Source organism: Zalophus californianus, chromosome 13, assembly GCF_009762305.2.
Source record: "Zalophus californianus isolate mZalCal1 chromosome 13, mZalCal1.pri.v2, whole genome shotgun sequence".
NCBI lineage: Eukaryota > Metazoa > Chordata > Mammalia > Carnivora > Otariidae > Zalophus > Zalophus californianus.
Window position 1 is genome coordinate 23,690,411 of NC_045607.1, and position 134,581 is coordinate 23,824,991.

A 134,581-nucleotide genomic window follows, 5' to 3' on the forward strand; every position below is an offset into this window, starting at 1 on the left:
TATCTAACTGAGGGGGTGTGTGTTCTCTGTTCTCAGGAATGAGAAAAGTGTGTTCAGGGGCCAAATGACTTTCGGAGAATTGTGTTGGTTGGGCCAGCGGTTTCCAAATACCCTTAAGCTGTGGACCAGCTGCATCACATTGACCCAGGAGTTTCTTAATAATACAACATAAGTTTTCACTTTCAGCGATTTTCAGATTTGGTAGGTCAGGAGTGAGGACCAGAAACTAATATCATGAACGAGCTCCCCAGGTGATTCTGATGCACAGACAGCTAGAAAATTGATCAGTTGGCTTCTTTTGGTTGCAGATAACTTGAGGCCCTGATGATGAAAGTGTGTCCCAGAGGCCACCTGCCATGGCTTCACTCAAGTGGCTTAATAATGATGTAGTCTCCTGGACCCAACCCAGACCTACCAAATCAGAGTCTCCAGAGGTGGGGCCATGGAATCTATTTTTTATTTTATTTTATTTTATTTTTTATTTTAAGAGAGAGAGCTGGGGAGGCGGGGAGCGGAGAGAGAGGGAGAGAGAGACTCTTAAGCAGGTTCCATGCCCAGCATGGAGCCCGACAGAGGGCTCCATCTCACAACCCTAAAGTCATGACCTGATCAGGAGTCAGACACCTAACCGACTGCACCACCCAGGCGTCCCTGGAAACTATATTTTAAACAAGCTCCCAAGACCTGCTTGTTAACTTACTTAACACATATCTCCTAAGGTCTTGCTATGTGACACTGTCTCGTGGGGGTGTAATGGTGAACAAGACCCACAACATCCCTCTCCTAAAGACACTTGTATTTTGGCTCAGCCTTTTGAATGCTAGGGTTTGGTAACAACACCTACTTTAAAATAATGCAGGTTGCTGTAAGACTATAAGGATCAGTAGAGAAGATGGAAGCCTCGAGGAACCCCAGAACAGACACTCCACTGGGCCCAGGCGAGCCAGGAAGAAATGCAGTTTGGAAGTGGAAGGATGTAAGGTGGACCTCAGCAACAGGACCCCCTGTTGTGGTTGCCCCAGTCATCCAGTGCTGGTCACAAACCACTCCCAAGACAATGGCTCAAAACGACCATTTTTGTTTTTAATACCTCATCATTCAATGTGTTGGCTAAATGGTTCTTTTACGGGTCTTCTCTGGGTTCAGCTGAGACAAGCCTGCCATGGCTGGGCATTTCTCCTATCTCCTCTCCGTCCCGGGCTTCTACACGGCGTCGTGGTCTCAGGGTTCTGAGAGGGCCAGTCCTCATACGCAAGTGTCTATTAAACGTCTGCCTGAGTCCTGTTTCCTGATGCCCCATCGACCAAAGCAAGCCACTCTGGCTGAGCCTCAGTGTGGGAGGGCACTGCACGGGGGTATGGACACCAGGAAGTCAGTTTTGTGCAAGTAATTTGTGTAACATTCAACCACAGTTACTCTGGCTGTCTCTTGATCTTGGGCTTTCTTTGTGTGTCTTCACATTTTTTCCCGCTGTGTCCTCCAGTTGAAATTCCTCCGTGAAGGAATCCAACTGATCTTACTAAGCACGTCCATGGCTCATGGGCTTCCTAACTCTAGGACTCAGAAGGACTCCCAGAAGGGCTGGTATAAAGGAGATGAGGTGACCATGGGTATCAGAGGTACCACAGCTAAACCTCCCATGGAAGAGTCATGAAATTCCTGTGGTCACTGCTACAGTCACCTGGATATAAAAATGTCTTCCCATACTATTATCTGGGAGCAAAATTTTGTGTTTGTATCGGTTACCTAGATTTTTTAAAAATATTTCCTTATTTTTGAAGTGCTATGCATCTGTTGTAGAAGATTTGAAAAATATGAAGAAAATCACCAGTTGTTATAAACTGAATGTGTCCCCCAAAATGTCTATGTTGAAACCTAATCCCTAATGCATTTGGAGGTGGGGCCTGGGGCAGGTGATTAGCTCATGAGCGTGGAGCCCTCATGAATGGGATCGGTGGCCTTATAAAAGAGACCCCAGAGAGTTCTCTCACCCCATTCCATCATGTGAGAACCAGGTGAGAAGACAGCTGTCTTTAAACCTTGGAAGCACATCCTCACCTGACACTGAATCTACCAACGCCTTGATCTTGGAATTCCCAGCCTCCAGAACTGTAAGAAATAAATGTTTGTTGTTTATAGGCCATCTAGTGTATGGTATTTTGTTATAGCAGGTGAACAAACTAAGACACTGGTCATATCATTATCTAGAAATAATTACTCTTAACATTTTACTGTACTTTCTTCTGGACTTTCTATGTTCATAAACGTGTTTTTCTTTACAAAGTTATGCTATGAATACAGCTTTTATCTTATTCTCTTTATCTAAACTATATCACTAGCATTTTCCCAGGTCATTTCAAACTCTTTGTAAAATAATTCTAAGAGACGATAATCTGTGGGACATAGGGTTATATATTCATTCAGTCCCTTATTTCATCTTTTTTAGCAATTATCAACAGTGCTACAATAATCCATTTCTGCTCATAAGGCTTTATCTGCATTTACATTTTTCTTTTGAGTAGATCGGGTCCATATTTTTTCCTTATATAGCACGGTTTTCAAGATTCCTTCAGTGTTTCTCAATAAATAGCGAAAGAGATCTTTTTCCTCCTGAATGGGACGGACACTCTCCTCCACTCCATATGCCAAGGCTGGCTTTTGCAGAATAGGCCCACTTCCTCTTACTCTACAGTCCTTGTCTATCCTCATTTCCGTGTGGGTGCACAGGATAGCCAGGCTGGGTTGGCTTTTCGATGACTTCACCAGAACCAGAGACAGAGCTGTACATGTTCCCACGGTCACCTCTTTATCCAAACCATGGAAAATTGACTTTATTTTTTTCATAACTGGCACAGGCTATGTTTAGGTCAGGAACCCAACATTAACTACAAAGACTGACCTCAACCCAGGGAACTTGAGAAGAAACTAGATAACACTGTTGGGAAATTGTTCTCTCATGTGAATTGGCATTTGAAATATGTACTAGTATTATGTACACTTTTTTATGCCAATGAACCAAGTGTAATGGAAAATAATATGCTGGCCTTAGTAAGTCAAGGGACTTGGACTGACTGAAACATATCAATAAGGCAATCCAATTTCAACTAATTTTGTCACTCATCACACTCTTATTAGGTGCCAGATTCTATCTAGGTTCCCAGCATAAAAAGAAATGATATGAGTTCACAGTGAGGGCAGCAGGCTTGCTCAATTGTATATGACGTGTTAAGTGTAAATCTAGCGGAATCTAAGTGCAGAAGGAGGGGCTCCTGGGTCTGCCTATGCAGTCAGAGAAAGCTGGTTACTCAGACTGTGTAAGACTGAGAGAGAAATGAGGACTGCCCTCAATGCTTTGGACCCTATAATGTAAAGATAAAATATTGTCATGGGTGCTGACAAAATTGGGGCAGCTTCCCAAGGTTGAGACTGTACATGATTCTAGATTACAATGAAATTGAAACCACAAGACATCAAGAAGGTTTTAGCCCCCCTCTATTCCCCGGTAATTTTTATGATGGATTTTATTCACCCTGCCGTTCCTGGTCCTCCTGCCTAAAGATGAAGGTCACAGGCCCCAGAGCTGGTTTGGAATTAGCTCAGTCAGCAACACAGGTAGACAACAAAGGGGTGTGTCCTTGACCTATAGACCTTCTGCCAGCACAACTATGTGACTCCCAGATCTAGAGAGGCAGGGGCAATGTCCTAATTCCTTTAATTGTTTCACACAGAAATTGAGAGTGCATAGTGACACCTAATCACAGATTAATTATACCTTATTTGGGACACCACTGCTCATGTTTCTCCCTTAGCTTATCTCCTATATTTTCTTATACTCCCTATGTATCTACATCTGTCTGTATCTCTTTTCTGTCTGTTGGTCAATTAATTATTAAGCTCGCAAGCAGAATTCCAGAAAGAACTCCAGAAGGACTTTAGATACAACCGAACTTCTTGCTCCCTGCAGAAAGCTAGGCAATTTTTTGAGAAGAGGCTTACGGCCCTTTGCACACCCTGCTCAGAAATAATAGTCACAGCCTACATGGCGTCATGGCATCATGACCCGATTCAGGGGATTTTTCCAAGAGCCTTCCAAAAGGGGCATGTACATTAATAACTACATGGGAGTCAGTATGCAATAAGAAGCATGAAAGAACAGACCAAATCCACAGGGGTGAGGGGATTAGACTGCTCATAACCAGTTGGGATAATCTAGGAAGAAGTAGCTTGTCAGATGGGCTTTAAAGGATGGGTAGGATTTCAAAGGCAGCGATGGTCGAATGATCTGTTTTAGGAGGTTGACGTGGGTCACCTTCATTCTTCAAGAGGAAGCAAGAAAGAGATTTGTGCCAGTGGTTGGGCTGCATGACCGCGGATGGGCAAGGTGGCAGCAACGAAGACCAAACTGAGAGAAGCCCAAGAAGACAAAGAAATGGACAGAGGGTAATGTTTTCTGATATAATAGCTGGAGAACTTCACCCTGGAACACGGAATGTTGGATGAAGAACAGTATCTAGGTAGACCTTGGTGGCTGCCACATGAAGTCGGTCCCTGATCACTGCTCAGGCATGTTGGCAGAAAATCTTATGACTCTCATCAACCCATACCCTGTATGCGGAGACGGCTTAGAAACTCTGACGCCCCTGGCCGAACACAGATTCCTTACACTTCACATGTGACTCGTGTTTATGGAGGCATCGTTGGACAGTCTGTTTGAACTTCAATGCAGTGACTGTGTCACTGCATGGAAAAAATGAGAGCAACATCCTAGCAGGACGCCGGGGCGCAGTTGAGGAAATCCTGTGGTATGTCATCCACGCAATACTAGAAGGTCACCAGAGCACTGGGCAGGATGAACGGTGGCCCCTGTTCTTGAAATGTCACCAGGGATTGGAAGCACGGTTTTCTTTTGGGCCCAGATCAGGTTTCCAGTGTCTCAAGAATGGAATGGTCAGCCAAGCTAGAACAGATTTCAGATGATTGTCTTTCCATGGGGCTGTGACTTCCAGTCAAGGTGTGGGTAGCTGAAGTCCTCCGTCTGACTTCCCAGCCATTTTCTTACCAGCTGTGTCAGGAAAGCACCACTCTTGATCTCGAGATCACTGAAGTGATTTTTCTTACTCCTTTACCCTCATCTGAAGCTCTCTTTCTATTCCATCCTTCAGTCACATGCATTGCCAGTAGAAGTAAGAGCCCTTGACCTACGACTGTTTCTTTCAAGCAAGCTACACCGTGTTTGTGCCCTGGTCATAATTACAGCCTTGAATTGTTAATAACCTGGGCTTTGTACTTGGTCAGTAAAATTTAGAGGGAGCCAAAATGTAAAACGAGGTAGTTTTTTTTTTTTAAAAATGATGCATACAGCATTATGCTTTTTCCCCACAAAGAATGTACTTTTAAATAGGTTATACATCACATGGTACATAAGTCAGAAGGTACAAAAGGGTTTATGGCAAAAGGTAAACACTCATCCCTCCCCTGCCCCCACTTATCCAATTCTTCTTCAGGAGGTAATGACCTTCTCAGTTTCAGGTTTGTGTGTACTCTACACACTCCAATGTGTTTATTTTAGTGTCTACTTCTCTTAGCAAACATCACCACCACTGTGACTATCCCCATTACCACCTCCTCTCCAATCACATGGTTAGCTTCCTCCTGGCCCCAGGAGAGCACAGTCAGATGGATGGAGTCCGAGATCCAAGGTCAAGAACAGAAAGCTGAAAGCCTGATAATGATCTACTAGGGGTCCCTATTTGCCTGCAGGGGATGGCCTCTATCTCCTGTCCCCTCCCCTTCTACCCCTTTAAATGGTTAAGAAGCTGATGCTGTGTCCCTTGGCCCCATCGATCTAAGCATCAATGATACCTACAAGACCATGATTATCTCTTGGTAAAATTTCCCATCCTCTTAGTTTATCAGACTAGGTTCTTAGAGTACATATATTGGAGGCTACAGGGCAGAAGTTATAAAACTTCAGCGTACATAAGATTCTTTTAAGATTTTATTTCTTTCTTTGAGAGAGAGAGATCAAGTGCACGTATGGCTGGAGGGGCAGAGGGAGAGGGAGAAGCAGGCTCCCCGCTGAGCAGGGAGCTGGGCTGGATCCCAGGACCCTGAGATCATGACCTGCGCAGAAGGCAGATGCTTAACCGACTGAGCCACCCAGGCACCCCTTTATAGTTAATTATAAAATGCAGGTTCTTGGGGTCTGCAAGCAGAACCAGAAGGTCTGAGCTGAGGCCAAAAATCTGCTTTTACAAAAGGACTCCTTCTCTCAAGGTGATCTTGTTATGTGGTTCCTGGATCAAAGTTTTACAAATGCTGCTTTCAGTCTTTTCCCTGACTCTTTGCCCTAGAATCTTCTATTAGGGTGTTTCTTGAATATGTCCTTTATGGTTGCTGGTTTTCCAAAGCCACGACCTCTGTATGACTATTCTACATTGCCTGGGTATTTTTCTCTCTCTCCTTCTAGTGTTGGACATATGAACCTTAAAGGTGTGGTTGGGAGACCTGACAAACCCATTCTCCCTGGGTTTTGTAAGATGACACCACCCATTGCTTAAATACCATCAGCCACAGTTTAGGATACCAGCTCTCATTCCCTGCATTTCCCATCATTTCTCTTTGTTTCTAAAGCCACAACATTCTGCTGAGTTTCCAGAACAGGATCTCAAAATCCCTAGACTTACCTTTCCATTTCTTGTGTAGCAGCAAATCCACGTGGTGGTCTGTGGGCCTATTATGCTCCCTCTGGTCCTCTGGCATATCTATAGTGTGTGCACCAGGAAATTGTTTTTCCAACTCAGGTCTGTGTATCCCTAAGGGTTCACTCAACTGTTCTTGAAGGTCTGAGACCCCTCTGAGAGCACTCATTATGTTATTTTTGCATTTACATAATATTAAAAATGTATGCATACTCTGGATCCTATGGCTGACTCCCTTATAACAGAGGCCTGCTACGTGATTTCAGTTCCCTTATTTCAATCTGTGCTTACCATCAGGTTGCATCTAGTAACCATCTGCAGGGATAGCATTTAGCTTTGGAGTGTGTTGAGAAGCACATTTGACAGCCATTACGTTGGCTTGGCTTCTGTCTAGCTCACACTGAAAGGCTGAGTCCTTCCTGGGACCAACAGAGGAGGGCCCTCAAGTTCTTGACCCGGTAACTCTTTGGCATCACACAGCTCCACCAAGCTCCTTATTCTAGATATGCTTTCTTAAGGGCCTTTGTACTGGCTGTTCCGTCTACCCAGATTCTTCCCCCAGATATCGACATGAGTAACTCCCTCATCTTCTTCAGGTGTCCTTAAGTATTTGCTTAAGTGACTAAATTTTTCAGCCCTATTTAAAACTGCAACTCCCCACCCACCTCACCTCTAGTACCCTTTCTATGAGCCTTACCCCTGGGCTCTTAACATATAACATAATTCAGTTGTTTATAATGCTTATTGTTCATTGTCTGGTTTGCCCGGGTAGAAGGCCCTCATGCCCATGAGAGCAGAAATTGTTTCTTTTGTGCACTTATGTCTCCCAAGCACTTAGAGCAGTTCCCAACACATAGTAGGTGCTTAACAAATACGTGATGAATGAATGAATGAATCCACAACACCGCTCTTGTACCCATGCTAACTAAGTTTGTTCATCAGTTTTACAGACAAAACTCCTTTGGCAGTGATAATTTGCGATGGAAAAACATTTTTCTTTTTTTTAAGATTTTATTAATTTATTTGTCAGAGAGAGAACGCTCACGTACAAGCAGGGGGAGCAGCAGGCAGAGGGAGAAGGAGGCTTCCCGCTGAGCAAGGAGCCTGATGAGGGGCTCGATCTCAGGACCCTGGGATCATGACCTGAGTCAAAGGCAGAGGCTTAACCAGCTGAACCACCCAGGTGTCCTTTTTTGTTTTTTTAAGAAGAAAAACATTTTTCAATGGATAAAACTTTAGGCTACAAATTTGTGTTTCTCCAAGTGAGATCCGTGAAGTCCAGGAGTCCTAAGAACACAGGCTGCGGGGATGAATAGGGTCGCAAGTCAGATGAACACCCCTCTACAGGCTCCCAACTAGACCCCTGGTCAGTTCCTCCCCTCCCTCCCTCCTGGGCCAGGAGCAGACATTCTGCCATCATCTGTCCATGCTGGACAGGGCAGAGTGGGCTTCACTCTCTGTGAAAGGAACCTCTCCCATTTGTGTATGATTCCAGAATAACTGTTTTCCCTCTGTACATCATTTTGTTTGGCTTGCCAGCTTTTAAAGTTTGTTTCACTTTTCCTGATAATGAAGGAAACACACCATAAAATAAGATTTAGGGAACTATAAAGACACAGCAAAGAAATAGATGCCCAAAGACTTGAGGTTCTCCAGATTTATTAAAAAATACCTTCCATATCTTGTTTCTCTGCTTGTAAATGCAATGCTCAGATAGAGTCGCCATTAATATTTTGGTGCAGTTCTTTCTATTCTTTTTTCTATGTGTATATATTAAGTTGAAATACAGGAAGTTGCCAATGTTCAACCATTACTGACCCACGAAATGGCAGTTTTATATGGTTTAACTTCGTAATTCAGAGTGGAAGCCATACTACGTATATAATTTTACATCGTATTTTCACTTGTCATTATAACAGCACCACTTGTCCATATATTTGCTGATGCTTTGGGCCCTTCAGGAGCTTGCATTAACAGTACAAATAATTGATGAGCATTAGCATCTCAGCTGGGAACCCTGCCCTGTAAATCACTGAAACAGTCCACGTGGTGCCCAGACTTCCTGAGTCTTGATGTGAATGACAATCCTCAGTGATTCTTCCAGGAAACTCTTCCTATAAATGCCCCCAGCCAATTGCCTGTGTATGGTGCTGGGCACCAGATTTTCAGTGCGAACGGCAGCTTCTGGGAATATGCTAATAACTGTACCCAGTTGCGCATCTCTCATTCCTCTGTACAAATCTGGCCCATTACAAGTGATGATATTGGGTTTGTGGCATACTTTCCTCTCCTACAAAATGACCCTCTTTGGCTTTTTGTGTTTCTTGTTGTTTGGTGATTTCTGGGCCAGGAACAGTCTACCAGCACTATTAGAAGAGAGACTGGGGTTTTGGGGGTTTTTGTTTGTTTCTGGTTTTGCTTATCAACAGTAGGAGGGCTGCTATTAGGGCCTTGGCTTTCTCTTGGCAAACATCATCAGGACAATCGGCCCTGTATCTTTTCATCACAGCAAAGTTCTGAGGAGTCCATGGACCAGGTGGTTCCATTATGTTGTGACTGTGACTCCAAAATGATTATCCAGGGAGAATCATCTATGTCTGGACTGGCCTCATCATCTGAGACTTGGGATAGCCTTACCCCTGATGAGGCCTCTGCTTGCTCTCGATTTGGCTGGGTTCAACCACACAGACTAAGAAGACTATGTGTCCATCCAAAAGCTTCACTTCCATAAAGTTTGGGAGCTTATGATACAAGATCAACTGTCATTGCTCATAATAACATCATGTCACTCCAGGTGCAACAGCTGAAAAGGATGGACTTTAACATTTTGGCTCCCGCAATAAAATAGTAATAGGAGACCAGAACATTTAAAGGCAATCTGCAGCCTACAAACACATCAAAGGGTAGAGAAAATGAGGCAAAAAAAGACACAAAATGAAATGATATGTGGTTTCTCTTCTGATCAATGCAAGGCAAGCTACTACACAGAGAGGCAGTATTATAAAACCTAATACCCTGGCTTTGAGGTCAGACCAACTGTGTTCAGTCTTGACCCTATCTCTTACTAGCTGTGAATGACTCCTAGATTGTTTCCTCTTATGTAAAACTGAGCTAGAGACACCCAGTCACTGTCCAGATTAAAGACACAATATGTGTAAAATTCAAGCATACTTGAGCTTGATAATAGTAATTATTGTTATTATTATGATTAGACTTTCACAAAACTTCACAAATTTTTAATTTGGTCTTTCAATGTTTATTATTGCAAACACAACAGTGTGACAGTAATAGATAAACTTTGCTTTGGTTTTTTGGGGTTTTTTTTAGTAATAAACTTAAAAAGAGAAACCAACCACACTATCCCCCCAAATTAAACTATTTACATTTTCCCTTATTTCCTTCTAGTCTGGGTGAATGTGTAGACTTAATCTTTATGCAGTGTTTTTGTGTTTCTGGCTCCCCTCCCCCTTAACATTGTATTGTTAGTTTCCCCCTGTTGCAGTATGGTCTAGCTTAGTATAAACTAGTTATTATTCAACAAACACACCATAACCTAACTAATCATTCCACTATTTGTGGACGTTCATTTGTTTCCAGTTTGGGGAATATTCTTTCCTTTTGTTCCTGCTTCTGTTATGGTGATCGAATTGCACGATTTTAAAAAGATTTAGGTCTTTTTCCCTTAGATGTACAGATATTTTTGAGCTCGAATTTAAGAACACTGTTTAAGCTCATGACTGATGCATGTGGGGAAAGAAAAGATACTTTCAGCCTAATTTGTGGTAGAAGGCAAATTGAGACAACTCCAAGAACTCACATGTCCATTAACTTACGTTTCCTCATATTAGCACTTGGCAAACTGGTTTGCAGATGACAGATAACTGAGGCAGGCACTCACGAAATGGGTCTTTAAAGTGGATTAAACATGTTCACGTCTTTTATTTCATTCAGTCCCCACATTCTGCCCAGAGCCAAGTGATGGGTATTCGTGTTATCGAAAACACAGAGAGGGTAGGGTGCTTGGCGCAGATCGCACAACAGAGAGGGCAGAGAACGGCCTTCGCGGACTCTGGATCCCCAGCTTTCTTACTAAGCTTTGAAAAACAAACAAACAAACAAAAGCCCCCCAGACCCTCCAGGAGGCGTCGGGAACAAAGCGGGGGGCTGAGCGTCCCGCGAGGCTCTGCGGGGGGCATCGCCAACCCCACCAGGAGACTCCTCCTCCCGGGCACTCGGGCCCCGCCCGGCTCCGAGCATGCCCAGTGAACTCCCCGTCCGGCTCAGTGGGGCTGGACCGGCGGCCAGGTTTTGCGAGCGACCAAAGGGCGGGGCAGGGCTCGGGGCGGGTCCTATTCCTGGGACTCCTTGACTCCGTCGGAATTCCCCCCGACGCGACGCTCAGGCGGCGCCCGCTGCAGTGGCGCTACCCGGGGACGTGCAACTCGGGGACAAGGACCCAAGTGAGGCACCAGGTGCTGCCGGCGGCCACCAAATGGCCCTGGGCAGGCCGGCCCCCTGGACCTCGGGCATCTTAGTCCAGACCGGACGGTTCCAAACATAAGTCCATCCCTCCATTCACATATTCATTCAACAAATAGTATTTGAGCACTTACTGTGTGGCATGTGCTGCCATACAGGAGCTGGGACACTGCAGCGAAGACAGGCAGGGCTGGCTATACAGCTCCAGCAATTCCCTAGGGGAATACACAAGAAGCAAATGAGAGGAAAAGTCACTTGCCGACCTCGTCTCCCACTACGCTGTGCTTGCCAAACCCTAACGAGTGCTGCACCTTAGTGTCTTTGCACAAGCTTTTCCCTCTGCGGGGCTGAGTCGCCACCTTCTCAATGTCACTCTCACAGGCTGATCAGCCCACCTCATTGAAAACTGTACTCCCTAGACCGTCGTCTCCTTACCCTGTCCTTGTTCGTTTTTATGACTTATAACCTTTTATATAATATATAGCTTGCTTATTTACATGTTTATTGTCTGTTGCCTGCCTCTTTCCCCAAACTCCACCAGGGGACAGGATTTTTGCCTATTTGTTCACCACGCCTGAAGAACCAAAGTAGATGATCAATAATTACTTGTTGAATGAATTAATGGATAGTGATACACGTGAAGGAAATAAAATGAGGACATGGAGAATGTCCAGGAACAGGGTGTTAATGTAGTAAGGTGCTGAGGCAAGGCCTCTCAGATGAGGACATAGGTACGAGAATGAGAAGGTGCCAGCCACGTGAAAAACTGGGCAAAGAAGTCTCACAGAGCAGGAGGGGAGGGAAAGGCATGTGCAAATGTCCTGAGTCTGGCCAAGTTCAGAGTTTGGTGGACAGAAAGGTGCTGTCAGTTGAGCCACGTGGAAGAGGACAGCAAGAGCACAGATTGGGGGGGGGGGGTAATGGCGGGTAAGAAATTTGGGGAAGAAGGTTTAAGCCGGTAAGCTTACTAGTGGAACGGGATGCGCACTGGACTGAAAGTCGGCAGGACCCCAGCTGGGCAAGACTCGTCATTTCAAAGATTTGTTGAACGCGGTCTGCTTGACATTCCCAAGCATAAAATCACTGAGGGCTCGGCACACAGTAGGTACCCAATAAATGGCATGGAACGAAAAACCTGCGTGCCCGCGCAAGGGTACTGGGGGCTGCCAGGAGCTCGGCAGCAGAGCCCCAGTGGCCCTGCGCTGCGCGTCCAAGCGCGCCAGACCGGGGCGGAGCAGGGGCGCCCCGCAGGGCGGCCCGGGCGCCCGCCCCCCGCCCGGCGCGCGGGCCCGTCGCGGCCAGCCCGGCCGGCGGGAGCCGCCCGCGGGCGGCACTGGGCATGCTCAGACGGCGGCCAGGTCGCGCCGCGAGCGAGCTTCCGCGCCGCCCGCTCGCGCGACCTACCTGGGCGCCCCGCGCCCCCGGATGCTGCAGGTACGGGCGGGCGCGACCCCAGCGGGCCGAGGCAGGGCGCGGGGCTACCGGGGGCCGGGGGCGCGCTCGGCGCCGCCCCGCCCCCACCCGTCCCTGAGCGCGCGGCGAGCGCGCGGGCGGGCTGGTGGACGCCGCGGCCCCGGGGTCCCGACGCCACGTCGGGGCGGGGAGGGGGAGTCCGGGCCGCGCTCACCTGGCGGGGCCGCGGCGGGAGGGAGCAAGCGGGGCGGGGTGAGGCTCAGTCCCGGGCGAGCGGCCGGGACGCGGTTACGGCGGCGGGGCGTGGGCGTGCGCTCTGACCCCGGCAGGGGTGGACGTGGCCGGCGACCCCGGAGGGCCCAGCGCCGCGGCGACCCCAGCCCGGGGCGCCGAGGGGGCACACAGCCCGCGGGGGAGCCAGCCAAGCGCGGCGGCCAGACCTTCTCGGCTCCCAGGGCGAATCCGCCTCTCGGCTTTCAAAGATGGCATTTCCTGGGCCTGGCATGAACTCCAGCGCCAATAAATCCTCCCTGTTCCGCGGGCGATATGGGATGATTTATCAGGTACCTGCGGTGGGACAGCTGCAGTGGGGTAGTGTATGTGAGAACGCCCAGCCCCCCGGAAATTCCCATTTTCAGCAGCCTAAACTTATTGAGAAGTTGCCGTTGCCTTAAAAATTCATGGGAAGTTGAGACAACTTGACACCTGGGTTTTCCGAGCTGGTGGAAAGAGCTTGTGACTTGGAAACTGGAGACCTCCGTTCAAGTTGGGCTCCCCCTGGCCAGCTGGTGACCTTGGGCGAGTTGTTTAACCTCTCTGATCTTCAGTTTCCTCCCCTGCAAACAGCCGGTAGTAATGCCCACCTCACTCAGTGGGCTTGGGTGGATTAAGTGGATAAATTATGTGGAGGTGTTTGGCTCCGTGCCCAACACTAAGCAAGGGAGCAGTTGACGTGATGTGAATTTAATTCGTTTAGAGACCCTCGTGGCTCCCATTTGACCAGGAAATTAGAATTACGAAAGCATCTTTAGGGCCTAGTGGCGGGGTGACAGACCCTGTCTTTGTGCCCTGGAGAACTGCAGAAGTCAAGGGCTTTGGAAAAACAATTTAGCCGAATTGTAATCGGAGAACATCTAGTTAAAAGCAGTTTTATACATTCAGAAACTCCAGAAGTTGGCAGTTCAGCTTTACTTACAAAAGAGCTGTTTTGCAAGATGATCCATCTTGCAAATGTTTAAAGAGATGATGGAAGTACAGCCTGGTTAAAAGGATTTCTGTTGGAAAAAGCTCCCCTACCCAACTTTCCTGATTGTTTAGATCAGGGTTTCTTAATGTCAGCACTGTTAACATTTGGGGTTGGATCATTTTTTGTTGTGGGGCCTGTCCAAAGCATTGCAACACATTTAGCAGCATCCCGGCTCTTACCCAGTAGATTGCAGTAGCAGTCCTTCTCCCTCAGTTGTGCCAACCCAAAATGCCCTCCCTGCGGGGGCAAAATATCTCTTCACCCCCTTTAGAGCCACCCTGCTTTCTGTCATTAGCCTACCTGAGTTGTTCAAGAATTTCACCTTATGTTTAACCTTTGTATAGCCTTATAGAACTGTGCAGAGTGCATCCACATGCATCAACTCACTTAATTTTTACAACTCTCCGGTGAGACCCGTGTTATTCCCATTTTACAAATGAGAAAATTGAGGCCTTGAACAGCTGATCATACTGTATTGACCTAGGTGGGATAGAACTCAGGTCTTCTGCTTCCTTGGGCAGGTCTTTTTCTTCTAAATCAAGCTGCCCTTTATTGTATGGAGACTTTGAAATAGATGACTTTCCTGGCGATTAAATCAACATGTAAAGGAGACTGGAAGCTGGAAACCTTTCTGAGATTGACTAGTTGAAAATTAACAACGATAAGCTATTATCTGACAGAGAGTAGGTCGTTCTAGTTAAATATTCTAGTTTATAGTGAGCTCCTACAAATCCCACATACACTTAATGGAATACCAATTGCAGAGAATCAGAGTAGAATAAAACATGCCTAATAATCTGTATTGATCCTGAGTTGTCTCTGGTGACTTGCCATCTCCTAAAACTGGACTCTTATACGCGAATTAGGCATTAGCTGAGGAATGTAAAAGGTCAAGTTACTGAAGGCATTTTCCAAGTGGCTTTCTGTTCATCAGGCATTTATTGAGCTGCTTCTGTATATCAGATGTAGTGCTGGGTGGGGATGCTGAGTAGACCAGTGCGTCCCAGCAAACCCAGGGAGCCTGGGGGAACTTCCCGGCCAGGAGGGGCAGGTCCTCAGGGACAGCTGAGAGCAGGAGAAAGAATCTAAATTAACACAGAATCAAATTCAGAATACCTCACTGCTTCACCACTCCTGTTTTGGACCTCTTCTTTCACATTTTTTCATAGAGAAGAATCCTGGCAGCTTTTATCCTTAGGCCAGTGGCAGGAACCTGGTCAGAGACAAATCTTACCCCTGAAAGAAGTTGATGTTCCCAGCTGGGAATGGACCTTAGGGGATTGGGGCCAACTCCTTGATTGTTGGCTGTGAACGGGGAGAGTTCACATACATTGTTTAGTTTCAGGGCTGTTCTTTCTCACTCTTGCAGAAATTGAGCTAGCAAAGGTAGTCTGGGGCCAGGAGCAGGAGGGAAGAACTGTGACCTTCTGAACCTTTGGTCCAGGCACAGGAGGAATTCTGTTTTCCAGGATGCACATAACCCACCCACAGGGCTCAGCTTTGGGGATTGGAGGGAGCAAGAAGGCCTGGCCCCCTACCTCCCTGCTGAACCCTCAGGATTTGTGGTAGGTTGGGAGGGGACCTGCGATTTTGACTGTAATCCCGGTACTCAGCTTTCTTCCACCAGACAGCAGTGGTTCCTGGAAAGCAGGGCCAATCCCTCTTCATCTGTTCCCAGGTCTGTTGCAGGGTCTGGAATGCCTAAGGCACTCTGCACTTACCCTGGCCTTGACCTGCTGGTGGAGGCAGGGCAGCCTGCTGGTGTTGCTTCCCAAGCTTGGGCTCTTCTTACCAACTCTATTAGAGATGGGCCAGGATCTGGTCAGCGTCCACGCTGCTCGGGTCTCATAGGTGTCTCCTTTCATCCACCTGAAGGGGGATGAAAGGGAATGCTTTGGTAGGCCCCTGGCTAAAATCTGATCTAGTTCATGGGTTCCCAGACCTGGAGATCTTGCAGCTATGTAGCTTCAGGTTATGTGTGCACCTGAAGCTACTTTTGGCCTCCAGGTGAAGACCAGCTGAGAGCACAGATTTCACAGCAAATTCAAACACTTTTTGAGCTGTGTGTCAGGCCCTAGGGTTACAGAGGTGAAAGACCCTTATCTTGGAAGGATGCATGGTGGAATTGGGAAGACAATGACGTGTGTGTGTGTGCGTGCGCATACACACATGCTCTGTATCTACTTATCTGTCTCACAGTTACTTTAAAAGAGGCTAAAGCCAGATGCAAGAGAGACTAGTGGAGGCAGCCGTTCATTCTGGTGGAGATCGAGGAACACCATAAGGAATAGTCGGCATTTGAATTCAGCCTTAAAGGGAGAAAAAGATGGTATTTGGGGGGCTGACAGAACAGCAGGTGCTAAGACCCAGAGCCCATGTGTATATCGGGAGTGATGACTCTTCCCCAGGTCCGGCCTCCTGTTGTCAGGGTACTCCCTCATGTCTGTAAGGGGCCCCAGCTTCACTCAAGCCAGGGGTAAGTGCCCATTCTCCTTGTTCTCCCCCCAGACAGAACTGATGCCTGTGGGTTCTCTTCGAGGCGTGATCCCCTTCTGCCAGGGATGCCTTTGGTTGTCATTAGGAAACACTGTTATGGCACTTACTGGCTGCCAGGCACTGTTCTGAGTGCTTTCTAAATATTAACTCATTCACCTAAAACTTGGAGCAACCCTCTGGCCGTGCTTCCTACCTGGGTACTGGCAGCTTGCGGGGCAGGTGGGGGCAGAGCTCTTCTAGCCAGTCTGTGTCCCTCTGTGGGTGATGCTCTGATCATGGGACGGCTTCTCCTGGCTGTGGTTTATGCCAGTGCGCCAGGAAACAGCCGAGTTGGAGTTGGGATGGAGTACCGGCTGCTGTGACCCTCTTTCCATCAGGGGGCCAGCAAGGTTCCGGTGACTACATTTTCTGAACCCAAGACTGGGATCTGTTGTCGGAGAAAGAATGTTTGTGCTGCTGCTTCGTGTAAGAGGAGGGCCTGGGAGGTGTTATTTGGATACTGAGAGAGTGGAATTTTTGAGACAGTTTGATGCTTTATGTGGAAAGTTAGGACAGAGGATTTGAAATGGGGATAGTCCTGGAAAATTCAGGTCCCATGATTTACCGTCAGGATACACAAGGTTTTATTAAATATTTAAGTGATGTGTAGTTTGGAGTGGATTTTCGGTACTGAGCCCCTTGGTGCCTCAAAAGGGTATAAATAGTACTGTCTAGTCCCAGAATCTTGTAAATCTCTACCAGCCCCACATTACTGATAGGGTGAAAAAAACTGAGGCTCAGAGATGGAGTGACCACCCGAAAGGCACATTGCTCATAAGCAGACGTGAGAGCCAAGATGCGAACCCAAGTCTTTTTCCTGGACAAGCCATTTAAGTGTAAAATGAGGATAATAATGGAACCTGTTTCCTCTAAATGGACTATTTTAAAGGAGCTAATGAATGAAAACCCACCAGGACAGAACTTGGCACAGCAAAGGGTCCCCTCCCTTTGTGGTCAGGCCCTTGACCCTCCAGACAAATGTTTTGTTTAGTGTTCAATGCCAAGAGTCACTGTGGGTGAGTAATGGCCCGCTCCGAGGCCCACTACAGGGCCTCGCTCTCAGAGCTAAAGGGACATTCCAAGGGGCAGGATCCAGGACCAGAAAGGGGCCGCGGCCAGCTGGATGCTGTGGGATGAAAGGCACTGGACTGACTTTGGGAATGGAGTGTGAAAACCTGACCCCCAGCACCTTGCTTCCCTAAGGTTGAGTCAGCCTCAGTCTAGACCCGGGGTGCTTGTGAGCGAAGCAGCGACCAGCTCCATCAGCCATCCCTTGACCCTAACCACCAGCGGGCCTGGAAAGAGGATGTGACAGCCGGAGCCCGCTTTGCTCCTGCCAGCCCCCCTCCCCCGGTCTGGTTATCAAATTCATACATGGCTGCTGTAGAAAATTACAGTGTCAGGGAACAGAAGAATCCTCAGTGATGCTCCTCCGGGACGCCACAGTCATGAGCACCTGCTGCAGTGGACCTCACATGCCTTCTCACCTGCCTGTTCTCTGCACTCAGGGGGTCTTTCAGAAACACCTTCTGTTGTTTGGAGAATAAAGGACGAGACTGATTTTGGTGTCTCCCTGGGCCCCCGGTGTGCATGCTTTGGTCCCTCACCTGCCACAGGGACTGTCAGAGCCTGGAGCCTTGCTCCTACCCACCCCCCCCAGTTAACTCCTGCTTTGGGTGTTAGCCCATGACTGCACATGATTTAGGTAAAACTGCCTGTTGTAAACGGTCATGCTTCTGGATTTCTCTCCTTTGACGGCGCTTTCACGGTTGCAATTTTGCAGTTAGTGTAATTGTTTGTATTAGTACCTGTCTTCCCAGCGACACGGGGAGCTCTCTGAAGTCAGGGTCAGTCTGGCTTTCTTTTCAAAAAAAAAAAGGAAAAAAAACCACCAAAAACCTTTCTCTGAGACTTATTTTTTTTCCTTTAATTTTTTATTTTGACCTGATTCAGACTTACAGCAAGGTTCTCAGAATAGAACAAAGAACTCTCATATACCCCTCACCTAGATTCCGCAAATGTTACCATTTTATCACATTTATTTTATTCTGCTCTTTATGTATATATATTTTCTCTTGAGTCATTTGAGGGTTATTTATAGATTCTTCCTTTCCCTCAAAATACTTCAGTGTATTTCCTAAAGGCAATGACATTCTTCCATATGACTACAGCACAATTTTTAGAATCAAGAAATCATTACTGAAACAATACTATAATCTATAGATCTTACTCAGGTTTTTGCCAGTTGTCTCGATTGTGTCCTTTTGTAGCAAAAAAAACCCCAGACCGTGCATTTCATAAGGTCATCCTTTCTCTTTAATCTCCTTTAAACTGGAACCGTTACTCAGCCTTTCTTTGCCCTTTATGACCTTGACATTTTTGGAAAGCACAGGCCCATTATTGTATAGAAATTTCCTTCCATTTGAGTCTGTTTTAACTCACCATTGTGTCCCCAGTTCCACTGGAACATCAAATGCACTCAGTAAATATTTATTGAGTGGAGAGACTATAAGATGGAAGGAGGAAGAAGGGAAAAGCAGGTTTTCTGGTTTCCCCCACAGCCACTCCTTTCCTTGCTGAAGGATCTTGTTAGTTGCAGTCATACTGTCTATAGGTTTGAGTCCTGTATTTTTATAACAAAGCTTTTCCCAGAAAAGGCTTCATCAGGGGCTAGCGAGCCTGCTGTCCCTGAAGGTATACAAGCAGACACCGGGCGATGGCTTGGCAGGGGTGCTGGAGAGGAGAATGGAGCATTTGAGGAGGTCTCAGCCTAGAGGTCCCTCCTAGTGCTCTTTCTCTATCTGCGACTCTGCAGGCTTAGGGACCCAAGAATAAAGCGATGAGAATTCATCTCCTAAACCAGAACATTTTGAGATAAGAGTGAGGCTATTAGTAATTGCATCTCATGAACTAGCTTCAACTGGGACTGCCCTAGGCAAATCAGGAAGTATGGTCACCCTACCCAAATGTGACTTTGAGTTGGAGATCAGCCTGGAAAACCCTCTAGCACTAGGAATCCTCTGCCTGGAAATAGACAGAACTAACCTTGGCACTACCTGTCCAGCCCCTGTTCATGGCTCTAGTACCTGTGGTGGGTCACACCTCGCTTGCCCGTGCCCAGTCTGCTCCTGCTATACCAGCCTTGTTTTGGCCCTCCCCTGCACCTTCCTGCTGGAGGGACTGCTATGAGAGCCTGGAACGTCATTTACATACCTTGGCTGGATGGAGGAGGAAGGACGGGGTCTATGATAGATGCACAAGGGGGACCAACAAGCCAGCTGTGTTTTCCACTGATAAACTCTAACGGAATTTAAGAGCCAGGGTGCGTAAGTGAGGTGGGACAGGAGACCAGAAGCTCCCTAGACCTTACCTTTTTTCCCCTGGTGCTCACACTTCCACTGTCCTTCCTGCACAAACACCCACATCCCTCTCCCAGCCCTAGTTCTGAGATCAGAACCAAGTGACTGGCCTTTGGCAGAGGCATGGAAGCAGGTGGCACTGCAGACCCAGGCACGAGAGGATAAGCACTGGATGACCAGGAGGTGTAGACAGAGAGTTGGATGTAGAGAAACCAGGCAGGAAACCAGCATCTAAGGATTCTAGTAACAAGGTCAATACAAGGCCACTTATCAGGAAGCCTAGACTTGCAGTGCTGTGTCCCCAGATACTTGGATCAGAGCGGGCAGGCACGGGGGTCTGTATGGTACAGTTCTTTTAACTCATTTTCTGCCTAGCGAAAAATAAGCCCCCCCTTCCTGGATTAAAAAGTGTCATAGGATAAAAATGTGAAGGTTTGGCGATATTTTCTGGGTCATCCCAGTCATGTGGACTTCATGAACACAGGCCAGTGACCTATAGTGTTTTTATAACTCTAGGCATTGGTTGCTTTCATGGCAAAGCCAGTTAGTGAGGGAGTGTTCTCATTCTTCGAATGCAAGATACTAGCACTTACTGAACTTTGGAAAGGTTTCTGGTGAACTGTGATATGATGTCTTACCAGTGCAAGATATTCTTTCTCCCCTGCCAAGGCACAGCTATGTAAAAACAGTCTGAGGTCACGATTTTTATAGGACAGAAGGAGTCACAGGGTGTCAGAACTGGAAGAGACCTCAGAAGAAATGTTTCCGGCCCCCTGTTTTTATAGATGGGTAAACTGAGGCCCTGAAAGGTCTGTGGCGGGCTCCATGGCACACGTAACCAGTTGCAGAGCAGGGACTAGTACCCGCAGTTTCCACCCCCCAGATCTTAGGTGTGTCTTCTAGATCTCATCTAAGGAAGTTGATGAGATGGACTGCATCTTTCTCTTGTTAACAGAAAGTTTGTTCACTACAGAAATACGTTGTATTGGCTTTGAAACCGGTTATGCATTTCTGGCTCTTTTATGTGGAAGTTGCTAGGCTGATTTTCTTTTTCTCTTTTCATACGGAAAATGATATGTATCTTCCACTGAATTTCTGTGGTATATACTAGTGTTCCTCAGATTTTATCACATCAGAATCACCTGTTCAAACATGGGCTGCTGGGCCCCACCCCCAGAGTTTCTGATTCAGTGGGTCTGAATCAGACTCAGGTGAGGCCTGCAAACTTGCATTTCTAACAAGGCTCCAGGTGCTGCCACTGTCCCCGAGACTTGGGACCTTCCTTCGAGAACTGCTACCTCAGGCTCCACGGTAGTTTCAGACAAGTGCTCTGCGCTTTGCAGCCCTCATACAGTATTTGTCATTTTGTGACCGGTTTATTTCACTTGGCATAATGTCCCCAAGTTCAGCCATGTTGGAGCAGTGTCAGAATTTCTTTCCTTTTCAGGGAGGAGTAATGTTCCGTTAAACGCGTGTGCACCACACTTTGTTTATCGTGCATCTGTGAGTGGACACTTAAATTGCTTCCACCTTTTGACTCTTGCAGGTAGTGCTGCTGTGAACATGGGTGTACAGAAAGACATCACTTTGACTGATTGGGACTTGCAACACCACAGGCAGGGTGTTTAAGTATTTGTAGAGCAGTCCTGACTTTATCTACCCCAGCATCACCCACCAACACTGACCCTTCGGCCAACACTGACCTCGCCATGATGGTCAGAGACTGCTCGCTCATCAAGACCACGTGGCCGGTTCTCATGTCTCAGCCCACTGGGTCTGGATTGCCCTCCCTCATATCAGGGCTTCTATGATGTGGCTCCACAGCCCCCTCCTCCCCCCATGGCTCATCTTTTTTCCTTTATCCTTTGTTCTTATCATTTGCAGGCTTTCCTGGGTAGACTCCACCTGATGCCATTGTCAGGGGATTCACAGGGCCTGATCATCTCTGGGTGGTTTGGGTCATATGTTTATCACATCTGAACATCTCCGTGAGTGTCCCCGGGTCCCTCCTGTGTACCTTCTTCCTTAAAGCCCTCTCTGTAAGTAACAAGTCTTCCAGCTTAGAAACCCAGGGTCACCCTTCACACACCCGCACACCTGCACTGGACAGATCCTGCCCCATCATACCTCCTTCAGCCTGCCCTTCCTTTCCACCCCTCCCCCCCACCAATCCCACTCCTGCTAAAACTGGGTTCGTCTCTGTGCTTCTCCCATTTGCCTCTACTTTTGCTTCCTACCTCCCCCCCGCCCATCACCAGCCCCTCACATCTATACCTCCTTCATACTGCTGCCAAAAAAATGTTCCCTACAAAAGCACCTACGATCACCCTGTTCTCCATGGATTCCATCTGGCCTTGCTTCTCCCTGTCTCTGACCCCAACCCCATAAGCCATATGCTCTAAGCCAGGGCCTCTCAAGCTCTAGTGTTAAGTTGCAGATTCTGCTTCTAGGGTGTCTGGGGTGGGCCCACAGTATGCGCTTATAACAAATGGTGGTGTTGAGAATGATCCACAGACCAGACGTTGAGAAGCCAGACTCTAGAATAGATCTGTGTCTCACAAATAAAAGTTCTACCAACATATTTTCAATCTATAAATAATGCAAGAAATTTTTAACGTGGGATAGTTTTAATGTTTTTTTATACAGTTAATCTTAACTTTTTTCAATCATAAAGGCTAACTCACAGTTGCAGTGATGACTTGCCACTTAAAGACATTTTAGAAGACTAAGAAAGGCTTCTGTTTTTAAGAATCACCAAACAGGTCAAGGTGTGTGAATGTACAGGGGTCACGAAAATGTTTTCCTCTTAAAGAGGCACATACTCAGGATCAGGGCTCCCCCACTTAGGAGCTTCTGCAAGGCAGAGACTGTCTCTTACTCAGCTCCATCCCCAGGGCCTGGCCCGGCTCCCCTTCGGATGTTGGCTGAAGGGGAGGAGGAGTCTGGGTCTTCCTCTAAGAGGAGCTGATGGTGGAAACTGATGGTTGGATGTACCACGCCTGGGTTGGAAGGGGGACCCTGTGCCTCCAGCCCTCCTGGGGAAGGCGCTGTTCATCATGGAGGGAAGGGATTCCTGGCAGCTGGCCCTTGTTGAGGGGCGTGTTCGCCCATTTTGGGACTCTTAATAAGGCTTTGCAGAACCGGGAGTGGAGCTGGCTGGGAGAAACGTGCTGGTGGAGGTTTCCCAGGAGCTGGGCTTCAGCCTGGGAGGGGAGGAAGGAGGTCGTGGAGGGCTGAGGTCTGAGGGCAAGCCGGCAGGAGGATGGAGCCAGAGTAGCTGGGAGAGTCTGACTCTGTTTGCCACACCAGGAGGGTCGGGGAAGCAAGCACCACAAGGCAAAGAATCAGGTTCATGGGCAGGGGTGAGTAGTGGGAAGGATGTAGCCATTTTTGAGCAGCCTGCCTCCAAAATTTTATTATCATCCTGTCACCCAGTAAGTCCAAGCTCTGTAGTCTGTCAACAAAGGGTTTCGTGACCTGGCCTCTGCCTGCCTCTCCCACTTGTTCTACTTTCCCTCCTTTCTAGGTCCTGGCCCAGTGCAGATGGGCCACCTCAGCTCTAAGCCCCCTTCCAGAGTTTTCTCTGCAAGGCTTTGGGGCTCCTTGTATCTCTTGGTGCAGGTTGTAAGCTTGGGGTCCTCTCTGCACCCATCGCCACTAACTCTGTGACCTTCGTTGAGCTCCTGATGTCTCGATTTTGTCATCTCCACACTGGGAATGACAAGTACCTCCAGCTCACAAGGTCCGGGGAAGTGCTTCTCCTGGAGGCTCTGATGGTTACTTAGGAGATAGCTGCAGGTTTGCTGTCTCGCTCAGTAAGCTTGACTAAGGGACCACAGGGACATTCATCCTCAGGTGGGCCAGAGGTCTCAGCTGGGGAGCGCTGTGCTGTGTGGGCTGCCCTGGGCAGGGTGGGGCTGAGGCGGTGCCGCTGTGGGGGTGGATGTGAAGGTCCCTGCCGCTGAGGAGCCAGACGCCCGCGGAGGTCGGAGGTCGGAGGTCGGAGGTCGGGTATATGCTCCTTGCGTGGATGTTAAAGATAGCAGCTGGCCACAGTGAAAAGGCGGAAGCTGAAGACCAGGGGGGAGTGGGATTGGGGTGGAAAGCAGGGTCCCTCAGACGTTAACGTACATACGAGAAGATTCGGGTCCTGTAGGTCCAGGGCAGGGCCTGGGAGTCTGCATTTCTAACAAGCACTCAGGTGATGCTGATGCCAGGCGTCTGGAAACCGCACTTCGAGTGGCATTGGCCTGGCACCGTGACCACGGTAGGGAGGAGGCTCGTGGAGAAGAGCACATAGAAAAAGCAAAATGAGCATAGCTGCACCCCTTTCAGTTCAGCTCCGTGGAGATACCTTGGAGTGGTAGGTGCACTCAGGTGTCTGCAGGCTGGCAGCTAGATTGGAATTGGGTTGTGGGTGATGTTGGAGGAGGGGGAGCCTGAGAGCTTTGAGGTAAGTATTGAGTGATTTGATTGTGTTCTTTGATACTTCACCTTCAGGGTCTAGCTTTGCCTTAAGAATCCCCTTGGAAGCTGTTTTTGTCCCAGGCTGAGCTCTGGTCACAGCGTGGACAAGACCCCAGCAGCCAGGGCCACACAGCTGTTTTCAGAGCACTAACCACACCAAAAGGTGATTATTTGATTATGCATGTGTTTTGCTCTCTGAGCAGCCTATGAGTTCCAGAGAGCAGGGGGAGCTGAGACAGCCTCCTACTCACCTGAACCCCAGCACCTGCCCTGGAGTGTGGCCACAGGTGGGAACTCATTAAATGCCTCAGGGATTAGAGAGGGATGAATGCAGAACAGCAGGAAGGAAGAATGTGTAAACCCCTGTGACTGAAAGAGCAGGAGAAGCAAGCCCTGAGCTGAGACCATGGGAGAATGTGGGTGTGGATGAGGGAAGATGATTTAAAGGAGTCCTCAGGACCTTAAGTAAAATGCCGGGAATGTCTTCTGAAGATAGAATGGGGCCTCACGAGGGGCAGCTGCTGGGGATTTGGGCATCAGCTCTGAGAGTTGGACTGTGTGGGAGCCGAGGCTTCAGCGGCGGGGCGGGGGGGCGGATAGGAATTTCAGCCAAGCCACCATTGTATTGACTTGAGATCCAAGAGCAAACCTGCTTTCCTTCTCCTTTCAGGAGAGGACAGGGGCCGGGACTTAGGCAGATAGAGCACAAAGAACTACAGCTTCCTGAACCTGGGTAGAAGCAGCAGACTGAGGCTCAACACATGGCAGGGCCAGAGCACACTCACAGCACATTAGCCCTCCCTACAGGAGGGCCCTGCGAGGTGGGGGTCCGTTAGCTCCCTGGACTTTCAGAAGCTCCCATGAGTTGGGGTCAGCCTCATTTTTCTGAGTTGGAAATGGTGTCTCAGAGAGGTTCAGTAACTTGCTCAAAGCCCCAGAGCTGGGAAGTAGAAGAGCAAGCCTGGGGTCTGTGAGCCGGGAGACTGTTGGGTGGGGCAGCTCAGCCTTGGAGCAAGATTTCTGGGGGAGGAGTGGTTGCAGGTGTGGCTGACAAGGCCCAAGCACTGGGTGGCTGGCTGGCGGGGGGGATGGGAGGGCAGTTGGGGGCGGGCCAGAGGAAGAGGAAGAAGCAGGGTGGGGTGAATGCAGAACGAGAGAGGAGGAGATGGCCAGACGGAGGTTTAAGCAGTTACACACCCTGGAGCCCAATAAAATATCAGGTGACAGCTTTTTTAAGTTCTATCAGTTTGATTTTCTTCAAACTTATTGCTCGTTATAATTTAGGAACTACAGAAAGGATGAAAGGATAGGAAAAACTAGCAATTATATTTATGGTCTTGAGATCCTTTATAATTACCTTAAATGTGTTTACTGTAGATACAATTTTACAACCAGCCTTTTTTTACTTAATATTCTAACATTTCCCATTATGTCACTATGTCATTATGAAGTCTTCATGGGCATCCTGGGGCTATCTTGTGATTTACTTAACTAGCCCTCTGCAGTTGGAAATCAGCGTTTTTGGTTTGTCATTTTCAGCGCGAAGTGTTGTTGGGAGGAAAATCTCTGCAGATGACTTTGTTTCATGTCTGGATGTATCCTGGCATTGGGTTCGTAGAAATGGAGTTGGTCAGACTACCTCCCGGCATTGGCATTGTTGGGATGATCTTTTCTTATCGCTGACACAAGCCTCCTGAAAGTGTGGCATGAGCCCTGTGTGCATTAGTTTGTTCACTCACTCCTGTGTGCATTTCACAAGCATTTATTAGGCGCCCCATGGGGAAAGACTCCACTTTCTGTGGCCAGCTCAGTGGAAAAAACAGCTGCCAGCATCTCGGGCTTGACTGAGACGTGTGGGAGTGTTTGATCACCCGCCCCGTCCCAGCCTTGCCTGCCCCGGGAGGCAGGGACAGCCCGCGGGTCGGGAAGGAGACTTGCAGGCCTCTGTGGCTGCAGGGTCCAGTCAGTGCCAACCATGAGTGTGGAGCTGCCTGCCTCCCCTTCTGTGATGCTTAGTGGTGTAGTGAATACCAAGTAGGGTGCCCCCCCATTTTACCTTCTATTCGTGCATTCCGCAGACACCTCTTGAGTACCTCGTGTGTGCCAGGCACTATTCCACGGGTGAGGGATAACCGTTAACTAACAAAGTCCCTTTTAAGGAACTACCATTCTCGTAGGAGGTGGGGATGTGGGAGTTGGGAGGAGACAATAAATACTTAATAAGTCCAGGGGTGATAAATGGTAAGGAGAAATACAGAGTGAGGGAGATAGAGTGAGGGAAGACCTTACTGATAGGTAAAATTTGAGCAGACCGCATGGAGAGAGTGCAGGTGGGGGGTGTCCTGGGGAAGCAAGTTTCCGGCAGTGGGAATGAGCTTGGCATAACCAGGGAATGGGCGGCGGCGGCGGGGAGGGGGGCGGTGGTGGTTGTGGAGTGAGAGTAGTCAGGTGCTGCACCAGGAGGGCAGGAGATGGGCTTTTAGCATAATGAGATCTAGGACTCAAGGGTTCATTTTTTTTCACTGGGAGGCTTGGGAGCCACACAGCCATTCCTGCCACTTGAAGCAATTCAGTCTAACGTCACACCTTTTTGTTGCTTATCTACAGTGGGTGATCGCTAAGGCCTGTGTTTGGTGGGGGAAAGCCCTGGGAGTTGAAACCCAGACTTTGGGAAGTTATGGCTTTCGTTGGCCCTGGGGTCTCCTCTCTGTGCAATGAGGGACTTGAGCTAGGAGATTGATAAGGAAATGAGTTTTCCAGGGCTAGGACTCAATTAAGTGCCATCAGTTAAGTGCACTAATTAAATCTTGGTCATTTTGAAGTTAACTGATTGGAGTGTGTAAATGAGATTGTTGATACTTCTAAGATTTTTATTTTTTTAAGATTTGTATCTTTTTAGAGAACACAAGTGTGTAAGCATGAGGAGGGGGAGGGGCAAAGGGAGAGAATCTGAAGCCGACTCCTCACTGAGCATGGAGCCCAACACATGGCTTGATCCCACAACCCCTGAGATCATGACCTGAGCCGAACCAAGAATTGGACACTCAACCAACTGAGTCACTCAGGCACCCCAATAGATAGTTCTTAATAAGTGTAGCCTGTCAGATTTGTTTGTTACAAACAAGAGTTGCTCAGCCAGCTGTGGGTGCTTGCCAGTAATGGTAGGCAGGTGGGGCTGGAGGAACATTACCCCCCAATAATTTTATCCATTCATTCATTCATCCATACAACTGGCAGTTATCGAGCACCTAATGAGTACCAGGCACTGGGCTGCCTACATCCCAGTGGTGATTTTTAAGAGACCCAGATTCTGCCTTCATGAAGTTCACACAATGCTAGTCCTGCCAGTAGATCATGGTGGGGAAACCCTACCTCACACCATATACAAAAATTAACTCAAAATGGATCAGTGACCTAATATATGAGCCAAAGTCATAAAACCTGTACAGATTTTTAAAAAAGTAAATCTTCATGACCTTGAGGTTAGCAGTGGGTTCTTAGATATGATAAAAAAGCATGAGCAAAATTGTAACTTCATCAAAATTAAAAACTGTGCATCAAAGAACATTATCAAAGAAAAGACAACCTACACTTCAGGAGAAAATACTGGCAAATCCTATATCTGGTAAAAGTTTATTCAGGGTATATAAAGTACTTCTATAATTCAACCTAAATTAAGATAACCCAATTAAAAATATGGACAGAGGACTTTGAATAGACCTGTCTCTGAAGATCTGCACATGGCCAGTAAGCTCATGAAAAGATGCTCGACATTAGTCATCAGGGAAATGTGAATCAGAGCCACAGTGAGATACCATTTCACAGCTACTGGGATGGCCTAGGAAAGGTTGTAGAGGTAGAGAAATTGGAACCCTCTTCCATTGCTGATGAGGATGTGAAATGGGGCAGTCTCCATAGAAAAGTCTGGTGTCCTCAAGAAGCTAAACACAGAATTTACTATGTCCAGCAATTCCATTCCTAGGCATATACCCAAAGTAATTGAAAGTCTCAAATAAATGCTTGTACAGAGATGTTAATTGCAACACTGTTCATAACAGCCACATGGGAAACCAAGTGTCCTGCAGACAAATAGATGAATAAGATGTGGTGTCTCTATACGATGGTATATAATTATTCAGCCTTAAAAGGAAGGGCATTTTGACACATGTTCCAACATGGATGAACCTCGAGGATATTATGCTGAGTGAAATAAGCCAGACACAAAAGGACAAACGTTGTCTAATTCCACATATATGAAATATCTAGAAGAGATAAATTCATAGAGACAAAGCTGAGGTTGCCAAAGGTTGGGGGAGGAAAGGAATGACAAGTTATTGCTTAATGGGTACAGAGTTTCTGTTTGGAGTGACAAAAAAGTTTTGGAAATAGTGGTTGGTTGCACAACATTGTGAATGTAATAATGCCCCTGAATTGTATGCTTTAAAATGGTTAAAACGGCAAATTTTGTGTTCTGTTTGTTTTCCTGCAAGGAAGTTGGAGAGAAGCAGTGTGAGGTTTGGGAGCATGACGGCCCAGTTGCTGCTCGGTTTGGTTTCCCTCCGCACCGGGCCCCCGTTTGCTCAGTCCTGGCCGCTTTCAGCCTGGTTCTCTTTTGATGTGGGGAAGTCAAACGAGGTGATAGGCGTGGAGTGTGGGTCGTGGGAGACGCCTTCCCGTCCCCTTTTCTGTCCTTCCCAAGTGTAAAAAGATTGTTCTGTCTGGTGGAAAAGACAGAAAACAGTAAACCTGGTGGTTTTGTCCAAATCCTCATCAATACCTGCTCATCTGTTTTTGCCATTTTCCTCCGGGGCGGGGGGTGGGGAGTTGTCTAGCCCCTTCCTGTCACCTTGCTGCCATACATCTTTGGTGCTTTTGCCCTGAAGCAGGGCTCCACTGGGCCCCACTTCCCTGACCCTTGTGGCAGCCCTTGGTCACCTGCTCCTTCTTCCCTTTCCACATTTACTAGGAGTTCTTTCGGAAGTTGGAGCCCTGCAAACTAGAGGTCGCTCGGACCTTGGTTATGATTTCACCAAGTGGAATATTGTGAACTCTAACAAAAAGATGCCATGCCAGGGAAGTGTTTGAAATACCTGGACAAATGTTTGGCAGTGGAATGATGGGAACAAGAACAACTTAAAAAAAGAAAGAAACACCCCCAGTTAGGACAACACTGTCAGCTGGCTTATTTTCTCTGATGTGCGTGGATCAGAGCACACCCTGCATGGCAGCTTGTCTGCACTACTGCCCCCTCCTTCCCCTCCAGGGTTAACTACCTTTGGGTGACGGCAGCAAGCTTGTCCTTCACAGCCGTGAGCTAGATTCAGCACGGCCTGCATACCTCCCACAGCTCGCCGAAAGAACAGCAAGGCTTAGTTAGATGCTATGCAGCTGCCTGGGCTCCTCCTGGAGATCCAGACCCTGGCACCCCTCAGATGCCCCACCCTGTGGCTGTCCTCATGAGATCCTGGGCTTAGAGCCCCCCTGTGCAGCTGCAGGGGAAAGGGTCTAAGTTGAGCTCAAGCTAAGAAGCCCTGCCTTCCAAGGACTGCAGTGAACCGGGGCTTCCATCAGGAGTCCTCCGAGTTCTAGGATCCGTGGAGGCAGGTGCGGTGGAAGGGAGGGGAGGCAGGCAGGGACACTGGCTGGGGTCTGGGACTGGCCTGTCACTCCCAAGGAGCTCCCTGGAAGGAGAGCTGCTGGTTACAGTTCGGAGAGGCCCCAGGCCACACTGAGGGCCTGGCCTCAAGAAATGAGGTGACCTACTCCTATTCTCTCACTGCTAATAATTAACCCGGGGTGGCTGCCCTGTGAGCTGGAAGGACCTTGGGGATGTCATGCGCACGCCCTCCAGCCCACACCTTTTGCAAAAATGAGAGGAAGTCCTTTGCTACGCTTCCTCAGCCCTGAGAGATGTGTGCCACATTTTAACTCCTCTCTCATCAGCACGCCCTTGGCAGTCTGAGGGTACTTTGTACTTTTTCTTTCATTTTTGGGAAACACCTGTTAAATCAATTGTGTCATCTTGGAATAGGGTAATAAATACCCAAGTCATTACTCAGGTTTCTGATGTTGCAGAATTGGGCGGGGGAAGGTCTTCTGGACCATTTCCTCCTTAAGAGGAAATCTACGAACATGTGAGCTATGGGGAGTGTTTACCAAGCTTATCTCAAAAGGTAAGAACATACCTTTAGCCAGTGAATTACAGAGACCGCAGTGCTTAAATGGGGCCTTCCTTTCTTCCCCGCCACAGTGAATCACCTGTAATTCATCTTCCTTCCCCGCCCTGTGGGCCAGTGGATTCAGTGGGCAGGTGTGTGATGCCCTGCCCTGAGCTTGGGATCATCACCCCATTTGGAGGCCATGACTGGAACATGGCTCTTGGAGTCGAATCTACCAGGAGTACTGCCCGCCAGGCCCCGTCAGAGTGAATGGAGTCGAGAGGAATGGGGGGCAAAAGTATTTAGAAAATTCTGAAGCTCTGTGGGACCCTTGGCTATTCCTCAAGACGAGAAGCCTGGGGATGGCAATGGCCGGGGGGACTAGGAGTGAGGTCCTTGAATGGGCGGGCGCATCAGTGCTCCTAGCAGCCGCTGGTGTCTGCCGTGGGCCAGGCAGAACAGCATTGCTCCTCAGAATTATTTACATAAGAGGAAACAGACTTAGGTTCTTCTGACCTAAGGTCCTAACCTCTTAGGAGTGGCCGAGCAGAGACAACTCACTGAGGTCTGGCTTACTCCTTCCAGACTCCAATGGGCCCTGGCCACCAGGAGCCCTGAGGCAGTGGTGTTACTCTTCTCCTTCCCCTAGGCTCTCCTGGACATCAAAGAATGGATTGTATTTCTGTCTTCCCAGCTCCCAGCACGTGGAAGCCCTGGTACAAATAAATGTAACAATGGCAGCAACAAGATACAGTATTTGCATTCAAATATTCCTAAACCCTGTTACTCTGATCAGCATTTTGGCATGCCTTTATAAATCTTTTTTAGAGGCTATGCAGTTTCCTTTCATTAATCTTCCGACTCCATCTCACCAAGTCCTAAAGCCCTGACTGACTAGGCTGCATAAAAATACATTTTATCTTGGTGTCTAGAGATGCCAGGTTGCTGCACCTAATATAACCCGAGATGGCCCCTCGGGTTAAAACCTTACAGGCAGGCAGTTTAAAGCTGGAAGAAAACCAGTGAAAACTGAAGAAAAACGGAGTAGCAGCTTCCCAGGTCACTTGGCTGATTTAGTGACAGATGGGATGATGTTTTTGGGGGGGGGGGGTGCGGCTGGAGGGTATTTTTCTGTGTTTCCTTGAGATGATATTATGGCGAGGGCTGCTGGTGGTGAGGATTGGGTTTCTCTGGCCAGGCTGCCACTGCCTTCAAACTCCTTGGCAGGAACAAAGCTGGCGGGATGGTCCTGTTGTGAGAGTCCAGCTTCTTGGCTGGGATGAGTTGCAATTAGCACATCTCAAACCTTCAAAGTGACTTTAGCTGTTTTCTTTTCTGAAGGCTTCTGCTACTTTTGGCTGTAAAGGGGTGGGGGCTGGAGCCCAGGATAGAAATATCAGGGACTGACACCCAAATGGGCGTGTCCTGTGCCCCGAGGGCAAATATTAGCACTGTATTTTTGTAAAATTTATGCAACTTGATTCATGTCCCCGTAGAGTAAATTTATTCCATCCTGTTTTCCAGTCCATTTGGGGCCTCGTGGAACTATCCAGAGGGAGAATGGGAAGAGATTGGTAGCTTTATTTTAGGGGGAAACAGCTCAATATAAAACATTCTATCATCGATGTTTGGGTTTATGTATTGCTTTTTGTCCACTCATATTCTTTTATCCCTGTTTCAGTGATGGTCCATTTTAGTTTTTTCAAGAATGAGGTAGCCGTTTAGAATTCTTTCCCATGAGAGGTCTGTGTAAGGAAGCCAGTTTTAATGGTGCTGCTTTGAGTGGGCTTACATGTACAGAAACTTAACCTTGGCATTGTTGAAACAGAAGTCATAATAGAACCTTGGTCTTAGAAGCTCAGAGTGCACCCCCCCACCTCCTTCAATGCCAGCCTACCCTGTGGAACCTTCTCACCAGAGGTCTTATCCAGCTTCTCTGCTTGATCACCTCTAGTGATGGGTGTCTCCCTCTCTCCTGACACAGTCCCTTCCAAATTTGTGCAGCCTTGACTGTTCAAAAGCTCTTCCTTCTGTTGAAGGGAAATCTGTTTCTTTCATCTTCCACCCATGGAACCCCTTGGGGTTTAAATAAACCAGTCTAGGGGCGCCTGGGTGGCTCAGTCGTTAAGCGTCTGCCTTCGGCTCAGGTCATGATCCCAGGGTCCTGGGATCGAGCCCCGCATCGGGCTCCTGCTCCGCGGGAAGCCTGCTTCTTCCCTCTCCCACTCCACCTGCTTGTGTTCCCTCTCTCGCTGTGTCTCTCTCTGTCAAATAAATAAAATCTTAAAAAATAAAAATAAAAAAATAAAAAATAAACCAGTCTAATGGTAGTAGTAATAAGTACCATTGATTGGATACAGCTAGGTGCCAGGTAATTTGCATATATAGTCAGTGCATAAAACCTTGGAAAGCAAAGAAAATTCTCCCTCTTTATATGGTAAGGAAGTGGGGTGAGTGATTTCTAAGTTCACGCAGCTACTGAGTGGTTGAGCTGGGGTTCCAGCCCACATCTGATTCCATTGTGCTGACCTTCCCATAGCCTCATACCATATCCTGTGTGATGGCCACTTGGATTTTTGAAGCACCTTACCTCCTCCTCCTGGAGATTTCTCTAGGCTACCACTTATTCCTTAGACACTCCTGCTAAATCTCTTTCTTTGGAGTTCTTAAAATGCGTTTCCCCTCCTGGCTTTTGCAGATGCACTGTGGCGTTAGCACCCGTTCTACCTAGTAGACTATCTTAGCCTGCAAGATTCCCCATGAGACCTTGGTGAAAACGGGTCCCACCTGCCCACCACCGTCAGGTTGGGAGCCCTCCTCCTTTTCCTCTGAATGAGTCCTGGGTATTCGTCTCCCTTAGAAGTTGAAAGTCCAGGCACCTCTGTCTCCCCGCCCCGCCCCTCCAGCCTGGCCTGACACAGAGCAGGTGCCCAGTAAATGAATATTGAGAAATGGTCCGGAACTCCTTGGCCAAAGGCTGAAAAGTAATTATAAACAAGATTAAGGGTCTGTGAAATCGTAGTGTGTAGTCCAGTGTGGGACTTTGGCCAGTTGTTGGGAGGACGTAAGGACAGCTTGTCGGGGGGGGGGGGGGGTCCTGAAGTCCTTTTCCTCAGCATGGTTTGGGTCAGTCCCTCTAAGGGCTGATGTGTGTCTCCCTCTTTGTTCCAGGAGGCAGGCTTGCTGGCCTCTGAAGTTTTCTGTGTTCACGGAGGTGGCATCTTCACAAGAGAAGTTCACCAGACACTGTTCAGAGCCTTACTTAGGGGGAGACCACATCCCAGCCTTCTCATTTCTCGGTAGCCCACACTACGTAGGTGCCAGACACATCCACACGCATGCTGAAAACAGCCCTGGGTGGGCTGAGTCCTGGGAAATTGCAGTTTAACATTGCACCATGATAACCTTTCCTAAACATGTAAAAAAAAAAAAAAACATAAAAATCTCACTTAAAAAAATCTCATGAAGGAGCATGTATCTGGCTTGGTCAGTAGAACATGCCACTCTTGATCTCGGGGTCATGAATTCGAGCCTTGTGTTGGGAGTAGAGTGTACTTTTAAAAAATCTCATGAAGGTGGTGTTAAAAGTCAGAAGAGTAGTCATCTCTGGGGGAGGTCATGTTTGGAAGAGGGCATGGGGCGGGGGATGTGCGGCTCATGCCAGGCTTCTTGAGAGCTGTGCACTTAGGATTGTGCTTTTTTTTTTTTTTTCCTCTTGTGATCCTTCAAAAAGAGGGGGGGGGCGGTAATGACTTCATTTAACAGAATCACACGTCTAACAAGAGTTTTCTCATCGCTTGGGGGCAGACTGTGTTGAGTTCCTCAGCATCTCAACGCCACCCTGAAAACTTTGCCTCGTGGAACAGAAGAGGTTTGGCTTCATCACCTCTCTCCCGAAGCAGCTGCAGCTCCCACCAAGCTCAGCTGCTAAGCTCCCACCAAGCTCTTTATCTTGCCCTTCAGGGAGCTTGAAACGACTCCCTTGTTATCCTCCAGTATCAAGTATAACTCCTATTTTGTTAGTTTGCCAGTGTCATGGTGTTGAACCTATAAATAAACCTTGGCTCCATAATAAGAAAACTATTTGGCATTTTGAAGTTGTAGAAGAAGGATGCTAATTACCGGTCTCTGTTTGAATACAACTAATCCTACAAATTACTCCTTCCCCGGGGGAGGGGGGGCCCCCCTCTGGTTGGGAGATCCACTCCCTGAACAAATTACAGGATCTATGGAACAAACGATTTGATCCCAAGATTGTACTTCTGGAGTGTGAGGATCAATAATTGCAAGATAATTTGAGTATTGAGCTGTGCTCTGGGAGGGACTTGGATGAGCATTTTCTCCCACGTGGTGGCAAATATGTGAAATGTGAGAGTTACGAACTTTCATAAAAGTGTTCACAGAAGCATTTATTTTTTTATAAATATGATATTAACTACTCTTATATATGCATACCCCAAATTAAAAAGAAGTCTTGTGCACCAATACTTTCCATTGTCAGCTGTGATTATTGTTTTCAATAACAGGCTTTAAGCTTTAAAAATGCTGTTGAAAAATTAATTTGTCCTGAGCCTCTATGCTGAAGAATTAGTGCATTGGCTGTAACATTGAATTAGCAATATGAAAATGCCATCCTTAATAGAATTTTTCTACTTTATTGATATTCATAGTGATTGTTTACTTTATAAACTAGTTTTTAAAAGAAGTCTGTGTATCTTCGTATTGTTATGCAGTGTTGTACTTTGGATATTAAAAAAGCCAAGTAAGTGGGGGGGGAGATAATTGCCAGAAAGCAGTGTTGATAAATTTATGGAAATTAGCCATGAGGAAAATTAAGTTTCATGTACCAGTTGTAATTTTATCAACTGCACATAATTTAAAATTAATAAAGTGAGGAACACCTGAGTGGCTCAGTTGGTTAAGCATCCCACTCTTGCTTTCAGCTCAGGTCATGATCTCAGGGTCGCGAGATTGAGCCCCATGTCAGGCTCTGTGCTGGGCATGAAGATGGGTGTGGAGCCTGCTTCTGCTTCTCCCTCTCCCTCTGCCCCCCCCACTTGCACGCAAATACGCTCTCTCATTTAAAAAAAAAAGTGAAATGGTATATACGGCAGTGTTTTTTTAAGGTATATGGGTATTTTAAAAATGAACTAAAATCACTGTTGGTTGGGCTAAGTTTCATTATTAACATTTGCAAAGCCTAATAAATCACAAAATGCGTGCATCTCTTTTCCCTTTTGTCTCTCTCCTTCCCACAATAGTAGTTGACTGCCCCTCTTTTCTGAGGAAGTGCATTATAGAAGGCGCTACTGTCTTTTTTGTAACTTGGATATTAGGAATTGTTAAGAGTCACTGTCTGAAAGATGAACTAATTTGAGCAAACAAGCCAAGACATCTGGTTACATAATATCAAGTGATAGAATCCTTTTTGAACTAACATTATTTTCGTGTTGCTTTCTTCCTCTGTTTTGACAACAGTGCTAATCCCAGAACTGACATATAGACTGGAAAGTCTGTGTCAACAGTGCGCTATGAAGGGCTTCCCCAGACTGAGTAAAGGGACAGCTGCTAAGCTACAAAAACTCCTTTCAGCTCTGGGAAGTGATTTGTTATGTAGGAAAACTGACGTAGGGTACCGACCTGACCAAGCCCCTGGCTGTAGACACAGACGGTCAAAACCGAAAGGATCTCTAGGATGATCTGGTTGAGTATTTTCCACTGCATGGTGCTCAGACCTGCGTATTTGAGTCCCCTGGGGATGCTTATTAAAAATGCAACTTCTGGGGGCGCCTGCCTGGGTGGCTCAGTTGTTAAGCGTCTGCCTCTGGCTGTGGTCATGATCCCAGGGTCCTGGGATCTAGCCCCGCATCTGGCTTCCTGCTCAGTGGGGAGCCCGCTTCTTCCCTCTCCCATTCCCCCTGCTTGTGTACCTTCTCTTGCTGTGTCTCTCTCTGTCAAATAAATCTTTAAAAAAAATATTAAATGCAACTTCTGTCTGACCACTAAAGCAAGGCAAGGTCCTGGTTTGGATCCTGGATCAGGAGGAAAGAAATAAAGGACATCATTAGAATAATTTGCGTATCTTTAATATGGGCTATGTATTACATAAGTGCTTTATCAATGTTAAATTGTCTCAGTGCAATAATTGTACTGTGGTTTGAAAGGTCCTTATTCTTGAGAGACATGCTAAAATATTCAGAGGTAAAGGGGCAATGATACCTACACCTTCCAAGTGTTCAGTAAAAAGCATGAGGGGTGTGTGTGTGCAGGAGAGAAAGCGTATGTGGCAAAATGTTAATTAAATCCAGGCCATTGAGGGTGTATGGGAGTTCTGTTTTTCTTGCAATTTTTCTATAAGTTGGAAAAATTAACTTTTTAAATGCAGTTTCCTCGGTCCTTACCAGACCATAATTTCTGTGGGTGGTGCCCAAGAATCTATTTTAACAAGTTTCCCCAGATGATTAAATCACAGCACATTAAGTTTTATTTAAGTCTTTGGTCTAAAAGTCTCATTTTAATCACTATGTCTTTCTTAGCAGCTTAATTACTAAGGCATACATTCTTCCAGTTTGATCTGATCTTAATCTAGTGCTTAATACATAATCCCCATCCAGATGTTTATAAATCTTAAGAAGGGGAATACGCCACTTCAGAGGAGTTTCAGGAACACTTAAGCCTGGCCATTAAAACAGACCAGAGATAGAAGCTATCCTAGGTGAGATGCAGTCAGCAATCAGAAGGTGGTTTATGTTCTCCTATCAGTATGCTGTGAAGTTGTGAGTGATGTGCATTTGCCCCCTAAGACTTGCTTACACCATAAATGCAGCCCGAATGCTGTAGTATTTACAGTGAAAAGGAGAAGAAAGCATATCAGTATTTGGTGAGTCATCTCTCTAGCATGGCTGATTATACATGAGTGTTTATTACTTTTCCATGCGAGGGACGTTCCTCTCTAGCTGATCAGACATCTGTTGGGGCTTATAAATATCCACCCCAACGGCTCCAGAAGGACCTCTCCTGAGTTCACTAGGGAAGAAGAGTTAGAGGAAAAGGAAGGGAATTGGGATACAAGGAAGGCCTTCTATATCGTGAGAGATTTTTTGAAGTTGAGCTGGGATAAGAAGAAGGGAGCATGGCTGTGCCTTTTGCCCTCGAGGAAGGAAGTAGGAGTCGTAGGGTAGGAGGTGAAGTGATTTCCTCTGGTGGCCACTAGGTGGTAGCATTGGCCTAGGTCAGCTTGATGATTATTCGGGTTGATTCCCATATTGAGCCACCTGTGGTTCATTTGTAGGGTTTTATTCACAGATTAGGTGTTAATAAATCAGGATTGCTTTTTTTTTAACTGAAACTTGTGCTCTTGAGTTAGAGGTCTAAATTGTTTATTTTTGAAAAAGGGTATGAAATAAGCTTAACACTTTGTTTTAAGATGACCAAAAGTGGAATTGAGTTGCTTTCTGGCTTTGTCTAATGGAGAAGAGTATAGTGCTCTCCTTCATTTCTGTCTGTGGTTCATGGGCTTGTGAAAGAACAGAGTTCCCAGGTCTGCGTGTAGACTCTTAGGAAATAAAGCATCAACTCTCCCCCGTCCCAAGCTCCAGCGCAGACAGGGAGCCCAGAAGGGACAGTGGTTGAAGCCTTGTTATCCAGCCCTACCCACGAGGGGCTCTGGTGTCCCACATGCCCCAGATTGCCACACCCAGGCAATGTGCTCCTGCCCTGGGACTTGAGTTTGTAGAGCAGCTGATAGGTATGTTACACATTTATTGTATCTTTAATGTTAACTTAGCCGTCTTTATTAAAAATTTAAGAAACAGAATATCTGTATACCTTATAAGGTATTTAAAATCAGGATTGCCTACAAAATCCAGAATCTAATGGGCACCTGATGGATTAGAAGCTTAGCATTATTAGTAAAGTGGCTTTTATTGAGTACCTGCTCTGTGTCTCACATTGTGTAGGCACTTTAACACGTGCTAACCCTAACCCTCATGGTATTGCTGGGCCCCTACTGTGCACCAAGTGAGATGTGTGGCCCTCCTCCTTTATGTCGGATAAGAACTGTAGTCACAGTAGAACCTCTGTTGTGCAGAATAGGTATTGAAGCCATTAACTGATTGATTGAAGAACAAGCTTGGCTTCCATATTATGAATGCATCAGTTTGCAGCCATAATCACTTGGGGTTGGGGAGGCCGGTGTGTTCCTGGTTGGGTTGTGTGGCTTTGTTTAGAATGAAGAGGCTTATAAAGGAAGCCATAGAAAGCCCGAGTTCCCCAATTGCTGTGGTACAGGAAACAGGGCAGTCAGTCAGCACCCATTGTCTTGACCCGATTGTTTAAGATAGTATTTCAAGACAATCTGAAAACACATGGTTCAGTTACATGGTTATTCAGCGTGAGGCTTGCTCTTATCAAGGCTTGCTTTAGGAACAATTGTGGGAAGAACATTTCTGCGACTTTCATGAAATTCCTCTTTAGACATTGTCATTAGGTTTCGAGCCCCTTATATAGAGAGATGGATGTGTCTCTTCTGGGTTGCTGATGTCCTTTGTCAGCTGGCTACAAGACTGTGCCGGGAAGCACCATTAATCATGGTCAAGTTAGTAAGTCCCACTGGTACCCACGCTTGTGCCAGCTACGCAGAGCTGCTCAGGTGAGGGGCAGTTTGAAGATCAGTGCCTGCAATGAGCACGTCAGTCCTGCGGTACTTTCTCTTGGAAACTCTTGACTGACATCTCCTTTGGGCTTTTCCATCCAGGAGTCATGGCGTGTCGAGCTCTTCGTTTGAGCTGTTCTGAGGAACGGCCCTATTGTTTCACGCGTGTACCCTCAGTGAATGGCTTAGATTTCCATGGGACCCATATTCTGAGTGTGACCGTCCAAAACACATCCTGAGGTTCCCTAAAAAACCACTCTCCTGGCCATTGGCTGCCTGGCCCTTCCTTTGAGGGCTTCCCAAAGGGAAAGTCCATTCAGTGCCACACCCCACGATGCTGAATCACCATCTACGGGTGTGGCCAGGACAGGCCTTTTTTTTTTTTTTTTGTGGAAAGCACCCAGGTAATACTGCTGTGCACCTCCTACTAAGAACCACACTCAGAATGATTCTATTGTATCTTAAAAAAAAAAATTATAGCCCACCTGAAATTCTTAGACAAAGATTAAACAGTTTGACATTTTAAATGCAATGTGGTTCAAGCATTACGGAACACATTTGTTGTCTTTTGATCACTTTTGGCAATACTCAGAAAACGCATCCCTGCTCCTGATGACATTTTGTTGGAAAGGGCAAGGTGGAGGTGGTGGGGTGGGTGGAATTGTATAAGTGACAGAATGAGTTTTCTTCCACTGCTGGTTCCAGGGACTTCTGTTATTAATATTTGAGATTTCCCCGTCCCTGACTGCAGGAGGAGGGATTTATGTCGGAGCTCCTTCAGTAGGATAAGGGGCCAAGACCACCCTTGTCTCCTGGAGCCTCCACCTCCTTTGTAGTTTAGCTTCCTGCTGATCGGCTATGGCCTCCGTGATTCCCTGAGGCTTGATTCTCAGGCTCCAGTCCGCCTTGTCCTCACCCCTTCCTTGCTACTGATTCCCAAATCCAGATCTCTGGCCCTGCCTGACATTGAGTGCTGCGACTTTGTTCCTCACTGTGTGGACCCTGGATCAGAGGCTTGCGTTCCATGCAGACTGTAGGCCTCACTCAGCCCTGCTTGAATCCTAGTTTGCATCTGATCAAGATCCCCAAGGGGTCTCGTGTGTCCACGTTACAGTGTGAGGAGTCCTGGTCTACGGGATGTCCCCACCCTCATTCCATCCTCCTTCCCTGCTCCCACCAACCCAAGTTAGTCTGTCAGGTAGCACTGGTTTTTGGGGTTTGTTTTAAGATTTTATTTATTTGTCAGAGAGAGAGAGGACAGTGAGAGAGGGAACACAAGCAGGGGGAGCAGCAGGCAGAGGGAGAAGCAGGCTCCCCTCTGAGCAGGGAGGCCCGATGCGGGGCTCGATTCCAGGACCCTGAGATCATGACCTGTTGCCAAAGGCAGACGCTTAACTGACTGAGCCACCCAGGTGCCCCAGGTAGCACTGTTTTTCCCATGCTTCATTTTTCATTTCTTTCTTCTTGTACTGATTTGTTCAGCTGCTTATTGACTGCCTCCCAGAGGCAGGTGTTGGGAGATGCAGTGAGCGAAACCAGACGGGGCTCCTACCCCTGTGAAGCTTGGCTTCTAGTGGCAGAAGCAGACATTAGGTACACCATCAGCTCTAGCGGTGGAATTAAAATGAGCAGAGCATTGTAGAGGAGAGCTTGTACCGCAAATAGAGTAGTTAGGCACGCCAGGGAAGGCTTTGCTGAGGAAGTGATGCCTGTGCTGGGTCCTGAAGCCGGAAGAGGAGCAGAAAGAACTTTCTAGGCAGAGGGAATAGCACGGGCAAAGGCCCAGCTCATCATAGAAAGTTTACAGAGAATTAATAAAAGAAAGAACATTAAATTGCACTTAAGTCCTTCATCTTTATCTGTTCTTCCATCCAGCCTCGTTAGATTTACACCTTGTCCATTCCTAAGCCGAGGAGCTAGCCCAGACCCGTGGCTGTCCTGCCTGCATGCTGCGACCGTGTGCTCAGTTGCACACTTCCTCGGTCTTTTTTAGTCTACTGTTCTACAATTACATTCGCTAGGGAAGCCTCTTTCCTCACCGTTCCCTGAATACACACCATAGTTGGATTTTAAACTAACTCCCTCTGCATACACATGTTACTTTAAGTGAACTGATATTGAAATATATAGAAAAGTACACAGATAGGTATAGAGCTTGATGAAGCTTCACAAGTAAATACACCGGTCTCATCAATACCCAGATCATAGGTAGAGTGTTCTATAGCATCCCGGAAGACTGCTGACACACACATACACACCCCCACCCCTCATCCCTTCCCACAGCTGTAACCATGCTTCTGTCCTCTATTAGCGTTGATCAGTTTGCCTGTTGCTGCACTTTATTTATGTAAATGGGTTCATGCTCTCGGTAATCTGTTGTGTCCGGCAGTTTTTGTTCAACATAACAATAGAAGAATCCATTCGTTTTTGGCCTAATGGTCATTCATTTATTTCCTTTGCTGTATAGCTGTGTGTGGTAGGAGTCTACCATAATTTTCCCCATTCTGTTGAGGGCATTGGAGTCTTTTTCAGTTTGGAGCTATTATAAAAATTCTCATGCATGTCTTTTAATGGATAGATATAAATTTTTCTGTTGGGAATATGCCTAGGAGTGGAATTACATCACAGAGTATACATATGTTCAGTTCTAGTAAATACTGCCAACCAGTTTTCCAAAAACAGTTGTGCTAATTTTCCGTCTTACCAGCAGTGCCTTTAAGTTCCAGTTGCTGCACACTGTGGCCAACACTTGGTTTTGTCAGGTTTCGTTGTGGCCACTCTGATGGGTATGCGGTACTATTACTTTGTGGGTTTTAATTTGCATTTCCTTGGCAACTAATGTGGTTCCCATTTTCTATCAGATTGCGTGGTTTTTCTCATATTGATTTGTGGGAGCTCTTTATATATTCTTTGTATTGCACACATATTGCAAGTACCTGTGTGGATTGTCTTTATTATTGAGTGGTGTCTTTAAATTAATAAATAGAAGTTATTTAACATAGTTTATTTTACCAATAAGTGTCTTTGTATTTTAGATCAATTTTTATACCACATTTAGTTCTGTAAAAAAAATAAAAATAGTAGAATACACAAATATATCAAGTATATATTTTTTAAAAAGTATAAAAATTAAAAGCCTGGGAAATATAAATTAGATTTAGACCAGGGAGATAAGACACACAAATAAACCGTATAATTATATTAACATGTTTATAATTGAGCAATAAATTTTGCTTAGAGACACCTAGAAGTCAAAACTCAAATGGAAACATGGTGTGTTATCTGGTTCTCATTTATCTGTGAGTTCTTCAGTTCATGAGGGTCAAAGCAGGCAAGGGATGGGTGCACTGTGAGGAGGATCCACATGTAATGGGTAATTTGCTTGTCAGAGAGCTAACAGGTATACTTCTGTTACAGGTTATTCAGCGATAGTTATGACCTCCGGTTACGTGCGTTGGGTGGAAGAATTAATAATATACGCACCTCAGAATTACCCAAAGAGAAAACTCGATCCGAAGTCATCTGCAGCATCCGCTTTCTAGATGGCTTGGTACAGACCTTTAAAGCTATGTAAGTTCTCCAAATTTAATTTTTTCTGAATTAATGCCACTAAGAAATAATTTTTCTTCATTTTGTAAACCAAGAGATGAAAACTATTTTAAAATGAAAGCTTTGGGGGGTACTGGGTGGCTCAGTTGGTTAAGTGTTCGACTCTTAATATCGGCTCAGGTCATGATCTCAGGGTCCTGGGATCGAGGCGCGCATTGGGCTCCACACTCAGCATGGAGTCTGCTTCTCCCTCTCCTTCTGCTCCTCCCTCTGCTCGTGTTCTCTCTCTCTCTTTCTCTCTCTCTCTCATAAATAAAATCTTAAAAAAATAAAATAAAATGAAAATGAGAGATCTCAGATCTTGTATGTTGAGATTGGACTAGAAATAACCCTAAAAACTTTGCCCACATTCTTGTTCACCTGGAGTGTCTTTCGGAACCCCTCTTCTTGGTGACACGAACTGAGAGACCCTTTGATGTTACTTCTGTGACATCTTCATCAGCTTCCTGAATTAGTTATCCCATAATGGTGCCCTGTATGCTTTATTAGAGCCCGTGTCACATTCCATTAATAGTAATTATGATCTCTGGGTTATATATATGTTCTTTAAAACCGTGAGCTCCTCGAGAACATTAATAGTGTCATTTCCCCGGGGCCTGGTCCTGAGCCAGGCACACAGCAGGTGCTTATGGCATGTGTGAGGGCATGGGTCCGATCTGGAGGGTGGCGAGACGGTTCCACTCATAGATGGCAGGGCTCAGGGAGAGCCTGGCCTCTCCCACTCAAGCCTACGACAAGAGGCAGGACTGGAAATTCGGCCTCCCTCTCGGGCCAGCAGTAAGGTGCCTGACCCGTAGCAGTCTGTGCTGCCCTGACCTACCCCACGCAGTGCTTAGGCTAATGCCCTCTGCCTGTCTCTCTGGAGGGTGTCTCACTGAAAAGTTCAGTGTGCAAGGAAGGGGTCAGAAAGAGAAGACTGGGTAGGAAACAACCAGGGGTAACAGAAGGCCATAGGACTGGAAAGGGTAACAATAACTGGCCCCTGGGTCTTCCACCCCACCCCTCAGTTTGCCTCCCACTGACCCCAGCTCACTATGGCCCTTTTTAGCCAAGAAGCCAGGAGGAGAGGGCTGTTTGCATGAAGTCACAGCATGGTGGGGTGCTCCGAAAAGGTCACAGGTGTCTCTTTCAGAGGCTGTAAACTGACAGTATATGGCTGGCTCCTTTGTTGGTTTGGGAGCTCTTCCTTTGCTATTTATCTTCTTCCTGACAAGAATGTGAATGTTTATCCAACAAATGTTTCCTGAGCACCTACTATGTGCCAGACTTCATGCTGGGTATAATGAATACAGCAGTGAATGGAACGGCGAGGTATCTGGCCTTTCAAAGCTTACATCCAAGTGTGAAGAAATGGACCATAAAGAAATGTATACTTTTGTCAGGCGGTACGTGCTTAGAAGAAAAATAAAGTGGTATAAGGAGGGTAGAGAGTGCCAGAGCAGGACAGGGGCGGGGTTGTCTTGCTACAGATGTGATCAGGGAAGACCTCACCTAAAGGAAGTGAGGGCAAGAACCATGTGATTCTCTGGAGGTAAAAAATAGCAGTGCAGGGGCGCCTGGGTGGCTCAGATGGTTAAGCGTCTGCCTTCAGCTCAGGTCATGGTCCCAGGGTCCTGGAATCGAGTCCCGCATCGGGCTCCCTGCTGCTTGGGAGCCTGCTTCTCCCTCTGCCTCTCTCTCTCTCTCTCTCTCTCTCTCTCTCTCTCTGTTTCTCATGAATAAGTAAATAAAATCTTTAAAAAAAAATAGCAGTGCAAAGGTCCTGAGGCAGGATCCCACTCAGTGTAGTTGCAGAACAGTATGGAAGCTAGTGTGTCTGGAGTGGGATGAGCAAGGGGGAGAGTAGCAAGAGAGATCAGAGGTAATTGGTGTCAGGTAGACAGGGGGACTGTGGCGAGCCTTATAGGTCATCCTGAGGGCACTGGCTTTATTCTGAGGGAGGCAGAGGGCATTGGTAGGTCCGAGCAGAGACCTTACATGATCTGACTCAAGTACCATTCTGGATGCTCTGTCAGCGTAGACTGTTGGGGGGCGAGGGCTAAGAGACTATTATCACAGCCCAGGGGAAAGGAGGAGGAGGGCTGGACAGTGTGGTGGTAATGTGAAAGTAGTAGCTAAGAGTAAACCAAGTCTGAAACTATTTTTGAAGGCGGAGGCTGTGGGGTTTGCTGATAGATGGAATTTGGAATGTGAAGGAGGCCTCACGGTGACTCTCACGGTTGTTGGCCTGGGCAACTGCAAGATGGAGTTGCATTTGACAGAGATGGGAACGGCTGTAAGCAGGGCAGGTTTGGGGTTCTTTTGGGGACACCTTGAGTTTAAGGTGCCTGTTACTCATCCATGTAGAGACGGTGATCACTGTACAAATGAGACGGTTCAGGGAAGGGTCTGGGCTGGGCTACAGATGGGGGCTTACTAGGGTGGAGATGGTAGTGCAAGCTACGAAACTGGCTGAGGTCACCTGAGAAGCGAGGACACAGAAGGTACGAACAAGGTTCCGTGTTGAAAGGTCTGAGAGACAAGAACAGGCACTCCAGGAGATGAGGAGGCTGTCCTGGGAGGGAGGAGAATCCCAGGTCAGAAGTTCTTGAGGGAGGAGTGATGAGCCCCGTAAACGGGGATAAGGAAAGCGCCTGCCCAGAGTGATGATCCTAGAACACAGCCTGGCATTCAGCAGGCGCCCTGTCCTTCCTGGTCATGAACACCATTGTTCATGTGTTGCTTCCCCAAGCCTCCAGCAGTCGGGTCAAAGCTGACTCATGTTGAACTTGAATCTGAGGGTCTGGCAGCTTAAATCCCATTCACTTTAGATTTTCTACTTGTAAGGATCATTGGCACCGACTCTGGAGCCTAAACTACCATCTCGTGGGCCGGAGGGGGCCTCATCAGGAAGGTGGCCTGGACATCAGCTGTTCTTAGCCTGGCCCAAGGAGCAAGCCGGTCATGGACAGTGACCTGGCGCAGCCAAGATGACCTCTCATTGGGTGGGGAACTGGGCTGGGAGGCTTGTTCTTTATAAGTGTGTCCTTTAGTATATTTAAGTTCCTTTTGAGAACTGGGAAAGTTGGGCAGAATATACTAGAATGGGTGAATTACACACTCTACAGGGGAGATGCAGTGTGGTGGGGACGTGCAGGCTTTGGCAGCCAACAGACCGGAGTCGGCAGGCAGGCTGACCATCCCAGGGCCTCTGTTTGCTCACAGCCAAGGGGATGCTGGTGATGACTTCACAAGTAGCTACAGAGATTAGAGATTATATATAAAAAGTGCACATAGTATCACATCTAGCTTGTTGTGGATGTTCAGTAGTTATTTACCTTTTAAATATAAAATCCTGTAGAAATTTTAACAAGGGGAACTGATCGCTCTTTGATGCACCAGGAGAGTATCTCCTAACTTAGACTATGTGGACTGGGCCATCTTTTCTACACTCTGCTGATTTCTCTGTGAAGGAAGCTGTTCTGGGTAGAGGAAGTAGCAGGTGCAGGGCCCTAGGGCAGGAAGGGGGGATATGTTCAGGGAAATGGGCATGTCTCATGTTCCCACACTTATGACCAAACAATACGATATCCCACCAAAAGAAGAGGCTGCAGGAGGGGGCCTGACAGCTCCCTAATTCTCCTCTTTCTGGTCCCTGTGGCCTGTTTCCAGGTACATTATCTGCTCTCAAGCACTCAGAAAAGGAGCTGTCTTTTGCTTGTTCTATATAGTCTATTTCTGAGTCTTATTGTCCTTAAGCCAAATGGTTTGGTTCAAAGGATTCCTGAGAAGTCGGACTGATAAAGGAGAATTTGCGAGTTCCCAGAGGCACCATGCTGTCTCCCTCCTTTGTGTCTTTGTGCCAGGCCCTGTGCTTAAAAGGCCTTTTCTTAATTTCACCTGGAGGGGAGCGGTGACACTCAGCCCTGTCACCCCCCCCCAGCCCAGGTCAGCAGCTGCTTCCACTTGTCCCCAGGTTGAATTACCATCTGTGTTGTCCTCTGTGTGTTTATCATGCCTTGAGTGTTCCAGCATTTGACACACACCACGTTCCGGCCACTGCTTCCACACCTGGCCTCTCTAGGACACGTCCTGTGGCTCTGTCCCCACGCCCAGCACTGAGTGGTGATGGTGGCTGAGTCCTGCTCTGGACGTGAAGGGTGCTTGAATGTCTCCACTGGCTTCTCACTTCAGATGGCGGGGAGCAGAGAGGCAGATAATCCCCCTGGGTGTCACATACCAAGTCACTTTGAGGGTGTTGAGGATGGCATTTCCATGTTCTTAGCCATCTTCCTTCACACTGTTAGTAGAGTTTCGTTGCCTGTACACACTTCTGTCACTCCCAAGGCGCCAACAAACTGGCGTGGGATTAGCATTTTGCTGTGGATAATCCATGGGTAGGTCATGGAAAGTTTACTCTCATTGTGATATCTTCGTTTTCCCATTCAGACGTCACTTGGGAATCTCAGCTAAGGCGAAGGAAGAGGTCTTAGAAAACGAAACCATGCCGTCTTAAATCATACATATGTGGTTCTTCTTAGCTCCTCCTTCCCATAGGTACCGTGTGACTTCTTGACATGACATTTATTAAAGCATTTCTTACTGTGAGGTATGAGTGTGCATAAAATCTCTAAATGTTTTAACTCCTTTTTTGCCCACAATAAAGACTTTTTTTAAAAGATTTATTTACTGGGGCACCTGCGTGGCTCAGTCGTTAAGCATCTGCCTTCGGCTCGGGTCATGATCCCAGGGTCCTGGGATCAAGCCCCACATCAGGCTCCCTGCTCCGCGGGAAGCCTGCTTCTCCCTCTCCCACTCCCCCTGCTTGTGTTCCCTCTCTCGCTCTCTTTTTCTCCATCAAATAAATAAATAAAATCTTTAAAAAAAAAGATTTATTTATTTGAGAGAGAGAGGGCCACGTGCGTGTGAGCGGGGGGGGGGGAGGGGCAGAGGGAGAGGGAGAGAATCCTCAAGCAGACTCCACACTGAGTGTGGAGCATGATGCGGGGCTCAGTCCCAGGTCCCTGAGATCAAGACCTGAGCCGAAAACAAGAGTCGGCTGCCTAACCAACTGAGCCACCCGGGCGCCCCTATAATAAAGATGTTTAACTATCGGTTCTTGATTCATTTTAAACATTTGCCTACTAGACATTTTTTTTTCCCCCTAGAAACAAGATACCGGTCAAGTTCTTCTGGATATGGTATACAACCACTTGGGTGTGACTGAAAAGGAGTATTTTGGTTTGCAGCATGGCGATGACTCAGTAGACTCTCTAGTGAGTACCATCCCTTTAACACATGCTGGACTCCTGCATGGTTTGGTCTTATAGCTTATGTTTTCTTACCCGACAGAGATGGCTGGAATCAAGCAAACCCATCAGGAAGCAGTTAAAAGGTGAGTGTGACCTTCTCATTTCAGTTGAACACGGGGTGTTAGTGTACCCTAGCCCATTTCTCTCCTCTAACCATCAGTGTGCTCGGAACATCTGGGACCTGGATTCCAGGTGGTTCAGGCAATGTGAGTGAGCCAACTTCCCCGTCTGACTTCTCAGTGAGCAGAGATGCTTCCAAATGAGCCCTCACCAGCTGTGAGCAGGAAAGGGAAAGGTAAAAGAAGGCAGCCAAGAGCCCAGGAACCTACTTTCTTCTTACAAGGGAAGGAGGATGGCCTTTCATAGTCCAGTGTGAGTCAAGGTGGGAAAGACACATGTGCATACACATACACACACACACACACCACACACACACACACACACACTCACACACACACACTCACACACTCACTCACACTCCCTCCCCCTGGAGCCTAAGGCATAGGTAGGCAATATCACAGATAAAACATACTGCTCCCCAGCTGTGAGTGGGCCCCAGTGCCATACTGTAACTCCCAGCTGGGAAGGGCTTCACAGCATGCCCCGCCCCACCCTCTGTCCAGATCTGTTCTCAGCCTGGTTTTCCCGCATCACACTCTGTGTTCCCCTTTATGCACCTGCTGCCCCAGACAAACCTGACTGACCTGCCAGGCTGCGCACATTCCTCTGTGCCTGTCCTCAGTCTGTTCTCTCTGTTTGGAATGCTTTTCCCTCTTCCCTACATCCAAATCTTGCTGTTCTTCCTAGCCACTCAGACTCGCATCTCTTCTGTTAGAAGCCATGCCTCCTACCCTCCCTTACATTTGTTGTAACTCTCCTTCATCTCATAGTTGCCTGCCTTATTCTTCCTTGGAAACCGCAAGCTCCTTCAGGGAACAGTGCTTGCCACCTTTTCTCTGCATTCCCTACCATGCACCCCTCCACAGGAGGTGGCCAGTGAATGGCTAAGGGGTAAACGGCAGGTGGATTTCACACAAGTGGACACACACCACCTCCCCCCACCTGCCCCAGCACCCAGATGGGAAGGAATAGAGACGAGGAACCATGGCCATGGTGCCACCGCTACCCTCACGTGGAGCCTGGGCCTCCAAGCCCTTACCTCCTGTAGCATTCAGAACTACCTACCCATGGGGAGCTGCAGAGCTACTGTGCAGATAAATACCTGCCCCCCATTTGAATTCTCAGAGCACTGAGTCCATAGACTATAGTCATAGTCACTAACTCATTCATTCAGGAGATGTGTCCTGAGCTTAGATTTTGGCAGCGCCCTGGGCTAAGCTCTGGGAATCTGGTCCAAATCAGATTTGGACCCTGCCCTCAAGGAGCTGACAGCCAAGTGTGGGGATGTAGACGATGAGAGTGACGGTTCTAGGATAGTTCTGAGCACACGATAGGATGCTCTGGGTGCACAAAGACATCCTGAGACATACAGTGACAAGTTATGGTGAGCAGGGGAGCTGAAAGGCTATCCCAAGGCAGTGGGAAGACTGCGCTATCCCCTAACATGCAGGTGGTCAGACTGTACCAAGTTACAGCGCCACCCACTGGTACCCAGGCAACTGTACAGAGGAACATTCATAGGTGCGCACACACCACTCATATCTTTGACACTGACGGAAGCTACTAAAGAGAGGGAAGGTGAGGTCGGCAGATCCGTGGCCGGATCAGTGCGAGGAGCAGGGTGGAGAAGGCTTGAGTTTCAGAAGCAGCAAAGTGCTGAGCACATAGATAGGGCCAGTGAACATTTACTGAGTAATGGAGAGGGGTAAAGTTGACCTGAGGAAGAGCGTGGAATCTTAGCAACACAATCTGATCTCCTGTTGCCATATCCAGGAAAAGAAATGGGCTAATTTTATCCCTACAAGCAAATTGACTGTTGGTATCGTTGCATAAAGCCATATTTGAGTGTGTTAATTGTATAATATTTGCTAGTATGTTTATCACTTTGGGAATTCACTTTGCATTAAAAGTATGAACTGTTTCCCAGTATCAAAATGATTGAGATGTGGCATAGCGGAATCAAAAACCTCACTGCTTGAGTTCTGGTTTTGTCATCAGCTGTGCAGCTGAAGGCAAGGCTCTATGCCTGTTGGCTTATCTGTAAAACAGTGCCATCGAGATCAGCCTAACCTACTCATTGCCATGGTGATGTTTAAGTTCAAGAATGTATATGAAAATGTTATGGCGGTGTTTAAGTTCAAGAATGTACATGAAAATGTTTGGGAAAAGTATAAAGTCGCTATCTGTGTGGGATTATTTATGAATGTTGTACAATCTGTTGATTTAAGGATTTTTAAAATTCCTGATACAGGTAAGGAGTGCATTGAACACAGCCCTAAGTTAAACCTATAGTAGGGAGGGGATAGTACCTCATTCTATGCTCTTGTTGCAAAATATTTGACTCTTTGCAGACTTGGAGATTTCTAAACGATGATCTTGTGCACTCCTTTTTTGAAATTAGTCCGTTTATTGATGAAAAAAGCTGTGGTCTAGTGAAAAAAATGCATCACTTATGGGAGAGTAGCCGCTTACCTGCATTGACTTTTTTAAAAGGAAAACTTAAATTTGTTTTTGAAAAATGTTGTAGGAGGTTTCCCCTGTACTCTGCATTTTCGAGTAAGATTTTTTATACCTGATCCCAACACACTACAGGAAGAACAAACCAGGTAATAACATTTTTTTTAAAGTTTCCTTTGTAGTATATAAAAATGGGTAAACCACTAAAAATGTACTCTATCTTATCACTGTGGTCGTACACTTCCTTTGGGTATAACCACACCAGCGGTTATGAAACAAGCAAAAATCGGAGGGATACATACTGAAATTTTCATCAGCTAATTAATTCTCTGTCTGGGGCCTACTTACTTCTTTATTTGGTGCCATTTGGAGCCCACTGCCATCCGCTTCCTCCTACCTCTCCTGCCACCCCAACCCCTCCTGCCCATTGAGCCTGCAGGCACCCAAAGAAAGCACTTGTTCATTTGCTATGCAGGCAGGGGTTTGGGAGACCAGTTTGCTGAGACAGTCGTCTACACATCAAATAACACGGTATCTCTGGGGGGCTAGAATGGGGGCTCTTTACGATAACAAGAGGTGTCTGAACTGAGCATTCTCCACCAGATCCCCAGTTGGTAGAAATAGAAAGGAATGCAAGCTGGAGCAGCTTCTCTCCTGGGTGAATCAGGCTGTGCAGGCAAAATGTGAGCCAGATAAGGGAAAGAGAGCCGAGATAGGATTGTTTACCCCTCAGGGCTTGGCATGGGTCCTAGCCCTTGTTTTGTACTGGCTCGTGGGTTTTCTGGGTGGGGAACAGGGTTTGGAATGGAGGGGGCGGGCACAGGAAGGTTGTTGCTGTTTGAACAGTGACCCTGCCTCTAATTTCCCTCCCCCATGGCAACGTTGAGCCCTTTTATTAATGATATGTTTATTTTTCATAGGGAGGGAAACTTCCAGAGGTTTTTTTCTCTACCAGAAAAAAAAACAAAACAAAACTTAATGGATGTTCAGGAATATTGACTCCTATTCTGTGTTCATTGTGCCCATGAGGCCATCACCAAGAAGGTGACATTAACTCAGGCATTGAATATTGTTTTTTGTTTTGTTTTGTTTTTGAAGGTAATCACAGGATGACATTTTAGCTTTTAGTTACGTTTATTTAAAGGCTAAGTATTAGTCTGTTATTCTGTTTTGCCCTCTTTGTGCACCTCTTCCCTCCAAAATAACAGACATTGGAGATTTGACTGTGTTTACTGTTCAGCTGAATTTTAAGCCAGAGTGAGAGATGTCCGTGGGGCTCATTGAGCCACCATGGGAAGTTCACATGATGTTTTGAGTTTTCTGCATAATGGTTCCTCATGCCGGTGGACTAAGGGGTTATTAGTGCAGCAGCTCAATTCATGAGCCAGTGGACCCAGGGGGCGACATCTATAGAAATCACCCTACCAGAGTTCCCCCAGGCCATTACTAAATACCAAGTTCTGTTCAAGGGACGCTTTAAAAACGTTATGATAGATTGTGTGTGTGTGTGTGTGTGTGTGTGTGTGTGTGTGTATACACGTGTGTGGTTTTAACCAGTGGATTTTTAAATCACAACCACACAGCAAAAATATATTTTGCTTCACAGTGCAGTCCAGGTAGACATTACAGAAGCAAATATTTAATAAACCAAGAGGAAGCGCAGAGCACTCTCAAGTTCTCTGTTTTCTCTTTCCTTCTTTTAAAATGCCAGTTGTGACCCATTAAATTTTTGAGCAACTGATAGGTTCCAACAAATATGTATGAACCGCCCTGCCTAAGCTAGTGATTGTCACCTTTGGTTCTGTCTGCCCCCCCTGTGATGCTAGAGCCCAGGAGTGTGGTGACCAGCAGGCATGGCAGAGTTCTCCAAACAAAGAACTTGAGTGGAGGGATTGCTAGCGCTGGCCTAACCCAAGAGTCCCTCTCCAGGTCCCTCTTGGTCATTGGGTACCCACTTCCCTACCCCACCAGAGAGAAGCTCACCACCTCTGGGTGCCAACAAAATCCTCCTGCTGAGCCTCCCTGTCGTTTGAGGGACATTTGAGGAAATGTAGGAGGTTTGGGATGGAGGGAGGACTTGGGGAGAAACAGGCTGCCTTGAGATCTGTAAGGGCTGTCACGGTAAGGGGAATTAGACATGCTTGGTGGTAGAATCATGGCCAGTGGGTGGGGGATGCCGAGAGGCAGATTTGGGCACAAGATGAGTAATAGATGAATTTTTGTTCTTCCCTAAGTCCAAGATAAAAGTCAGTTTGCTAGTATCCCCGCTAGAATTCACTGCTTCAGGACTGATACCTGACCCTACCACCCCACCTCCCAACTTAAGGTGGGTGGTAGCCCCAAGGTTGGAGTGGAGTGTGGCTGTCACCTCCTGGGATTTTGGGCACCAGCTTTCAATGTAACAGGAGTCTTTGCAGCAGCCGCCCACATGGCTCCTGTGGAGCTTGTGGGCAGGCAGGACTGCCAGATCTTTTTCTTATGCTGAGCTAGACTTCCACCATTAATTCACAGGTCTTTTTTTTTTTAACTTAGAGTTTTGCCTATATTCCTGACACACGGTATCCTATTAAGCCCCACCTCTGTAGCCTATCCAAAAGTAAGTTCCTTTTAAAGAAGTTCAGTTCTCAAGTGTCAGAGAAAGTAGTATTTGTTGTTTTCTGTTTGTTTTCTAAAATCTAGGGAGGCATTCGTTGCTTTTTTTGTGAAGTTGAGATCACGGATGGGATATACTCTAGGAGTGACCTTTACATTTCTGAGTCAGGTGTGCTGATATCTCTTCTGCATGGTTTTCTTTTATTCTGATTGTCAGACCTCTCCTTGACTGGAAGCCTCCACAACTGCTGTTCCCGATAAATTTAGGTCATTGTACACAGAATTTCATTTACTGGCAGTCTCAAAATGAGGCTCCTTCAGGATTTCCAGGAGATCCCCTAAATTTGGGCCTCCTTCCACTATGACAACCTCTTTGTATGATGTCATGAGGTTGATTCAGACAAGGTAGCCTTTGATGAATGGTGATGTCCAGGTTTGTGTTCTCATTTCTGTCCCTAGGAAGATAGACCAATTAGCCCGGCTCATCACTGGAGGGCCAGATTTACCATCAGATTATCCAGATTCTCTCCCTTGTCTCATTTCTCCCAGTACTATTGTAGGAGGAGAGAACACTTAATTCTGGTTGAATGTCAGCTTGGATAAACATAGGAACAAACTAGAAAGGACTGATGATGTTCTCCTAGGTGAAAAAGATAGTCTCCAATACAGAGTAAGCATGAATCAGCAAATGGATGCTACATGGTATCTCAGCGCCGGTCTTCAACACGTTCAGGGTAGTTGATGATAACTACAGGCTACATAAGAATATCACAGTTAGGAAATTGACACTAAGCCTGAAGTTATTAGATGTATAAGAAATCTGTAGCATAGTCAGGTTTTTTCATAGCATGAGTGTCCAGGTTAAAATAAGATCTAACTGACGCCATGTAAACTATCTGAATGTCTTGTTTCCTCAAAAAAAAGGAGGTGGTGATACCTACTTCAGAGCTGGTAGGAGGCTGAAATGAGGCAGTACATTATGAATAATTCCCTGCACCCAGCCAAGATCTGTGCAGAGAGGAGGTTGTAATGCCAGGTGAAGCATTCATGTCTCGGAACACCAGCACCTTGACCTTTGAACATATAAACTTGAAGGACTAAGGAGACTGCATGTGTTTCAAATTGCCAAATGATCACTCTCCTGCCCCAGAACACTTCTGCTGCATCTGTATTATATTTCAAGAAGTTTCCCTTTTGTCCTCTTGGCCAGACACTGGAATGTCTATCCCATTTGAATCTGGGCTTTAAAAAGGAGTGGGAGCTAGTAGCCAAGTGGGTGTATGCCACATCCCTAAATATAAAGCTTTCCATGGCCCTTGGTGGCCGGCGCAGCACTCCTACTGCTGTCTCTTACGCAGTCCCTGGACAGGAAGCAGATTCACAGGGTGTGGGGCCCGGGATGGGTTCCCGAGCACTGCCCACAAATCAGGTCCTGGGTTTTGACATTGCTGGTGGCTCACGGGCAAGTGCCGAATTCAGCTCAGAGGTCCTGGCAGCTGGTAGCTGACTGATGTTTATGCTTTTGCTCGAGTACCCACAGTTCCCAGGACACGGGAAACAACTCAGCTGGGTGTTTGCACCCAGCCAAGGCAGTGTCCTCACAGACCCAGCTCCTCTTTGCAGCTTCATGCAGAGGGAATGTGGGTGTGTTCTGAACCACCGCCGCCCAGCACCTGGGGGGCTGCCTGTGCATGATGCCCATGGGGCCTGGTGCTCTCAGATGCCCCACGTTTGATGGGGAATGTCCAGGGTGGGGGTGTCCACTGGCAACAGCACCGGCTGATCGTTGGCGGGGTCAGCCATCCCTGGGACGGTATGTGCTGGCATGAGGCTGTCTGGAAATCAGCAGCCACAAGGAAGCATTGTTACCGAAGGGGCAGCTTTGCAAGGTACAAAAGAGCGCCCAAGACTTCAGGCGAAAATGTGTGTTTTTGTATTTTGTTTTCCAAATGTACAAACCTTGTCTTTGACTTATCACCTCTGTTTTTGTATCTCAATTTGAGTATTATGCATTAATAAAAAACAATTGTTTCGTAGGCATTTGTATTTCTTACAACTGAAGATGGATATTTGTGAAGGAAGGTAATGAGAATTTCACATTCTTCTTTTCCTGTCAGTTGCCAGACACTAAAATTCCTGGTTTTAATCTAATGAGCGTGTATTTCTGGAAACAGTATTAAATCTAAACAAAGGATGGATGTTGAAAGCAGCATCCTGTACGACATTATGCTCCGGACATCTGTTTTTAACTCAGTGTTGATTTGGAGAAGCTGAGGATGGATAAACTTCATTTCATGTTTCAATTTTATTAGCAAAGATACAGTTATCTTTCTGGTAAAGACCTGAGAAAAGTTACAGGGAGAATGTGAGACACGCTTCATTCAGGAAGGCAGCTCAGGCCTAATTTAGGTCCACTTCCAAGCCCCTTAGTACCTCTAGATGATTCATTTTTCTCTCTGGGAGACTTTGTGCTGGAAGACGTGAGTGTCTGCCTGTGATTCAGCACGTCTTGTGTGGCAGGACCATCTCAGGGGCTGGAAGGATCTGAAATGGCTGGGGAAGGAATGAGAAATGCCAAACCACTTGTCCCTGAGCTACCTCCTGCAAATCCTGACTTTTCCTTAAGGGAGAACCTGCAGCCAGTGAACTGGTAGAAACAGCTTATTCCCATTCTCCTCATTCCTTCTTTCCTCCTGCCAGCCCCGCCCCCCCCCCAGGAGGGTTTTCAGAAGCTGCTGTGAGGGAGCCTGCCCTGTGGTTGGGGGCAGTGAGACAGGAGCCCGTGAGACGATTGGGACCAGTATGAGCTGTGCAGACCCCAGTTGCCACGAGGTTTTCGAAGGAGAAGTGCAGGCTGGAAGGCTTTGCCCTGCCCCAGCCCCTTGGTCCCAGTTGAAAAGCACGTGTTGGAGGCTTACAGGAGAATAAGGGAAAGGGGGGGGGAGGTCCCTCTTCATGTCAAAGCAAGACCGGCATCTTGTGTCCAGCAGGCAGAGGAGAGCTGTTGGAGGTGTTCAGGCAGGAGGCGTGTGGCCAGAGCAGCCGCAAGGGTGAGAAGGCTGGAAGAGACTGGGGGGCTTCATCTACATGGAAGGGAGGTTTGCAGGTGGGGCTGTGAAGATCCTGGGGGTGGGGGAGAGGAGGAACATTTAGAAACAAGACACATACTGAAATTGGACTGCCCTAACCTGTTGACTGTTCAGAGCTCCTAGAATGGGAGAAGTTTTGCAATTGAGCTCCTTCTCTCACTTGGAGGAGGAAGGAGCCCCTTCTCTAGCACAGCTGCAGGCCTTGGCCTCTGCTTAAGCACCCCCAGAAATGAGCTCCCCCTTTTGTGAGCCTTCTCACATGCGAGGGTGTCTCTAGAGGGAAATGACCCACCCCTCTTCTGGGTCCAGGCTGCCCTCTGCAGAAGCAGAAACTTGTCTCTCCTATGCGCTAATTTCTTTTTCCAACAAGTATTTCTCAAGCACCTGTTAGATGATGGGCTCTGTGCTGTGCTGATCAAATAAAGCAAGACCCTCAACCCCCAGGAGCTCTCAGTCCAGTGCTCCCCATAGTGGGAATTAGCTGTCTTCATTTTTTCTTCTCCCAACACAATACCCCTTGTTAGTTTTGGGTGACACCTGTTGAGGGACACATCCTGCCTTAAATCCCTGGCATTCCTCATCAGGCATGCTGGTGGCCTTCACCACCTCTCTCAGGAGAGGGTCTCCTGTCACCAGACACTTCCTGGGTACGTCAGGGTGGGTCTGGCCATTTGTAACTATGACTCTTTTGACAGACGGGATGGACCTGGTTAGTCTTCTTCCTGGGCGCCCTGGCTTGTTTGAGCCATCAGTGGCAGGCGGTTCCCAAGGCATGCTCTCCTTCCAGCTGAGCTAGGTGACCTTGGCCATCAGATGGAGACCCTAAAGCCTAGAGGGAAACAAAGGGGTCTTTTTAGGGGCCACGTTGAATGGCCATGCAGGCTTTCAGCATTCTTTTTTAGTTCGCATTTACCCTATTCTTTGGAAATGTTCATTTCTGACTTATTCATAGGATTATTCCTTCCATGTGGATGGAACCCCCTTAGCCTATCTTCTCAGGTGTTCCCCAAGTCCCATTCACCTGCTCCGCCTCTAGCAGGGACACTGACTTAGGTTTCCTTGAAGCGCATCTTAGGAGAGTGAGTGGCTGGTGTCTGCTCTCCCCACGGGCTCTCTGGGTCTCCAGATGAACAAACAGATGGTGAATATCCCTGGACATAGCTCCAAACTTGGAGAGATGGTTTAGAAGTTCTAGCAGGGAACACCTAGTAACTTGAGGAAAGTTGGGGGCCCCTCACATAGGGAAGGCTCCCTTCTCATGCGGCTTCAGAACGGTACATAGCACAACAGACAGGAAGGGGAACCCTGCACTGGCCAACCTGATTAGTCAGAGACATGGGGGTGACTCACATCTTGGGAATTTCATGAGCTGCCATGGAAACAGCACTTTTTCTCCACTTCCCCTGGGGCTGCCGGGAAGAATGCTTTCAAAATCTGTGTCTCCCCACCCTGCAAGCCTTCATTTGCACTGCTTCTAGTCAGCCCCTCCACAGTGTATTTCTCCACCTGGCAGGGATCCCTGGCCCAGGTCTGCTGGCCGAGCTCCTAGGCAGATGGTGGAGTTCATGCTTGGACAGAGAGAAGGGAGCGACCAGAGGATTCGAAGTATGACTAAGCTAGAGATGGTGTCATTGGCAGAAACAGGGTGTTTGGAGGGCAGTGAGCCTGAGGGGAAGGGAGCTCAAGTCTAATGTCTGATCCATGGGTTTCTAGCAGGTGGCAGGCAAACTGGGAGGCAGACAGACCATCCCCTATAGATCGGAAGCTTGAGGAGGGTAAATAGATTTAGGAATCTTAAGTAACTGTTACTAAGTAATTTAGAACTCACAGGAGTTTTAAAATTTTAAGATCCTTTTCTATTTTTTCCCATCTAAGAGGATGTCACCTTTCTAGAAAGGTGGCAGAAGTCAGGGATTTAGTTAGAAAGCCCTACGAAAAGTCTCACGTCTTTACTAGAAAGATACAAAGGCTGCCCATTGATCTAAGAGTATAATTTTTCTCACTTTTCCTCTTAGTGATATGAGCCTGACCTTTCTTGACCGGCCAAAACCTTGGCCAGCATTAGGCCTCCAGCTTCATGGTGTTTGTATTAGTGTGTATTATTTTAAACATGACAAAGTTCTCTTTTAGTTGTGAATCTTCAGTGTTACATTTATCTTTACTGTTTGAGTTACATCCTAAAAATATCTTTATTATGATTCATGATGTTTTTTAATGGTTAATCTGAGAAAGAAGACAGGTGTCCCCCATCATGGATGTTTCAGGCTGTTGGCTCTTGTGACTTTGCTAATATGTTTTTCTCCCGACAGGTTAACCTGCCCTCTTAACTCGGCAGTGGTTCTAGCATCCTATGCCGTACAATGTAAGTCACCAAGGGAGCGTTTCACAGATGGGCAGACTATTCTGACCGATGTATTAAGAAAGTCACTAGCCTTTCCCGTTTGACCAGATCACTTCCCCTCTTCCCAGGAATCCCACTGGGCAAGCTTACCTCTGGTTGTCGGGATACTCCCACTTTCACCCTGACTGACGCACTCTGCCGACACAGGGATCTTGATTAGGGAAGGTGTGAATGAGCCCATACAACAGAAGTCACCTATCACACATTGCATTAAGCAGTCCCTCGCTCACATATTGGATCTTACAACAAAGCCCAGTGGGGCAGATAGTTCTACCAGTCACCTCTTACAGAAACAGAAACCAAGTCCCATGGTTAAGCAATTTGCTGGCGGCCACTCATGCTACTTTCTTAGGATCTTAGAATTTGTTTTTAGAGTTTCAGTAGAGTTAATGGGTCATCCGTTGGTCTGTAGCAGCAGTGTCCAAAAGAAATATAATGTGAGCCACATATGTCATTTTAAGTTTCTAGTACCCAGTGTTAAAAAAGGAAAACGAAACAGGTGAGATTAGCTTTAGTATTTTAACTAATCCAGTATATCCCAAATATTATCATTTTCATATGGAGGCGATGTAAAAAAAATTAACCAGATATTTTACGTTTTGTTTTCATATGAAGTCTTTGAAAACCAGTCCAGATTTTATACTTCGAGCACATCTCAATTTGGACCAGCCACATTTCAAGGGCTCAGGAGCCACATGTTGCTGGTGGCTGCCACATTGGAGAGAAAACCCATATGGAATTTTCCATCAAGGCCTGTTTAAGCTTAAGAAATCACTCATTCAGCAAAACTTTGTTGAGAGTATATACCACGTCATGCCCCGTGGTAGATGCCGGGTATGCACGATGGAAATGGTCCCGAGCCTGAAGGAAGGTGAAGTACCCCATCATAGTTAGCCGTGTGGTGCCAGGGCAACACACTAACGTAGAAATCGGACAGACTTACATGGGAGCCCAGGACGTAAGAAGGCCCCTGTACCTTTCTATGAGCCCCACCCCCTCTTGGCCTGTTAACCCTCTTGGCTGACTGTGTGTTAGGCGGCTAAGAGGGCAAGATGGTCAGGTCTCAGAGCAGGTGGAGGCTAAATTACTCACTCTGCTTTGGTCTCGAAGACAAAATAGCAAGAGAGGGCTGACATGGACTCCTGAGGTGGCCTTAAGTCTTTCCACACCCCCGGCTTCAAGGATCAGGAATAGGAGAGGTGAAGAGCAAGGTGGCTGGAACTTACCAGCTTACCTGCCCACCTGTGTGATACCAGGAAATGGAAGACAGACTTTTAACGGTGACCCTACTCACTAGTCAGGTAAGACCTAGCATCAGTCTCCCCTGGTGGCCTGCACCTCCTCCCTCTCAGGTTCCTCTCAGGGAAACTTCTGAGAAGAGGTTGCGCAGTGGTAGGTCTGGGTAGATTGGAAAGTTCCCCTCTCCCTACAATGCAACTGGAACAGACCCAGCCATGTTGCGTCCAGGTGGGAAATGACATGGCCACAGTCGACCTGTATCCCTACTGATCTCTAGACCTCATTTCCTCTGTCTCTGCCAGGCTGATCGGCTGAAGAAACAAGCTTTGCCACATCCCAGAGTGAGTTTGGTGTTCACAGCTAGGGCTTCAGGTTTGAGGGCAGGGAACACTTTTAGAAAGGACGTAGCTTTGGATGCAGCCAGACTCAATTTTAAGCCTGGCTTCTCCATTTGCCATTTATGTGGTATTACCTTCCTGATTTTCCATTTTTTCCTCTGTAAAATGGAGGTGAGGACGGTGACTGTGACGACTCAGAATTGACTATTTGAGTCAGATCACACGTGTGAAGTAGTCTATAACTAGAAACTCTACAGTTGGACCCTTGCCTGAGTTGACGAGAGCACACCTGAAGCCATATTACCTCGATTTTGGCTCTTCCCCTCATACGTGCATGACCCTGAGCCTCCCTAGGCCTCAGCTTCTTCATCTGTCAAGTGGGGATAACAGCGTTTACTTCATGGGGTCGTAGTGAAGATGGAATGAGTTATTATATGGAAAGCTCTCAGAATTGTGCCTGGCACATGGTGAGTGTTAACTCTCACTCTGTTTTCATGTCTCCCCAGAAGAAAGCTTTCTAAAGAACTGCCTGTTGTTCAACAACAATAAACTCTGCTTAGAGTAAAATGTAAGGACCAAATAAGAAAAAACTATTCTAAGCTTCAGTGGTCAGGTTCCCCCTCTGCAAACAAATGCTAGACTGGGGGCTAAAGGAATTTATTAGCACCTAAAAAGTACAAACTAGTTTCAGTGGAAATATTAGCATGACTATCATGCTAATAAAATTATGGGTGGTCAGACAAGCATTTTTAAGTATAAGTTCTTTATTCCTTCACTCTCAGGAAGTACATGTGTATTTTTCCTCATACTTCTGTGCATGCATTCCTGTAAGATTAATTCTTGGATACTGCTGGATGTCTAAATTGTATCTGCTACATTTCACCAGATTGTCCCAACAGACGTGTGTCATAGGGAGATAAACCCTACCAGTGATGAGCAAACCGAAGGCACATTTTCTTACTAGATAAAAAGTAATATAGGCAAATACCTGAAAAGACTTCAGGTTGCCAGTGGCCACAAGTATTAATGAGGCTCAAAGAATGACATTTTTAGAAATGTGTATTTACTCCGTAATGTCCGTTGACCTCTGTTACATGCAGGTTCTGCACCCGCCTCAGGGTTGCACGGACAGACAAAGCACAGCCTCTCTCTGCAAGGGTCTCCTGCCTGGTGGGAGGCACAGGTGGGCCAGCTGATGCTGGCAGTGAGGGTGAGCCCGGAGGATGCACCCCATCCCGTGTGGGGGAGGAGCGAGCAAGTCCAGAAAAGCTTCTTAGTCGTGACCCCCGAGAAAAGCCTCCAAGATCAAGTGGGAGATGGATAAAGAATGTAAGGGGCATATATCATGTAAAGGACTTTCCCAGCAGAACAGTTGCACAGCTTGAAATGCTGCACATTTGAGTGCTTAGAATATACTCTCTCTCTTTCTTACACAATATAAAATATTAGCCAGAAGAATGCATGGGACTTAAGACAATGTATTTCCCACATAAACACTCATTTCCTTTTCTTCCTGCTATAATTAGCTTTTGCGTGTGTTGCTTCTCCACAAATAGGAAAGTGTATTACTCTGGAGGTTAGGGTATGTGGTATAGTAAGTAGATGAAGAATATGGACTGTGGTCAGAGTCTAGGCTCCAGGTTACCAGCTGAGCAAGGTGGGCAGGTCCATTCCTTGAGTCTCCCTTCCCTTAACTGTTTCATGGGGATAAAAGCAATGTCTGTCACTGGGTTGTCATGAGCATCTGATGGGTCCATGGCTTTGAAACCATCATGGGAACCTCCCTGTGCCTTCCAAGTGTTTGCAGATGACTGTTTGACTTTGTTTCCCTCTAGTGGTTAGCATTGCACTTTGCACAGAGTAGCTGACTACGATTTCAAGGGAAAACCACCCTACAGGAAGGTTCATTGGTCATTCATGTTCAGATGTTTGTCAGTGACTTGACTAAAGACAGCCTTGCTATTCATGTTCGTAGAAGGGCCCAGGGGTTGGGACTTGTTAGCCAGTATGGATGACCAAATCAAAATCCAAGAGGATCTCTATGAGCTAATGAAACCAACAGAGTAAAATTCAACAGGACTCTGGCTTGAGGCTTAGGAAAACCTCTTGCAGCATTTGGCTGCCTTCTGGGGCCGTGACCACTGTCCTCAGCAGATGGCCAGCCAGCAGCAGCTCGGACCTGGTAGGCAGGCTGGTGGGGATGATGGGAGCCCTAGCTGGGGCATGGATCACCTGGGTTCTGGTCTCTACTGCTAAAAGTGGCTTCTGTGGACCAGTTTCTTCCCTTACTTTGTTTCTTCCCTTTTAAAATGAATTTACGCAAGGTAATTTTAAGGCTTTCTCAGGCTTTCCTCATCGGGAACTCTGTCAAGGCATCTAAATTATTTCCTATAAACACACTGTTGTACACTTCACCGTGTACGGACTCGCCTGTAAGCCACACTTGTGCTTACATCATCCAGCCTTGACATTTCTGTCCATAGCTTAGCTGCATTCGGCTGGCCTTTACAGCCTATGGTCTCCCCTTGACCAAGTCTGTCTGCGTAGATCATTTGACTTTCTGCCCTCTTCCCCTTCGAAAATGGAACTTTGTAGTAGCCTTTGTTTGGGTTAGCTCCAAGTACTGCATCCATGAGTACCTTCTGTGTGCCATGCATAGGTGCTAGGCCCCACAGATGAGTCTGCCTCGCTCCCAGCCCTCAGGGAAGACTGTAAGGAGGAAACAGATTCCTTCATTACAGTGTGGATCTCAAAGGGCAGCTCTTATGTGTGATGGCAGCTGAGGGGGAGCAGGGCCACACGGATGTAAAGAAAGACATGTTTGTGTCTTTCCTCTCATCTTTGTGATGAAATCCCCCTAAGCAGCTCCCCGGCTCCTCTCCTTCCCTTCTGAGATTGGCCGTGAAGCATCGCCGCAGCTTCTCCCAATTCCCATCCTTGTGACACAGAAGGAGCTGTGTGATTTAGAAATCTGTGTCGAATGGGCTGTGAAACGTCAGTCCTCAGAAGCCCCCTGGCAGTGAGGCCAGCTGCAGGAAGAATTCATTGAAACCTTTGGAAAGATCAAGGTTAATATTTTTAAGAAAAAGATGAAAGTGTCTCATTAAGAAAATGAAATACTAGATAAATTACCCATCAGAACTAGAACTTGTTTTTCTCCTATTTTTATAAAGCCGGAAAAACTGAATCTTGGAGAAGCAAAGCAGGTGTCCTTGGGTCCCCCAGCCAGATCCTTGGCTGTTCCACCCAGGGTCTTTTTCCCAGTCTCCACAGTCCAGACGCCCAGATGGTTTGAATCCTCAGGGCAGCCATGTACACTTGTACAGGTTGGCTACTGCACCACTCTCAGGAATACCTGTAACACCTTAGACGTCAATGAATCATGTTTGTAGAATGGCAGTCAAGGATCTTGAGGGAGAGGTGCTGTTTGGACCAGGGAGGCATCTGGTAATCCCTCTAGGAGGCCCCCTTCCTCTTCCCTTTACAAAGGGAATTGCAGGTTCCCAGTGTTTCCCTGACTCCCCTAAGGTTTCCTTCTTCCCAAGAACTCTGCCCTCAGCCTTGCCAGGGCCCAGACCAACAGCCCCACCCACTCCCATCCCTTATGCCATCCCCCACCCTCCCACTGTGCCTCCGAACACATCCTGGTTCCATTTCTTCCACACTTCTCCAAATTCCAGGGAGTCGGTCAAGGTGCAGAGAGTATTCAGGTCATCATGACCTGTTTTCTGCCCACACCCATTGTTTCAGAGCAGGTTGGTCCAGTGTCGTAATCACCTTGGGGTAGTAGAGAGTCTGTCTGCACAGTGCCCAGCATAGAGGGTGTGGCATATTTGAGTGGGCTCCCTTCTGTGTCTGTATGCAGGGGTAGGGTACCACCTGCTGTGCTCACCACAGACTATGGGTTTACAACAGGACCTAGCTTAGACTGTTTAAACGTCTGGCCTCGGGGAGAGAGCATTCAGCCAAAGCCTGCACGGTAGTACTTAGCCCATATAGGGTTCCGAAGAAAATGTGAAATCTGGAGCAAATGAGAAGCTCTATTGCATGTGGTGGTAGAACCTCTCGGAAGAATGCTTCCAGTGCCTTTCTTGTGATGCTGTCCATGTTCGTGAATACAGACCATACTGAAAAGGCAATTTCCTCCTCATTCTGTCTTGATAGCTCATTTTGGAGACTATAATTCTTCCCTTCATCATCCGGGCTATCTTTCCGACAGTCAGTTCATCCCAGATCAGAACGATGACTTTTTAGCGAAGGTGGAATCCCTCCATGAGCAGCACAGGTAAGGGGAAGGGGTACGGTGGCCTACTTTGGGAGCCCAGGTCGGGCATTTCAGACCTCGTGTTCCCTTAGGTTTGATGTGTGGCTTCCTTTTGTTCATGCATCCTCTTTTAAGCTGTTGGGGGTTTGTGAACCTTTGGGCTGTTATGATGGCAGATATATTTGGCGTAACTAGCATTTCTGTAAAGTGCAAAATCCATAAGAGTTTAGGGGGATTTACAGCGTTCTATTTTTAGGATGTCGTTAAAATCCGTTAACTCCTAGGGAAATGCCCTTTTTAAATCTGACTGCCCCACAAATTGACCTGCCAGGCAAACCTTTGAACGGATGACCACACTTAAAACATGCGGCCCCTTCAGGCATCGTGGAACAGGCAGGCCAATGGACGCATGGCGCCAGGCTGTGAATCCCGCGTCCTCTCTGGGCTCAGGTCACGAAACGGCCTTCATTCCAGAAGGGACACCAGTTCTCCACGGCTGCCTCAGGCCACGCTTGCACTCCAGCAGATGTGCCCACTTCTAGCCCCCTCGTCCTTTGCCGCACTTTATTCAAAGCTGCAGTGGCGCCGGTGGAGTCCAGGTTAGATAAGGGCCCTCCTGACCGGGAAGGCCAGGTCTCAAGGGACCTGCCATTCTTGGGAAGGCTGGAAAAACAAAGGCCAAGCAACCAGCGTCCTTCTAAAAGGCACCGCCGGTCCTCCCTCCCAGAATTGTTTCCCAGGCAGAAGCCAGCGTCCTAAAATAGTACAGTGACGTTTGGGAGTTTGAGGCTGCCGAAGAATAGATAAAGGTGGAAAGACCTGAAGAGCACCTATCAAGTAAGCAACTTGGAACAAGGAGGGTGGGAATTTCACAAGGTGGCTGTCTTCTGTATCTGAGGACTGAGAGCTTACCAAGTGAAAAGTAGTATTTACTAAAGGACCGAGCAGGCTAGATGAAGTCCTCTGCAGTGGACAAGAAAAAGGCCTGCTTTAGAGTTCAGGGCTAGACTGTTTAAGATGAATAATGTAAGGCATTTAACGACCTGACAAATGTTACCAACTTGGAGGGGGATTTTTATTTTAAAACTTGGAGTTATATACTTTATTGATTGGCAAACTCTCCATCTTCTCTCCTTTTCTATAGTGGGCTAAAGCAATCAGAAGCTGAATCTTGCTTTATTAACATAGCACGGACCCTCGACTTCTATGGAGTGGAGCTGCACAGCGGTAGGGTAGGTACCCTTTCCCCAGTCGGGTTCAGAAATTAACTTCCGGAAGTAAAACTTCTTGAACTGCCTTTTCTGGTATAATAATAATAATTTTTAAAAAGACCTTTTTAGGGTGCCTGGGTGGCTCAGTCGTTAAGTGTCTGCCTTCAGCTCAGGTCATGATCCCAGGGTCCTGGGATCGAGCCCCACATCGGGCTCCCTGTTCCGCGGGAAGCCTGCTTCTCCCTCTCCCGCTCCCCCCTGCTTGTGTTCCCTCTCTCGCTGTGTCTCTCTCTGTCAAAAAAAAAAAAAAAAAAAGACCTTTTTAAACAATATTCAGAAAGTTTATGAGTAATGTTGAGTATGGTTGGTTATTTATCCAGTCGCTTTTTTCATGTTTCATGTTTCCATGGGGTGGGGGGTCATGGGGATTAGAAACGAGTAGTTTTTGTAAGATGATTTCATGTTACAGTTAAAGAAGCAAAAAAATGTATATGTCCATTTTCCAAGCGATACTTTGGTGAGCCAAGGTTTTTACTGTTTCATCTCAGTGCTGCTCAAAATACAGTTAATTGCTCAAATATGACAGCTTTTAAAAATTATAATGGTATGATCATGAAAACCAATAAATATTTTAAATTGACTGTGACCTTTTAAATGAAATTGATTAATATCCATCATCTACTGAGCAATTTCTATCTGCCGGACACAGCAGTTTTCTTATGTCCCACAGTAATGCCATGAGGTATTATCACTACCCCCATTTTACAGATGGAGAAACTGGTACTCAGGGACTTCTCAGAGGTCACATAGCACAGAAGTAGCAGCTTCAGTACATGACCCCAGCACTGTCTAATTGGCATCTGACCTTTATATTTTCTACCAGTAATTGGGCCACATCATATCTAAAAGGAAGCAAATATTGATTGAACACCTAGTAGGTACTAGCCATTGTGTGAGATGCTTTTCACGAGACCCCAAGGTCCATTTAAAGATTATAGCAACCTTGTGAAGTCGGTATGCTAATCATCGCATTTTACAATGAGAAAATGGAGGCTTGGGGAAGTTGAGTAAATAGAGTATTTTTGCAATTCATAGACACACTTTCGTCTCTTTTGTGTCCCCTTCAATCTCATAACTGTGTGATAGGCAAGTTATGACCTAAGTAATAAAGTAGGAAAAAGATACGGGATCTTAGAAAAATACCAACTGTGGGACTTGATGGTTACTTTTTATTACATTTGCAAATAATAATTTGTCATAGAATGTTGTGGAGAACGTTCTGCGGTGGTGAAGTGGGCTTTCTATGTCTCTGAGTCGATCTGTGCTCTCCCCACCACCTGTGTCCCACGAGAGACCTCAAGCCAGATGATTACCTGCCTGGCTGACACCTCCCAAGGTATCAGAGGGAGTTGGGCTACCTTTGGCTATGCTGGGTCATCCGAAAACCCCTATCAATAACTTGATACCACAAAGTTCCTTCCTCAGTAGTTCAAAAGCTGCGGTGGGTCCCAGCGACCCTCCAGGGAAGCCTTCCTACTTGCAGTGACTCCGCAGCCAGGATGCTTCCGTTTTGTGGTGTCACCAACTCCACACGTGGCCTCATGCTTGTGGCGAGTGAAGGGGAAGCTGGAGGGTTGCACAGCAGCTCTTAAATGATTCAGCCCAGAGGAGACCCATCACTTCTCCTAGAACATTGACCACGACTAGACATGGCCCTGTCTTCTACATGTATAGCTGGGGAATGTGGGGACGGCCTGAGAATTTAGTGAACAGTGACCATCAGGGGATGAGTTGCATGTGATTTCAGCTGGCTGCCCAGTAGTGAATGTTCTCTGGACTTTCGCCTGTATCAGCACTGTTTTCTTTGGCCAGGTTCTCTGATTTCCCATGTTCACATCACTGTTCACAGTAATTTGTCCCACAGCATCTTGGAAGGCAAAAGGGAATGAAAGTTTATTATACCTGCCACATATTCTGTAATTTCAGCCTGATAAAAACCCTTGGAGAGGTGGCTTTAATAATCTTTATTGTACAAAAGGAAAAAAATGAGGCTCAGTAGCCCAAAATAACACAGCTAGTAAGCGGCAAACCCAACGTTCACGCTCAGTGGTAACTAAGTCAGACTGTGCCCCCCCCTTTTTAATATAATTACAAGTATCTGAGTGGGTATATTGGGATATAGATGACTCGGGAAGGAACCGTTTTAGTTTTAAATTTTACTATACTCACCTTGTTCTCAGATGAATTTAAATACCTTATAGTGGCTGTATCTTCCATATTTTCATTGTCTATGGCAATGCATAGCATAGCAGGCTCTTTTTTTTTTTAAGATTTTATTTATTCATTTGAGACACAGAGATAGAGAGAGAGCATGAGCAGGGGGAGAGGCAGAGCGAGAGGGAGAAGCAGGCTCCCCGCTGAGCCAGGAGCCAGACGTGGGGCTCGATCCCAGGACCCTGGGATCACGACCTGAGCTGAAGGCAGATGCTTAACCATCTGAGCCACCCAGGCGCCCCAACATAGCAGGCTCTTAATGAATGTTGAGTCTATTGGATTTATAGGCAATATTTATTCATTCATTGGATTTAAAGTCAGCAGTTCTACGCTTCATGACAATAGGTAGCTAACAACTTTCCCATGATGGGAGTTGAGATTGGTGGAAAGCTATGCAGAGGTCGAAGCCTTGCTGATGCTAGCATGGTATCTAATTGTTGAAAATGTATAATTGGATGTTCATGTCAGGATTCTGTGGCAGGACGAGTGGGCCTGCCTGGTAACTCTCTAAGCCAGTGGGACCCAGCGGCTGCTCTCAGATGGTGTATGTTCACTTTAGAAGAGTTTTGCTAAGTACTGGGATCTGAAGTATTCTGTGCCTGTTTTCCTAACATTTTCCCTTTGGAGCATATACATACTGCTATTTATAAAAGCGTGGGTGCTTCAGTTACCGGAGGGCATCAATGTGACCGTGACACACTGTGAATCTGAGCTCTTCCCTTTTACAGGATCTGCACAATTTAGAGCTAATGATTGGGATCGCTTCTGCGGGCATCGCCGTGTACCGAAAATATATTTGCACAAGTTTCTATCCTTGGTAAGTGCAGACCAGTTCTAATTATTTTCTGAATCATGCTTTAAAAAAATGCTGAACAAAAGAAATGTTATCTCTAATTTTACACTTTTATTTCTGAAGGAGGAGTGGAGACTTTACCCCTAGGTTTTTCCCTCTGACCTCTCTGGTCGACCCAGATTCAGTACTTGGGAAAGGTAGTTGGGTTTTCACCGGCATCCCCTTCCCCCGGTCACCGTATGGTTTGGGATACTCCGTGGAAACAGGGATAAAATGGTGCAAGGCAGGTTTTGGAGTTAAGGAGGCCCGGGCAGTACTTTGGCCAGAAGTCAGAGAACTTCCTCTGGGCAGGAACTGTATTGTCATTGTGGTTCCTTGGTTATTAGCTGGACTTTTACCAAGTGTTCAGACTTGAATCCTCACGAGACCGCTCTGAAAAAGGCAGTACTTTCCAAGGACTTCGCGGTGCAGGACTTGAGAGCACAGGCTCAGATCCACGCATTCCTAGTTGAACGATCTTGAGCACTTAGGTGAGGTCATTGAGCCTCAGTTTTGCCATCTGAAAACTGGGTGTAATCATACAGTTCAGGACTGTTGCAAGGCTTAGTTGAGGGACTGCTAGTAAAGCTTTTAGTAGGGGACCTGGTATATAAAAATACTGACTGTGGGGGCTACGGTCGTGTTCTTGTGCAAACTGTAGAGGAGCTACTTGACACACGGCCAGTAAGTGCCAGAGCTGGGACGTGGACCCACATCTGTCTGGCTGTTCTCTGTCCCTCTGCTCCACGCTGCCCTCAGCTGTCCTCCCTGGGCATCACCAAAGCAGCTGACTGCAAAGAGAGCACTTTGCCCGTGGTTCTTGTCATTTAAAAGTTACATCACAGTCCAGCGGCCCTCGTGTGATACTTGGCTTCAGTCAGCTCCTTGGTATCTGGCTGAGGCGACGGGCCCGCCATCATTTCTACCCTGAGGTCAACCCCGGGAAGCCTCGAGCCTGCGCTCCTCATGGTCAGGAGCAGAGGACACATGTTGAGATGCATCAGCTGCCACCCGGCTGATCCCTAAGTGCATTTTGTGTGCTTGCTTTCTTGCAGGGTGAACATTCTAAAAATTTCTTTCAAGAGGAAAAAGTTCTTTATACATCAGCGACAAAAACAGGTGAGTTACGTCCACGCTTGCTTTGTTTCTTGTGTTTGTAGTCACTTCAGCCATTCGTTCTGCAGCAGGTGAAGGCAGCTGGGCCGTATGTGTGACCGGGGAGAGAGAGCCTGGCATGTGCTGGACAGAAAATGGATGCCGGAGTCCAGAGTGCCCTGTAGAATTCACTGTGCTTATCAGGCTGGACACATAACTTGCTTGGGAGGCAGTGATGATGGATTTGGATCCTTGTTGCTCCACTTCCACTGACCGGCTGGGCAGGTTCCTTCACCTCCCTTAGCCCGAGCTACCTTGTTGCAGCAGTGCAGTAGCACCTGCCTCTCGGGGAATCCAGAAGATTAAGTAAAAGAGCATTGGTCAGAGCACTTGGCATGAGCCCTCTCAGAGTAGCAGTAAATGTCGGCAAGAGCAGGCCCTGCCCTTTATGTGTTTAAAATACACAGTAAGGAAGGGCACCTGGGTAGCTCAGTCGGTTGAGTGTCTGACTTCAGCTCAGGCCACGATCTCGGGGTCCTAGGATCGAGCCCCATGGCGGGCTCTGCGCTCTTTCTCTCTCTCTCTCTCTCTGTCTCTCAAATAAATAAAGTCTTTAAAAAAAAAAAATAATAGAGTGCACAGTAACTTTCGCCTGTGTCTCCTAAGAGGAGACCCCCTGCTCTCCGGATTACTCTGGGTGAAGAAGAGGACTTGAAGGTATGCAAGCTGAGGCTTCCACAGCTACCGAGGGAGGAACTGGAATTTGAATCCGAGACTCCTGATCTTTCAACAACACCACGCTCTGTCCTGTTAATGCTCTGCGTTTTTCACTTACTGTCACTATGTTCATTTCCCAGGGTTTCAGAGATAATAGGTTCCTAAAATGGCTTCACCTAGCATGGAATTAGGACACTAAAGGACACATGGAAATGAGGACACAGGCTCAGAGCAAACTAGGACTAGAATCTGGGTCTCCTGACACCCTGATTGCAAGATCGAAGGTGGCCCCAAAACGCACGAGGTGGCAATTTAACATGAAAACAGAAAACTTAGGTAGAGTAGAGGTCCAGGAAATGATTAAAGTGATGATATCTGAGGGCTTGATTTAACTCCGTGCTTGGGGGATAAACAGAAATCCAAAGGCTTATAAGATCTCTAAGTTTCAGATAAATGGAAGAGTTATTTCTTCAGGAGAGATTTTCCCAGAGCTAAATTTTGAAAGAGATGTATCACACAGCCTTTTTCTGGTTGCTCCAAATATATCCAACCCAGGAATGTAAGCACATTGGAAATCGGAGTCTTCATGAAGGATCACAAGTGATGATAAAGAGTAGAGTCAGGTCGTCTTTACCTCGTTAATAAGGTGGTTAACAGACCCTGCTTCTGACTGTTCCTGTAACATTGGTTTGTGGCCTCAGGCATTTCGAAGCTGGTGTTCTGCTGTCTGTCACGTCTTAGCTGATGACCGCCGATGCGGGCATAGAATCCCTGTGAGCCTTTGCTCCTTCATCTGTGCAGATGAAACCTCTACTGTGTTTTTCCTCCCAGACTGAATCCAGGGAACATATCGTGGCCTTCAACATGTTAAATTACCGATCTTGCAAAAACTTGTGGAAATCCTGTGTCGAGCATCATACATTCTTTCAGGCAAAGAAGCTGCTACCTCAGGAAAAGAATGTTCTGTCTCAGTACTGGACTATGGGCTCTAGGAACCCCAAAAAGTGAGTATTCTTTAGGGACGGTATCCACAGTAGACTGAGATGTGAATATGTCCTGGTCACCTCCAGGTAGGGGACATCCTCGGGGGGAAGGGGATGCCGTCATCCAGGGGCTCCAGTCACCAGGGCCGGAGCCCCCAGGCTGAAGGTGTCTCCAGGGGCAATAGTATCTCCTTCCGTGCATACTCAGTTACTGCCCATATTCCTATCCTTCGTTTCTACCTCCACAACTCAGCTACCCTGGGAGCACCTAAGCAGCCCAAATTACAACTAGTCCCACACCATGTCACAATAAGGGAAGCACGTGGCCATAACTCTGAGGGTTGTCATGCTCCTAAGACATCCTCTCCCACAGAATGTTAATTCCATGCAGTGCTCCCGAATAATGAATGAGCAGGAATAAAGCTTCTCAGAGTCAAGTGGCTTTGGGATATACTGCGTATCACAATCACAAAATAACAGTAATCATGAAAACTGGCAATTGAATGTTTACTTTGTACCACGCACATACTTAATTATATCTAAATTATATTTAAATCCCATGTGTACTAATATCTATTGGAATGATAATCAGAATATTTAATGAGTAGTTCAGTGAAAGAAATTACTCTCCTAAAATTTTAATTCTAAAGTATATTCCTAAACTAATCCTGCAGTTTATATTTTTGTGTATTTATTCTAAGACTGCCCTCTAAGTACAAGATCTAGCAGAAATTACCAAGTTACTGTAAACTGTGTTGGTTGGTTTGAAAAATTGTTTTCATAATTTTGCATTGCTGTTGATGTGGCTGTTACTAATGAAACAGGGCCCCTGTCTGAGCCATTATCTGATATGTGGGACTGTATCAGACTATTCCGGTGACATTCCTATTATGTTGATAATCATTAGGTAGCTTTTTATAGATTCAATAAGCAGTGAATTTCTGTTAGTATCAGTGATAGTATTTATGGTGCTAAGTGTTCTTTCTCAGCTTCTGATGAACCAAGAACAAATATATTTTCAAAGTTTCCAGCTCCCATAATATTTTCTAGTACTTTATACATTCAGTGGCTCTCATGGAACGTGTCACAAACACAACTTATGGGAATTGACTGTTCACTTTAGTTGGACCTAAGCCTTCGGGCCAGCTGACAGGATTGGATAGTGAGCAGTGGAAAGCATGGACTTTGCTGAGAAGACTGAGTTCAGATCCTGCCTGTGTCACTTTCAATGTGAATTTACTGTTTGAATTTCCTCATTTCTGTAAAATATAGCCAACATAGAGTTGGGGGTGAGGTGGGCAGGTTCTGGTTACCCATTGTGAGAGAAAAAACTACCCCTATTTTGGTACCATAAAACAACCATCTTGGAGCACCTGGGTGGCTCAGTCGGTTTGGCATCCAACTCTTGATTTCAGCCCATGTCATCATCTCAGGGTCATGGGATCATGTCCTGCGTGGGGCTCCACACTCAGCGCGGAGTCTGCTTGTCTTTCTCCCTCTGCTCCTCCCCCATGCATCGGTGCTCTCTCTCTCTCTCTCAAATAAATAAAATCTTTGAAAAACAAAAGAGCCATCTTTCTGTTCCATTTCAAGATTTTGTGGATCGAGAACTTGGGAAGGGCTTGGCCAGCCACCTCTTCTGCTCTATGCGGTATAGACTGGGGTTTCTCAGCGATAGGCAGCTGGTGGCTGGGCTGGGCTGTGGATCCAAGATGACTTGGCTCCCATGCTTGATGGAATGATTGGAAGGCTGGACTCACCTGGACCCCTTACTTCTCTCTGTTTTCAGGGCCTCTTCATGTGGCTCTCCAGCACGGTTGTTGGGTGTCTTACGCAGAAGTTCAGGGCTCCGAGGGCAGAAGCAGCCAGTCATCTTCGAGGCCAGGCCCAGAACTGGCACAGCTACTCTTGGTCAGAGCAGTCACAGGCCAGCCCACATTCAAGAGTCCAAGAACTTGAGCCATTTTTGACCTGCCACTGGGGGGGTCAATTGGGATATCGGTGATTCAGGGGCACGGGTCAGCAGTTCTTTACTACTAAGACCAACTTCATTGTATTGCAAATTTCAGCCCTCACCGTGTCCATTTTATAGATGAGAAAACTGAGGCCTAGTTCACATGATTTGCCCAACCTTAGAGCTACACCTACATCTTTGCATGTGGGGCCTCCTGATAGAGGTTCCACATAAAAAGAATTTGTTCAGTATTTTGCAAGCTTAAGGGACAATGGAACACTTTTTTTTTCCCCATAAAAGTATCTATTAATAACCTGTGACACATACTTTAGGGAACTGTGACATTAAACTTTTAAATCCTCTCGCTTGCTCCCCTTGTTCTGAGGCAATGTTCTCAATCAACACTAATTTGCTTTCTGATGTAGATTCTCTTAGTGATGCTGCTGTGAATGTTTTGATCAGGGTGACAATGGTATTTCTTACTGTAAATTAGTACATTGATATTCTAGGGAGAGTTTCATGTTTTTCTGGGTTTTTTGTCCTCTTTTTGTTTATTTGTTTGGCTGCAAGGAAATGCGTGGAATGTTTTGATAAGACATTAAAACATTGTTTAAAATGTAGGAATGGCAGAACTGAGTTTCCTTTAAACTGACTTCAAACCCCATCCTTTCAAAGAATTCATTCCTTGATGGGTCTAGGTAACTACGATTTAAATTCTCTAGGTATAAATAAAACACGAAAGTTAGCGTCAGGGAGGCCCATTCAGATAGCACGTGGCCTGGAACTCTAACACCGAAGCATATTTTCGGGCCTTCTTTCAAAGAGTTATCTGTGATTTATAGCTAATGGCTTCTGCCAGCTAGGATGTTGAAGAGCACCTTCCTGGAAGGATGGTTAATGTTTGTATTCATGCCATTGTGAGTGATGTGAAAATTCCTTGAAGTTATTTGAGCTGTATTTCTATGTTATCCTGAAAATGCCTTCTCATCTCGTGGTAAGGTTTGGTTATATTCTGAGAGCAACTTCATCGCTTGCAGTAGTAGGGCCCAAGAAAATATTTTCACCAGAAGAGAAGAAACGACAAGGGAAGGCCAGGACAGAAGGGAACTACTTTGGACCTCGTACCTCTACTTTGTAACCTTGGCTGGTGTCATCCAGGTGCCAACCAGCCCTCCACCAGGGAGGGAGCATGGACAGACTGTTTCTCTTATGGTGTAATTTCTCGTTGAACACGTCTGTCCATGTAGAAAGTGAACCTTGCTTCTGGTTTTTCAGGTCTGTAAATAACCAGTATTGCAAAAAGGTGATTGGAGGGATGGTGTGGAACCCAGCCATGCGGAGATCATTATCAGCGGAACACTTAGAAACCAAGAGCCTGCCTTCTCGGTCCCCTCCCATCACTCCCAACTGGTACGTCCGCCTTTTTTTTGTTCTACCCACCCGTAAACACTTGATCTCTCTTAAAAAACTCAACTTCCTAAGTTTTCACAATATAGGTGGCCCGCAATCAAAGTTTACGTTCGCATGCTTGGCTCTTGCAGAATGAACAGTTTACTGTTTTCATGACATGCGCAAGCCTAGCTAAACATTTTCCTTAGTGTGTGATGCTGGGATGTCCTTTTTACTAAAAAGTTATTTGGTCTGAATTTGAGAACTACGGCCTACTGAAACGCCCCTCTTGGAATTAGAGTACACACTGGCATATTAATGTTCTGGGGAGTCTTGTGATAAGGAAGCACACTGAGCTTTACTTTATCTGTGTTCCGTTAACATCACACAAAATAAGCTTTGGGGAAACCTAGTAAAGGGTTGCAGTGTAGGATGTGTGGTCCTCAGCTGCAGTAGCAGATACACTTGGGGAAGTAGCCTGTCTTTAAAGGAAGAAAGTGGCAGTTGGCAAAGTGGGAAGGGCAGTGTGTAGCTCCATCACCCGGACTCAGATTTGGACTCTTTTGTTAACTCACAAGTTTCTTTACCTCTCTGGTCTCAGTCTTCCCATCTGTCAAAGTGTTCAAAAAAATCACCACAAGTGATTTAACAGTGTACAAGTGCTTTGTAAGTGAAAAAAAAAAAAAAAATCGGGTGGAATTTTTATTGTTGTTATATTAGAATGTTGTTCCTCAGAGACATCAGGCCAGTTTTGTGAATGGGTCTGAAATGGCCAGGCATCGTCTTGCAGGAAGGGAAACCAAGCCAGAAACATTACCCCAGCTCCACACTGGACTGGAGAGTATGGCTTTGTATTCAGGTCACAAAAGATGCAGGTGGACCTGTGAATTACCAAGGAGGGGTCTCTAGGACTAAGGGAGATTCTAACAGGCACAAAACGGGGCTGCTGTGCAGGGCCGCTGGGTGAGGACTCCCCCCACCGCCCAGGGCCAAATGCTCTAGGCAGAGATGCTGATGGTAGTTAGTGTTAGAAGTCATAGCATGACTGAGTAGATATGTTTCTTGGTTTCCCAAGATTTAGGCACTTCATCCTAGAGTGGTAAATCTATGCTGTAAAGTAGCAGCTCAATTTGTTTGAAAGCCGCTGGGGCAGCAATGCCAGGGCCCAGGAACGGAGGCCCAGGACAGCATCCAGGAGAACAGCGGGGGTTTGATGTCACCACACCCGTGGCCTGGAGCTCTTACTGCTATTTATAGGTCCCCTCCTGAGGAGTCACGAGCCTTCCTCCTCTACTCTGGACACAGTATTATTGATTACCTGGGCCCCGGGGGAATGGGAATAGTGGAGGCCCTGACAGTGTCCAGGAGAAATGGCTAAGGAAGAAGAAGCTAGAAAAACGGAGAGAAAATAGAAGAAGGCTCAGCAGCCTGGGGTCACCCACTGCAGGAGCCGATGCCCAGGGGCCACGGCAGGCGTCCAGAGAACATTGCTTCATTTGGTTCGTTCTCAGGAGCAGGTATGTACAGCTGAGGCCCAGAGAGGTGGTGTGACTTGCCTAAAGACAGGGTGGTACTGCCGTGCCCGTCTAATAGGGCATACAGGGTACATTTTTAAAAGCAAACATTTTGGGGCACGTGGGTGGCTCAGTTGGTGAAGCATCTGCCTTCGGCTCAAGTCATGATCTCAGGGTCCTGGGATTGAGCCCCGTGTCGGGCTCCCTCTCTCTCTGCTGCTCCCCCTCCTTGTGCTCTCTTGCTCTCTCTGTCAAATAAATAAAAATCTTTAAAAAAAAAAAAAAAAAGCAAACATTTCTTCTTCGATTAAGTGAAATTCACATGAAGGGATGTAGTTGAAGTAAGGTTTCGGTTTTGCCAAAAACTGTACTTTGGCTTCTAAACCCATTACTTAATACTGGTGTTCGAATGAATCCAAAGAATTGATCAGTAATCAGTACGGTCTATTATTTGGGCATTGAGAGCTTGAGTCTTCCTAGAAGAATAACTCACCCTAAATCAACACTCACAGCCTCCCAAGGGGCATAAATTAATCTCATCTGCCTGTTTTTACAGCCGAGGCTACCGTTCTGGGGGTTACAGCACAGGGGCTGAGAGTATCAAGGACTCATGGCCCTGGGTGGATTCTGGTGTAGTAATGGGTTAACCGGTTCTCAATTTACAACAGCATCAGCCAAGGCATCCTTAGGTCAGGGCACAAAGTTAGATCCCTAATGCCTGGTAAAGTTTTTAAGTGGAATCTGCTTTCAACACTTCACACTTGACCTTTCCCCCACACAGGCGAAGTCCTCGGCTCCGGCACGAAATCCGAAAGCCTCGGCACTCTTCTGCCGATAACCTTGCGAACGAGATGACCTACATTACCGAAACCGAAGATGTATTTTACACGTACAAGGGCTCCCTGTCCCCAAAAGACAGTGAATCCGAGGTTTCTCAGAACCGAAGCCCGCACCGAGAGTAAGAAACATGTTCTTTCTTTGTATCTGCTTGTTTTGGCTGTTGAGGAATTTGCTCAGGCCCAGAGATGGCCATTTAAGTCAAGGGCTGGAGCCTGCAGCCAGCTCCCTAGGCTGCTCTCTGCCGGGATAATAGCATACATCAGACTGTCCCTGCCGCCGCAGGGGGACAAGCTGTATGCCTGGGGTCTCGAGCTTGCGCTTCTTTTTGTGTATGACAAAGACCTACTCTCCACAGACATGTTAGCTGCCTTGAATCATCTCCAGTTCATGAGCAAAGCCCCGTTTAGATCAGTTCCCATTCCAGAGCTATAGATATGTTAACCTTAATAGTAGTTTTTCTCTAGATTGCCAGAGTTTTAACCACTGCAAGATTTCTAGATCGCTGGAGATAGGCTTACTTGTACCCTTCCACAGAAAGCCTTCTCAGATCTACAGTGTGCCCTCAGGGTTTTTTGGGGAGAGGGGGTTGTTTTTAATGAATCATTAGTGTAAAGCAAAAACACGCATAGACCATCTCCTGCATTTTTGTTAAATTTTTGTTGACAGTTTGCATTAAATTCTTTTATGTCCCCACTTTCCCTTTTTTAAATGTGACAAACTCCCTTCCCGTCGCAAGGCCGGGGGAAAAAACGTCTTTCCAAAAGTACTGGAGCTCTTTGATTATTCAATAAGCTGTATCGAAATCACTAGTTCCCTTTGGTCCTGATTTAGCAAAGAACTCAGAGCTCCACGTTAGGCGCGGTGCATTGGCTTCCCTTACTCCAGTTCCTGAGATAGTGCCTACTTTTCCCTGCTTTATTCATGGCTCTTATTTTTTTTTTATTTTTTTATTGTTATATAAATCACCATCATGGCTCTTATTTTTTTTCCTTAATGAATTCATAGCTCTACTCTGTACATTTTAGAGTAAGCGATCTCAAATCAAGTTTTTGAGGTGGACAGACCTAATCATAAATAAAATGACATTTTAAGCTGAAGTATGAGAGGACTGTATCAACCATTAGGAAGTCAACCGTAGGCGTTTGGTATTGATGCTGTTTAAGTGCCATACTATACCCGAAATAATAAGGAAACACAATGCCTCCCCTAATGGCACAGAATTAGCGAGAAGGCACTTTAGTTTATCTGTAAATTTTTACCACTCTAGCTGCTAGGTTTATGGCATTCAGCGCACCCTGATTGTATTCTAGACATCGCAGGTGAATTGCAAATCTGGCTTCTTCCTTATGTGTGAGGTTGTTACCTCTCTGGTGACCGCAGCAAACATGGTTTCCAGCTTATCTGTGTTCTTAACACCTCTGGTTAAATAATCCTCTGGTCACTGTTTCCTTGTGACTTGAGCTCAGATGATGCTTTTGTTGAAATGATCACTATCTCTTGCTCCAACTTGCAGCCCTGTTGAAGTGACAGTGTGGAAGGGTGTGAGTTCCTTTGTGTGACACCATGGTTTTGCAAATCTAGATAGACAAGGCAGGAATGCAGGCATGCATGACTTGAACCAGTTTGAGTTGGCGATGGGGTGGGGTTCTGTAGCTTTGGGGAAAGGAGAAAGAGGGTTTGGGAAACGAACTGAGGGCTCTGGGGAGCTCAGTCTCACTCCCTCCATGTCAGCCCTTCCTCTTGTGGTTTGCAGTCCCATCATGGAATTGTGGACCATCCAGACTCCCGTGGTCCAGTGCCGTAGCCATTAAGCATGTGTGGCTATTCAGATTTAGGTTACTTAACATTTAAATCCCATTCCTCAGTCATCTGAGCCTCATTTCAAGTGCTCAAAAACCACATGTAGGTAGCAACTACCGCGCTGGACAGAACAGATAGATACCTTTCCATCATCACAGAAAGTGCTACTGGCAGTACTGATCGGTGCCGGGTAGAGAGAGACGGAGTCTGTCCGGTAGGGTGTGGATGTTTTCCAAGGCTGCATGCGTTGCTGAGCACAGTAGCACACCATATACACCCTTTGCTGCTCACGGAGGGAACATCAAGGCAAATTAGACAAGTGTGTGCTTTTAGGGGCCGCCAGGCCAGCCGGGCAAATAGCACATTGTCAGCTTTCAGCACTGCATCTTCTACCACTTTGGTAAAAGGAAAGAGTTTGGGGAACGGTCTGAGGGTCCTGAGAAGCACAATTACATGTCCCATGTCAGATTTTCCTGCTGTGGCCTGCCACCCACATCATGGCATCGTGCGGCAGCTAGACCCTCACTGTCCAACACAGAAGCCACTAGCCACATAGGGCTATTTAAATTTACATTCAGAGGCGCCTGGATGGCTCAGTTGGTTAAGCAGCTCACTCGTGCTCTCAGCTCAGGTCTTGATCTCAGGGTCATGAGTTCAAGTCCTGCATTGGGCTCCACACTATGCAGGGAATCTACTTAAAAAAAAAAAAGAATTTACACTCATTAAAATTAGATTCAAAATTCACTTCCTTAAGTCCTGTTTGATTCAAGTAATTTCAGGCCCCATGTACCCCCTATGCATGGCACATCAATTCTTTGAAACTCCTCCATGAGACCTTGTAAGATGTGTCATCCTGGGGCACTTTTTATTTTGCACCTAAATGTTCAAAGTGGCAAATAATGGTGATTCGGAGGCAGCCTTCCTTGTCGTGGCTCTGCCCATAGATGTGTCTTACGGAGTCACGTTAACGGCCGTGCGCAGCAAGTGGGGTGAGCAGGTGAAAAATGACAGGCCCTACCTCCTCAGGTGGGGGACCCCTTCCTGCTGGTAGGATACTGCCTCCCGCTGGGTCTTCAGAGGCAGCTGCTCCCCGCAAGAGTCTAGGGGCCCTCCACTGCCCAAGGCAAGCAGGCAAGGTTGGTCTGTGTTTGGTGAAAAAAACCCAGGGTAGTTACTTGAGTGCGTATTTATTTGCAAGGTGTTCAAGAAATGTCTGACATATTTTATACAGCCTATTTGTGCTAAGAGGCAAAAAGAAGTATTCTGTCAGAAATCAGAAGAATAATATCACAGTCTGGAGGGTTCCTTGTAGAAAGGAGAATTCAGTGTAACGTTCGTACCCATGTAAACAAGAAGAAGAAAGAGAAAGGAAGAAAAAGAGCAGATAGACTTTGGCTCTCAACCCAGAGTGGTGCGGCTCAGGCTCTCTGAACATTCTCTTAGCGGATGAGTCACCGTCCGGGTTGTTCCGTATTTATAGCAGCACAGCCAAGTTTATGATTATAGTTATGAATCCTTGGCAGTTTGCTTTGTGCCCGAGTCCGCTGTACTCTTTCGTTACTCCCAGGGTTCTCTCAGCCCTTCCGTGCTCCTTTGCTTGCTTCAGAGCAGAGGTGGAACTCTGCAGGAAAGGAAGTTTTCTTAATGGCAAAAAAAAAAAAGGGTTGTTTTTTTTTTAAAAAAAAAAAAAAAACCACCACTCCCTACCACCGAGAAAATATGGGAGGGGAGGTTCCCTAAAGGAAAAGTGACTTTGCAGAACAGAGGCTGGTGGAAAAGCCACTTCGGCGCAATGGAGGGTTGTATTTGAAGAACTTCTTTGTTGCTGCTTTTCCACAGTTGTCCTGGTGGGTCCTCCAAGGGCATGGGGCTCTGTGTTGTGATGCCTCGATATTTGCTTGCTTCTCTCTTTAGAGCCTGCCTTGTTCCAGGGGACACGGGCGGCTGTCATTTTTTATCTCAAAACTCTGTGCAGGCGACGATGTGAATGCACTTAATGCTACGGAACTATACACTTCAGAAAAGGGTGGAATGGTACATTTTATAGTGTCTGTTTACCCACCACTACTGAATGCTTTTAAGAACTTCTGCGCATTGAGAGGGACTCTGGGAATGCCCTGTGGAGCCACACCGGCCGTGCAGGAATGCCCCCAGCCCTGCCACCCAGTCACCCCGCCGGCGGCCGGGAGCTGTCCTGCAGTGTGGCAGCCTGACCTGGTGCTGGGCATCCCCGTTGTCCGGCCTGTGCAGGAAGCCTTGTCCTGGACGCTGGCCCAGCACGAGCCCTGCCGTCCACAGATCCCTGCCTGGAGCTCCTGGGCAACGCAGGTAGCGTCCGTTTCTCATTCTCCCTGACACCCCCTGTTGACTCTCCTTTAAGTTACTTCCCATCCCGTCGGCCACAGGCCACCCTTCAGCCTGCTAGTCACCGTTCTCTGCACGTCAGTCCTGGACTAGAGCATGACTCTGTGTACGTCTAAGGGTCTCTGTCAGAGGAGGCCCGCCCACCATGGGGCTGCATTAGCGGTTCTGTGTTCTTCTTCCCTGCACCTGGCCTGTCCTCCACCAGGCATCCATCCGCTTACATGTGGATGTGTGACCGACACTTTAAACCCCAGGGACCCCGGTCCCCACTCACTGTCTTCCTGTCCCACCGGTGGCTCCCCCTCGGTCTTGGCGAGTGGGGACTGCATTTCGCTACCACCTGTTTGCACCCATTGGAAACTGGAGCCATCCTAGCCTCCTTCTCTTCCACCTTCCTCTGCGAGGTCCTCACCTCAGGAATCCTCCTCCCAGACCGCTCTCAGACTGCACCCCTGCACCATGCCACTGTGCGGCCCGCGGCCGGCCACCATCCTCAGTCATGGGGACCATCGCGATCATGCCCGTAGCCTTGGGTCTCCTCCTCACAAGCCAACAGGCTTCTCTTTGGGAAATTTGTGCCCCAGCAAGTCACGCCCCTGTGCTTTTTCAGAGTTTTATGCCTCTGCATATGCTGCTGTTTTGTCTTTTTTGTTATTAGTATTTTTCCTAGACCACCTTCTCCTTCCCTCTCAGCTACCTGTTCAGACTCCTGCTAAGTCGTCTCTCAAACTCCAGACCCAGTGCCTCAGTGAAGGCTCTCCTGGCCTCCCACTGTACCCCAGACATCTGAGCATCTCCAGTGCAACATGATGATATTCTTTATTTTTATACTTTTATGTCTTCTCTCAAACTAGACCCTGAGCTCTCTCTAGCCCCTCACACTCCCGTTTTGGCCATAGCTCAGGAACATCAGCATCTCCTGAGAGCTTGATGGAATTGTGAACCTCAGGCCCACCCCAGGCCTGCTGAATCTCAGAGTCTGCGTTTTAACAGGATCCTCAGGGGACCTAGATGAACGTGACGTTCTCAGAAGCTCTGAGCTCACCGAAGCTAAGAACTATGTAGCTAACCTTTTACCACCCCTCCCCCGCCAGCTTCCAGGTGATCGAGTGAATTCTGTGCTCTTCTAGAGTAATTCAGCCAAGCCCAGGTACTTGAGTAAGGTGGTTTTCTTCTTCATTCACTGAGCACATTGCTTGAGCTCTCACTGCGTGCCTGGCCGGGTGTTATGTGCCCTAGGATAGGAGAGAAAGAAGAAGTGGACGAAGGTCTCTCCCAATCTGAAGAAGCTCATAGACTCAAGAGAGAAATGTCACAGCAAATGGCCCCTGTTCTGTGACACCCATACAGCACACACCTCCTCACCGGGCGCCCGGTTAGAGCCGGGACGCCCTTTGTGGAGCACAACATTGCTCCCTCTAACAGGCTTGAGGGTGCAGGTCATTGTCCTTTCGTAGGGCTTACGGAAGCGTGGTATAAAAGCATCACGATGTAGAAGTCTTTCTTTCATGGGCAGTCCTACCATTTATAATTTCTTTGGCTGAGGAATGAATTCTAATGGCTTTTGTTTTTCATACCTGTAGTCAGGGGCACTTAGAGTTCTGAAGCATCTGTTTCCTGAAGGTGAATACCCTTTGGTCTGCCTGTCAGTCTGTCCTTGCCCCTGTCTCCCCAGGGAGCTGGAGGTGGACAGGCCCTCCCTGGCTGCTCTGGATCCCAGACAGCAGTGACAGTCCCCCCCCCACCGTGTCTCCCCTCCTCTGACAAGTGCCCCCTCCCTGCCCTGGGGAGAGACCTTCTTCCCAGTTACTGGCTTTGTCAGCCCACACTGGCTTCTTGCTTTGGCTCGTCCTACCCCTTTCTTCACTCCTTTCCCTAGAACCCAGGTACCCCTGGCAGCTCCCCTCGTCCCTCCTCACCCACCAGGCTCTCCCTCAGTAGCACCTCATCTCCTGCCCCAAGGAGGGAGGAAGCCCACTTGGTTTGGCATTTTGGCTCCTGGCACTCGTGTGCTGCATCCAGCTGCCATGTTCTTGTTGCTTCTCATTTGATGTCCTCCTCACCATCTGTCTGTCCATCCTCCACGCTGAGCAGAACGTTACTGCAGCCTACAGGGAACGTCTGTACATAGTTGATCAGCCAAAAAAAAAAAAAAATCGTCATATGTTTAATAAATTGCTCTCTAAAAGTAACCTCTCTATCCCTACTTAGAAAATAGGATTGGGCACACAATGACTTGGAATATATTATTTTTAGCACTGTGGGCTGTGTTAGACCGTTACATTTTATACTGAAAAAGAAAAATACTTCAAAACTTTATATGATGTAAGCCACACATTCAAAATGTAGAAATTAAATATAATGAATATAAAATTAGACTTTTACTGAAATTAGTCTGTTCTCTTCTGCTCTGTCACTTTGCTTTTCTGGATTTTTTTTGTTTATATGCCCTTCACCCTTTCTGTCACTATCACCCTCCAGAGTCTCCCAAATGGTTGAAGTGTGTTTGCTATTTGCAACTTCATATTAAAGGTTCATTTCCACCCCTAGAACTGGAAATAGTGTTTCCTAAACCGGGTTTGGCTTGATTTTTGTCTGGCAACTGCCAAGCAAGTTGCCCCTCCTGCCACTAGGGGGTGCTCATATAAACATGAAACTGGCCAAGTTACCCTTTTTGGGGGTAATTTTTTTAAAGCTTTAAGTAAATTAAAGATTTGTTCATCTTCACTCTGAAAACTTACCACTGGCATACAGCTTCACTTCCAAAATACCCTGTCTCTGAAATGCCTTCCCATCCATAGCACCCTTCCCTAACCCAGCAGCTCGAAAGCCATAGTGCCAAACTCTAGTCTTGCATATCGCTGTTATTTCTACACTGGTCTGTCACTGAATTTTTATATTCACATAAATTGAGATTGTGAATTATTGTGTGACTATGATACAGATTTTATATTTAGAGTAAGATCATTTGAACTTGCTAAGAAACAGAGAAGCCCCAATTTAATGAAAAATCCGCAGAGAAGGGTTTGAGATAAAAATTTAATGAGGCAGCGGCACCTGTCTTTTGTCTGTTATGTGTCACTGAATGCCTTGTCTACTCTTCTCTGTCATCTCTTAAGTCCGTTTGAGGTTAGAATGTGGCAGAGTCTGTAGAAGGTAAGGAAAACCCTATATTCTGTAGGCATTTTAAGGCATCTTTTGCTAGGCCTGTGACTCTGGAGGGGAGATAATGTGGGTGTGTGTGATGCAGAGAAGTCGAGTGTGACAGCTGAGATGGTTAATCCCTGTGGCCCTCTGTGGTGGGGCGGAGGGGGTCTTAGGAACAGACTTGGTGTGGCCCAGAGAAGAAAGAGATGCTCCAGGACCCAGGTCCATCAGATTCTGTATGTTAAGTGAGGGGAAAGCTGATCGCCCTTGGGCAAGTCACTCAGCCTCTCTGGACCATAGTTTCTTCACCTGTGAAATGGGAGTTGGACCAGAGGACTTCAGAGGTCTGTTCAGTTCTCATCGTCTGTAATTCTCTAAGACAGCACTGTCTAGTAGAACTTCCTGTGCTGATGGAAATGTTCTGGGGGCACCTGGGTGGCTCAGTTGGTTAAGCGTCTGCCTTCTGCTCAGGTCATGATCTTAGGGTCCTGGGATCAAGCCCCACATTGGGCTCCCTGCTCAGCGGGTAGTATGCTTCTCCCTCTGCCCTCCCCCCTGCTCATTCATTCTCTCTCTCTCTCTCTCATCAATTAGTCAATCTTAGGGCACCCAGGTGGCTCAGTCAGTTAAGCATCTGCCTTCAGTTCAGGTAATGATCTCAGGGTCCTGGGATCAAGCCCCACATCAGCTCTCTGCCCAGCAGGGAATCTGCTTCTCCCTCTGTGCTCTCTCTCTCTCTCTCTCTCTCTCTCTCAAATAAATAAATAAAATCTTTAATAATAATAAATAAATAAAATCTGAAAAAAAAAATGTTCTGTAACCATGCCATCCAAAACAGGAGCCATAAGCCTTGTGTGGCTCCTGAGCATTTTTGAGATGTGACTGATATAACCAAGGAACTTCCTGATCTTCATTTAAATGTGAATGGCCACGGGAGGGTATATATTAGAGGTGAAAAAAGTATAATCTCATTTTAGGCAATTAATGGAGATCACAGGGAAATAATGCAAACTAGGATTAATATAAATTGTCTTGGATGTGGAACATTAGTCCCATTTGGGGGGGGTCGGTAGCCAAGAGTCCTACTGACACAGAGCTAAGAGCAGGAATGAGATGGGAGGGAAAAGCTTTTAGAAGGGATGGAGGCATGCATCTGCGTGAGCTTCAGTAATTAAGCCACCAGAGTAGCTGGGCACATTTCCCTGTCACCTTCAGAGCAGCTGGGAAGGGAGCTGAGTTTTCAGCAGCTCCTGGATCCTCCCTGCCCTCCTGCCTTTTTCCCCAAAACTAAAGCTGATGATATTCAGGCCAGACAAGGGCAAGGGCGGCCCGTGGACGCCGGGTGTACCAGAGCCCTGGGATTGACCTGTAGAGCTCTCCTAAGGTTGCAGGGATTCATGACAGCCCTGGGATGCCAGGCCCTGACAGTCAGTAATGCTTGCTCTGCTAAAATGTTGATCCAGTTATTAAGATATCTCCTCCTTCCCCATAATGAAGGAGTATATCCGAGAACAATCCAGCACAAAGCTGCCTGACCCAGAAGTCATCCAGTTCTGTGTCTCCATCTTCAAATGCTCCAGGCTCCTGCTCACCAGATGGCGTCGATCAGCAGTTCTTAGAGGATTTCCACAGGGTGACCAAAGGGGGCTCCACCGAGGACTCCAGCCAGTACTACTGTGACAAGGTGGGTGGACTTGGGTCCTGTGGCAGTGGAGGGGGCAGGCGACCACCCAGGCTTCCCTGTGCCCAGGCACCTCATGGGCAATTTAAGTAATTAGGACCAAGAGAAAATATCTCCTCACCACCCACAGGAGAGAGAAGTAACATAATCATTTTTGCAACATTTTCCAGAATGATAATGGTGATGGCTATTTAGTTTTGATCCGCATCACGCCAGATGAAGATGGAAAATTTGGATTTAATCTGAAGGTATGTTGTGTGTCTTTATAAGGAAGCCATCTTTAGATGGCTTTTAAATTTCCGTTAGGAGTGTGCTGCATGCCTAAGTCTACATGAGGAAACTGACTCAGCCCTCAGAATTGGGGAGTTTTTAATGTGGCCATAGAGCTGCCTCACGCCAAGGGCCTACTCTGTGCTTGGTGCTCACTGTGCACTTCTTTATGTCACCTCATTGAGTGCTTATAATCGGTGAATTTGGTATTTTTAAACCCGTTTCATAAATGTGTACTAAGGCTCAGAGAGGTGACACACAGTTGGCCAAGTAGCTCTACCTCCAGAAGAAGGGTTTTTGAGGGAACCCATCAGCATCACTAAAGCCGATGAGAGAGAATAGCAGCGCAAGTTCCAGGGTCGTCACCCACCTCTGCCGGCTTTGGCCCACAAGTCACATCCCATCTGTTTCTGCAAATAAAGTTTTATTGGAACGTGGCCACACCCATTCATTTTACAAGTAGTTATCGGCTACCTTCACACTGTGGTGGCAGAGTTGAGCAATTGGAACAGAGCCCCCTCTCCGATACCTAAAATATTTACCCTCGGGCACTTTACAAAGTTGCCTAACCCCTGCTCTAGAGCAGAATGAGGGCAGGTGGTCTCCGCTGCCCACTCCCCCAGCTGCCACCTCAGACCCCCCTTCCTCTACCCCAGCACCCCGCTGAGGACCTGCCCTCACAGCCTGTGACTTTTTCTACAGCTTCTCCCTCTGATGCGGAAAACTCCCTTTCCAGCAGCACTTCTAGGCTGTGCTTGTGGAGTCCTCTGGGGATGTTTGCGTTTTTAAAAAGCTTGACCCTCCGAGCACATCTTTAGTTCGTGGAATGTGGGGATGGCAGTGAGAGGCTTCTGAGCAGTCATCTGGTTATCCCACTGGACCCTACCGAGCCAGGGACCTTGTAATCCCAAAAAGATGCCAACCCTTGGGATTAGAATCGGTTAAAGTGAAGTTGGAGCCCTCCCTGTGTCAGCGGTATCTGTGTGTCTTTGTTGCTATGAGCTATTCAAGTGTTTTGTTTTTCAATTTAACATGTTTATAGGGAGGAGTGGATCAAAAGATGCCTCTTGTGGTATCAAGGATAAACCCAGAGTCACCTGTAAGTGAACACATTTCGTTCTCTCCTACGTTCGTTTTCTGTTAAATCTAACATTTCTATTTCTGTGTGCTGTTTCTTTACCAGCAACAAAGAGCATGTGTCAATGCATGCGTATAAATGGAAAGAGAGAATGGAATCCATGTTTTTTCCAGAATTTTGCTGGTCCATGTAGCACCAGCATCACCTGAGAACTCATTAGAAATGTGGAATCTCAAGCCCCACCTGACCTCCTAGACCAGAATTTGCACTTTTAACAAGATTTCTGGGTGATTCATGTGCACATTAAAATTTAGAAGTACTTTCAAGAAAAGGAAACTGAGGCACAGAGTATGTTTCTCTGCTCACTCTGTGCACATAAACCCACCATCCCACCACCAGCACCCTGCCCTCTGCCCTCTGTCTAGCCTCCTCAGGAGAGGGTTTGCTTTTCTAGAGCAGTAAGCAGCAAAGAGTCACTATGTCTCCTAAGAAGGAACCAGGTTGGGAGTTTTACTTGTAAGTGGTCCTCAAGCATGTAGTTTACTTTTTCTTACTGCTTATGGCCTCTTCAAATTAAGAGGCTTCTGTTCCTGCACTGTTCAGTGCATTGCTTCCCTCCATGCTGGTTTCTGCCGTTGGTCTTATGCTGACAGAGGCTTTCTCTGTTGCAAGATAGACAAACACGTTTGGCTGACAAATCATTTTCTAACAGCACATCGAGAAAACAAAAGCTCAGAAGCCTCACAGTTACTACATTACAGTCATAAGTGAAGATTGGCTATCATAGAGGAATGGCTTCAGTAAGTTTCGTAGCTTTATTCTGAAATGCTGCATGACTCACATCATGACCATTTACAATCCCACAACCCACAACCATGTCAGCATAGCAGCGGATAGAAAAATAATGGCACGGTCACACCCGAGGGAGAAGAGAACTCAAACATGGTCTCAAGTGTCTGGACTCCAAGAGCATCCATGTCCTGCCCTTGAGGATTGTGTTATGGTAACCGAAGAAACTCGCTTTTCCTCTCTACCCAGGCAGACACCTGCATTCCTAAGCTGAATGAAGGGGATCAAATTGTGTTAATCAATGGCCGGGATATCTCAGAACACACTCATGACCAAGTGGTGATGTTCATCAAAGCCAGCCGGGAGTCCCACACGCGGGAGCTGGCCCTGGTGATCAGGAGAAAAGGTAACAGCCACCGCAGGGGAGGAGCCTTAGCGAGGTGGGGCCCTATCTCGCCCGTTCCATGGTTTTGAAAATGTTGAGCCTGTAGCCAACATTGGACAATCAAGAACTTGCGCTTCACAACCAAGATGTGGAACTTCTCACTTGCAAAATGTGAAGATCTGCCCACGCAGGGCCCAGCCCCTGGTGGCCAGCCCTCTGGAGGTAGGCAGCACTCACCCACCCCCTTTACACGGGACATGAGCCCTGATCCCTCCCAGGCTGGCTCCCCCTGCATCATGCCCCTCTCTCAGCTGCCTGGCCCTGCAGACGTTTGTGTTTTCAGCCCCTTCACGAAGGATCGGGTTCTGTTGAAGTCAGTAGAGCAGAGCATCCGGGGTGATCCTACCTCCACCACTACTGGGTTGAGGGACCTCGAGCAAGTTTCTTGCCCAGTTCGTGCTTCAGTTCCCTCTGATGTAGGGTAAGGGTACAGTAACCACTCCGTCACGGGGTTCTTGTGAAGACGGACTGATGCTTAGACTTGGAAGGCACCTAGAATGCTTCCTGATACCAGGCAGGCGTTTGAAGGATGGCTTCTTTTAAATACCATGACTTGTGTTGTTGTGGTGGTGGTTGTAAAACAAGCCAAGTCCTTGAATCCTTCTGCCCAGGTTTAAAATACTGAAGGGAGATGAAGTGTGTGATTTGAGGCCCGGCTGCGCAACCTGTGTTCTGGCTGCACAGGTGTCTGTATGCCCAGTCCCCAGACCCCCGTGCCTGCTTTCCCTCTGTACCCGTACATCTCTGAGCCCAGAGCTGGCTGCGAGTGTGAGGCCTTGCCCCATCTCTCCAGATCCCTACCGACACCCCCGCCCCCGCCCCGCCAACCACCGACGCCACGCCCAGCCAGGCCGGTGTTCAGTGTTTAGGGGCCATAGTTGCTGATGTCAAGCAGCACCAGGCAAAGGGTCCTGTGCTGTGCCTATGGCTTTACGTAACCCTCTTAGATCAGTACTTAGGTCAGTACGAGGGAAGGGATGAGGAAACCAAGTCACAGACTGGCTAATGATGGGAAACGAATCCAGTGATGGGGAGTAGGCCTCCTCACAGGATGCACCCCGGGGCATGCGGACCATCCTGGTGGGGGGGGCGGTGCGGACTAGAGTCCTCAGGCCAGGCGGGGGGAGGGGAGTCCTCCACCAGCCCGTGGCAGGGGCTGGCGCTGGTCTGAGAGGGGAAAATGGTTGCTTGTAAACTATTAGAGCTAAAAGGGCAGGGCCACAGGCTGTCTAGAACTAATGATAAGGAGTTTGTTTTTTAAATAAACATTTAAGTAAAAATGAATTGACTGAATGAAAAATAAGTAAACAGCATAGGGAGTAGCAGACATAACAGAAATCATATCCTTACAAAACAACAGAAGCAGTGTGCTTCCAGGGTCTGTGGAAAGAATGTGGTCTTTTGGATCAGAGATATGTAGACTGGACTCCTGTCTGTGCCCCCCCCCACCCCCTGATAGTCTGGGTCACTTTGGACACTTTAGACAACTTCTTCACCCTGATAGTCCATTTCCTCAACTGTAAAATGGGGACAATGGCAGCTACTTCAACATTCAGTTCAGCTATGTGGGAAAATGCCGTGGTTATTTTCCTTCTTCTTTCTTGTCGTCTTGAAGGCAGTAGGGAGCCATTGAAGGCTTTTGAGTAAGAGTGACTTCCCTTCCTAGGTGAAAAGGGAAAATTGAGAGATGATGCCAAAGTTTCCAGTTTGGGAGATCGGAGAAGAAAGTGGCAGTGGACAGAAAGAGGCACATGAGACTGGGGAGGAAGTTAGTATAGGGCAGGGATGGGGGAGATCCCAGGTTTGCCTTTACCCAGAGGAGTCTGATGGGAAGGGAGAATCTGTACTGACGAGGTAGGACTGAACCCAGAGGAGGTGTTAGGACTTGATACATTTACTTGGGAACCTCCCACCTAAAGATGGCCTTGAGGGAGAGGCTGACTGGGCTCTGTGGGATAAAGCGGTCATAAAGTGCCCATGAAAAATACTTGTTTTAAGGAAGCAAATGAAAGGGACCTGAGAAAGAAATAGAGGAGGGGAGACAGTTGGGTGGAAGAATAACCAGGTCAGAGAGAACAAAGGTGGAGGAAGTAAGGTTTCTTTAAAAACATTCTTTCCCTTTCTCCCACCTTTGTCAAAAGGCTCTGAGTACAAAACACCATCATTTAAAACTAACCAGAAAGATTAGTATGTCATTTTGTATAATTAGCACTTACTGAATCATTCAAGAAGTAGTGTCTTTGGTGAAAGTGATTACCATAAGCTTAATCGTTTAATAAGCTGTTTTATACCATCTGCATTCAGGTGCCATAAGTGTGTGTGTATATATATACATTTTTTTTTTTTGAGGAAACAGATCTACCAGAATGTTCCTACCCCTGCCAGACACACTCTTTCTTGTTCACTACAGCTGTGCACTCATTTGCTGACATCAAATCTGAAGATGAACTGAACCAGCTTTTCCCAGAGGCCATTTTCCCCATTTGTCCGGAGGGTGGGGACACCTTGGAGGGATCCATGGAACAGCTAAAGAAGGGCCTTGAAAGCGGGACAGTACTGATCCAGTTCGAGGTAAGAGACCTCGAGGGCCAAGTCCTGCGCCCATGGGGAGGCCACAGCAGCCTCAGTGGGCTGCTCAGTTGCTGCTGCATGACCCAAGTCACCAGGCAGCCCGTGCTCATCGTGGGAACACAGTGGGGGCTCAGAGCCTAGGGCAGCAGAGCAGGCCTGGAAGGCTGGGGATGGGGCCACAGCCTGGTGCTGAACTCTGCCTCACCCTCTTATCTAGTAATGCTCGGTAGTCATGGAGAAACATGTCAGAAATCGAGGAGGAGGGACTCTGAGCATATTTAGCTGCCAACACAAAAGCTCAAAACGCTCAGCAGTAGAAGGTGCTGGAGAAACAGTGTGGGTGAGCCCCAGAGGATGGTGGAGGAGCCTGTCCCTGACCCCACCAGACATGCTCTGTAGTTTAGAGCAGGTTGCGTCATCCCATGAGGGCAGAGCGGCTGGCCTGCCCAGGTCCCCCAGAGCCGTGTGACTAGGAGTAGAATCCAGAGTCAGACCTTGTCTTCCTTCCCCAGGAGGGGCCTCTAATCACAGAACTGAGACTGTGACAGAGGCACACACAGGGCCCTCGCAGAACAAAGCGGGAACAAAGGAGATTTGGTCTTTAAGTCCACTGTATTGATCACTAACAGAGTGAACAGAGTGAACAGATAAACACAGTGTGTTTATCTTCCAAATTTTTTAAAGGTAGAAGTGTAGTTCATACAATAAAAGATAACAGAAGAGCACAAAGAAGCCTAACATAGACAGTTAAAATAGATCATGATTAATGACAGCATACACAGTCTGGATTCATAAATTAGGAAAGAGTCCAGATCTGAATCAAAAGCATAAGTCAGCAGTGCCGTTTTTTATTGGAAAGCTATAGAAAGGGAAAAGTCACAGAAACAAAACTAAGAAGTTGGTCAAATGCACGTGGTCACATACTGATTCAGAAAAGCATGAGTGATGTGCATATCAAACAGGAAACACTATAAAGCAAAGAATCTTAAGTGAAAAAAAGGTCTATAATGGCATAAGGAATGGAATGTAAATAATATATGTTATTAGAGCAATGTGTATCTGAACAATAGTAGAAAGTATAAAAACCCGTAAGTAAAAGGTGAAGATAACTAACCCCATCCTGAAAAATAACTTCATATCTTGTGGAAATAAAATCAGGGTAAGGGGGGAGGAATAATTTAATTAATTGGCAGAATTGATGGACATATACTGAGTATCTACAAAGAGAAATAGCCCTTTTTTCCCAGTGTCCTGCAGGAGGCTATGTTGACAAGATTTTGAAGGAAGAAAATGTAGAGGTTATGTTCTCTGGCCTTGCATTGCAAAAAAGTTCAAAATTGAAATATACATTTTAAACACTGTAAAGCTCAACATTTTTAAACACTCTCCCAAGTAACTGAAACAAGGAGAAGGTAAAAGCCAGTTACAGAATATGAATAAATGTTTGGCATTGGAGGGCATGGGAAAGGTGGGGAGGCACTATGGAGATGCCTGTCCAGCGAGTGTGTATTGGGTATTTACCATGTGCCAAACACTGCGTGAGGAACATAATGAGGGAAAGAGAGGATTTCCGGCCCCAAGCAGCTAACAGTCTAATATTGGTATATTTGGAGGATGTATCCTAAGTCCCAGAAACAGCTAAAGACCAAGGTAGGGGGGCGCCTGGGTGGCTCAGTCAGTTAAGCATCTGCCTTCGGCTCAGGTCGTGATCCCAGGGTCCTGGGATCAAGCCCCACATCGGGCCCCGCATCGGGCTCCCTGCTCAGCAAGGAGTCTGCTTCTCCCTCTCCTTCTGCCTGCCGCTCTGCCTACTTGTGCTCACTCTCTCTCTCTATCAAATAAAGAAATAAAATCTTTAAAAAAAAAAAAAAAAAAAAGACCAAGGTAGGGCAAGATTTCCTTACGTAGTAGATGTATGTTCCATAGGAAATGGAGGTGCGGGGGTTCCAGGTCGTCTGAGGTAAGATGTATTAAGGAGATGGATGGGATTAAGTGTGGATGGAAGGTCATTCCAGCAAGGTCACAGCCTGAATGCAGGCTAAGCTCCTCAGGTGTCAGGTGGCGCAGGGAAGCACGCCTACCTGGGTTGAGCAATGCCAGGAGTCCTGGGAGAGGCTCCAGGTGCTGGGAGTCCTTCCATCGCACACCGTCCTTGATTGGATTGTCCACAGGGAGGCACTGTGGGCTCTCAAAGAGGGAAAAAGCTTGACTGTGGTCTTACACAGTGCTCCAGAAAACCCCCTCCACTCAGCTGGCCCCACTTTGGTTTCACATGTGGGAATCCCACATAAGATTTTCCTCGAACACTGTTCACTGAACTTCATTGAGAAGTTTAAAAATACCTGAGAGAGGAGTACCCACCATCCCCTGTGGTTTTGAGTAGCATCTCTCAAAGGGTGACCCACGGACCACCTGTATGGCTATCACCTGAGGAGCCTGTGAAACGGGGCCCAGCCCCCAGCTGCTGGATGAGCCACGCTGGGATAGGTCCTGGCTGTTGGTCCTCCTCACAAGATGGGCAGGAGGTTCTGATGCCCAGGCTGATCCAGGGGGCCGCAGAGTGGGGATGGTACCACCGCTGCCTGTGCGAAGTCTCATCTTTAGAGCTTAGAGTCGGACCGCAGCATAAGGAATGGAGAACATAGAAATGTTAGGTTAGGGTTAAATTTTAGTATGTGCACATTTCATTTAGTCTATATGTTTCCTAGGGATCGAGTAGGAAAACTCTCTTTTTGCCTACTATCGCTTGCAGCAGAGTTAACACCAGAGCCGCTCTGTGCTGGAGCTGGTGGGGTACATGGAGCCCTGCTGCCTCAGTCTCCCCACACGGCCCCCCAAGGAGCCCTAGAGCGTGGAACGTAATGTAACGACCCCTCTTACAGAAGCGGGAAGACGCCTTCCCCAGCTGCTAGAGGGGAGCAATGCTCAAGGAAGCCAGATCAAACTGGAAACTACGACAAAGGGAAACCCTGAATTGAGCACTTAGTATGTGCCAAGTGTTTTATGGGCATAACCTCACAGAACTGCTATCCCCACTGTATAGATGGAGGAGCAGAGTCTCAGAGAGCTTGTTGCACAGTAAATGGTTCTGCCCGATTAGAACCAGACAGGCTAACTCAGGAGCTTGTTCTCTTTTGGAAACAACAAAGTGCTGTTTATGTGGGGGAGTTGTTATTAGAATAGTACAGCATCAGAGCTAGAAAAAATCTGAGAAGCAGTCTCACCACACAGAGCCAGACTTTAAATCCTGACTCTGCCACTTGCTTCTTATGTGACCTCAGGCAGCATGTCCGTTTCACCTCTCTGTACCCTCTACTTACCCATCTATAAATTGGGTATGTCATGGGTCGGTTGTAAGGCTTAGATGAGATACTCAGTGTGTTATTTAGCACATGGTAAGAATGCCATAAAGAGTAACAACTATAATTATTTATAAAAAAAAAAAAAAGGCTCAATCTCCATACAAGAAGTGGTCATGTCTGCTGGGTTTGGAACCCTGGGCTGTCTGACTCCAGAATCTTGGCTGTTCTGATTTTCCACCTGCTCCCCCCGCCTCCCCTGGTGGCATTAGCAGATGGCAGTGTATCTGATGGGGGCTGTGCTCTGGACAAGAGCAGAAAGAGGGGGCTGGTCCCTAGCAGGTGCCCATGCCACCCACTCCACAATGCCAAGGGCCTGCCCTGGGGTAGCAGGGCCATGGATAGAATCCCCCCTGTGATGGCTAGCTGGTTTTCAGCAAAGCTTGTTTTAAAGCGTTTTTGCATTAGGGGAATTCCCCGTCCCTCCCGTGGCTTTTGGTAAACAATTACTAATGTGTTCCAGAAAGCATTTGGTCCCAGCTGTAATAAAACCATGCTTAATAATTATTAGCATTTCTGTAGCATTTTGGAATCTGCTAAGTATGTTTCCCATATGTTGTCTCTGTTGATTCTCACAACTTTAGGATGGTGCCTTTCTAGATGGAGAAAACGAGGCTGGGGGTTGGGAACTTGCCTCATGTTAAATAGCTGGTCAGATAGAGGTAGGATTAGAATCTGTGTGAAGGTCTAGGCAGTGTCAGAACTCACCATTGCCGGGTGCCCCCCAGCTCCTCACCCAGCCTCCAATCTGAGCCCTTCCCTCCCGGAGCTATACCGCATGAGCTACCCAGTGTGAGCTGTTTGGCATCAAACTGCCTGAATACTCTACCTGGTTCAGCCAAGGTTGGGCGTCACTCTGTCGCACGTCAAGGAGAAGATTTGGGGTTTGCATGGCTCCAAGTCTTAACATCTCCAGGATGCTCTTTTGTTAAGGAACTCATTAAGTCTGCCCCAGGTTCATTCCTTCCTGAAGGAAACCTGTGGCTCATTTCATACTTTCCCTGAGTTGACCTTTCTATTTAAGCAAGGGAAGGTGTGTCCTTTGAGAACCAGCTTTCCTGGCAAAGGACCTTTGTGCCTGTCTCCATCCAGTGACTGGATGGCTTGCAACTTCTCTGCCTCCTTGTCCAGTGAAGACTTCTGCAGAGACTTTTAGAGTGAGGTTGATAGGAAATGAACCTCTCTCCTCCTCCCTCTCTGCACGGATATGAGCCGGGGCTACAGGGCTCCGCCAGAGACCACGTCCAGCTCAGAAACCCTCACACATCCCCCTTCAGCATCTTCCTCCTTTACAAAACCAGAAGCCCGTCTTTTTCTCTCTTTTGACCGATTTTCCCTGAAGTCCCTCCTATATCACCCTTATAGGAAACATCCATTAGTGTCAAAACAAGTGACTCACTGGCTCCTGGGATGACTATAAAAGTTGATCTGGAAGGACTAAGATAGCTGAAGGCTTAATGAGAGGTTTGAAGTGACACACGTAGAAATTAGTGAAGGCAATTATACCTTCGAGATGAGAGTGCATACCTTAAAAAAAAAAAAACCCATTTAAGAATTTTTCCAGATTTTTTTTTCCTTTAAGGAAAACGTTCTGTAATGTGCAGAATACTGGGAGCAAGTGTGAGGGCTTTACATTTCAGATTCCAGAAGCCCATTTTAAAGAGGGTGCCACCCCAACTCATTATCATGTATTTACCTGTGAAAGGGACTCGAAGGAATACTTGATCCCAGCAGTGGGATCTGCTTCAAGTAGCACTTTTGAAGGTCCCCAAATTACCAGCAATAGTGTTAGTTTGTTTCAGCACACCTTTATGGGAATGTAGGGGGAGGCTCCAGGGTGCCTCCAGGCAGTGTCCCTTGCCCTCTGGCTGGGACAGAGACAAGGGAAAGGGGGAGTTCCCAGTGTAGACAAACTGCCCCTGAGTAGTGAATTATGTCTACAAAGTACTACTAGGGAAACAGCCTCTCAAGGTCTTCATGAAAAAGGAGTTACCCTTAGCTTAATTGTATGGTTCCATGACTCCACTTGTCATGCTTTACTCAGTGGTCTGCACCCTCTGTTCAAAGCTACAGACCCCTCTATTCCTTCACTCTACATGTTTTGATTAAACGCATACTGTGGGCCAGGTACAGTGCTGGCCTAGGGCTTATGGTGATGAACAAAAGCAAACAAGATGCCTGCCTTCATGAAGATCACCGTTGGGTGCTTGATACAGGAAGTAGGATGTAAGCAGCTGTTTAAAAAAAAAAATCATTGCCTGCAGTAGATCTTAGTCATTGCTGAGGGAGTGAAAGGGAGTCTTTCTACTGTTTGATCTCTCCTTGCCCATTGCCCCTTCAACTCCTCCTCCTTTTTCTTTTTCCTCCCTGTCTTTTCCCTTTTTCTCTCTACCGCTTTCCCCCACCTTGGGTTCTCAGCCTTCGAGAATTCTCCCTTTCTCTGGTCGTAGAGTTGATGGGATGTTCGATTCCCCTGTGCGAGGCCTTGCCCGCCTCTACTGGTCGAGCCTGGGGGGTGTCAGAAACCTTCGTCTGAGGATGGTGACCAGATTTCACACCTTGGCTTGGGCCAGTAGTCTGAGGAGATCAGAGTCCTCTCCTGATGCCCTCTCTCTAACATTAGAGGACTTTTTCGAAGAAGAAATGTTTAGACTGGAAAACCACATCATGTTACCCATGCCAGCGGTCCTGCGTTGGAGAGGTCTAGCTTCCACTGTTCAGCTTTCTGTCTTTGGAAGCCAGAGCCAGTGATATTGGCGCTAATTTAAATATGGTTGTTCCATAACAACCCATTCTCAGCTGATCTTTTTATAATTTACCCTTAGTTTCACAGCTTCTTAGGACTACAGTCTAATAAGATGAGAACAAAGCACTTTAGGATTTAAAAATTAATAGGTTTTTTTTTAAGATTTTATTTATTTATTTAACAGAGAGACACAGCGAGAGAGGGAGCACAAGCAGGGAGAGTGGGAGAGGGAGAAGCGAAGCAGGCTTCCCGCGGAGCAGGGACCCCGATGCGGGGCTCGATCCCAGGACCCTGGGATCATGACCTGAGCCGAAAGCAGATGCTTAATGACTGAGACACCCAGGCGCCCCCAAAATTAATAGTTTTTAATAAAACTGTTACAACTTCTAACCCACTGCCCCTGGGACTCCCTCGCCAGGCTCCTGGTTGCTCTCGTTTTAGGGCAGAATTGTGACTGGGAGCTCTTGCTCGCCTCGCACACCTTTAGCCTGGGATTAACCCAAGCCAAGTGTTCTTTTACAATGAGTAGTTCTTGAAAGAGGCTTGTCTGAATTCTGGCTGATGGTCTTTAATTCCTTTCCCTCCATCCCTGACCCTTCTGGAAAGATATACCTGGGTTTCCAACACCTCACTCTCCACCCTGGAGCCCCCCCTTCTCAGAGTAGTGTTTTCATAGCCTGCTGAGCAGCTCACAGGGTCTGGAGAAAAAGTCAATAAATTAAAGGAAGTTGAAAACCAACTCTTAACACCTTCACAAGCTAAGTGGATGACTAGGACTTGAAGCAGTTCAGCAGAAATAGGGCTCAGTGTTCACCTTGGCAAGGCAGACATGATATGAGCTTGTCCTACTTTCTGAAGGCCCCCAAAATCATCTTCCTATTCACCCAGCTTTTTGTTGAATTTTGAATGTATAGATCTATTCTAGTTTTTTTTCTCATTCAGTCATTTGCAAATTTTTTTTTACAATTTTTTTTTTTTTTACGATTTTATTTATTTGACAGAGAGAGACACAGCGAGAGAGGGAACACAAGCAGGGGGAGTGGGAGAGGGAGAAGCAGGCTTCCCGCAGAGCAGGGAGCCCCATGTGGGACTCGATCCCAGGACCCCGGGATCATGACCTGAGCTGAAGGCAGACGCTTAACGACTGAGCCACCCAGGCAGGCGCCCCTCTCATTCAGTCATTTGAATTTAAGAAATAATTTGGCTGAGGCTCCTGGGTGGCTCAGTCGGTTAGGCATCCAACTCTTGGTTTCGGCTCAGGTCATGCTCTCAGGGTAATAGGATTGAGCCAGTGTCCAGCTCCATGCTCAGCAGGGAGTCTGCTTGGGATTCTCCCTGATCGCTCACGCTCACATGCTCTCTCTCTCTCTCTCTCAAATAAATAAATCTTAAAAAAAAAGAAAGAATTTGGCTGGAGGGGAGGTGGGCAAGGGGTGGGGTAAATGGGTGATGGGCATTGAAGAAGGGACTTGTGATGAGCACTGGGTATTATATGTAATTGATGAATCACTAAATTCTACACCTGAAACCAATATTGTACTATATGTTAACTAACTAGAATTTAAGTAAAAGCTTAAAAAAAAGAAATAATTTGCATTGTAATAATTCAGGTAATTCAGAAATAGCCCAAAGTAGAATTGTCTCCTGACTCCCATCTTCTTTAGCTTCTTGCTCTTTGTTACAATTTACAAATAACTACTTGGCGCCTGTCCTTCCACACCTGTTTTGGTGCTCATGCAAATATATTTTATACACAAAAGTGCACACACATATACATTATACACATGTTATGTGTATGTGCTGTTATATATAAAAGAGATCACCACTTTATTCTGTAACTTGCATTCTTCACTTAAAAATAGATGAATGATTGGGGCGCCTGGGTGGCTCAGTCATTGGGCGTCTGCCTTCGGCTTGGGTCATGGTCCTGGAGTCCTGGGATTGAGCCCCTCATCTGGCTCCCTGCTCCGAGGGAAGCCTGCTTCTCCCTCTCCCACTCCCCGTGCTTGTGTTCCTGCTCTCGCTGTCTCTCTCTCTCTGTCAAATAAATAAATAAAATCTTAAAAAAAAAAAATAGATGAATGAATATCCTTCCAAATCTGTACTTTAATCTTATTCTCTTCATTGCACATAATTTTGTGGTATCACTGTGCCATAATTTAAGGCAACACTTCTCCCTATTGGGAAATTTTCAGGCTGTTTCCAGTATTCTAATAAAAAAATACTTTGCTATGGGGAAATTTCTTTGATACGAATCTTTATGCATTCCTGTCAGATAAAGCCCAGGGTGTGCACATTTCAAAATCTTTAAACACTGCTATTTTATTTTTTATTTTAGTCCTTTAACAATCTTATCAATAGATCATTACTGCTGAGATGTATTTATATACTTCTTATAATTAAAGCCCTTTGCTAGATCTGTGCTTTCCTGCTAGACCATCTCAAGTTGATTACATTTACGATTTTATTTGGGAAAAAAACTCTTTGAACCTTCGGCTTAGCTTTACTGATTATATTCACGTAATTGGGTTTTACCTCCATGCAGTTAGTCAGTTAGAACTAAAAGGTCATTTGGGGAAATTTGACTCAGACAGTCTCCGTACAGTATCAAATCAAACCTTCCAATAAAACATGAATTTATTTCTAGAATGGTCTCCGTCCATTAAAGCTGGCAGACATTTAAGAAGTTGTTCAGTGGCTACTTGATTGTTATGAACTGAAATTATGAAGTTCAGTAGCTGAGCTTGGGGGAGAGATTGCAAATTCTAAACATCTGGTAAATGTATAAGATATGACACAATTATTGTTGCCAGAAATCTCAATGCTAATTCTCTCCTGGTGATTTCTGTGCAGCTTGTTTATTTAATCGGAAAAGAACTAATAAGAGAAACAGACTCACAGAGGTCAGTTTACAAAACAAGAAATACAGTTTGCAAAAATATTGGTGGAAAATACCATTTAGCCTTCTTATTCAAATTGCAAACACACTGATGATGTTGGCCACAATTTGGTGGACTAACCATTCTCATACACCCTGGTAGGGCAACTTAGTTATACATATCAGAGTCCCTAAAAATATGTTTTGATGCTGTAATTCTCCTGGAAATTTATAAGAGTAAAAACTTTGAAAACGGCCTAATCAAAAAGTAGAGTAAAAGTTAAATTATGTGAAACTATAAATTAATCCAGTAAAAATCATTTTATGTAGAGAATATTTAGAATATTTAATGGCACGGGAAACTAGGCACTGTAATAAGTAGGAAAAAACAGTCTTCAAAATTACAGTAGTATTTCCCAGAATACTCCTTATGAGATGTGAGATCCTCCATGGCCTCCAAATGAGCTTGAGAAATGCTTAGCTAATCAGAATTAAATTAAGCTGAAGTACTGCAGGGCTGGGCTTCTTGGAGATTCATAGAACATAAGATGACTTGTATTTTCCAAATTTCTTTGACCTTGAAACTTTCTAAGGAATACCTATTAGCATCCTTCAAAACACTCGTGTTCCACAGAACATAGTATAGGAAGTGCTAATATGGAGTTGAGTCTCATTTTTTATTTTTAAAAATGTGTGTCTCTTGGGGCGCCTGGGTGGCTCAGTCGTTAAGCGTCTGCCTTCGGCTCAGGTCACGATCCCAGGATCCTGGGGTCGAGCCCCACATCGGGCTCCCTGCTCCGCTGGAAGCCTGCTTCTCCCTCTCCCACTCCCCCTGCTTGTGTTCCCTCTCTCGCTGTGTCTTTCTCTGTCAAATAAATAAATCTTTAAAAAATAAGTTAAATAAATAAATAAAAAATATAAATGTGTGTCTCTGATGTGTATACATGTGTACTTATGTTTATTTGTATACATGTATGCATAGAAAACTAGAGAAAACCTATGAAAAGGGTCATCTTGGGGGTTGTGAAATTACTGGTAATTTTTTTCTTTATACCAGTCTGAATTGCCCAGATTTTCTGGGGGAAGAAAAGAACACTTTCAATATTGAAGAAAAGTTGTGTTGTTTTTAAACTTTCATAAAGTTAATTAAAAAAAAGAAACACTGGTGAGGGGTGTCTGGGTGGTCAGTTGGTCGAGCACCCAACTCTTGGTTTCAGCTCAGGTCATGATCTCAGGGTCGTGAGATGGAGCCCCAAGTCAGTCGGGCTCCCTACTCAGCAGGGAGTCTGCTTCTCTCTCTTCCTCTGCCCCTCCCCCCCCCCACTCGTGTGCTCTCTCTCAAATAAATAGATAAAATCTTAGGAAAAGAAAAAAAGAAATCTCAAGGGCAGGAGGAAACTGGGAAGGAACGGATGTGTCTGTGGCCATCGTGGTGGTGGTGGTTTTACTGGTGTGTACTTATCCCCAGACTCAGCAAGTTGTATACATGAAATATACACCACTTCTTACATGACAATCATACCTCCATAGTGTGGTTTCAAAGAAAAAGAAAAAAAAAAGAGTCAGATGTGAATTCAGCCTCTCGTTTGTGATTGTGAGCAAGATATTTAATCTCTGCTTCTTGCTTGTAAAATAAGAGTCCTCTTAGTCTCTCCCACAGAGCTGTTGTCAGAATCGTATTGGGGAAATGACACAAATGTATCCAGTAGGTGCTTACAGATGTACAAAGATGGCTTTAATTGCATTTTTTGCTAGTTATTAAATGCACAGGGACATACCCCTTTAAATGAAGTTTACCCTTTTTACTGTGGAAACAGACTTCTTAATGATGAACGAAATGCTCTTGTTCTTTAGTTAAGAACAGGGTTCTCTCCATTGAACTGGAGGGAAATGTTTCTAGACTAATATAAATGGTTTCCACGTAACCTTGAGTCAGGATCCTTTCCTTTCTCTACTTGCTTCTAGCATTTGTCAAATAACTGTCATAAAGACGAGGTTTTACTTACCATGATCCATTATCTGGTGACTCAGACCCCTTCCTATGACTTCCTTTTCCCCAAAGATCCTCATGTTAAAAAAGAAAGAAAGAAGAAAGTGAATGTTGTCAGTTTCTCATGGGAGTATAAAATTTCTTCTTAGGAAGAGTTTTCTTTTTTTTTTTTTTTAATATTTTATTTATTTATTTGAGAGAGCGAGAATGAGAGAGAGAGAGAGCACATGAGAGGGTGGAGGGTCAGAGGGAGAAGCAGACTCCCTGCTGAGCAGGGAGCCCGATGCGGGACTCGATCCCGGGACTCCAGGATCATGACCTGAGCCGAAGGCAGTCGCTTAACCAACTGAGCCACCCAGGCGCCCCGGGAAGAGTTTTCTTTTAAAATATAGCACCAAGGGGTGCCTGGGTCGCTCAGTTTGTTGAGCATCTGACTCTTGATTTTGGCTCCGGTCAAGATCTCAGGGTGGTGAGATCAAGTCCCACGTCGGGCTCTGCACTGGGTGGGGAGTCTGCTTGAGATTCTCTCTCCTTCTCCCTCTTCCCCTCCCCACTCACACATGCTCTCTCTCTCTCAAAAAATAAATAAAATACAGCACCTAATCACTTTTAAATGTTAAGATCTAGTGCCAGGAGTGGTAGACTTTATTGTTAAAGTATGTTTCCACACTCCCTCCATAGCTGTTTTTTGCAGTGTCGATTTTTGGGGGTTTTTTCCTCACTTCTGTATTTGTTATATAGCAACTCTACAGAAAGAAGCCCGGTCTGGCCATAACGTTTGCAAAGCTGCCTCAAAATTTGGACAAAAACCGATACAAAGATGTGCTGCCTTGTGAGTATCCGGTGTGAATGCCTCCCTCCCCTTCCCGCCCTCCCCCAACACGCTGAGATAATGTTTCCCTTTTTAAAACAGATTGTCTGGTATTCTGGAACGATTTTCAGTGTGTCTGTAAACACCACCGTCTTTATTGCCGCCATGTCAGACTCAGAACAGTTGGGGAATAGTGTTTATGCTAATGAGGCGAGAGCTGCAGATGGGGTTGGGGACTGAACTCTTGTTTCCTTGGCATGATAAAAATAACGCTCGGGATAATCGGTAAATTGTTTTTCTCCCCCACAGACGACACCACCCGGGTCTTATTGCAGGGAAATGAAGATTATATTAATGCGAGTTATGTGAACGTAAGTCAAGAATCTGGATACTAAGAGCACGTTGATCACTGTCCCAAGCATGATCGTGGCATGGGTGGTGCTTTGCGGTGGACGAAGTGCTTCCCTGTTCGCCCCCTCATTTCAGCACCTCAGCAGCCCCTGAGGGAAGGCACAATAGTCTCATTTTACAGAGGACAAAACTAAGGTTCAGAGAGATTAAATAATTTGAAAAGTCACAAAGCTAACAGAAGGTGAGACCAAAACTCAGACTCCGTGTCTCTGACTCCCATCGTCCACATGCCTTCTGTCCTCAACTGCTGACATTTTTGTGGGGTTTTTTGTTTTTTGGCTGTTTTGGGTTGTTTGTTTGTTTGTTTTTGCCAGTGGTATGCTTGTAACTTTGTGTCCCCTCCCCCCATGTTATTACTGTACATCCCACCTAAAAATAAGGGGAAGAAAACCACTTGTGCATATAACCCAAAAAGAAAAGGTAAAAAGATGTCACATGTTGTGAGAAAGGCATTCATTTCACTCTGCAAATGCATGTTGGACAACTTACTTGGCCTCTCTGAACCTCATTTTCTTCATTTAAACCAGGGGTCAGCAGGCTTTTTCTGTAGAGGGCCAGGTGATAAACATTTTGGTCTTTGCAAGCTGAGGCAAAATAGAGGATATTACTTAGGTATTTACACAACCATTTAAAATGCAACCATGTAAAAATATTTTTTAAAACACTCTTAGCTTGCAGGTTACCTGGATGGCTCAGTCAGTTAAGCATCTGACTCTTGATTACAGTTCAGGTCATGATGCTCAGGGTCATGAGATTGAGCCGAGTTTGGCTCCGCACTCCAAGTGGGGTCTGCTTGAGATTCTCTCACCCTCTCCCTCTGTTCCCAACCCCTGTTTACTCTCTCTAAACAAACAAACAAATTCTTTTTTAAAAAACCTTGGGGTACCTGGGTGGCTCAGTCAGTTGAGCATCTGCCTTCAGCTGAAGTCATGATCCCAGGGTCCTGGGATCGAGCCTGGCATTGGGCTCCCTGCTCAGCGGGGAACCTGCTTCTCCCCCTCCCTCTGCAGCTTCCCCTACTTGTGCTCTCTCTCTCACTCTCTCTCTCTCAAATAAATAAATAAAATCTATAAAAAAAGAAATCTCAAAAAAAAAAAAACCCAAAACACTCTTAGCTTGCAAAGTGGCTGTCAGATTTGGCCCTCAGGCCACAGTTTGCCAACCCCTGATCTAAATGAACAGATGATTTCTCAGGTTCTCAAGTTATAGCAAAATATCAAAAACTACCTAATAAAAATGGGCCCTATCAGTGATTCCATTTATTCTAAAACATCTGTGGAATTCGTTGACTCTCACTTCACCATTCCTGGTGTCTTGAGAGCAGAGCATCAGAATTGGTGGGGTCAGCAAGGTCACGCAGTCCGGTCTCCTTGACCGTGAGGATATGAGGGAACTAAGACCAGGGCTGAAGAAGCCATTAACCCCAGCATCAACCAAATCATGAATTAGGCACCTCTCTTGGCCTTCTGCATCTAAGATGAGTGAATCCTAGTGTCGCTTCAAAGCTCAACAGGTTCTGAATGTTTTTCATAGAAATGACTCAGTTCAGAGGGAAGAAATGCAAGCAGAGCAGGATGGGGGAGGGACACTGAGGACAGCTGAAAACATTTTGATGTTTAACATTAATGAACTCAAGTGGTCACTGGGTGAGGTGATGGATGTGTTCATGAACTTGATTGTGGTGATCATTTCACAATATATGCGTATATCACACCATCCTGTTGTACACCTTAAATACATGCAATTTTTATTTGTTGATTACATGTCAGTAAGGCTGGGTGGGGGGAAGGATTGGTCAACTCAAGGACACGAGCACTGGCAGCCGTGCAGAAAGCAGGGCATAGCATTTGTGGGGGTATACGCCTGTATGGTCTGTGCGTCAGAGAAAAGTCAATGGATTTTGATAGAAAACCCTGTGTGGGGAAAGATTTGGGTATGAGGACTGGTATGTATTGCTGAAAATACAGATGGCCAATATCGATTATATTTAGGATATAGCAGTAAAGGTCACTGAAACTCTACTGCTGTCTTGTAGGCACGTTTCTGATTATCGCCTGCTGCGTGTCGTGCAGCTTTACCTTAAGTAGTTAATGCTAGCGTCATCATCAGGCATCTTTCAAGGATTTTTTAAAATAGCTTTTTCTTTGATTTTCCTTGTTGGCTATAAATTGATGGGGTATTCTGGTGTGATGTCAGGCACCAACTAGAAGAGTTTAAGATCCAGTTCCGGATCAAGGTAGGACAAGGTAGACAAGTCTACCTTGTCGCGGTGACAGGTACTAATGCCTGAACAATCTCTTGCCAGATGGAAATTCCTGCTGCTAACCTTGTGAACAAGTACATTGCTGCTCAGGGTCCCCTGCCACACACCTGTGCACAATTTTGGCAAGTCGTCTGGGATCAGAAGTTATCACTCATTGTCATGTTGACGACTCTCACAGAGAGAGGGCGGGTAAGTGGCTTGATTTCCAATTCAAACGTGGGCATGTCACACACTGCCCTGTGGAACATGAATCTCAGACCTGGATGTCTGGTCCAGCCCCTGTGTGACCCATAAGTCTCCTTTAGAGAGCTACTACTGATAGACACCTTGAGTGAGGGGCAGCTCAGCACTCCTGCCCACTCCCTGGCTTTCCCTGAGCTAACGAGTGATCAGACAGCCCTTCCCGCTCCTGTCTCAGATCCATTATAACAAGCCAGAAGGCTGTTCCCCTTGTCTCACTTCACCTGCCCCAGAACCCCCGTGTTGACTGTAGCCTCCGCCACCCAGGACAAGCGCTATCCTGAGAAGAGCAGTGTGGGTGCCACAGTGGCCATAAAAACTAGGAGAAATTACAGCCTCTGTCAGCCTTCACTTGTGATGCAGCAAAATCTGATGCAAAAAGAGGAAGAAGGGCTTGATTAGGAGAGTGATGGGCACCACACTGTGCTTAGCGGGGCATGCATTTTCCAGAGGAGCAGATCACTGGTTATGGAACAGAAGTCACTGTGCAAGGGGTACCTGTATTGTGCATTCTCTTAACTTGTGCATACAGCAAGATATCTTCATTAGGAAACATTTATTCAGAAACCCATCCAAAATCCGATATAAATTAACTTTGAGCCACCTGCTTTGAATGATTCGTGTGCTGCTTCCTCCCAGGCCTCCCTCCTTGGTACATTGCTCAGAATACCAAATTGATCCATGCCAGAAATCAGAATATGCAGATTAGAATGAATAGTATGTTTGAGAACAGTCTACACTGTCACCTGCAACAGCAAAATAAGAATTCCTAACTAATTCTGCAGAGCCCCGTGGATTGCAAAGGACTTCTGTGTGTTGTCCGAGGCAGAGGGCTCCCCACTTCTGCAAAAACACCTCCAGGGCTCATCCTATGGGTGTTCGGCTCCAATTTAAAATATATGTATATTCCTCCTTACAACTAGCTGAAATCTACATGGCTTTGAACCTCCACCCCTCCTGCTTCTCCCATCTGGAAGACTCAGAGGAAGTTAGCCCTCTCTTCTAGGCACTGGCCTGTTAGGTATCTGAAAATAACCTTAGACTTTGTCAAAGGTTATAAGCTCGGCTTCCATTGATCCTGTGACCAGCAGAAAGTGTCCAGTCTCTGTCTTGGTGTTGCTCTCGGGCCAGTTGCCCCGTTTTGTACTCTGCCCTTGACTCTTGAAAGCTGCATAGAGAATGCTGCTGGGGCTCTGGAGACAGACGACCCGGTTCACAACCTCATTCCCCCTGAGCAAGTCACTTCACCTCTCTGGCCCTCAGCTTCCCCGTATATGAGGTGCAGGTGATAATAGTGCCCATCTCGGACGGTTTGTAAAGACGGAGACGGTAGATGCAAAAAGCTTAGAGAATCACATGTGGCGAGAGTCCAGCGTATGTTAGTGTTGTTTTGTGTGTCATCGTCACTGGTTGGATTCGGCCATCGGATCTGGCCTGTCACGTGTTCTCTGGGGCTTTGGGGGCTTTCCTTCTGTTGTTCTTTGTGTCGGCTGTCACTCTCAGCTTCTTGTCACTGACAGCTTTGATCAGAATCCCTTGTCTTTGCGTAAGTCACTGTTAAAAAAACGTGAAGGTTCCTCAAGAGGCAGTAGAAACCTCCTTCTAGAACGCTGGGAGTCAGAGACGTCGAGGGCACCCTTTGGGGAGCAACTGTAATTCTCCCGGCTCTGCTCCCAGCCCTGCATTTCTCCACCTTGTCTTACCCCGTCACTCTGAGAGACTGTCGAAGGCTCTCCTGAAATCACACAGCATCACCTGATCTTGTCCAGAAGTCTCAGTTTTGTCTATTTTTTTAAATTTTTGTTTTATATTTTGTGATTTTCTGATTTCATTTTGAATAGGAAATGAAGAGACTTGGACCTGTTTTTGAACTCAGGAAACCCTGGCTGACTCACAGTCCTGCCCTCTCTCTTTCTGAAGCACTCACAGCCCTCTTGCTCTGTGCTGTGGTGGGCAAGAAGGCAGACTCAGATTCAGATCCCGGCTCTATCATTTCCTACCTGTGTGACTTAGGAAAACTACAAAACCTCTGGGAAAAATGGAATAATAATAGCGCCTATCTTGTGGGAATGTTAGGGGTTAATACAGGTAGGTTTCTCGGGAGGGTGCTTGGCACACAATAAATATTACGTAAATGTCAGCTAGCAGAGGTAGCACTTTGGGGACCACCTTAACAGGTATTGCTGGGACTAGACTGTATTTATTTTACTATAGTATTATTTTTTCTTTAAATTGACTTACCTTTTTTTTGTTTTAATACATTTATTTTGAAAGATATACCTTAAGTGGAAGCCAAATACCACATGCCATAAGGAGAAGGTATGCATAAAAATACGAAGACCCCAGGGGCGCCTGGGTGGCTCAGTCAGTTAAACATCTGACTCTTTTTTTTTTTTTTTAAAGATTTTATTTATTTATTTGAGAGAGAATGAGAGATGAGAGCACGAGAGGGAAGAGGGTCAGAGGGAGAAGCAGACTCCCTGCTAAGCAGGGAGCCCGATGCGGGACTCGATCCCGGGACTCCAGGATCATGACCTGAGCCGAAGGCAGTCGCTTAACCAACTGAGCCACCCAGGCGCCCAACATCTGACTCTTGATCTCAGCTCAGGTCTTGATCTCAGGGTTGTGAGTTCAAGCCCTGTGTTGGGTTTCACTCTGGGAGTGGACCCTACTTAAAAAAAAAGAGAGAGAGAGAGAGAAAGAGAGAGAACAGTGTTATTAAATTCTAACTAAGTACTCATGCCTTGCCTTGCGGGCTCTGAACCCAAAGCCTGGCCCATATGAATGTGTGCACACACACTCTCTTTCTTCGTCTCTCATAAAAAGGGAGTTAATGTATTAGGGAAGTGATGTTAAAGCCACCCTCAAGACAATCCTTGGCACATACGAAGAAATTTGCTTGGGGCACCTGGGTGGCTCAGCCGGTTAAGTATCCAACTCTTGGTTTAGGCTCAGGTCATGATCTCAGGAAGCCCCGCATCAAGCTCTGCAGTGAGTGTGGAGCCTGTTTAAGATTCTCTCTCCCTCTCCCACTGCCCCTCCCCCCCCACTCGAGCGTACTCTCTCTCTAAAACTAAATAAATAAATCTTTAGAAAAAAAAAAGTTTGCTTTCCCACCACGCATGCAGGTCTGTGTTATTGAATCCCCCGATGGTACCAGCAGCTCCCACACTCTACAGGCCCTGCTCTGGACCATTTCTGCTATTTTGTAGGTGACTAACGTCACCTTTGTCACCTTCTCGTTTCCACAGCCTACGAGGCTCCCCATTTGAAACCTGTGCTCTGCTTGCCTCTGTTGTTCTGTGACTTCTGGGTGCCTGGAAGTCCTCTCAGAGTATTCATGGAGGTGCCACTCTCCCGTGTCACGGGGTCTCTCGGCGCAGCAGGATGCAGTGTCCTCCCCTGGGTTGGGCTTCTCTTTCCCCTGTCAAGTTGGCTCTGCCCTTCCCAGCTCTGAGGTCATTCACGAGCTGCCGCGGGTGTGGTGGGTGACAGACGATCCGCCCTGCAGAGCAGCCCCTCTTCCCTGGTTCTGTTTGTTCCAGCCCGGACAGAAAGGCTCTTTCTTTCATCCTACAGGCCCTGCTTCTTCCACCTGCTTTTACGGGTCCTCCCTCTCCTGCTCTGTCCTGAGGACATCCCACCTCCCCGCCTTTTGTTGGCATCTGCTCTGAACCTGAGCTCCTCTGAGGTCTCCCTGTGACCCAGGGGCTTTCTTTGGTTCCCAGCCCGTGAGCCCATCCCAGCCGGCCCCTTCTCCTGAGTCAGTATTGCCTTTGCTGTCTCGGACCCTGGGGACTTACTCCCACTGTGTATCAGTTGTTAGAAACCTATTCTTCTAAAAATCCAGGCTACATGTTTCCTCCCTCTCCCATTACGAACTCTCAGCTGACCTGAGCCCTTTATCCTGAGGTCCCTTATCTGCTCCTCACCACCACCCACGGGTTCTCTCCAGGCCAGCAGCTTCGCCCCTTCCTTGTTCTGAGAGTTGAGGTTTTCAGCATGCCCCATTTCCTTTTTCCCCTACCGTGCATTTAGTAGAGTGGGCCTCCCCGCGGACGTGTGGCTGGCCAGAGTCCCTGATCACGGCTGTGCCCAGCAGGTGCGTCCACGAGTGGGGTCTCCTCCAGCATGTGAGGTGCTCCCACTGCAGCATCGCCTTAATTTCTGCCTTGTTTCATTCCCACCCAAAATGTTTTTCGATAGTCTCCCTTCAGGTTCACAGGTTTCCTCATAGAGAAAAAAGACCTATAGAGGTATCGCTTTTCTATTGAAAAAACATTCTCCCGCACCTTCCATCAGGGTTGCTTCCTCTGGGTGAAAAATTATTTTTTACATCTATGTATGCACCGTTTCTGATATGTATAATCTGCAGTAGATTCACACTCAGAGCCTCAGTTTACTCAAATGCAAAATAGAGACACTAATAATACCTACCTCATAGGGTTTTTTGAGGCCAAGCTAATGTCCATAAAAAGTACCATTTAGTGCTGGGCATACCCTGATCAATAGATAGTAGGTTTAAGTTGTTAGCATCCTCACCCCCCACAGCCAGCATTAATGTGGAAACAGAGACTCGAAGTCTAGTAATTTGCCCAGGATCACACAGTTGGTTAGTGGAGCTTATTAACCAGGATTGAAACTTGGGGTTTCCACAGACTCCTTGCTCTTTCTACTACACCCTCAGTGCTTTGAGATCCAAATAGACTTAAAACCTAAATTTGATCAAGGGGTAGAGAGTCCAGTTCTGGTCAGATTCACTGGGAGTCTCTGGAAATAGATATTTGTGGCTCTGCCTTGTATGGGCTGATCACCTCAGAGACCCTTCGCATCAGCGGTCCTATGGGCAGGACCCTTGGGGGTCTATGGCAGAGAGCCCTCTGGGGAGCTGCCCAGGTGTGATCTGAAGCCGGCCCCCATATGCAGAGGGCAGGGGGAGACTGAAGGAAGAGGCGGGCCACTCCAGCTTGGTAGGTGACGGTTTTAATAAGCGAAGGGAACTTACAAGACTTGTCTTGGGTAGCAGCGAGACAAATGGATCCCCGCACCTTCCCGTCAAATCTTTAAAGTTTATAAAGAGGCCCTACCTGGGCTCGGTTACGTCTATGGTATAGGTGTTTCCAGCACCACATTACTGTCTTAAGGCTGTGTCCTCACAGCAACCTCTGGGAGCAGGAAAGGCAAGCAGAACCCACATTCTAAGGACAGGGTGCAGGGGAGGCGCCTCTGAGTGCCCAGGTCCCGCTCATGGGCCAGTGTGGGGTCACGTCATTTTGTTGATGTTCCCTAGCACCCTGTGAGAATGAGGCAGATGTAGACCAGTGGGTGTCGACTCTGCCTTGGGTTCTGGGGACAGCAGCCCTTTCACGTCTAAGGGAAATTGGGAAATGGCCACTAGCCCACACACCCATATGTAAGGTTGACAAGTAAATTCTTAACTCCAACTTTCCGTCCGCATACTTTAATTTCGAATATTCCCTGTGCCGTTTGAAAATAAGAATAGAAAAGCTGTTCTAGACAAATCACGTGCATCTGTTGGTTTAGAGCCCCTTTTAGCTGTACACAAATATAATTTTTATGTAAGATGTTGCAACTATAAGCTTGGAGGAAAAAAAAAATTGAATGAGTCAGAATTTGATGGCACTGTGTTGGGATGGACAGCTTGGCCCTGAGTTTTGCTTTGAAGCCGGAGGCAAGAACTAAGACAGCTGTGGCCCAAGCTTCAGGATTTGGAAGGGAGGATAAAAAACAGGGAGAGGCGGCGGGCTCTCCGTGAGCCTGCGGGGAAGCCTGAGCCTGCGGGGGAAGCTGCAGCAGCCCTATGACCTTGGGCAGGTCACTTAAGCCCTCTGATGCTGGGGCTCCCCATCTGCCTTCTGGGGAGGGTGTCAGCTCCGCGAGTCACGGACAAAAGCCTCTGAGGGCCAAGGGGACTCTGCTTGAATGTAAAGGGATGTTTGTCTCTGTTTGGGGACTTCTTTCACTGGGAATTCTATGGGATTTCTGATCACCCTTACTGAAGTTGATGGGGGGGCTCATAGCAACAATGGTAACCTGGCCCCCCACAGTGAGCCTGGCACTGCTCACCATTACCCGCAGCCTCTGTCACCATCTCGGAAGCAGGTGTTGTCCCCATCTATCCAGTGAAGACCATGAAAATCCAAGAAGTTGAGAGGCAGGTTCCAGGTCATAAGGCTAGCAGGTAGAGGAGAAAGTGAGTCCGGTGGAGTTGTGACTTCCCACTGTGCGCTCGTAACCTCTGGGCCTTGAGGCCTTCTACTCGAGTGGGTAGGGGATGGATGGTGAAGGAGGGTGAGGTGGACAGGCGTGTGGAGAGCAGAGAAGGGACCTGAGCGCCAGGAGTGGGCTTGATGGGGGATGGAGGACGGATGAGGAGGAGAGGTCGCTCCTATGTCAAGGCACCGTGTCTGAGGCCTCTCCTGTTCTTCCAGCAAGCAGACCCTGGTGATAAGGAGGATGAGCTCTGTACTCATCCTCCGGGCGGCAGCCCCAGGCCGGTTGGAGAGCTGTGGCCTGGCCCCTGGCAGGCCCACCGCGACCCTACTCTCTAGGAGAGGAGGGGAGCCTCCTCTGCCGCCCTCAGGGAACAGACAAAGAACAGATGGGCTTTGCCTGAGTCTCCCTTCCACCAGCAGCTCTCAGAGTACCTGGTGTGTGAGTGTGAGGGCGCTGACCACATGCCCCACCTGTCCATCCAGGTGACTGCTCATGTGCACCGCCCCACAGTGGAGATTAGCTCACACCCGGTGGTTCCCTTGCAGACCAAATGTCACCAGTACTGGCCCGATCCTCCTGATGTCATGGAACACGGCAACTTTCACATCCGATGTCAGTCAGAGGACTGCACCATCGCTTATGTGTTCCGAGAAATGCTAGTCACCAACGCGGAGGTAAGCCGCGCCCCTGCAGGGAGAGGCCGGGGAGGGAGGGCACAGCTTAGAGGCAGGTGCTAAAGCAGCATCCACCGTGGTCCTGGATAGGGCAGTGCTTCCAGATCTGTTCTACATTTTCACCTGGTGAGCATTTCAGCAAATGTACAAGCCGACTTGTGAAAGAACCAGCACCCTCATTCCCAGCACCGCTGCTCACAGTCCGCAGGTGGGAACATCCAAGTGTCCATTGACAGATAAATGGAGAAACAAGATGTGGTCTGTTTATACGGTGGGATACTATTCAGCCTTGCTAAGGAAGGAAATTCTGATGGATGTTGTAGCAAGGATGAACTTGGAAGATGTTCTACTAGGTCAGACCAGCCAGTCACGAGAGGAAAGTATTGTACGATTGTATGGAGTACGTGGCGTAGTCAGAACCTGAGACAGAAAGTGGAAGGATCGTTGGCTGGGCGGAGCGGGTTGAAGAGTCAGTGCTTCGTGGCTACAGAGTTTCTGCTTGGGAAGATGAAAAACTTCTGGAAATAGCTAGCTGTGATGGTTGCACCACCCCGGGAATGTAGTTAATGCCACTGAACTATACACTTAATGCTTAAAATAGTAACTTCATGTTATGTGTATTTTGCCCCCCTGAAAAAAGAAAAAGCCAGTGTGAGTGGCCCTAATGGCAAGTGCCATCAGAGCGAAAGGGAAGGAGTCGCAGTGGGCAAAAGTGGGGAAGGAAGCCGTCCTGAGGGAGGCTGGAGGGGTGGCCTGAGCCGTGTCCCGGAGGATGGGTGCATGGGAGTGGATGGATTCGTGGAGGGTGAGCGTGGGTTTCCAGGGGCCTCGGCAGGGCTGTGCGCAGCGGGTGGAAGGGCAGCTGGAGACAGGACCACCATAGCTGAGGCCGGGGTCCCCCCCACCCACCCACCTTTTGGATGGGCTCACCAAGGCCACCCTGCATCTTCTACAGACTGGGGAAGAGCACACTGTGACGCATCTCCAGTACGTCGCATGGCCCGACCACGGCGTTCCTGATGACTCCTCAGACTTTCTGGAGTTTGTCAACTCTGTGAGGTCCCTGCGAGTGGATGGTGACCCTGTGTTAGTTCACTGCAGGTACTCTGGCTCTCTGGTTTTGCTTGTTTTCATACACGTACTCCAGAGGGAAAGACCTGGAGAAAGTTGGCAAAGAGCACCCTAAATCCCACGAGACCAGATGCTTTTATAAGAAGGCTGTTTATTTCTTCCCTATTTCAAAAAATTTAGAATTTTATGAAAGCATAAATCCCTGAATGTAGACCAGAAGAAGAAAGCCCCACCCTCAGCCCACACTTAAATGTGGGTTTCCTTTCATTGGTGTTGAAGCCCCTGGCCTCAGAATATATGAGGAGAGACCTTTTCAGCCTGTTCAAGAGCACGCCCTGAATGTGTGTTTTGTATTCTTGAAGGTCAGGGGAGGAAAGCTCTGAGTAAACGTGGGAACTGGCTAGGAGTTAAGCTGGGCCGTGCAGAAATACTGCCTGAGCAAATCCCAAGTCTCTGCTTCTGTCCCCCAGTGCTGGAATAGGGCGCACCGGTGTGCTGGTCACCATGGAAACAGCCATATGCCTAATTGAGAGAAACCTGCCTGTTTACCCACTGGATGTTGTCCGGAAAATGCGAGACCAGCGTGCCATGATGGTGCAGACATCAGTGAGTAGAAATCCACTGATAAAAGTAGTAACGATGGGGGCGTCTGGGTGGCTCAGTCGTTAAGCGTCTGCCTTCGGCTCAGGTCATGATCCCAGGGTCCTGGGATCGGGTCCCACATCGGGCTCCCTGCTCGGCAGGAAGCCTGCTTCTCCCTCTCCCACTTCCCCCGCTTGTGTTCCATCTCTCGTTGTGTCTCTGTCAAATAAGGAAATAAAATCTTAAAAAAAAAAAAAAAAAGAAAAGTAGTAATGATGGCCAACACTTTCTGGGCACTTGCCCTGGGCCAGGCCTGGGAGGAGGGCTTTGCAGGTTAAGAGACCAAGGTTCAAGGGCTCTGCATCACTTGCCCAAGGTGGCAGAGGTTGTCAGAGGCTGAGCAACTCCAAAGCCCACCCCACGTGACCTCTGTCTTTCACTGCCCTTTCCCTTTGCTGCCTCCGTGGTGTGGTTCCTGCCAGCCATGCGGCCAGGGAGCAGCCCTGGTTACCTTCTACATGGTCGAGCCACTGGCCCATCATTTGTCCATCAGAAGTAAGCAAAGTCCCCTGAGGGTTTTACCCCACCTGCCTGTCTGTGAGTGAGTCTTCTGGCTCAATGGACGTTTCACACGGCCCTAGTCTCTCCTCCTTGGGCTGTCTCCCGTGTGTGTCACATCTGAGTCATTGATGCTGCAAGTGTCCTCCAGAGGAAATCTCGTGGGTTTCTCCTAGAACTTCAAGAGAGGCAGGTCAGGTGGTGTAGAAGAAAGCATGATTCAGGCTACCCCACATGCTGGGTGACCTTTGGATAGTCCCTTAACCTCTCTCCAAGTCTCAGTTTCCCCATCTGCAAAATGGGGACCATCCCACATTCCTTTAGGTAATTGCACACACCGGAGAGACCCAAGCTTGTATGTGGTGGGAAAACTGGATCAGTCCATTATAAATCTCAACAGTAATGGAGGAAGTCCAAGGGGAGTCTAAGAACTCAATGGAAGAGTATCAAAAGCAGACTTTGGAAAGTCAAGGAAGGCTTTCTGGAGGAGGAGATGGAGTAAACAAAGAAAGGGGTGGAGGGCACCTGGGTGGCTCAGTTGGTTGAGCAACTGCCTTCGGCTCAGGTCATGATCCTGGAGTCCCAGGATCGAGTCCCGCATCAGGCTCCCTGCTCGGCAGGGAGTCTGCTTCTCCCTCTGACCCTCTTCCCTCTCGTGATCTCTATCTCTCATTCTCTCTCTCTCAAATAAATAAATAAAATCTTAAAAAAAAAAACAAAAAACAAAGGAGTGGGAATTCCACGTTGCAGCCAGCTCTGTGCCCTCACGAGCGCGTGGGCAAAGTTTCTAACATTTCTCTAATGATGGTGAGCTCTATATTATACTCAGGAAATACAATTCAGAGGAAAAGATCAGGTTATTAAGACTCTCGTTCTCTGCCCTCTTCCATGTTATGGAAGACCTCACTGTGGGTTCGCAATGTTTACAGTGCATCTTCTGGGTAGATTTTCCTAGCTGGTGAAGTGCCGTCGAAATGCTTTCCCTCACCCTGTACACTTCACTAAATAAGGTCCTTAGGTGTTGGTTAACATAAAGAACCATGTCCTGCAGAGCAGCATTCAGTGGCCCTGCCTAAGACAAAGTCCGGACTCCTTACTGTGGCACAAGGCCCCGCCGCCTGTTCAGCCTCTCTTTCAGGGCCCAGGTGTTCCCGGCCGGGGCTCTGAGCCCTGACTGTGCCACGTGGAATGGGCTCCCTCGGCTGTGCCTTCCATTAAGCTTTGCCCATTGCTCTCTGGTAGCCGCCCCTGGCCCTCATGATGCAGGAATAACAGCCGCACGGGGGGGGTGTCTCTGCCCTGCTGTGCGTCCCCTGCAGGTACGCAGGGTCTGGCCTGGCCCAGAGCTGGAGCTCAGAGTACTTGTGAGCGATGTGAAAGAGTGAGCATAGATGTGGTACAAGGCCTGTTTATGGAGCTGCGGGTGGACTGACAGCTTTCTTTTCTTTTCCAGAGCCAGTACAAGTTTGTATGTGAAGCAATTCTTCGTGTTTATGAAGAAGGCTTAGTCCAAATGCTGGATCCCAGTTAAGACAACTGTGAAAAACGTTCATTCCTCTTTCCCAAGGGCATCCTCCTTAAGGACAGACGCCTCTCTGGAAGCAGCAAGAGGAAATTTGTAGGCTGTGGGGAAGGAATGAGCACATTTGAAGCCAGGCACTTTAAAGTTCTATAGAAGAGGTATCGTGTACATAGGAAGTGTGTAGATACGCATGCACTTACAGCAACATTTAGGCCCGTTTGTCCTCAGAAATAAGCAAAAGGGGATCTCAGTTTGGGGCCTGTCCTATTGCCTTCCTCCCTAGACGTCACCGTGTTCCTGTAAACCATCCTTGGGCAATTGAGAGGGGAGGCCAGCAGTGCTGTGGACCTCCCAGAACAAGAGGGTGTGGCTACTTGGAGTTGTTTGGATGTTTTGTGTGTATATGTGTATAGGACTCTAAGGGCTGAGCTTTCTGTGCTTCGAGGCAGAGCTGGAACTGTTCGCATTCACCTGCCGATGCTAAGGGATCCCTGATGAATGTATTCAGGGGTAGGGTGGTGGGATTTCAAGCTCAAGGGCGGGCGCTACCTTTGCTGCCCCATCTCCCTCCCACTTCCGATATTCGTGTTTCTGAAAATCATGTGCAAAATGCCCCGCTTGCTCCCCGCATTAATGACCCTCTTCAGGGGCTCACACAGTGCCTGGACCAGGTTAGTGACGTAGGTTCCGGCGACTTTTCAGTTGAGACTCTGAGAACAAAGACTCCCTGGGCGTCTTGTCACCCGTCGTTAGGAGCAGGGTGCTTCGGGCTTCCGCTTGCCTCTTGCTGTCCCTGTAGAACCCAAGACTGGAATTGTCGACTACTGAATCTACTACATGGATTGCTGCTACTTCAAGCTATTAAACTTGAAACACTACGATTTTCCTGAGGGGAGATGGGATATCATCTTCATATTCAGAATCTTTGGCCCTTCTGAGGAAAGATCTAGTCATGGAATCATGGGAAACCCAGCTTCTAGAGGGTTGTCCGTGGATGTGTGTGGATGTGTGTGTGTGTGTGTGTGTGTGTGTGTGTGTGCCCATGGTAAGTGTTTCTCAGGATTCCTAACTTGATTCAAATTACAGTTGAGTTTCTATAAAGAATGAGTCTCTGTATAGAAGAACAAATGTGTGCATTCACCCTCGGTTAGAATGGTCTCCATTTCATTTCAAAGGAGAGGATCAGGCTATCTGAATATAAACACAATTTGATGTTAATTTATTCTAAGTGCACCCTGATCTTGATTGTCCTAAAGAATTCTGCCTTTGTTCATACTGTGTTAAATTTTTTAAAAATTTGTGACAGGATTGTAGCAAATTATTATTTAAGGAAAATAAATTACATAAAAATGTGAATGTGGTATTTTTAAATAGCGGCTTTTATGTATCCTGAAGGGAGAGGAAGCTCAGCCAGTTTCTTAGCGGGATGTATAGAAAAAGGATGCTTTTATATCATAGCGCACAGAAGTGAAGCCATTTTGATGGTTAGCAAACTCTGGACCAATCGAGTCGTTTCCTGGTTGCAAGCTGGGTAACGACCTAGATGATGGGAACCGGGTTTCTAAAGGTTCTTTATCTCCAGACTTAGCTCATTTAGTTGCACACTTCCCACCTGTCCCCCACCAGTATTTTACTGCTAAATGGCAGGGGTGGGAGGGAGGTGTCACGCCGTGCCCTAGCCCACTACTGTGAGTGAGACAGGAGACCATCGAAGCCCCATCTTTGTCGGATTCGTGCTAAGCTAGCAGAATGAACGAGGGGAGGTTGCAATTACGCAGTTGGAGATTTGGTTCCTGATCCCACTCGTCAGAAACTATTTCTTGGCCTGGTCACTTCGGAGCACTGTGTCTCTTTTCTCTATTTCCTGTGAAACAGGAGGAATAATACTGAGGCTGTGGGTTGAATATGAGGACCGAATAAAATGCTCTCAGCGGGAGTTTTCATCAGCTGGTAGCTATTTGACACTGCTTACAGGTGCGTTACTTGGAAAAGTTAACTTACCAGCCATCAGCCCAAAAACCCATGAAATAGAAGTAGAAGCTTATGGGGCGCCTGGGTGGCTCAGATGGTTAAGCATCTGCCTTTGGCTCAGGTCGTGATCCCAGGGTCCTGGGATCGAGCCCTACATCCGGCTCCTGGCTCAGCGGGGAGACTGCTACTCCCTCTGCCTCTCCCCCTGTTCGTGCTCTCTCTTTCTCTCTCTCTCTGTATCTCAAATGAATAAATAAAATCTTTAAAAAAAAAAAAAAGAAGTAGAAGCTTATGGATCTTTCCACAAAAGAAAATTTCTTCTGCTGAGAACAAAAGCACAAAGGAATATCCTCATACCAGGGCCTTTCTTCAATCTGGACTCAGAAGACGTTCTACCAGCTAAGTCCCAAAAGAGAGGGGAAGGTGGAAAGCTGACCTCAATGTAAATGCCATCAGGATGTCTAGCAAATTATTGCTGTTTGATAAAAATACATCAGCACCCTGTGTGCAAGAAGCTTGAGAAGACTAAATGTGTTTGGTTTTTTTTTTAAAGATTTTATTTATTTATTTGAGAGAGAGAATGAAATAGAGAGCATGAGAGAGGGGAGGGTCAGAGGGAGAAGCAGACTCCCTGCTGAGCAGGCAGCCCAATGTGGGACTCGATCCCGGGACTCCAGGACCATGACCTGAGCCAAAGGCAGTCGCCTAACCAACTGAGCCACCCAGGTACCCTAAAAATGTTTTTTTAATTAAGTTTTTTATTTTAATTCCAGATCGTTAACATCAAAAATGCTTTTAGATTAGTGTAGGTGCTCTTGCCTCTCTGTTGCTACCTATTTCTTTTTTGTTCCTCAGAAATTATCATTTTAGTGAAAGCAACAGGCCGCTTCACCCCTCAGAGGCAGTATCAATAGGAAATGCTCATAGGAGCTCAGATGAGGGAAAGCTTACTCGGGTCTAGACCTAGACTTGGGTGAGATGTGTCGCCCTCAGGCCTCAATTTCCTTACGTGTAAAAAGAAGTTTGGGCTGGACTAGATGAGTTCTTGGGTTCTTTCAACGTTTACCATTCTGGGAGTCAGTGTTCCAGAGAATTGAAATTAACTGCAAATCAAAGCCACATAGCTACTGGAGAGAGATGTACCACATTTCCATGACTTGTCTCCAAGAGATTGTTCCTCAAACCTTAGCAGGCTTGAATGCCGAGTCAAGGATTGCCACCCTCTCATTCTTGCCATTCTGCGCTGAGAACAAAATCCGTAAAGACAGCAAAGACCCTGACCTCAGCCCAACTCTGAGGAGCCAAACATGTGGGAGTCTGACGGCTGACTGTCTGCCATCTTTATAACCCACATTCTGTTGGGAGCAACAAAAAGATTGGTATTATGTAGTTTTGAAAAATATCTTAATGAGCAATATTTTTTCTGTAAATCTGGGACATTTTTCATTCTGAACTGTCAGTGACTCTACTGAAAAAGTTTAATCAATATAAAAACATTCAAGCTATGCAACACTTATTGTGTGTTGACATTTTTATTCTAATAATTGTCTTGATTTCTGAAAGGGTTTTCTCACTCTGTTTGCTTTTCTTTTTTTCTCTCTTTTTTTTAAAGTAAATATTAACTCTCTTGGAGGAGAGTGCTCTCTGCCCATCCCTTCCCTCTGGTCAGGAGCTCGAACTGTCTTGACCTGGTGTGGCAAATTCTAGATCTGAATTAGGTTCAGCTGTCATGACAACAGTAGCTTACATAAAGAAGTTTCTGTACTTTATATATCACACAGGGCTGCCAGGGTGGCTCCATAATCCCCAGGGCCCCAGATTCCTTCTGACCTGGTGCTCTGCCATCCCCAGTATGCAGCGTCAATGCTGAGGTCCATGACAGTGGCTCCAGCCAGCAGGATGGAGGAAAGGGGAAGGAGAAACCAAAACCCCTTCCCTTAGGGTGTATCGTCTGGATGTTATACATCTCATTGATCAGAACTTATCGGCAGGGCTATATCTGTTGCAAGGGAATCTAGGGAAGGTTTTTATTCCAAGAAACCATGTGTCTAACAAATTCAGGAGTTCTGTTTCTGAGAAGGAAAGAATGGGTTTCAGGGACAATTAATAATCTCTGCCATAGTTCAACCCTTTGGTTCTGCCATTCCTCCTCTCTCCAAGGTAGACAACCCAGGCCCCAGCCACTTACGGCTTGACGCTAAAGCTAAGATCCCTTTTGGGTGACCTGTGGTCTTCTCCCATCAGCTCTGGGTGGCTTCTTGTCAATGACCTCTAAACTCAAGACAAGTGATCACACACACAGCCCATAAACAGCAGTGAAGTAGAAACAGGAAAACAACCATTGAAAACTCATTTGTAAGAGGGAAGAACAGGAAACACTGCTCCAAGTGGTTACCCAGGTCCACTGCACAGGAAGAACGAAGACACTTCTAGAAGGCCAGTAAGTCCCTCAGCTGCCTGACAGCCAAGTCCTGCTCTCTGGGAGGACCTCCTTGTCCGTGGACCTCCATGGCCACATCCAAGTTGGGACTGCAGTGGTGGGCAGCCTTCTGGGGAACAGAAGAGCTTTTGTAGCCTGTTGACTCCTGGAGCAGTTTGGGGGGGGTGTCCCCAGGGTTGTGGTTTCTGAATTCCAGCAAGCACCCACAGCTGGCGGTCTGACCTAGAATGACGTTCTGTGCTCTGCTCATGCCTCTTAGAGGTGGCTACCTTGAGGCCGCCAGAAAGAGAAGCTTGGGTGGGAAGGCAAGACCCTTCATCTGACCTTTGGAGCTACCTAGTTCACATTTTCTGGCGGAGAAGTCTTGAAGATGGCTTGCTGCACCCAGCCTTAGCTCCTGCTAAGGCTGTCACTTCAAGGCCACTGCCTTTAATAGCTGCAGTTTGAAGAACAACAGCAGTTGGCATTTTCTGTGCTTGAAGACCTTCATCAATTCTGAGCACAGGCTACAGACTGCCTCCCTTAGCCAAGCCAGGCTCCCTTCCATCTCTGCTACAGCCCCCCGGGCTCTAGCCCCAGCCGGTCTCACCTCTATGGGACTTTGTGAAAAGCAACTACCCTCCCACCATTTTCTCTACTATCTTGGCCTTGGTCAGCATGTGGTCCCACCTCCAAAGTACTGCAGATGACACTTTCACCAAAGTGACACCTTAGTCACTATATAAAAGGCAATGTCTGTCTTTGCCATCTGCTGGCCTGCCAATTCCACTAAGCCAATGCCACATTTTGATGTTATTTGCAGCATCCTACTTTCGAGGATCAAATTCTGAATCCAAAAACCAAAGTAAAATTGGCTGGAGCAAAATAGAAGTTTATTTCTCTCTCAGATAAACACAGGAGTCCAGAGCTGGTAAAGGGGCTGCATGGTTACCATGATCTGTGCCCCTCCAATCTGGTTGCTCCATTAACCCCAACATATACCGTCCACCTCACAGTCCAAGATGGCTGCTCCAGCGGCAGTCATCACATCCATGTCCCAGCTGGAAAGAAAAAGGAAAATGGTGGCAAAAAATGCCTTTGCCTTTAAGGATAATTCCTAAAAGTTGCACAGACTACTCTGACTTGCAAACAGTTGGCCAGAACTTAATCATATGGGTACACCTAGCTGCAAGTGAGGTTAGGGAATGAAATCTTCATTCTGGATGGCACTCTACCCAGCCGAAATTCTGAAGTTTTCTTATTGAAGAAGGGGAAATGATGGTTTGGGTAACTTAGCTGCAGATTCCTTGACTTCAGATCTACTGAAGGGCTGACTTACTCTACCCAGCCGAAATTCTGAAGTTTTCTTATTGAAGAAGGGGAAATGATGGTTTGGGTAACTTAGCTGCAGATTCCTTGACTTCAGATCTACTGAAGGGCTGACTTACTCTACCCAGCCAAAATCCTGGAGTTTTCTTATTGAAGAAGGGGAAATGATGGTTTGGGTAACTTAGCTGCAGATTCCTTGACTTCAGATCTACTGAAGGGCTGACTTTCTCTACCCAGCCAAAATCCTGGAGTTTTCTTATTGAAGAAGGGGAAATGATGGTTTGGGCACCTTAGCAGCTCCCCTGCAGATTCCTTGACTTCAGATCTACTGAAGGGCTGACTTAGGAGGAGTTAACTCTGCTCAAGACTCAGCACACAGGAACCGATGCAATGATGTCATTTAAGTGAGACTGATCAACCGTCTGGAAGTAGAGCATTCCCCTGCTGACAAGGTCAGCACCCATCCGTTACATGCAAACATCATTGGAATAAGAATAGGCTGATAACACAGACTCAACCTCTTTTGTAGAAACCCCAGAGCCCCACCCATTCCCCACCCCCAAATTACACAAATCAGTCTCCCTATGGCCACCCTTGTATCCAATACTGGTCAGTCCCTAAACCTCTGGATTCCTCTCATGGTCAAAGAAGGCTCCAGGATTTCTCCTGAGGCTGCCCTCTGGGACGTCCATCATCATCGTCCAAACCAGAGGAAGAGCCAAGGAAGACCTGTTGGGACTTGAAGGTGGCAGAGGTCCAGGGGAGAGACGGTGGCAATGAGGACGAGGTAAGTGGTCACAGCCCCAACATACATAAAAGGAAGAAGAGAAGACTGTGTAACTGGCGGGTGTGCAGAGAGAGGAGCTGAGGACAGGCCATTTTCTAGATTGGGCAGCTGGGTGGGTGCGGGTGCTGCAAGCCGGGAGGACCAGGTGTGGGAAAGAGGATGAGATTGCTGTTTGGGTCTGAAGTTCAGCATTAGGGACACGCAGAGCCAGTCTGAGGAGTCTCACACAGCTATGTCTGAACACGGAAGTTCATTCTTTTTTTTTTTTTTAAAGATTTTATTTTTATTTATTCGAGAGAGAGAGAGAATGAAAGATAGAGAGCACGAGAGGGAAGAGGGTCAGAGGGAGAAGCAGACACCCTGCTGAGCAGGGAGCCCGATGTGGGACTCGATCCCGGGACTCCAGGATCATGACCTGAGCCGAAGGCAGTCGCCTAACCAACTGAGCCACCCAGGCGCCCACGGAAGTTCATTCTTAAAAATGATGTAGATACTTCTGGGTCCCAAGCATCCCAGTCAGCCACGGTAGATGCCTTTTTCTTTGTGCTCTTCGCGCTTAAATTTTAATCCATTCCAACGCTGTCTGTAGTTAAGTGCAGTTATTAAATAGCCCGTCTGAGCATGAATACACAGTTGTCACAGTCTCATCAGGCTGCAATTAACAAGAGTACAGACGGTGTCACACAGTAAAGGAAGAAGAGAGAAGAAAAATGAGGTAAAATATTTTAAAATATTCATGATGGGCGCCTGGGTGGCTCAGTTGGTTAAGCGGCTGCCCTCGGCTCAGGTCACGATCCTGGAGTCCCGGGATCTAGTCCCGCGTCGGGCTCCCTGCTCGGCGGGGAGTCTGCTTCTCCCTCTGACCCTCTTCCCTCTCGTGTTCTCTATCTCTCATTCTCTCTCTCACAAATAAATAAATAAAATCTTTAAAAAAATAAAAATAAAATATTCATGATGCAGCAAGGAAAAAGCACAACAGAACTGCCTGGCATGGAGGGGCATGGCCTAGGAGAGGCGTGCTGGCTGCACTCTGTCCCAAGTGTGACAAGTGTGAGGTCGCTGTGACCCAGGCCTCTGGGGCTCCAGCAAGGAGCTGCGTGCTCACATTTCCCCAAGGCCAGGCGCACGGCTTCGGTTGCAGTGAGAGATCCACCTGGCAACGGCCGGAGGTGTGGAAATGAGAGCAGGCCTGATCATAATGGAGGCCAGTAAGTCAAGGGTGGAAACGGAAGACATGCTATTTATAAACTAACCGTAAAAATTCAGAAAACTGAAACAGAAACAACTGAGAAATGCCTAGACACATTCTAAGCTACATGTTCAAGTTAGAGCCCTTTCGTGGCCTCTCATTTCTTGTATCAAATCTGGGTTGTCCTGGATAATGCAGAGCTTGGAGGCGTTCTATTTTTGTCTTTTGTAGGCCCTGTCCGGGCACAGGGGAGCCCAGGAGGCCTAGGAGCTGCTCCCTTCTCTGCGGACGGCACCCAGCTACGTCCTGTGTGTCTCCCTCCATCAGTAAACAGGCCTCAGGCAAGCCCTCCCCTACAGATTCTTGATCATCATCTTTCTGCCTCCCTCGGCACAGGTCAAGCTCTCCTGTCTTTCCTTCATACCATCCAGAACTGAAAAAGATGTTCATAGCAGCCTCCTTCACAATAGACAAAACATGGAAACCAGCCAAATGTCCGTCAGCTGATGACTGGAGAGACAAGACACAGTCTGTCCACACAGCGGAATATTATCTGGCCATGAATAGGAATGAACAACATGGGTGAACTTTGAAAATATGCTAAGTGAGCGAAGCCAGACACAAAAGGTCACGTATTGTATGATTCCGCTTACAGGAGTGGTCCAGAGAAGGCAGATTCATAGAGACAGAGAGTAGATCAGAAGTAGATCCCAGCCGGGGACTGGGAGGAGGGAAGAGGGGTGGGGAGTGACAGCTAATGAGTGTGGGTTCCTTTTGTGTGGCCCCTCTCTTGGTTATGCTCACCTTATCTCCCTGCTGGAGAGAACCACAGCACCCGGTGGTAAGTAGGTGTCAGTAAATGCCTGACCACGAATGAACACGAACCGGTACTCTTTCCCTTACCTTGCTGATCTCAGCTAGGATCCTGTTCTCCCTAACACTCTGCCTTATTTATGTCACTTAACTGCCCCCCCCATGACCCTTATCCCCATGACAAGAAGTTTTTAAAGGAGCTGGGGGGAGAGATGACAGAAAAAGATCTCTAGATCTGACCACATAAAAATTCAGGACACCATAAACACAAGGAAAAGGCAATCGATAAACTGAGAAAAATATTTGTAACAAATATGACAAGATTTTCAAATAGATGCCATTTTTAGCTTTACACTTGGCAAAAATAAAAGTCATGTTTTTAAGCATATTTAATGACAGTCTTATGGAAATTATTTGAATGGAGAAAAGCCTCTAGAAAGAAAGTCAACATTTTAATAGTGATTAGACCAAAGTTGTGGGATTGGCGGGAGGGGGCTTTTTTGTTAAGTTTTGTTCTTTTCCAGTTGTTTATGATAAATAAGCATTACCTATCGAATCATAAGGGCAAAGCAGCAGTTACCACCTTTGGCTGACTTTCCTGTAAGGTAAGTATCCATGTTGGCAAGGGGGTGAGATGAAGGTGTTGGAGCATAAACTGGTACAACCTTCCAAGAGGGATACCAATTTAACAAGAACTTGAAAAATATTGATATTCTTTCATCTAACTTCTACTTCTAGTCATTGATTCTGATGATTAGAATAAAAAGCAGCTATGAAACCAAACAGAAATGGAAGCAATTTACATACAGCATTATTCATTGCAGAGGTTTTTTAAAACTTGTAAACAATGGAAGTGTCCAATATTAAGGATATAGGTTAAATCAATTATGGCATGGTCATATAATAGAATATGCAATCATGGAAAATACCACTTGTAAAGAACACTTAAATAAAATTTAAAATGATGATGTAATGTTCAGTGTAAAAGGCTCACTGTGAACTAGGTAAATAGTGTGGTCTTCAAGGTGTGTACGTGCGTACATAACAAGAGGCTCAAAAGATTCTACCAGTAGGTTAACAGTGAATATCTTTAGGTTTATGAATTAAGGTTGCTTTTAGGTTTTTTCCCACAACTACCATGTATGTTTTTATAATCAGGAAAAAAATCATTTTTAAAATAATCACTTTTAACTAGTTAGTCACAGATTGTTTAATAGTACCACCTAACATCACAAAGGCACATGACTTGGACCCAGCAGTTTCACCTTCAGGAATGTATTCCTCAAATGTGTAAAGTAGTCCACGTACCCAATTATTCACTACAGCATTGTAACAGCAGAATCCTGAAAACAACTCGAATGCCCAGCATAGAGGTCTAATTAAATTATAATACAGACTTACAATAGAATATTCAGCCATCACAAATATGAATGAGGAAGCCCTTTATTATTCTATTCTATCCTTTTACATTACTAGTAATAGTAAATATTCTATAATATTATTTTATTACCATTATTCTGTACTAATATAGAATGCTCTCCAGGATAGTGAAAATAGCAAGATAAGAACAAGGTATAGAGGAAACTTCTAATTATGTAAAAAAAGTTGAAAAGAACATCCATCTATGTGAATAGACAGACTTGTATATAACTACATCTATAGACACTTGCTTCTATAGGCATGAAATAACTCTGAAAGTTGATAAGAAACTTGGAACGCTAGTTTTTTAAAAATGGAAATGTTTTACTCTAGATGCTTTGGTACCTTTTTTTTTTAATTTTTATTTTTTTTTAAGTCCAGTATGATTAACATCAAATCAACAACAGTATTGCCTATTCAGTAATAAGTAATGCACAAAATTAAACTCAAAACGAACAACCACTTGTTCCCTAGCATTGTTCAGAGCTTGGACTGTGGATTCAAGTTGCCTCATTTTATTTTATTTTTTTATATAAGATTATTTATTTATTTATTTATTTATTTATTTATTTGACAGAGCCCAAGCAGGGAGAGCGGCAGGCTGAGACAGAGGGAGAGGTAGACTTCCCGCCGAGCAAGGAGCCTGATGCAGACACTCAATCGACTGAGCCACCCAGGTACCCCTCAATTTGCCTCATTTTAAATCCCAACTACAGTGTTTGGTGACAATGTAGACATTAGGAAAATTTCTTAATGGCTGTAAGCTCAGTATCCTCAGTCATGAAATTGTTGAGAGTCATGAAATCTTGAGAGATTGTTAGAAGGATTAATGCAATTATTAAATGAGGGTTAAATGAGATAATCCATGTAAAGTGCTTTATTGTATACATATAATACATAACATAGTATTATTCCTTGACTGTCCTGCGGATGGCTGGGTCACAGGGCCACTGGAATCTTCCCTGCCTCCCCAGTGTGGAATGCTATCACTCCATAAGACTGAGCAGATTAAATGAATTAATACATTTGAAATCCCTGAAACAGTGCCTGGTTCATAGGGAAAGTTAACAATTGTTATGAACAGAAACATCCTTTAAAAGGCCATTCCCTATTCTTTCCTCACATCTCTAAACTCATGGGCTCCCTGTATTTCAATAATTGTATCTTTCCTAGAATTCCTATGTAGAGGGGTGCCTGGGTGGCTCAGTTAAATGGCCGGCTCTTGATTTTGGCTCAGGTCATGGTTTCAGGGTCCTGGGATAGAGCCCTGTGTCGGCTTCTGTGCTCAGTGGAGAGTCCGCTTGAGGATTCTCTCTCTCCTTCTGCCCCTCCTGCTGCTCGCTCACTCTCTCTCTCTAAAATAAATATATATATATATTGAAAAAAAAGAGAATTTCTATGTAGAAACTGGCCTGTTTCAAACCTGCCTATTATTTTCCCATACTGTTCTGCTCTGGTTTTAAGGCGCAAAGTATCTGTTCCTTCATCACTTCAAAAGACTGTAAACCTGCTTGTTTTAGAGATCTTTCTTGCATTGTTTTATTATCTTTCGCTCTTGGGTTGCAAAGTCTCCCATTTATTGCAACTGCTGACTGCATGTGGCAGATTTCCTCACTTGGGTTCATAAATGTGTTGCACGTCCATCCTTATTGGGTTTCTGGGAGCACCCCATACGTGGACCTAGAAGTGTTCCTTTCCCATGGTTTCATGGACCTTCAGGTCCCCCTCCAGTTCTGGACATGTTTTTACCTTCATCTCTCCACTTGGAATCCCCATGCCATACAAGTGAGAGGAACCTCCCATCTTCCCATGGGCCAGAGCCAGAGGTGGAGTTCTTCCAGACCTGCTTCCTTAGCTAGGCAGCCTGTGTGACTTGGAGCTTTCTTCAGGCAGGCACCTCATTTTCATCTCCCTGCAAACAGAGCCTGAGGCTGGACTCCCCTCGCAGGCACAAAATCTCAAGTACCACCACCCAGTTGTGATATCTTATTGGCTCCTGCCTTGAGCTCCACCACGTAATGGTTGTGGCACACTCCGTGGAGAGGGAAAACATCCATGACTCCAGGACTATACTGATAGCTGAAGAGAGAAATAGGTCCAGGAGCTTCAAGATGAGGCTGGGAGAAAAAAAAAGCAGTGAGTGTCCGGCCCAACAAACCTCTTGGAAAATCAGTTTTCAAAAGCAAATGACACAGCCCTGTGGAAAAGTTCAAACACCTCTGTATTGCTTAAAAGAAAACCACAGGCCCCAAATGGCATCACTTAGACCAAGTCACCAAATGAGGGCTCAATACCTAATCTAATTGCAGTTTCAAAGTCCCCCAGAAGATAAGTCCTAACCAGGCATTCCAGAATTTTCTGATCAGCACCAACGAGGTAACCTGCCACGTGGGCCCTCTCTTTCCCCCAAAGAAAGATGAGGTAATCTGCACGGTAGGACCCTATGCTCTTCCCCCAAAGGAAAGTGACCTTGCCTGGAACAATCTCGTTCCTTTGCTAATAACTTTCTTGCCTCGTCTTCCTTCCTATAAAAATCTTCCATCTTGTGCAACTCCTCAGAGCATCTCTCTGCTTGCTAAATGGGATGCTGCTCAATTCATGAAGCAGCTAATAAAGCCAATTAGATGTTCACGTTTTTTAAAGATTTATTTACTTATTTGAGAGAGAGAGAGAGCCCAAGCAGGAGGGGCAAAGGGAGAGAGAGAAGGGAGAGAGAATCCCAAGCAGCCTCCCCACTGAGCTAGGAGCCTAACGCGTGTCTTGATCCCACAACCCAGAGATCACAACCTGAACCGAAACCAAGAACTGAATGCTTAACCAACTGTGCCACCCAGGCGCCCCAGATGTGCAAATTTACTCAGTTGAATTTTGTTTTTTAACAGTACTGAAAAGAGATTTGGAGGAAATATACCAAAATGTTAACTGAGTGGGTTTTAGTGTTAGGGGAATGAGTAACTTTTCTTTCTATTTTTTGGTATTTTTCACATTTTCCATTCCGTTTACCTTGGGGGAAAAAACATCATAAGCCATTTTTATTTTATTATTTTTTTTAAATTTATTTGAAAGAGTGAATGAGAAAGAGAGAGCACGAGCAGGAGGAGGGACAGAAGAGAGGGAGAAGCAGACTCCCCGCTGAGCAGGGAGCCGGAAGTGGGGCTCCATCCTGGGACTCCGGGATCGTGCCCTGGCCGAAGGCAGACGCTTAATCGACTGAGCCACCCAGGTGCCCCCATAAGCCATTTTTTAAAAGTGGTTTTCCGATCCGCTAGCGGAAGTTTGCTGAGGTGAAAACAGAGGACCACTTTCTTTTTTTTTTTTTTTTTAAGATTTATTTATTTACTTGACAGAGAGAGACACAGTGAGAAAGGGAACACAAGCAGGGGGAGTGGGAGAGGGAGAAGCAGGCTTCCCGCGGAGCAGGGAGCCCGATGTGGGGCTCGATCCCAGGACCCTGGGATCAGGACCTGAGCCGAAGGCAGCCGCCTAACGACTGAGCCACCCAGGTGCCCAAGGACCACTTTCTCCTGTCAGAGGCTGGGGGCAAATAAAGCAGCTGCGGGAGAGATTGAACAAGCCCTGTGCTGGGAGTTGGAAGGACTGGGTTGGAGTTCCAGCTCTGTCACATATTTGCTAAACCACCCTTGGAAGTAGCGTCTCTCCGCATCTTCTTTTCCCCCTAGTGAATGGAGATTGTCAGTCAGTTCATTCATTCCACAATGGTTTATTGATCATGTGCCATGTCCTTGGCTCTGTTTGTGGGGTCTGGGGCTGCCACAAAGAACCAGACAGACATACACTTGAAGTTCACGTTCTAAGGCAGAACTGTCCAATAGGACTTTCTAGGATGATGGAAATGTTCTGTGTCTGCACTATCCAATATGGTAGCCACTAGACCCATAGAGCTACTGAACCCTTGAAATGTGAGCGCTTCTGAGGAGCAGACCTTTTTAATTTATGTGTAATTAAATGTAAATAGCCACATGAGGCTAGCGGCTGCCCCGTCGGATTGTGCCATGAAGAGCAGATAATGCCTTTTGCCTGTCTCATAGTTTGTGAGAGGGTCAAAGCAACGTAAACACGGGGCTGTGGGCGTCCTCACACGTGAGGATGTGTCGTGCCTCCGTCAGACAGAGCGAGCCGCAGGACAGAATTCAGCTGTGGGGACCTTTAAGAGCGGGAGGCTGCCGCCATGGGCCTGGGAGTGGGAGGAAAACGCTCGAAGTGGCAGGCACGTGGTCTGGGGTCACCTGCTGCGCGGGCAAGCGGCGGTCTCCCTGGGGAGCCCAGCTTGTATGGTCGAGGACAACAGGGAACTAATTCTGTCCCAGTGACATCTGACTGCTTGCTGGCTCCCGTGTCTCTCCTCAGTTGGCCCCGGGTCCCCTACGGCTTTCTCCCCGATAGTCACATGTCTGCAGTTCAACTTGCCTTGAAACGGGGCCGTGCCGGCCCACGTGCCTTCATTCCCCACATCCCCACGCTTCCCTCGGCCGCCCTGAATGCTTCATTCCAAATCAAGCTGGCTTTCCGCTTAGCCAAGAACACAGGGGCAGCAGGCTGCCTTCTTGCTTTGCCTGACCTGGTGCTCCGATTACCTTTTCCTGGGTTTTCAGGGGCCTTGTTTGCTCTGAGACCACCCTTTATAATACACTGGACGCCTTTTCCACAATACCTACCTTCCCCCACTAGCCCTGCTGAAGGCAAGGGAGGCCCTTCGGCCACGGGCCCTGCTGCCCTCCTCCCCCCAACCACAGCTAATAGGGCCAGAGGTAAGTCCGCGACCCCCAGTTCGGCCAATCTAGAGGTTTGCTGGCAGCCTGTGAGGTGGCCTGACTTGAACAGGTGGGCTGAGCCTATCAGATGCTTCCTTGCCGGGACTCGTACAGAAATGCCCAGGGAATGAGGGAGTTAGCAGTGGGAGATAAAGTTGAAAAGAAGTTTTGAGATGGCATCAGGACTCGCAGAGGTCATGGAAAGCCTGGCCTGTCAGGAGGCGGCCGTGCAGAGGAGATGCAGAGGGATGATGAAAGAGAACAGCCGGCCTGATGCCTCTGCAGCTCGAGTCCCAGCCCCTGTAACCCAAGACACCGAGGAAATCTCCTGTAGGTAACTTGTCATGTATCACAGATTGGGTTTCCTGGAAACGGGCTCTGAGGAGAGTCGCATGCGGAAGAGGTACTGGGGAATGCTTTCGAGAGATCCGCCCTGTAAGAAGGTGAGGGAACAAGAACTGCACTGGAGGAAACAAGATGAAATGCAGCTGCAACTGAGCCTCCGTTGATCCTGCAGGGAATTCTGGAGCCACAATGGCCCTTCAGAGTTGTCCCAAAATTCAGGGAAATGGGCCGGGCTTTTTTTTTTTTTTTTCATATATATATTTTTAAAGATTTTATTTATTTATTTGAGAGAGAGAATGAGATAGAGAGAGAGCACGAGAGGGAAGAGGGTCAGAGGGAGAAGCAGACCCCCCCCGCTGAGCAGGGAGCCGGATGCGGGACTCAATCCCAGGACTCCAGGATCATGACCTGAGCGGAAGGCAGTCGCTTAACCAACTGAGCCACCCAGGCGCCCCTGGGCCGGGGTTTTTGATCCATGCATTAGCCAATCCTTGACCGTGGACCACCTAGGGAGGGTGCATAACCTGGAGGCAGGCAGTTCCCAGCCGTTGAAGGCAATTTCCATTGAAGTGCATGGCTGGGAGCCCTCAGCAGACACTCTTCCCAGCCTCTGGGGTACAGAAGCAGGGACACTAAAGAAGGGACCTGCGCTGAGTAGCAGGGTACCTGTGTGACACGTCTTAACGCACGCACGCATGCGCACACACACACACAGAGTTCCTTGAAGGCAGAGATTATGTGCTGTTGAGTTTTTCCCTTCTAGCCTAGCACCTGGCACAGGGTATTATTAGAGTCAGAGTCAACAGATACATTGAGCATCTCTCCTGTGCCAGGCGTTGTGTTAGGCACATTGCATGGATTATCTCACAGAATCCTCAAAATGATTCTGTGCAAATCTTTTGAAAGGATAAAGAGTTAGCACCATTTTACAGAAGCAGAAATTGAATCTCAGAAAGTAACTTGCCCAGTCAGCCAACAAATAAGGGCAAAAGTAGAATTTGAATACAGGATTTGACCCAGGGCTCTGAGACACCAGTTATGGCCAAGAGAGACAACTGCCTGCCCAGTACCCATTCTCTTCTTTTCTCTTACTGATGGAGCCCTGCTTTTATTTGGGGATGACTTGTTATCGGCTAAAAGGTGACATTTCCCAAGCATTCCGTATGTTTAAAGGGGGGACCAGAGCGACACAAATCGACATCCTTAGCTGAGACTTTGAGAAAGTTTTTGACGCCACTTGAAGACTCATCCTTTTCCATTCCCACTCCTGTCCTCCTGCCTGAAAGTTGACACGAGGTCGAAAGCTGCAGTAACCATCTTGGGACTTGGAAGACAGAAGCCATACTCTCAAGTTGGCAGAGCCGAAAGGCAGAAGTCTGAGACATCAGAGAGTTTCCGTGCTCGTCTTAGAAGGCCCGCCTCTATCTGTTTAAGCCCCTTGTTAGTTTAGAATCCACAATTCCTTACAGATATATTAGACTTTGTTTATCATTTTGTCGTCTTGTAGGTATAACCCAAAATTGTATTTGGATTCCATGGTCCATGAAACTGCATGATGAAAATATACTTTTGCCGGGGCGCCTGGGTGGCTCAGTCGTTAAGCGTCTGCCTTTGGCTCAGGTCATGATCCCGGGGTCCTGGGATCGAGCCCCGCATCAGGCTCCCTGCCCCGCCGGAGGCCTGTTTCTCCCTCTCCCACTCCCCCTGCTTGTGTTCCCTCTCTCGCTGTGTCTCTCTCTGTCAAATAAATAAATAAATAAATAAATAAATAAATAAATAAATAAAATCTTTAAAAAAAAAAAGAAAGAAAATATACTTTTGCCACACTTGGAAACTGTATTAGGCAAATATGGTTTTTGTTTTTAACATTAGAATGTTTCGTTCCCACACTAACATATAACATCTGATCGAGGTAATAATAGTAACACCCTACTTTTATTTAGCTCCTTGTGGAATGTGCATTATCTAATTTGGTCTTTGTAACAACTGTGCAAAATAGGGAAGTGCTACTCTTCCCAATTTATTAATGAGAGAAACTGAAATTCAGAGATAGCAGGTCAGAGAATCTTCAGGTCTTTGGACAATAAAAGACCATGAACAGTTGGATCGTGTACATTTCATAGCGGATATCTTTCGGTTCTTTCTTCCGTACCAAACAGAATCCAAACTTCTTAGATGGCATTGAAGGCCTTTACAATCAGGATCCCAGCATAGCTCTTGTACTTGATCTTCTCCTGACATGACTCTGCATCGGATACTATTGCTCCCGCCTAAAGAAGGAGTCATGGGATTGACAACTGAACATTAGCCTGGGATCCCTCCAGAAAGGGGGACTGAAACAAGAAACTTGAGTGCAGATAGTTTATTTGGGAGTTGACCCCAGAAGTGTGAGGTACAAGAGAAAGTGAAACAGGGAAAGAGGAAAAGATAGTTGAAGAGTATGTTATGTGAGTCACCACTGGAGCCATTGGGCCTCAATCTTGCCGTGGCCCTCCCTGAGGAACACACAGGATGCTTCTTGGAATTGTCTGCTTTAAAATCCACAAGGAGGAGTATTTATCCATTGACTCCCATCCCCCATTATATGATGGCTGCCCCAGAAGCCCTAAGCTCCCCCACCCTTCTGGGCTTCTGACCCCCACATCCTTCCCAGGAGCACTGGAGAAACCAAGGGACAGAACAATGAAAGGTGTAGAGCTTGTCCTTGAGGTGAGATGCTGTCAGGACGAAGTAAATTAAAAATCCACACTGTTTTTGGTTCTGATTAAATAAGATCCTGCTAGATGAATAATCCAACAGACAACAGCTCTAAAATCTGGGCATGACGCAA

At 46.8% G+C, this 134,581-nt stretch overlaps 1 protein-coding gene across 7 annotated transcripts; it reads left to right on the plus strand.

Annotated features, from left to right (window-relative positions):
- The first annotated feature begins 12,509 nt into the window (after nt 1-12,509).
- On the plus strand, nt 12,510-118,057 carry PTPN3 (protein tyrosine phosphatase non-receptor type 3). 7 transcript variants are annotated; one of them, XM_027616454.2, is made up of 26 exons: nt 12,510-12,614; nt 42,429-42,581; nt 47,768-47,875; nt 47,952-47,994; nt 50,559-50,637; nt 55,118-55,162; nt 58,479-58,531; nt 64,312-64,432; nt 65,556-65,643; nt 68,625-68,713; nt 69,784-69,847; nt 71,372-71,544; nt 74,753-74,887; nt 77,162-77,338; nt 86,029-86,215; nt 86,383-86,460; nt 87,525-87,581; nt 88,599-88,755; nt 91,205-91,365; nt 103,080-103,170; nt 103,459-103,520; nt 105,866-106,012; nt 112,783-112,974; nt 113,930-114,075; nt 114,516-114,651; nt 116,639-118,057. In XM_027616454.2, exons 3-26 carry the CDS (start codon nt 47,798-47,800, stop codon nt 116,714-116,716), a joined length of 2,637 nt encoding a protein of 878 aa, XP_027472255.2. In that variant the 5' UTR covers nt 12,510-12,614; nt 42,429-42,581; nt 47,768-47,797; the 3' UTR covers nt 116,717-118,057. The 7 variants fall into 7 exon arrangements, with proteins under 7 accessions (XP_027472255.2, XP_027472256.2, XP_027472257.1 ...); XM_027616455.2 differs by having other exon boundaries at nt 112,846-112,974; XM_027616456.2 differs by lacking the exon at nt 50,559-50,637.
- Nucleotides 118,058-134,581: the final 16,524 nt, after the last annotated feature.

Excerpts from the sequence above, each read along its gene's own strand:
- PTPN3 (XM_027616454.2), top strand. The coding sequence starts at position 47,798 with ATGGTATACAACCACTTGGGTGTGACTGAAAAGGAGTATTTTGGTTTG. Across the intron at positions 77,339-86,028 it reads AACCGAAGCCCGCACCGAGA|GAGTATATCCGAGAACAATC; the intron begins GTAAGAAACATG and ends CCCATAATGAAG. Across the intron at positions 86,461-87,524 it reads AATTTGGATTTAATCTGAAG|GGAGGAGTGGATCAAAAGAT; the intron begins GTATGTTGTGTG and ends ACATGTTTATAG.